Source organism: Trifolium pratense, linkage group LG7 (genome assembly GCF_020283565.1).
Source record: "Trifolium pratense cultivar HEN17-A07 linkage group LG7, ARS_RC_1.1, whole genome shotgun sequence".
NCBI lineage: Eukaryota > Viridiplantae > Streptophyta > Magnoliopsida > Fabales > Fabaceae > Trifolium > Trifolium pratense.
The window spans coordinates 10,091,900-10,196,563 of NC_060065.1; the positions used below are offsets into that span (position 1 = coordinate 10,091,900).

At 32.5% G+C, this 104,664-nt stretch overlaps 12 protein-coding genes, 2 long non-coding RNA genes, 1 other non-coding gene and 2 pseudogenes across 16 annotated transcripts; 4 read left to right on the plus strand and 13 right to left on the minus strand.

The window, feature by feature from the left end:
• The first annotated feature begins 8,057 nt into the window (after positions 1 to 8,057).
• Positions 8,058 to 11,702, plus strand: LOC123899427 (F-box/FBD/LRR-repeat protein At4g26340-like). Its single transcript, XM_045950545.1, has 4 exons — positions 8,058 to 9,020; positions 9,210 to 9,347; positions 9,510 to 9,807; positions 11,286 to 11,702. The coding sequence occupies exons 1-4, from the start codon at positions 8,292 to 8,294 to the stop codon at positions 11,378 to 11,380; spliced, it is 1,260 nt and encodes a 419-aa protein (XP_045806501.1). The 5' UTR covers positions 8,058 to 8,291; the 3' UTR covers positions 11,381 to 11,702.
• Positions 11,703 to 12,732: 1,030 nt separating this feature from the next.
• LOC123895816 lies at positions 12,733 to 13,869 on the minus strand (annotated as a pseudogene).
• Positions 13,870 to 14,218: 349 nt separating this feature from the next.
• LOC123899987 (WAT1-related protein At4g08290-like) lies at positions 14,219 to 18,300 on the minus strand. The gene is made up of 7 exons (XM_045951263.1): positions 17,917 to 18,300; positions 17,744 to 17,806; positions 17,392 to 17,508; positions 16,073 to 16,313; positions 15,438 to 15,596; positions 14,891 to 15,042; positions 14,219 to 14,698 (listed from the first exon to the last, which is right to left on the minus strand). Exons 1-7 carry the CDS (start codon positions 18,114 to 18,116, stop codon positions 14,443 to 14,445), a joined length of 1,188 nt encoding a protein of 395 aa, XP_045807219.1. The 5' UTR covers positions 18,117 to 18,300; the 3' UTR covers positions 14,219 to 14,442.
• Positions 18,301 to 23,219: 4,919 nt separating this feature from the next.
• On the minus strand, positions 23,220 to 26,748 carry LOC123897994. Its single transcript, XM_045948836.1, has 3 exons — positions 26,479 to 26,748; positions 26,299 to 26,388; positions 23,220 to 23,409 (listed from the first exon to the last, which is right to left on the minus strand). Exons 1-3 carry the CDS (start codon positions 26,722 to 26,724, stop codon positions 23,329 to 23,331), a joined length of 417 nt encoding a protein of 138 aa, XP_045804792.1. The 5' UTR covers positions 26,725 to 26,748; the 3' UTR covers positions 23,220 to 23,328.
• Positions 26,749 to 29,787: 3,039 nt separating this feature from the next.
• On the minus strand, positions 29,788 to 33,058 carry LOC123899360 (transmembrane emp24 domain-containing protein p24delta3-like). Its single transcript, XM_045950469.1, has 4 exons — positions 32,621 to 33,058; positions 30,731 to 30,937; positions 30,543 to 30,619; positions 29,788 to 30,109 (listed from the first exon to the last, which is right to left on the minus strand). Exons 1-4 carry the CDS (start codon positions 32,849 to 32,851, stop codon positions 29,965 to 29,967), a joined length of 660 nt encoding a protein of 219 aa, XP_045806425.1. The 5' UTR covers positions 32,852 to 33,058; the 3' UTR covers positions 29,788 to 29,964.
• Positions 33,059 to 35,952: 2,894 nt separating this feature from the next.
• LOC123895817 lies at positions 35,953 to 44,269 on the minus strand (annotated as a pseudogene).
• Positions 38,921 to 39,027, minus strand: LOC123900270. The gene has a single exon (XR_006805916.1). It is a non-coding gene; the product is annotated as a small nucleolar RNA R71 (small nucleolar RNA).
• Positions 44,270 to 49,964: 5,695 nt separating the features above from the next.
• LOC123895818 lies at positions 49,965 to 51,282 on the plus strand. The gene is made up of 2 exons (XM_045946299.1): positions 49,965 to 50,632; positions 50,841 to 51,282. Exons 1-2 carry the CDS (start codon positions 49,965 to 49,967, stop codon positions 51,280 to 51,282), a joined length of 1,110 nt encoding a protein of 369 aa, XP_045802255.1.
• Positions 51,283 to 53,333: 2,051 nt separating this feature from the next.
• On the minus strand, positions 53,334 to 53,730 carry LOC123893755. Its single transcript, XR_006803534.1, has 3 exons — positions 53,696 to 53,730; positions 53,522 to 53,593; positions 53,334 to 53,420 (listed from the first exon to the last, which is right to left on the minus strand). It is a non-coding gene; the product is annotated as an uncharacterized LOC123893755 (long non-coding RNA).
• Positions 53,731 to 56,184: 2,454 nt separating this feature from the next.
• LOC123897920 (ethylene-responsive transcription factor ERF014) lies at positions 56,185 to 57,075 on the plus strand. The gene has a single exon (XM_045948738.1). It carries the CDS (start codon positions 56,281 to 56,283, stop codon positions 56,950 to 56,952), a length of 672 nt encoding a protein of 223 aa, XP_045804694.1. The 5' UTR covers positions 56,185 to 56,280; the 3' UTR covers positions 56,953 to 57,075.
• Positions 57,076 to 70,256: 13,181 nt separating this feature from the next.
• On the minus strand, positions 70,257 to 75,261 carry LOC123895819. The gene is made up of 4 exons (XM_045946300.1): positions 73,866 to 75,261; positions 73,202 to 73,778; positions 71,912 to 72,954; positions 70,257 to 71,563 (listed from the first exon to the last, which is right to left on the minus strand). The coding sequence occupies exons 1-4, from the start codon at positions 75,223 to 75,225 to the stop codon at positions 70,257 to 70,259; spliced, it is 4,287 nt and encodes a 1,428-aa protein (XP_045802256.1). The 5' UTR covers positions 75,226 to 75,261.
• A 35-nt stretch (positions 75,262 to 75,296) lies between these two features.
• LOC123896861 lies at positions 75,297 to 76,028 on the minus strand. The gene is made up of 3 exons (XR_006804651.1): positions 75,865 to 76,028; positions 75,556 to 75,678; positions 75,297 to 75,425 (listed from the first exon to the last, which is right to left on the minus strand). It is a non-coding gene; the product is annotated as an uncharacterized LOC123896861 (long non-coding RNA).
• A 1,774-nt stretch (positions 76,029 to 77,802) lies between these two features.
• Positions 77,803 to 78,853, minus strand: LOC123895820. The gene is made up of 5 exons (XM_045946301.1): positions 78,737 to 78,853; positions 78,551 to 78,650; positions 78,308 to 78,465; positions 78,052 to 78,172; positions 77,803 to 77,961 (listed from the first exon to the last, which is right to left on the minus strand). The coding sequence occupies exons 2-5, from the start codon at positions 78,551 to 78,553 to the stop codon at positions 77,803 to 77,805; spliced, it is 441 nt and encodes a 146-aa protein (XP_045802257.1). The 5' UTR covers positions 78,554 to 78,650; positions 78,737 to 78,853.
• Positions 78,555 to 80,013, minus strand: LOC123895821 (replication protein A 70 kDa DNA-binding subunit A-like). The gene is made up of 7 exons (XM_045946302.1): positions 79,985 to 80,013; positions 79,683 to 79,848; positions 79,328 to 79,601; positions 79,153 to 79,249; positions 78,915 to 79,048; positions 78,737 to 78,824; positions 78,555 to 78,567 (listed from the first exon to the last, which is right to left on the minus strand). Exons 1-7 carry the CDS (start codon positions 80,011 to 80,013, stop codon positions 78,555 to 78,557), a joined length of 801 nt encoding a protein of 266 aa, XP_045802258.1.
• Positions 80,014 to 82,576: 2,563 nt separating this feature from the next.
• LOC123896863 (prolyl-tRNA synthetase associated domain-containing protein 1) lies at positions 82,577 to 86,728 on the plus strand. The gene is made up of 12 exons (XM_045947275.1): positions 82,577 to 82,728; positions 82,877 to 82,936; positions 83,019 to 83,081; positions 83,202 to 83,262; positions 83,370 to 83,446; positions 84,038 to 84,087; positions 84,622 to 84,704; positions 84,876 to 84,946; positions 85,053 to 85,218; positions 86,071 to 86,213; positions 86,297 to 86,395; positions 86,533 to 86,728. Exons 1-12 carry the CDS (start codon positions 82,690 to 82,692, stop codon positions 86,596 to 86,598), a joined length of 978 nt encoding a protein of 325 aa, XP_045803231.1. The 5' UTR covers positions 82,577 to 82,689; the 3' UTR covers positions 86,599 to 86,728.
• Positions 86,729 to 86,777: 49 nt separating this feature from the next.
• LOC123896862 (probable E3 ubiquitin-protein ligase RHC1A) lies at positions 86,778 to 88,877 on the minus strand. Of its 2 annotated transcripts, none has more exons than XM_045947273.1 (3): positions 87,874 to 88,877; positions 87,136 to 87,252; positions 86,778 to 87,024 (listed from the first exon to the last, which is right to left on the minus strand). In XM_045947273.1, exons 1-2 carry the CDS (start codon positions 88,709 to 88,711, stop codon positions 87,215 to 87,217), a joined length of 876 nt encoding a protein of 291 aa, XP_045803229.1. In that variant the 5' UTR covers positions 88,712 to 88,877; the 3' UTR covers positions 86,778 to 87,024; positions 87,136 to 87,214. The 2 variants fall into 2 exon arrangements, with proteins under 2 accessions (XP_045803229.1, XP_045803228.1); XM_045947272.1 differs by having other exon boundaries at positions 87,754 to 88,875.
• Positions 88,878 to 99,801: 10,924 nt separating this feature from the next.
• Positions 99,802 to 102,168, minus strand: LOC123896864 (MORN repeat-containing protein 1-like). Its single transcript, XM_045947276.1, has 3 exons — positions 100,992 to 102,168; positions 100,287 to 100,515; positions 99,802 to 100,172 (listed from the first exon to the last, which is right to left on the minus strand). Exons 1-3 carry the CDS (start codon positions 101,885 to 101,887, stop codon positions 100,008 to 100,010), a joined length of 1,290 nt encoding a protein of 429 aa, XP_045803232.1. The 5' UTR covers positions 101,888 to 102,168; the 3' UTR covers positions 99,802 to 100,007.
• Between the last annotated feature and the right edge of the window lie 2,496 nt (positions 102,169 to 104,664).

Sequence of the window (104,664 nt, forward strand, 5' to 3'; positions counted from 1 at the left end):
TGAGTAAAAGTGATAAATCTTTACTTTTTCGATGTTTATGGTGTAGATCTGAGAATCAATCCATCATTTTATGTTTATATAAGTGTTATGTACATAAAAACAAACTTATTTGGGATTTATAACATGAAAAATGGGATTTTTGGGTGAATTAGAGTGAAAAACCCGAAGTATGAACATTGCTGTCATAAGGCCCTCGCTAGGCCTTCGCTTAGCGAGCAGTGGCGACCGTTCCTGTCCTGAGGTCTTCGCTAGGCCGTCACTAAGCGACCAGCTCGCTGTCGCTCTCCAGAAGCTGTCCTTGCACTGACTTTGCTCGCCATCCCTCGCTATGCCGTCGCTAAGCGACCAATACAGTGCAGAACATATTTTGTTGATGTTTTAAAGTGCAATTAGGCACTTGTAACATGGTTTAATGGTATCCTTACATGATTGTTGATACTTATCGATGCCTTTAATGCTCATTGCTATTCATTGATGATTGTTGATTATGTATGAAGTTATGAATGAAGAATATTAAGGTTTTATTTAATCTTAATGATGAAGAATGTTGGATAGTGTTCCACATTGTAAATGAAGAGCTTTATGCTAACTAATTATGAGTGAATTCATGAAAACATATATATGCATTCATGAATTAAATAGGATATTGGATATTCCAATAAAGAAGTATATCAGATTATATTTATCCGATAAAGAATAATATTAGAGGTGAGATACTCTAATAAAGAAGATGGTACCACATGCATTAGAGATGTCTAGGATGACGTCATGAAGTTGAAGTATTAGATTTGCATTAGGATATGTGTGCATTATGTGATAAGTGATATGTGACACATATTTTGCTAAGTGTAATAATTGTTAATTGATGATTGGTATTCGATTATAAATGTTTAGAAACTTATAATTGAATGATGATGATGATGATGATGCATATTTATAATTTATGAATATGCATGTGTTGTAAAGAAGTGTTTAAGTACCGTTTTACTTACACTTACATTTTGATTATGTGATCTAACTCTCTGTTTTGTGTTATGTGTTGGACCTTTGGGGGTCCAGATGTACAGGATGTGCAGTTATCGCTGTTCATGTGTCTGGTGAAGCTCCGCTATGATTGTGACACAGAGAAAAGGGATTTTATATGTATATAAATTCTACTTATCTAGGTTGTTTTGTATAGTTAATGAGTACATTATATTTGATTCAATAATTTGTATAAACGAGTTTCACTAACTAATTAATCTAGTATTGTTTCTGCAATGAGGAGTGTAATATCTCGAACCGACAATTTATCAATTAATTGACTTAAGTCTATAACTTTATTTCATTTGTTGCGTCATTTTTGAAAAAGAAATTTTTAAGCCAAAATAAATAAAATAATGGGTTTGGGTGTTACACGTACCGTGACGGGTGGCCCATAACCGCTGCCGCCTTCCATATACCGGTGATTGTACGACCATCGCCGCTTTCCAAATAATATCGGTGGTTTCAAATGGCAGATGTAAGCTACTTAAAAAAAATATCCCTTCTAGTATTTTTTTTGAAACAAATTCATCAACCAAGTACGAGTTCAACAACTTCAATTTTGAAAAATTTCTTTTCGCATAGACGACTATTCTAAAACATCAACAACATCTTGTTCAACATCAATAACATCATCATCAACAATTATCAATGAATAAACTTTGCTTATTCATCTTCATCCTGATAGACTATTAGTAATAAACATCAACAACATCCTGTTAAATTATTAGCCGTTAGATTATTAGTAATAGACTTTGCTTATAACATCAAATATGATGTTCCACAACAACAATATATAACAAGTGATAGTTAGTAATGAGATAAGCTAATGATTTTCATAATAACAAGAAGCAATACCAATGTATGCATTGAAGCATAAACAACATCAACAACAAACATCATCAACAATAGAAAAATGAATAAAGAAGAAGAAATTAATAATTAGAAAAGCAAAAAATTGATCAACTAACCTTGAATTTTGTTTTTTCCCTATAAGGTTATGTTTTTCCCCTTTTGTTTCAAATACAAAGACACTCAAAATGAAGGCAATGGCTGCGGTTGTCACCGGGGGTAGCGGCGCGGTGCGGTGGCTTGCCTTGCAGCGGAAAAGTTCAACGGTCTGAAGGGAAGGGTTAAGAGGGAAAACACGGTGAAGTGTTGTTACGGGGGAGAGAATGTGTGAATTTTATTTTTTTGTTTGGATGTTTTTCTTTGTTGGGCCTATATTGTTACTGGACCTTCTATTTACTACTTAAACCCCTCAATATAACTACCTAAATAAATAAAAAATTGAGGCCCTAGTTTTTTGGAGGACTTAGGTTGGGGTCCTGGTTACACTGGCCCAAAACTGGGCCTGAAGCTAACCTTCACCTGTAGCATCATGTTGGATTCTGAAACAATCAAACTTGGGCAATTTCTTCTTCTTCTTCTTCTTCTTCTTCTTCTTCTTCTTCTTCTTCTTCTTCCTCTTCTTCTTCTTCTTCTTCTTCTTCTTCTTCTTCTTCTTAGTATTTTTGGTTTCATTATTTAGCTCAACTTTGTTGTTCATCTCAGCAACATTTCCTAGAACACATAACATCATCTTGTTAGTCCCCAATTAATTTTCAGTTTTGGTTTTAGTCTCAAATGTTAGGTCAACTAACAGTTGACTAATGGAAGTCTACGTGGCACTGACACGTTGGATTCTGTTAACACGTGACATCCTACGTGGACCGCCACATCATAATTTTTTTGGAATTTTTTTTTGTCAATAATAAAAAATGTTTCTTTTATAAGAATTAAACTCCACTTTTCCCTTCTCAAGAACCCATAAATTTCGCAGCATAAGAATCGAAAATCACAGCGAAGATGCAAAGCAGAGAACGCGAGCGAATCATAGAGAGGTGCAAATCAGGAAGAAGATTACGATGTCAGTGCCGCTGGGGCTCGCGCCGATGGTTAGTGGTGATGTTAGGGATTGCTACAGTGCTACTTCGTCAATTCAAGTGCTCAATGAAAATAGTTTATAATTCAACCATGCTCATATCTAGAAAGTAGTAGAATCAAGTTTCACAGAGAGAGAAAAAAACAACCCAATTCCAAATCCATTCATTCTCATAGAGTTTTCAATTTTCAATTCCAAAGATTTGGGGCCTGTTTGAAAGGTTTTTTGTTTTTAGTTTTTAAAATTTGTTTTATAAATTTGTTTTAAAAAGTGTTTTTAAGAAGATAGTAGAAATAAAATTTGTTTGGCAATCTAATTTTTCAAAATTGTTTTATAGATGAGAAAATAAGAAAATTCATTTGGTAATGTAAAATTTGAAAACTATTTTTAGAGATGAGGAAATATGTAAATTTATTTACTAGTCTAACTTTAGAGTTTTTTATCATATTAAATAAAAGTGTTGCTAATAAACACCCATCCATAAATTAGAAGGTGTATTATAGCAACCTACACCTTTTGTAGTTTGACAAAAATATCCACCTTTTTCATCTTGAAATCAGTTTAAAATGATAGGCTTAGCAAGTGGAAGTGGCGTTTTTTGAATCACGATAATGCAATTTGGGCTGATTTGCTTCGTTACCGTTATGATCACCTACCTTCTCTATTGCTGAGTGGTATTGATATTACGCCTAGTGCACATTCCTCTTTGTGGTGGCGTGATATTATTAGTCTCGGGCGCGGGATGAGTGATAGTTGGTTTAAATCCAATATTAGTTGTTGCGTTGGTAACGGTAATAACATTGGGTTTTGGCAATTTAAATGGTACGGAAACCAGGCTTTTTGTGATCTTTTTCCTGATTTGTATGCTAAAGAAGCGATCAAGAATTTTAAGGTTTGAACGTTTGCGAGGAAATGGTTTAGTGCCATTATGGAGGTGGAATTGGTCTGAATCGTTGAGTGTGAACGAAGCTCAGCAGCTTACTGAATTACAAGGTCTGTTCGATGGTTTTTCCCTTCACAACAATAATCACGATCAGTGCGCTGGATTCCGGATTCGAATGGGTTGTTCACGGTTAAATCCTGTTACACGTATTTATTGGACCTGCGGAAGGTAGAGCTTCAAGATGCTCATGTGCTCGAGGCCATTTAGCACCTTTGGAAGTCGGATGTTGCTTTGAAAGTAAATGTTTTCGGTTGGAGGTTATTATTAAACAGATTACCAACTAGAACAGTTCTTCATCACCGTGGTATTTTGACTAATCATCATGAATTATCATGCGTCTTTTGTTTTCAACAAGCTGAGGATGAAAATCATCTTTTCTTTTCATGTCCTTTTAGTAAGGGAGTATGGAACAAAGTTTTATCTTAGTTAGAGACATCGTTACAAACCGGAGTCGAATGTAGAGATCATTTTCTTTTATTTGGTGATTTGTTCAAAATGAGAGACAAATGTCGTGTCTGGTACTTGGTATGGTTGGCAACCACTTGAAATATTTGGAATCTTCGCAATAAAGTAATTTTTAAGGGCAATATTCCGGATATTTCGTCGTTATTGGAGACAATAAAACTTCATTCTTGGTTGTGGTTCACTAGTCGGTATGGGCGTAGGTCTTGTACTCCTTTTCCTTTTTGGTGTTTAAATCCTATGTCTTGTATTCTGAGCACTTAGTTTAGTACTCTTTGTTGTAAGGGTTTGAGTACCCCATTGTACTCCCTTATAATAAAATTTTGATTATCAAAAAAAAAAAAAAAGTTTAAAATGATAGGGTTTAATGTAATTTAGTGTTTTACTTTATTTTTATTAATTAATTCCAAATTTTTGAAACTTTCTCTTCCCACTGTGTGTTACGCGTTGCAGCCATGGATGGAGACAAATATCTTCATTGGTTGGTAAATTTTTATTTTGATTCCTTATAATGAATGAAAATTGAATGACAAAGATGAAGGAAAAGTGAATCACCAAGTTAAAAATCACTTTGGAAAATTTTAACCACCCTCAAATTTTAATAATTCAATTCTACTCGCACACTGTGAGATCACGTGGAAGTAGGCAATACAGAGGGGATGATTTACCCGGGCAAAAACTGGTTCAAGGAGATAACGACATAATGCGGACCAATTAGACAAGGAAAGAGAAAATTGAGATTTTTTTTTATAGTAATAAATTTACTTAATTACAGTCGTACCCCTTTGGTTTTGGTTTTTTAAGAAAGAAAAAGGTGGGTATTTTTGTCAAATTAGAAAAGGTGTAGGTTGCTATAATACACCTTCTAATTTTATGGATGGGTGTTTATTAGCAACATCCATTAAATAATAATTAAAAGTTCCCGTTAGTATGTTTCTTTCGAAGTCTCTTGTTTGAATTCTCTTGATGCTAATTTCTGTGTTCATGCTCATACAAAGCAACTTAAAAAAAAATCGTTAGTGGACGGTGGAATTAATATTTTTTGAGTTAGGTTTTGTTTGGTAAAATTTAGCTAGCTGGTTGATAACTGATAAGTTAATTTTAGCCGATAGTTGAAAAGTTAATAAAATGAAATTAAAGTGTTTTTGTGAAGAGAATCAAATAGGCCCTTGATCTTCTGTTTTGTGTTTGTTGTTGATTTTGACTTGTGGGTGTATTGTGCTGAGATGGGTGAGAGGTTTTTTTTGAAGAAGCTAAATTAGCCCACCCAAATTGGCGCCAGAGAGAATCGAACCTCAGACCTCAAGAGGAGCACACTCCTAAGTCCCAAGTCAATACCAATGCACCAACCCAAGTGGTTCAAGGTTGTTGTTTGTTCTTAATTTTTTTTTGGTTCTTGTTATCAAGGTTATCAGAATTGGACCGGACATCGAATCGATGAGCTTACCGGTTCAAGGTTCAATTGGTCAGAGCAGGGTTCAACCGGGTCGGACCATTTTTAATTAAATATATATTTTAATTAATATATAAATAAAATTATATAAACAATTACTCATAAAGGAAAAAAGTAGTTGCTAATATTCTAAATAAATAAAAAATCACTATGGGCTTCTTCTTTTATAAAGCTCAACCCATAAAAAAAACCCTAAATTATAACACAAAGTGATGCAGCTACTTCCTTTTCTAATATTTTCAAAGACTCTCTCACTCTCATTTTTCATCTATACATAGTATGTCTCTTTCTCGGTCTCTGCTTCCATTTTTCTTCCCCATCTTTTTTTTTTGTTGATAATCCTTCCCCATCTTTTTTATTTTTATCTATCGGGACATTTCTCGATACAAGCATCATGACTTTATTCTTTTTCTCCTTATCCATCTAATATATTTTTCCCTTTCTTCGGTTGCATCTTGAAAACAAACTAAATAAATTTTCCTCTATTATTTATTTCAATACTGAACAACCATTACAACTTAATCTAATTTTTTTGTTATGTTCCTCCTAATCTAATTTCAGTTTCACTTTTCCGTGTTTATGCTTTTTCTTGCTTTTTTGAGATGTTAAATTAAAATTCTTATTTTTTTAAAAAAAAACAGACAAAAACGATTTGTATTCCCGATTTAAAAAATAAAATACAGACCAACCGGTTTACCTGCAAACGACAACGTTGGTGTTTCAGATTTTCAAAAAAAAAAATTAAAACTGCTGAACCGCTGAACCACCCGGCTGGTTCACCGGTTCGTAACCGGTCCGAACAGTTTTTTCCGGTCGGTTTGCTGTCCGTTTTTTGCACATAATCGAACCGCTTTCACTCACAGGTTCACGGCCCGAGTGGTCCGACTGACCGGTCCGGTCCGATTTTGATAACCTTGCTTGTTATTGTTAATTTCTAGGTTGTTGTTTTGATGTTCTTGTCCATATTCTTCAATCTTCATCACACAAACAACAACATCCACAATATGATTTTTCTTTTTTTAAATTATAAAATGTTGGAGGAAGCCCTAATTGCCAATCTATTTTGATAGAATCTAAATGGGTTCAATATTCTTAATTAATGGAACATTGAGTGTGACTTAATAGTGAGACTCCATTAAACATAAAGACACTATTCTTAAAGTATTCATAGTCAAGTTTTACTGTGATGTGGGATAACAGTAAAACATAGAGATTATTATGTGAGTAGACTGATGACCTCATCTCACGAGTCATGGATATGAGATATCAAGTCTTCACATAGATATCAAGTCTTTATATTGGATTGACCCGTCATGAGAATACTACATAGTATGTTATGAAAAGTGTTATAAGTTATTCTCATAGTGATAATGGTGTATATCACCCTTCGACCTGAAACCACTATGGACCATAGATGTGGAGTAGAGTGCTTAGTTGTCGTTCAAACTTTGTCCGTAACAAGATGACTATAAAGTCGGTTCATGTGTACTCCATAAATCATGCTGAGGGACATGAGTGACCTAGATGGAATTGTCCCCTCCTACATAACAGGGGCAATATTTGTAGGAATTGGCTAGCACTGGTCATCAAAGAAGTTCTGTTCGTGTGGACTGAGTAGATGCATCGCTACTTTGCTTTGCTTGTGATCAGAAACAGTTTCTACTTTAAAGGTTCTACACTTCAAGAGATAAACACATAAATTTGTGGTTTTATGTTATTTGATTTGTGATTAATGGTTTAATCAAGACCCGTTCATCAGGATTGTTCCGATAAGAGGATTATTTTTTTTTTGAAAAACCCCTTAAATCCCAACATAAAAATGGGCATTTTTTATTATTGACTAATTTTAATTTTAAAAAGTACGACGTGGCATTTTAATTTTAAAAATGTGCATTTTTTTGCACATAATAAAAAAATGATAAAATAAATAACAAAATTATTTATTTTAAGGGTCATGCTAAACAGTGCCCCTGGGGCACTAGTTAAGCATACTAAAAAAAGAAACAAATGATAAAGTTAATGATGAGAAAAAATAACTTTTCACATCATTAAAACATTGAATACACATTTTACGAGATAAAACTTCTATATTTGTATCCTTAACTAGTGTCGGGGGCACCGTTTAACATTTTCCTTATTTTAATATATGTGAAAATGAGGGTAGCTTTGCTACATAGCTCCATTTAATCCGGATCATTGCATTGATGTAGAACATATGGCAAAAACAAAGATCCAATGGTTGTGATTAAAATTTAGAAAACTATGTTTGTTTAATAAAAAGAAAAAGAAACTCTTTCTTCCTCTTCTCTTCCAGCACAGAACAAAACTCTTCCTTCCTCAACACTCAGCCGCTCCACCACTCCGCCGCCACGCACAGCCGATCCGTCGTCCTCCACAAAGAAAACCCAGGTCTCACCTTTCATTCTTCCCTTCTGCGCTGAAATTAGTGTGATTGATTAGTTTCTTGATTTCCAATTTCAATTTCAATGGCGGCGGCAAAGGATATAATAAGCACTTTACCAGACGAGATTCTCTGTCACATTCTTTCTTTTCTGCAAACCAAACAATCCGTTGCAACAAGCATTCTTTCCAAAAGATGGAACCCTCTATGGCTTTCGGTTACCACTCTCTACTTCCAAACAGAAATTGCAGATAAAGAATCCACTCTTCTCTTTAACGATTTTGTATACTCTTTTTTAGTCTCACGAAATGCTACATTACCTATTGAAACTTTCCACCTTCAAATTTCATATGATTCTCCTCTTGAATGCCCTAATAGTATCGCTAAATGGGTTAAATTTGTGCTACAAAATGGAGTTAAATACTTTTATTTCTGTATAAGTCTTGGAAATGGTTTACCTATATTCCCCGCTAGGATTTTTAGTTGCAAAACCCTTGTGTTTCTCAAGCTTATGGATTTCTATATGGAAGAGGGTTATTCTTCTGTTCAACTTCCTTCTCTCAAAACCCTTCATTTGGATACTATTGCGTTCTCAAAACTTCAACATTTTATGGTCTTTCTATCTTCTTGTCCAATTCTTGAGAGTTTACTCACTCGTTATGTGTGGTTTAATTCCGAGGAATCGTCAACTTGTAACGAGTGGAAGAGCTTTTGCTTAGCTAACTTGATCACGGCTGATATTGATTTCACTGAATGTTATTTTCCATTGAAAGTAGTTCATAATGTACGGTCTTTGACCTTTGGAATTCATGAGGTTTGTTTATGATACTTTTGTTTTTTTGTTAAGTAGTTTAGTGGTTAGAAATTTCGAGACTGTTTATGATACTCATGATGGAATGGAAAAGAAAAATGTGATTCTTATGTATATTGTTGTGCTTCTTTTTTGTGTGTGACAATTTTATCCTGATTTCTAACTATTTAACTTTATCCATATTTGAACTAGGTGTTTTACAATGATTTGATTCCTACTTTTCATAATTTGACCCAATTGAAGCTTTTGTGTAAGGATTGTATTACTTGGCAATTCTTATTAGAAGTTCTTAACCATTGCCCTAAGCTTCAGAAGCTTGACCTTGATCAGGTTTGTTAAGGATCATATCTCATTTATCTTTTCATAGCACACTCTTCTCTTTTGAGTTTGGTTTAACTAAACCATACAAAATTGACTTGTGAGCTGATAAATTTCCTTGTCACATCCGCTGTTCGACTTTTAATACAACCCTTTATGTGTATTTATTAACAGGGCAAAGTAGACGACGAAACATGGATTAGAAACTTTGACAAAGAAAACTGGGTAGATCCATATGTTGTTCCGCAATGCTTTTCATTACACCTTAGAACTTGCAATCTTTTACAATTCCATGGCCAACCAGGTGAGGTTATTCTAGCAAGGTATATTTTGAAGAATGCAAAAGTTTTACAAAACATGACAATCTGGAACTCTAGTAAGAGTGAGCTTCACTGCCTTGCCATAAAAAGAATGTTATCCGCATATCCATGGGCTTCTTCAATGTGTAAACTTATAGTTTCACCAAATAAATGTAAGTAGTAGTTACTCTATCCTTCCAGTCATTTAATTAGTTTCTACCATGCAACTGCTAGATTTGGTTGTTTGAACTAGAACTTTGATAGTTATGAATTTTGTTTGGTGCACAAGTTAAGGGAAAGTGATCCTTAATTGATGTATGCAGTACTTGCTTACCTATTTTTATTTTACCCGATTATGACTTCATAATGTATCCACATTGAACTATTTTATGAGTAGTTGTATACTATACTTTGATTTGATGCATAACCATAGGATAGGGGGGGTGATAATTTATATAATGTCCTATGGCTCTCTTGGGAACATGGGTGTAGTACTTATAATAGCTAGCTATACATCAAATGTAATTGATTATATACAAATTAGGAAGTTCAATAGGTGAGTATGTGATTTAGTTTTATGTGAAACTATTGATTGACTTTTTTAAGAGTGGAGTATCCTATGTTGTCAAAGCAGAAAATTGACGCGACGCGGACAACCCAAAATTGACGCAACGCAGTAATGCGGAGAATCGCGGGTGCTATTTAAGTGACGCGACGCGGACAATAAAAATAAAAATTACATAATAAATATCAAACTAACAATCAATCATCAAAATACATATACTAATAAAAGTAGCATAGGTACCTTACATAATTAAAATACCAATCGTCCAAATCCAAATACTTACTACACACAGTAGTAGTATTCCAAAATCCAAAATACCAATAAAAGACAAGTCTTAAACAAAACATAAAATTCCAGGAAAGTAAGAAACAAACAAAGACTTAAGTACTTAGTTCTAAACATCAAATATAAATTCAAGCGTCTTTAAAATGATACAGAGAAGCAGAGAAAGAAGAACGATAAAATTTTACGCGTCTTTGTTTGTCTCCAAACACAAAACGGCGATGGGGAATGGAGAGAAAGAGGCGTAACAACAAGATAAAGAATTAGGGTTTAACGAAATTTCACAATTATTCTCTAAAACGCTTAAAAATTAAGGGCAAAATCGTCGTTTTGTTCAATTAAAAGCGGTGCTACGAAACTGCTACTCCCGCGACTCGCGACGCGCTATAGCGCCCGCTTCACATAAATATCGGCTGCTACACCCTGGATGGCCGTAGCGCCGTGGGCTGACTCAGTGACCTCCATTTTGTCGTGTCGCGCTGCTATAGCGGTTGTAGCGGCCGCTATTGACAACAGAGGGTGTATCTTCCATTGAATTTAAGTAGTGGTTTATCTCCATTTGTATCCGTTTTCTAGTTGATCAACCTCACTTTTTGTCATGAAAACAAACCTTGGTTCCTGTATTTCATTCCAAAAAAAAAAAAACAGATATTGTAATAATAAGTACTTTTGCACCATCAATTAAATTCATAGGTTTAATGCAGGGGAAAAAACTTATAATTTTGGAGATTTCCTGTCCTTGTTATTCTTTAACCTGCTTAATATTTTTCTTTCTCTTTCCTGAATATTCTTCTGCTCTTTCAGCTTCAGAAGACAAGGAAGAGGTAGCTGGGTTAAGTGTAGCAAGGGTTGATCCACTTCTGCGGCTGCTGGATTTTGTTAATTTGCTTGATCAATAGATGAAAAAACTTCTGATGAGGAAGGACTTGCAAGTTATGTATGGTAGTGATCCATGTTTCCTTGTAAACATTCCATGAAACTCATATCGTGATAATGGATCAAAGTAATGATGTGATGAACCTAAATTAGGAAAGGTAGGAAATTGTTTTTCATAGTACATGTAATTAGATCATAATTCTGGTGTCTGCTGATAATTATTACTATTTACTATGATCTAGCATAAAAACTTGGTAGTAAGAAGAAGAAGCTTTTTTGCTTAGCCTTTCGGTTTGTCCAACATCATTTTTGTTTTTGCTTTTGCTTTTGCTTTATTTTAGTTTTCCTATTAGTGGCTGGCACAATGACAGTGTATATAGTGGCTGCTGTTTTGTTGTAGGTTGTTTTGCCCCCCTTTTTTTCTTTTCTGCTAGTGCAGTGGCTTTAATCCAGGTGCGCCTTGTGCTCGGATTTGAGTTATTTTAATAAATTTATCCATTTCAGAAAAACAAGTAATCAACACTAATTATGTAGGATTTGAGCACAAGCTCCAAAATAGTCAACAGCATGACTGCAATCTGATACTTGTTTAGTTGAACTTTGATAAACTCAGTTTTCCTTTCATTGAATCATGTATCGTGAAAGCGTCTGTCTTTTTTTGAATCCTTTTCAAAGCTCGATAGATAATTTGATAAGCCAGTGATTTTTTTTTTCGTGTTTCATAATACGGTTAACCAGCATGTTAACTACTCGATTACGATAAATTGGATCGAATTTTGTGGTTTTTTTTTTCTGCAGTACCTCGTCGTGACATGAGCGTAAAAGGGAATAATCCTTTTTTTATAACTTATAGGGGCTAAAATAATTTATTTTAGCTTTTTCTTTTGGGCCCCATATTTTGAACGCCCTTGTTGACGATCCTTTACTCTGACAGCATCCAGGGTTCCTTGAATAATGTGATATGTGTTGTTGATATGGTGACTTACATCACAAAACTGTGAATCATGTATCATGATATAATCACAAAGCCGTAGATATTGATGAATCTCATTCTCCATGTAGCTTCCTGCTATAAATGGTTAAACTTGGCAGCTGCATCACCATCGTTTAGGTCATCTTCATAGCCTATCGGATGATCAACACCGATGTGTGTGTTGCAGAGTTGCATATTCTCAGCATCAATTTCCTGCTTTAGAGAACAATTGAAACTTGCTATGTGTGGAAAATTACTGAACTAGGAGTTTTCAATCGTCTATTAATTTTTCTTCTATCAATATCATGAAATACTAATTGTGGATGCATAGGAAATTGCAGCAGTTGTCATCTCGTTTTGTTAATTTAAGTTTTAAGATTGTACCAGCAGTAACATAACTGTTTATGTTTTTTCATAAACTTTCATTGACCATAATTCCAGCGGCACTTCTCCAGACAAGTTGTTGACTGAAAGATCAATAGTTCGCCTTTCTTGTAGGATTGCATACACATAATCTTGACCTTTTGTAAACAAATCGATTGTAGTACTATAAACCAAATCCCCATGAAAATTAATCATTTGAGTCAAGTTATAAATGCACTTCGGCATATATCCTGAAAGTTTGTTATGTGCAAGGTCTAAATGAAACAAAGAAGGGAGATTGAATAATTGTGTTGGAATAGTCCCTTCAAATTGGCTAGCTCTCAATATTACTACTTGTAACTTTTGTGACAAGTTGATTGGTATGGTTCCAGAAAATTCATTTTCTCCCAAGATCATGATTCGCAATTGTATCAAATCAGAGAGGTGTACCAAAATTTCACCAGATAGCATATTACTCCACAAGTTAATGTGATTTAAATCTTTCAAATTCTTCCAACTATTTGGAATTGATCCTGAGAAGGAGTTGTAAGACAAATCAATAAAATAGGCCATTGGTGATATGTTTGGGAGTCCTCCTGTGAAATTATTGTGATCTAAATACAAAATATCACTCGTTAGTGTTAGGTTTGATATGTCTTCAGTCATCGAATTGTTTGACAAATAAAGAAAACATATTCCTTATATAAGGCTTGAAAATTTGTTTCTATCTACGAATGAAATTCCCGAGCTTGATAAGTCGAGAAAATCAAGTGGACTTTGTGTATATATCCAAGATGTAAAGTTTGGACCTTGATTTGTATGTGCCAAAGACAGGCCAGAGAGTTGAAAAGGAGGAATCCAATCCAAATCGAATCGAAATACCAAATTTGAACTTGTTAAGTCTAGTGAATATAAATTAGAGAGTTTTGAAAAAGTATTTTCTGAAATTTCGCCAGAGAAATTATTATAGCCAATAGATGAGTATTGTAAGGATGAGAGGTTTCCTACTGATGAAGGAATGGAACCACTTAACATGTTCCTGTAAAGATCAAGTTGTTGAATATTTGCCAACTGGCCTATTCCATATGGAATTGATCCTTGTATTTGGTTATAAGAGAGATCAAGGAATCTCAATTTTTGAAGGTTTAGCAAGCTTGAAGGTATCTCACCGTGTAGTGACGTATGCCAGAGTCACAGTGATTATGTCAGAATATGTGTCAAAATCAAAGTGATTCACCGTGATTTTGCAGAAGCTACATACCGACGGTGGGTCACCGTGATTCTGACATATCCATGATTCTGACATATCCACCGTGATACCAAACATGTAGTGAGCTTTGGTTGAGACTAACTTGCAGTCTTATGAAAGAAAAAAATATGAAAGTCTTTGGCTTTGAACTGAGAATTGTTAACCACACCTCATGATTAGTTTGATATAAAGTAGTAATATTTTCAACAAAGATCAAACTCATACTCCTATTATTCTCACCCCAAGTACAAAACAGAATTAACTACAATGTTTCTATTTGGTAACAAACCAAAGTGTTCATATTACAAAATTCATTTTTTATAGTGATCACATGAATATCAAAGAGCATATACATTCCTCACTCACTGTCTTATATTTTACATATGTTACAAATTCAACATGCCTTGCTACTCAAGTTTATGACAAACTTCCCCAAGCTAAGAATCCATGGCCACATTCTGATTTCACTAGACACAAATTATGACCTTTTTCTCCAATGATTAGTATACCTCTGTTGTAACATACAACTCTGATTCTTTCTCCAATTTGTTGAGCCCTTCTAATCTATCATTTGTTGGTGGTTGATTTTCCAAATTGACAGAATTAATATCACTTTTGGGATCATCCATTGAAGTAATTGGAAGTGACTTTGTATCCTCTGATGATGCTAATTTGGGGTCTGATTTTGAATAATCTTTGGCTTTTCCCCACACAACTGTGTAAAGGCCTAGTGCTATTATAACAGCTCCAATGATACTACAATGAATTGAAAACATATATATAGTAAAATATATGAAACATGTAGATTATTAAAATATAAAAATACTTGGAAACACTTGATGCCAGAATTGACCCCCGAACCAAATTAGGCGGTTCAGTGGGCCGGATACTGATGGTGAAAAAAAATAAAAAAATACTAGGTAATTAGAAATGGAAAAAAGATTGTACCTTCCAAGATATAGATTTTCTCCTAATATAAAGGAGCCCAAACCAGCAACAATGATCATGCAAAGAGGATTAAAGGCTGTTGCAAATACTGGCCCTCTCATTTGCATCACTAGCCCTTGAACATAGTATGCAATTCCTGAACTAACTACTCCCTAAAAAAATTATTAAGAAACGTATTAAGAAAATTATTGGGTTTTTTCTAATTAATTACATGGTAACTAAATAAGATTATCTGTTTTATTTTTCTTATTGTGGAAACTTTTTTTTTAAGTCACTGAGAGTAATGGGCTTATGGGCTGGGAGAATATGAAAAGGCCCGTTACATGGTACGCACCAAAACTGATCCATATAGAGATCTTCTGACCTAAAGTCTATTGAGCAAATGAAAATAGATTTCTTGTTACTGTTATTGATTTCAACCGTCTGATTTTAAATCAATAGTAAAAACTCGAAATTGACTATTGTACTTAACATTGTGGAATTATCACTAAATTAGTGAAAATTCAACTTTGTATAATGAATAAATTAAGTTGAATTTTATACAAACCGTGTAAAGAGGAGCATAGAGCCTGTAATCCAAACCAATGGCCCAAGCGTGTGAGTGACGCTCCGCCACAAGGGCCACTGCAGTTGCCTGTGCTCCTCCCGCCAGACATATCAAGGTTGCCAATGACAGCTCCGCCGGGTACTTTTTTACTGTTACGGACTGCATGTCATTTCCCATAAACAATTTAGAAATAATAATCCATATAAGACACTAAACCTCATGATCATAAACTTTAATAATTAATATAAAGATAAGATTAGTACATTGCTTACAATGCTAAACACTAAATGATACTTTTATTCAATAACAACCTATTTTCTCTTTAATCACATCACTTATTACATTATTATTTTCTTTATGGTTTTCATTTGTCCTTTTTCTTTAGGCTATATATATATATACATAATTAAGGATCTGGATTCTGTGCGGTCGGAGAAAGGTAACTGCACTGCAGTCCGTCATATCTGAACCATTTAATTAAGATTAGGTGGTCTAAATTTTTAGCTTGAATTTTTATTTAAAAACAGTTAAAATATAATCTTAAAATCTAGACTTCAAAATTGACCAGACGTTCCAAATACCTAACTGCATGTAGTGTGACCGTACACAATCCAATTCGACAATATAAGATTTACCTGCAAAATGTAGAAAGCAGATAAAGCAACACAACCCATTAGAATATAAAGAGCTCCAGTAGTTTGGTGGTTATGAGAGGATTCCTGAGTTCCATTTTGATTTTGGGTGGTGCTTGCAGAATGGAAAATGTTAAAACCAGGTCCTTTGTAAATTGCCATTAGCAAAGCGCCACCAAAGGTTACTAATGTTCCAAACACTTTGGCTTGACTTCTAATTTCCTTGAATTTAACACGCTCCAACCTAAACAATTACCCCATCATAAATCAAACCATATTTTATATAGATTCCATATTCAAATTCAATTCAATTAGAGTATTTTGTTACATCTTTTTTTTTTTTTTTTTTTTCAATAAGCATTACATCTTTTTGTTGATAAATACTAGTAACAACATTTTTTTTCATAAATTATGTGACTTATTTTTTAATAAGACGGGTATGAAATATAAAATAAGTTGATATTTAAAGTGTGTGAATTTTTTTTTTGGTCAAGAAAGTGTCTGAATTTATCCATTATTTTTTTTTGTCAGGTAATTTATCCACTAAATTATTAAATAAAAAAAAAACATAGTATGAATAAGAGGCTACATTCTATTAAAAAAAATAAAATAAGCGGACACAATTTATGGATAAAAAGGGTCATTACTTACTTTTTTTGACAAATTATAAAGCTTTTTGTATTCTATTTTGTCTAAATATAAACATAATTAGTTGTACAAAAAACAACAATTAGTAGTGGGATGGCAAAGCGGCAATAATTCGTCGAACACGAACTAAGACATAGCGGGCCAATTTATGCGTCTAACCTCAAAATTTCACCAATCCCTTCACGAATTGATGGATTGGTGGACTGTTCTGTCTTTTCATTGAGATATCATAAAATTTTATAATTTGTTGCTTATATTACCAAAAAAATTCCAACATAAGACTTAATGATTTAGTGTTTAACTCACATGATTTATGAGTAAAATAATAATAAAAAGATGATTGTTTTTAATAAAACAAAAATTTGCGGGCTTGTCCGCCCTGCTTTTTCTATAAGTTAAACGAAACAATCCAACTTAAAAGCTTCGAATTCAAAATTTCAACTCAGCCTTCCTAAATAACAAGCTAAACAGATCGACCCGATAAGTTCCACCTGTTTTTCCTCTTTATTTTTTTTTTGTTACAAAAATTTAGGGTGAAGGAATGCTGCCACAATCCAAGACATAAAAAATCTTAGAGTTCAAAGAGCGCTTCTTAAAATATTAGTGTCAATTTAATTAAAGTGATATATGTCAAATGAAATTGATTAATTGGTAGTTATTAGTTAAATAATTACCTGACAAAGACAGCAATGACAAAGGTGATAGAAGGCACGGCATTCATAATAGCAGATGTAAATGAAGCCGAAGTATACTTCATCCCCAAGTAAGTGAAACTTTGGTTAAAAACTGGCCTGGTCATAATTAACCATGTATAAATAACAAGGTTATGATGATAACGATCGTAATTAACCATGTATAAATAACAAGGTTATGATGATAATAATTAACTTTGTCCTGAAAAAAGAACATAATTTTCCCAAAATGGGCATATACTCCAACTAATTAGTAAACTAATGTGTTTGTATATTCTTCTAGCTAGAACATTATGTACTATAATGTAATGTAATTAAGGTCTTTAATCATTACTCTAGAAATCCCAGCACCATTATCTGTAAGAAGATAGAGAGTGTCATCTTGGGTCTACTTTTCCTGAAAATCAATCAATAATGATTTCTCAGAAAATGTCAAAATATTTAATTTTTTTCGCTAATTTAATTTGTTTTGAAAGTGTGTAAAAGTAGTCGCGACTAACACGATACCTTTCAAAAAAGAGTGCAAAGGGGGCAATAGCGACCACGGCCATGGCATTGCGATATACAATGAACACAAAACGACTCATTCCATGATTTAGAATTTCTTTGCCAAAGATGTAATTACCAGCCATACCAAATTGAAGACCAATCATTAAAATGTATGGTTTAGCATTGGTAAATAGATGTTTTAATCTACCATTAGTCATGGTGGTTAATTAGTGACTAATGAAAGATCAAAGAGAGAATTAGAGTGAAGAAAAATGTTTAGTGTGGTTTGTTACATGGATATGGAATATGAGTGGTGTTCCTTTTATACACACATAAAGGCTAAAGCAAAAGCTAAAAGTATACACATTTTTGAGTTACATACACAACACCATATATGATTATTGAGTTTAGGTGAGCATGCAATCCTTGTTGTGTTTGTGACTAGAGTATGTGTCATTGCGTGTTTGTATGAGTTTATTACAAAGCACTCACTCAATCACCAAACACTATCAATAATTGTTTGATTAACATAAATAATTAGTTAAGACTGAACTTTTGAAAAATGAAAGAATAATTAGTACTATAACAATGAGAGAATAACAAGGTAGGTCATTTTGTAAATGCGATTTTTGTGTTTTACTATATTTGAGAGTCAGACTCCACTAATTTCTACCACGAATTGGTCTTTCAAGAAAATGGGCAACACCTGTTACGGAGATCAATTTTTGACTTGATAATTATTTTTTCTAGCTAGACTTCCTAACAAATTCAATGGAATAAGAGAAAAACAATCCATCGTTAATTGGTCCAATGGTGATTGGCGCTGTACTTGGTAGAAAGGATTATAGCTCGATCTCCTGCAACTGCGATTGGAAGAGGCTGAAACCACTTGATGTCAGATCTGAATCCCGAACCAGAGCGGGCGGTCCAGTGAGCTGGATACTGGTGGTGAAAAAAAAAAAAAAGATAAAACGAATGATCTACCTTCTCAAAAGTGAGTGATTCACTTTATTCTAAAGCGAGTAATATCAAACATTAATTAATAAATCAAAGGTAGATATTATAGATACATCTTAACAAATTATAGTGTTGTTGCAATCACAACCTTTCATTTTCTCACTTTACACTTTACTCATTTTAGATTATCTGGATCCTAAAATAAAATTATAATTTTACAATAATAAATAATCACATCCAATACCATTAAAATGGAGATTTGAATGAGATGGTAAAGACTCTGTTCTAATTTAAAATTCAGCCTTTCGAATGTAACAATGTTAGATTTTTTATGAAAAGTTTTACCACACATTACAGTTTTACGACTCGAGGAATTAGTCTCTTTAATTGTGTGCAGTATATTATTTAGTAATATATTAAGCAACACAACCAAAATTGCGTTGGTGTGACTGTAATTGAACTATTATATCTTATAATTGTAACATGCTTTTTAATGTTCATGGATGTATATTGCTAGGATTTGGTCATGGTGCAGAATAGATGGAGCAACAATCTTATTTATTTTCCATAAATATCGTAAAGGTACTAAATGTCAATTTTTTGAATTTCACACATGAACAAGCATTGAGGGGTGCATCACATTTTTGAACTCTTCAGTGAGGGTGTCCATGTGGCATGCATGGTTTTAAAGAGATGATAATAGTTTTTCATCTGAAAACATGGTTTTAAATAGATGATAATAGTTTTTCATCTGAAAAAACAATATATGTTAATTACATTTTAATTGTATATAGTATAGATAGATAAATAGATGATGACCAATTGGCTTAAGTTGTAAGAAATTTTGACCCCTTAAATAAGCTGTTAGGGGTTTGATATTTGACTTTTGTGTATGAAAAAAATTTAGTTGAAATGGGAGAATCTAATTTATGTGTCCAATAGATTTTGTGACAAAGATTGATCACCACGATAAAATTGTCCTGAATTTATGATTCCACACCGAGCTAAATTATCCTTCTGACCCACACCCGGTAGAACAAAAAATTGAACCTGAACTTATGATACCATGCCGTACTAAATTATCCTTCATCGACAACCGATTGTAGAGAAAATGCCATACAAAGAGAGAACCTTTAGGCGGCATCAATTTATTCCAAATTAATATCCTTATAAACTGATAGATTATCATGCTTAGTAAAAGATCAGAGAGAGAAATTCACATACAAAAGCATTATACTACTTTTTTTATATAATACCACAAAACAAGTAGAAGAGAGTGTTGGATAATGAGAGAAGTCTCGAGAATTATTATATTGGGTTAAGGGCAGGGCAATTACATAAAGGATATTTCATACTGTATCTTAACCTAAAACGTTAAAGTATTAAGTACATAAGTTCCCTTCTATGAAGCATGGATTCCGACACGGACACCGCGACACAATACGGACACGGACAAAACTATCGATGATAATAGTGTTTAGGATGCGCGCCTAAAGAACTATCGACGGACACGGACAAAACTATTGTCGATTCTCTTCGATAGGTTGTCTACATGGCATGCATGATAATAGTGTTTCATCTAAAAAAACAATCGATGTTAATTACATTTTAACAGTTCTAATAATCGAGGGGAAAAATAACTAGTTCTATAATTGACATCGTTATTTTCACCAGTCCATTATTATCAGACGAAGACACAACAAAACTATTTCCCTTCAAGTTTCTGATGACCAATACATTTATAATGGTTCCAATAATGTTAATCTTGACATCATCTCCACTTTCCCTCCAATCAGTGACACTAATATGCATTATATATGGTCTACAGTTGCAATTCAAGAAGTGAAAAATCCTTTTCAGCATGAAAAGTTATAAATCTCCGGGTCCATATGGCTTGCATCGTCTCTTCTTCAAAAGTCAGGGGGGGCATTGTGGGCACCTCGATCTTCAATTTTGTTTCAAATTGCTTTATCGATCCAAACATGAATTAGACAAGTGAATAACACAATCCTCGCTCTTATTCCCAATTAGTATTAGTTTACTTCTCGACTCTGACCTAAGGGGAGCATGTTCCTCTAGGGTTTTGCCTTAATGTTGTTTCAATTTCCATTTTTTTCATAAAAACGGAGAAAGAAAATAATCCACATACAACAACATTATATTCTTTTTCCATATAATATCACTACAGAAGTAGAAGAGACGAACAAGCATGAATTTGGCGCATTTACTTTGTCAAGCAGTCTTACATTTCGATCATTCGTTCTTAAATTAACGGTCGAAATTGTTTTAAGCTAATTTTATTATTGTATAATCTAAAATATATTTGCTCAAATTGATTGTTTAGATTGCATATACAGCGTGCAACTGTATCATTATTCTATGATTGGATTGTATTGATATTGTTATCATAATTGTTTCTGTTGGTAATGAGCAGTTAAAGATAAGCTTCATGTACAAATTCGTCAAATTTTTATTTGTTGCCAAAAGCTGATTCCACCTCAAATTTTTAAAAATTTAGTTATACACTTTTTCCTGGGAAAGGCTAATATTATTTTCTTAAACATTTGTGAGGATGTATAGTTTCATAGTTGTTTTCCAAATCAGCATGCCAGCATTGCATCCTGCTGAGCACGAGTCATGAAAATAAGTGGCTTTCATTTTCTTTATATGATAATTATATCTATTTTGTAGTTTAAAAATTATCTGAAGCTAAGTAGAGGATCAACTCTAGATTGCAATATTGGGTTTCAAATCCAGCACTTCAACATCTAATGCATAGATATAAAATATAGTAAGTGCTATAGTTTATATGACCATTTAGAATCACTAGTTTTTAATTAAGTGTAAAGAAATATGAGATATCCAACCCATCCTTAACTTGTTTGGTACATGGGAATTTTCGAGCAAGTTATGGAAACCACGTGTGGTTGAATAATATGACATATCGGTACAAATAAATTAGAAAAGGACAAAGGTAGATTAAGATAGCTATATATGATGGGTTAGGGAAAGAGTGTGTGGCACAACTCAACCATATGAGTCGAAAAGGAAAGATAGAGATCACTAAAAGAAACATAAAATCTCCACATAAACAACAATGCTTAGGGAGGGATTTTTAGTGCTTTTTATAAAAAAAACTATTAATGATTTATTATAGTATAAACACATTATGTCATACGAAGAAGAAACAAATAAAAAAAATTAGATGTTGAAAAGTCACATATTAGATGAGGTATGGCATAATGTGTTTATAAGTAGTGGTAATTCTCACTCTTTGAATTATATTCAACTCAAATTCCAAGATGTTATCCAAGATCCATTAGATCATCCGATATCGGGTCACTTGAGTCACACTTCATATGTCTAATCCTAATCAAAAGGGGTGTTAAGATGATGAGATATAGCATGAAACATATGTTTTTTGAATGATAAATTGTTAGTATATTAATTGTTAGCATGAAACATATGTTTATAAGTAGTGATTAATCCTCATCTTATAAGTCAATGGTAGTAGAGTGTGATTATTCAAGATTCATGTCAAAATCTAGTTGTTCAATTCTATGTGTGATGGCAGTGTTGAAATGTTCCACATTTGATGAGATATGACATGAACATGTGCTTATAAGTGACAAACAATCATTTTCTTATAAGCCGATATTACAGTATCAAAGTTAGGTTCAGATCAGTTGAGCTATCTATTATTGGACCACTCAAATCGCACTTTTGATGTCTAATTCTAGGTGTGAGGGGAATGTGTAGAGAAGTTTCACAAGATAAAATTAGAACATGTCTTTATAATTGGTATGTAGTCCTCTTCTTACAAATTGATTTTGTAAGAGTTAAGTCTAACTCAAATTCTAGAATGATATGAGTTTATTTTAGACTCATTGGACCACCCACTATCAAGTTGCTTGGATCACACTCCATATGTTCATTTCTACCTAAGAAGGGGTGTTGAGAAGTAGGGGTGAGCAAGGGACGGGTTGGGATGGGTTGAAATTAACCCTAACCATGTCGTAACTTTCGATCGGACCATTTTGAAGATGATAACATGTCCCTAAATATGAACAAACCCGATAATCTATAAGTCAGCTTAGACCAAATTTATTCAAGACGAAATCAATTATAAAAGGTGATGTTTTGTAAGGAGACAAGTTTATAATTTGTTATAACTTGTTTACATATGATCAGAATATTGACTAAAAAAATAAAGCATCCATATTTAAATAACTTTTATTTTACTGGACATATTTAAATAACTTGATAATTTGTTATAACTTGTTTATATCTGATCATAATCTCAATTTGAATTTTAAATTAAATATTACAGTTCTTCGTTGTTCTATCTAAATTAAATTCCTTAGTTAAAAGGAACTAAATCCTTTAAATAAATATAATTAAAAAATGGTGTTAAATGACAAAGTTATAGAACAAACATTTCTTATGCTTCAGGAGTCCTGCGCCGAGAAGCCTTTATTGTTCTCCCAGGGCAGCAGCTATCTTCTTCTGGAGGAGCTCCACTCCTAAACGAGGAGACAATCGTGGTAAAATTTCCTGGAAAATATAACACTGTCAAGGTAAGACACTGATTTTTTTATATTTTCCCTTTAATATTTTGAGTCTTTTATTTTATAACACTTAATAACTGGTCATGGACATTATAAGAAACTCTAGCCATATGATATGAACATTATAAACTCATGTTTGGATTGTAAACAAGGCCAAGGAACAGCCAAATGAGGTAACACGCCTCACAAGCTACAAAAACTGACTGAGCTGCAAACAAGCTCGAGTATCGATCCATAATAGGAGTCGGGGGTCGGGACACTAAACTAGGAGAATAGAGCAAAATCAAACAGTTGGATGCCAAAACCAGAAAACCAATAGGAATATAAACATCTAATGATCTGGTTTGGTCCATACTCTATAAGCTACACCTTCATACATATGGCTGAATAATTCCAGAACACTTTGAAAAGGGAACGGACAAAATATAAATGGTACTTGGCAAGCATTTAATGCAATCCAACCAGTGTGTGGACTTAGGCCAGCTGAATGCATTGCCGTTCAGGTTCAACTAGAATACTTTCAGACTGAGCTGAAAAACGACAACCAGATGCATTTGTGTAAGATGAATCTTCCTGAAAAATGAATGTTTCTTGGATTGCCATAGGGCAGATAGAAATATTTGTTTACATTGACGCATCTAACCCAATGCAAATAGACACATTAATATGATCTTGCAATTTGATGTGTCTATCATGAATATATGGGTACCGTTAATCAAACATTGCTGATTACTGAATACTGATAAGGTCTGCATGCATGTGATTGATTGTGCTTTGCATGCTTGTGCCATTATTTGATACATATATCATCAGAATTATAGAAGTCCTGAAAATTCCTTATCAGTGACAATGTACATGGGTAACCCTAAAGCCATAATCTTTCTCTATGAAATAAAAAAAACCTTAAAATCCAAGGGTGTTCAGAGCCATTCACCGTTAAATTAAGTCCTGAACCAAAGCCTTACAAGTTAAAACTATAAATTGGGTCGGTCATGAACAAACAGCAATCAATATGTTCTACTACAGCACCTTCTGACCTTGAAACTCAATCCTATTTAACCTCAGGCCAACTTCCACCAACATAAAATTTAGAGGAAACCCTATGAATGACATAAATGACTAGGTCTCTTTCAATATAAATCAGAAGCCCCTGAGAACCATGCTTTCAAAATAAATTACGACATTATGGCATGGTAAAAGTAAGAGGAAAATGAGAAATAACCCAAGATTTCTTAATTTTCAAACTTAAAGGGAACAAATAAGCTGTGGTGTGGTATTTATCTATAAGGATCCTAAGGAACCCTACTTACACTCTTAAAATGTTAAAAACTCAGTCATATTGTTTCCATTTCTTATTACACATGCCGCATGGTCAACATTTGAAAATAACACTTAAGTTGAAACCCACTACCAAAAGTTGAAACGTAGGCCAAAATTAACCATGTCTCAACTGACACTAGGGAGGATACAGCCAGTGACGACACGAAGCAAGCCATTGGTTTAGGAGGGGACCAAATATAAACAAACAAAATAAAATATATTTGGTGTTGCTTTGACAATTTTTATTGTTAACAAAGCTCTCTTTGTAGTTGTTTAAGAGATCATAAATGTCAAAATAAGACAATACAATTATCAAAGAAAGAGGATATCTAACTGACTTATTTTACTAATTTTTGAAATACAAACTCATTTGTTGTAGCTAAATATATATTATTGGGGTAGCTAATTATAAAATAAACTAACCTATTTAACTAACTTTATATTTTTTGGGTAGCCAATGCTACCACATACATATACACAGCTTCGCTCGGGTGAAGAGAAGAGGGTGCTAGGCTTAGTAGGGCTCAAACCTACAATATTACCACCAGGATGCTCACCCTCTGTCCAAAAATAGGGCATTTCAGTAGTTCTTAGCCAAGCACTCAATGTGACCCTTTTCTTTTGTCCTCATAGCATTTACCGAGCCTTAGCCTTGTGCATAGTCTGTGTGGTCGCCGGTCGGTTCACACAGTCAAATTTAAAGACAAAATTCTAGATAAAGAAGAGTTTAAGTTCTGGAATTAAACACATGACTCTCTAACTACAGGACAATCCCTACTAACCCATTTACATATAATGTATATTCATTTAACAAAACAATTGTTAGAATTTTCTTAGACGTTCTCAATATATAGCTCTTCTATGTTCTAACGCTCATTGTTGTCCTGCACAGCTCGATTGGTCTCTACAATTACACACAGAGGATACAAAAATATATAGGTCTTTTGACATCAATATTAAGGATTCAAATAACGAGAAACCTAAGTGAGTTACTGATTTTATTTTAATGATTGTCAAAATATTTGGTCAGTAGACGAAGTGGCAAGCACCACCAGAAACATATGAAGCACAAACACATACACGGACACCAGATACAACACAGACACCGACACGTCGACACCGATAATAATTTGAGAAACTGTCATAACTTAATGTAATCACAAGTGTGAGTGTCGAACACCGACGCGTGTCCGACACCAGGAAAGGCCAAATTCGAGGAGTGTTTGTGCTTCATAGCCCGAAACTCAAGCTCAACTGAAAGTCTTAGGTTCAAACCTTGCGAGGGTGAACGTGTTCAGCCTAACAATATCGACATTGTGTCATTGCCAGTTGAGCTAGCCTTACAAATATTTGTTGTCAAATTTATTGAGGATTTAAGTGTTTCAATTTTGTATACTTGATACATTTGAAATTTGAGTTATAGTTTGTATGAGTTACTCACTCCATGTATTAAGTACTACCTAGTTGTCCTAATAATACTATTCTAGCTCTAGATTATATCAAATTTATTTCATATGCCCAAATGGAAGCAGGGAGTGAAATGACAATAACAAACCTCGGTGCCATCAGAGAGAACTTTAGCCAACACAGGTATCTCATATTGATAAGCTTTTTCCCATTCAGGATTGGTAGTTATATCTCTTATCTGATAAAAACCCAAAATCATCAAATCAAAAACCTCAAATTCATACTCAAGAGAAAAAATTTCAAGAGTGAGAAAGAAAAAGGGATATACATGTAAATCAACGTCGCTAAGGGAATGAGGACCAGAGAGCAAGAATGCAGATTGAAGCTTCTCTTTGAGGCCATCGCATAAACAGCAACCAGGTTTTGAGTAAAGGATGAGTTTTCTAGAAGAAGATGTAGATGAATAACACCGAGGTTTGAATTTGAGAAATCTTTGAGTTTGTGAACCGCCGGTAAACACCGTTGAGGGTCTTGTTGCTACGGCTAACACTGCCACCGCACGTGCCACCGCCATTTTCTTCTCTGTTTTAGACGCACAAAAATCATACCCCCGTCCGAGTCTGTTAATTAACAAACCCCCAACTCAACTCATCTATGGGCCTGGAAATGCTCATTTCTTAAGCCCGGTTAATTATTTGTTATTACCACCTCCTATTTTAAATTTTTGAAACATCCCAATTCAATATAAAATGACACTAATACCTTTGTATAACTTGGTCATGGTTTAGTCGCAAAAACAACTTGGTCATGGTGGAATTATGGGATCTCTAGGCATCAAGCCCGTTTGGAATTTTGTAAAGTTTGAGTTAGATTCAACTCAAATTTCAAAATGTTTTCAGAATCTATTCAAGATATGTCAGACCATCTGCTATCGGGTCACAACTATCGAGCAGCTCAAATGATGCTTCAGATGTTCATTCTTGGTCATGGTCATGGGTGTAAGAGAGGTGTGTTAAGAGTCTCACATTAAATAAGGTAATACTTAAAAAAAAAAATTACAGGTAAAAATAATCCTCGTCTTACAATTCAATTTTGTAAGAGTTAAGTTAGACTCAACTCAAATTCTAAAATGTAAGTTACGATGAGCTATTTCGAAATAGATTCCCAAATATCGTTGAATCTTACTCATACAATGCTTCCCTTCACCTCTCTTGAAAGTTGTTTTACATATTTATCTAGCAGCCTATCCTAAGGGTTTTATCAGATAAGAGATATAACTATCGATCCTGAATGGGAAAAAGCTTATCAATATGAGTCACTTCTTGGTCTCTTATTGATAATTTCTCTCCCATTTAAGTTTCTCTTATTATAGATGTAAAGGGGAGTTGTTTCCCTCGGTGCCTTAGTCTATCCTTTCTTTAAAATGGGATCTATCATTTGCAACAAACATATTGAATTACCATTGTTTTTTCTTTTTCTAATTGGTATCAGAGCAAGTCGATTCAGATCGTGCCTTTGGTCATTAAGAGTACAATATCAGACTAGTGTGGACTTTTGGATTTCCTTACGTTTACTCTAGGTGTATATCATTTTGAGCCTAGATAACTTGGTTTGATTATGACATTTATAGTACTATGTCCGGAGCACTAAGAGGACGCAGATGCGGTAGGCCTAGGAGGAATACCCAAGAAGAGCAGGAAGAGTTCGCAAAAGCTTTTGCCGGAGACCCTAACGCTAATATGTGGGCACACATGATGCATCAGCAGTTCCAAGCTCAGTAAGCCCAACAACATCGGGAGATGATGTTCCAACAACCAATGAATAATGCACAAAATCAGAATTTGGGAAGTGCGGCTTTTTGGGAGTTTTGTCGCATGAATCCTCCCGAGTTTATGGGAGAATATGTTCCCGCTACTGCAAGAGAATGGATTCAGAGAATGAGTGATATCCTTGAATCCATGGAATGTACTGAAGCGGAGAAAGTTACTTTTGTGACCAGATTCTTTCGTGGAGATGCTTGCGATTGGTGGGATGGTGTCCGAGCATTCATGTTGTCAAGTCAAACCGAAGTGAATTGGACAAATTTTAGACGCCTCTTCATATCCCACTACATTCCCGAAAGTTTGTAGCAATATTAGTTTAGTTACGCAAATTTTGGACACTAAATACCCTTACTTTAAACACATGGCAGTATTTGAAGCAAGATTATTTGTGAGTTTTTCAGAACAATCAACTTTCTTATATAGATTAGAGGTTGAATTCCATTCCAGATCTGAGTCAAATAGTATTGAGTAATTAATATTTGTTGAACATATGTTTAAACGGGAAAATAAATAAAAAATGCAGAAATTGAAATGGTGAAAAAATATAGTGTTGAGAGACTATGATGAATTTGTGTTCCTTATTTGATCTAATGGTCAAAAAATAACTTGACCATGGTGGAAAAAAACAACACTTCCCCATACTAAATGTCACCACGTGTGCATATCAAACTCCTTATGTATTGTAAATTTGTAATCCTTATGTATCCGGTACTTAATTATGAATGCTCTGGCTCTAGCTATATTCTAGCTCCCGACGCCCCGCATTTCTTTTCTACCCCCTGAATTTCCGTTTTTGTCCTTGGGGGTACTTCGGTTTATATGAACCGAATTTTTTTGTCATGCTAAAAAATTTTGGTTTATATAAACCGAAATATTGTGTTCAAAATATTTTTCCAGATTTCCTGCATAAAGTCTGCATGAGACCCTCAACTTCCACAATTTATTTGAAACACTAAATGATGTCCGATTTGAGTAAACGACCACTCGTTGGAAAGCTTAGGGTGTCAAGAATACAAATATAATTTTTGTTTTGAGGGTTAACTTTCCAATTGGTTCAGTTTGACCAAATAATGGGTACTGGTACAGAAACAGAGCAAAAACTTTTCTAAAATTTGCAGGTAGATTTTCTCATACTATACTTAATACAATTTAACAATTCCTGTGTCAATCTTGTAGTAAATTTTGTCTTCTTTACACTAGATTAAAAATCATTAGCATACGACTTATATTCAGAGAGATATGATAAATTTACCACATATATCTCTACAACATTTTGCAAAAACGTTTCTCAAACTTGTAGTTAGATTTTCGCATACTATACTTAATGAAATTTAACAATTCCGGTGTCAATCTTGTACTAAAGTTTGTCTTCTTTACACTAGATTAAAAATCATTAGCATACGACTTATATTCAGAGAGATATGATAAATTTACCACAGGTATCTCTACAACATTTTGCATAAACGTTTCTCAAACTTGTAGGTAGATTTTATCGTACTATACTTAATGAAATTTAACAACTCCGGTGTCAATCTTGTAGTAAATTTTGTCTTCTTTACACTAGATTAAAAATCATTAGCATACGAATTATATTCAGAGAGATATGCTAAATTTACCACAGGTAGCTCTACACGAATTTTCACATAAAGTTTTCTTCTTTTTGGGGGGTATATGTTATTTCGGTTTATATAAACCGGATTTTTTTTCCATGTTTAAAAACTTCGGTTCGTAAAAACTGAAGTTTGTTGGCAAAAATTTTTCAAACCACAAGGGGCAAAATGAGATTTTTGGGGTATAAAAGAAAGGCGGGGTCGGGAGAGAAATGATCATATTCTAGACTATTTAGCATTGAGTGTTATACCCATGTAATCCACAAAGCCTCAATGATACATGAATTAAATCCACAAGACGAAAAACTGTACAGCACTGATTCTCTATCAATCAGAAAAAACAATTTGGTTTTCAAGTGTTGCCAGAAAATACAGTAAAATCTATATGAGCTTCTTCTTCTGAAAGTAGCGTGTTAGATACAACAGCTGCAACACCGAAACCGAAACGCAGACGCCAAGAGACATTATACTGAACCAAGCAACTCTGCCATTTGTTGCTTCACTAACTTCTCTCATCTCTGCTTCCCTATACCAATGCCCAAGAAAGAAAAAAAAAAGGTTATGAAATGCATTAATCAAGCATAATGAATTATCTTAGTTATTTTGTACTCATTATATTTTCCATCCCACTCATCATCATAATTGACACAGAGCAAAGTGATTAGAAGAAGGTCAAATTATTATATAAGTGCTTATGCATAAGTTTTTCTATAACAAAAGACAAAATAAGGTCAAATTGTTTTCATATAAGCTATTTTCATAAGCCATCCTGGAGAGCTTATCGAAAGCAGTTGAAAACAACTTATGGACATTTCATAAGTTCTTTCCTCGGGCTTTCTCAAACAGTCTCACACTCTCACATTTTTGTACGTCAGTAGAAAAGCTCAAATAAAGTAATCTAAACAGACTCTAAAAACACTGAAATCAAACATCACAATGAATATAATTAAGAGATTTACCTAGTCCTTAAATACAACAGATTCTCGTGGATGGCTTCCACGGCTCCTTCAAGTTTCCTTAGCTCAAGCTCAACTCCCTTAAATCATTGTCCAAAAGGAATATGTCATTAAACACTTCTATATAAACAAATCCCATAGAGATATTACAAATGCAAAGATAGAGAGAATGAATGGAATTTATTTATTACCTCTATCTTTTCTTTTTTTGCAACGGAGTCCCAATCTTTGGCAGAGATTCCAGTTTTCCAATCAAGGCTGATTGAAGTACCTTGCAGATTTTTACTATCCATCCAAAAGCATGCCACGTAGTTCCCACTCTCAGTAGTTGTAAATGCAAATTGACCTTGGGTAACATTTTCATTGTGGTGAAGATTATTTCCATACGGAGATGTCACCTGGGGAAAAAGGGTTGTTGGCATGTATTAGATCAATTAGTTTTTCAGTTATTAACAAGTTTGTTATCAAGTATGGACAGACACTACGAAGATAAGGCGTGTCTTCGTGTATCAGTTTCTAACACCTGCACTAAATGTGTCGGACAACACAGAAAATTATACCTCAGACAGACTCATCTGCGGTAAAACTGGACACTTGTTCTAACTTTTTTCAAAAAGAACTAGAAAATAACTTTTCAAAGTAATATGTTAGTAATTTAATTAGACATTTGAAAACTTCTCTCAATATTCAATTATGATGATCAATGAGGGGTTAAAGATCTTCAATTTGATTACATTAGTTTTAACTTTTCAGTAGGAGACGTTGATAAATGAAGGTGAAAGACTAGAATATCTTGTTTTAGAATGCGTCAAAAAAAAAAAGCAACAAAAAATTATATTGAAACAAATTGCTGAACTTAACTGCTATATAAATCTCTATTCTCAAAGTTGGTCATTCATAAATGATATTCATACTCTACTTTAGTCATGCCCTATGTTTTCTACAGCGGTGCCGATGTGTCCGTGTCGGAACACAATAACCGCTAACATAACTTCGTTAACAATGAATTTGGAAGTGATTAACCACAATTTTCAGTTGTTCGAATCTAGTTGAACACCTGAAAATTATGGTTAACTGTGTTCAAATTAATGAGTGTCAACACCTGCTATATCTATCCACTATCTATTAAATGCAATTAACCACATATTTTAATTTTGTGACAACCATTTAAAAAGTTGTGTTGAGTGGTGTAAATTTGGTTGTACACAAATCATTTTTCATAAATTTTTACTCTATATCCATGTTTTTCAGTTTGAAATTTGAATTGGTCAATATACAATATGAGTTTTCAGTCTATATCCTTATTTTATACCATTAAATTTCAAGAACAAGGAAGAAATATGGTCCTAAATTGGCTAAGTACAACAGGGCAGGTGGATTTAGCAACAAATTATAGTTTGAAAATTCAACGGCAAGGCAAATTGGTCCTCGAAAGTGTAACTCGTTGTCACATTAGTCGCTGAATGTATTAAAATTACAAACAGATCCACAAATATCTATTTTATTAGTCATTGAATCTATTTTTAGATAGTCAATTTAGTCCTTGAATGTGTTATTTATTGGTCAATTTAGTCCATGAAATTACTATCAAATGAGATACCAGGGAGGCATTTGCAATTTCAATATATTAAGGGACCAAAGTAATGTGACATCGAGTTACACTTTAAGGACTAAAATGGTGGTTTGCCCAGGCAAAATTGGTCCTAGTTTTATGTCTATTAACCTCATTACTAGTCATTACCAAATTTATGATCTTAAGCTGAAGATTCAAACATCCTACAAAGAACTTAAGTTTCCTGAATCTGAAACTTGCAATTAATTAAATTAAACAAAACTAAGACCCTGCTTTGACCAAATTAAGCATAAAATTCAAACATAAATTCTATCAATCAGTGATGATTGACGATCAACTTGGTAGGGAGGACCACGGTTCGATCCGCAACTACCATTGGGACGGCTGGAACCACTTCATGTGAGAACTGACCCGAACCAAATTAAAACCGTGGTGAAAACCAAAAAAAAATAAAAAATTCTACCAAAAAATATAAAACATTTAATTTACATAAGTTAAAACATAGTACCTTGGCAGAAATAGTAGGAAGTGGTTGACCCTTGATATTATCAGCAACAACATAGTAATCAGCTAAAACGACAACATGTGTTTGGATGTCCTGTGACACGCACTTAGTTCCATGACTGGGGATAGTTAACCAAAGTGCTTTAGTTTGAGGGAGATTAACAAGAGAATTGAAGCATAGTAACAAAATCAGAGTGATTCTGGTAGCAGAACTTAGGTTTAAGATTTTTGCCATTAGCGAAGGTTGATAAAATATGATAATCGAAAACAAAAGGTTCAGATCTAGCTGCTGCTATAGAAAGAAAGATAGAAAGAGTAGAAGAGTAGCAACTTCGCCTCTCGGGAAAAAATTGAGACTCAAGTTCAAGTTGGCGTGTCGGAGGAAAAGTCTATTGTTTTTCTCGCCAAATAATTTAACCAGTATTCTTTTTTTTTTAATATTGAAAGGTAATAAAAAAAAATCGAGTAACATTAAAAATTAATTCAACAATAAATTTAATTAAAAAAATGTTCATACAACAAAAATTATGGTATATTAGGAAATACTTCTTTATAGAATACATTGAAAATCTTATTCGTATTTTCACCGTCTCCGTCGATAATCAATATTTTTAATTCTTTGTAACTCTTGAAATCGCAATGTACAACCGACCATGTGAAAACACTGGCGACAGAAGATATATCCCAACATACATACTGCGGAGGGAACTTAGATGGTTGCTTAAGTTGTTTTTTGTGGGTCCAAATTGCCACATTGCATCTAAGCAATTCATAAGCAATCTTAACCAATTTCACTCCAATGGGTATTACAATAAGCAATCCATATTTGACCCCACCGATTCATATTATTTTAATTTCATTTAAATTTAAATATTAATAAGATATTGTCTTTGACTCTTATTAATAGTCATTGTAAAAGAAACGATTAAAAGAAACTGTTTACTTCAAGAACACGTTTTCTCATTCTTGTAATAATAAGTTGTAATAATAAGTCCTGTTGCACTGCAAAATCCAAATTTTGATTCAAATTCCTTAATAGCATAACTGGAACTCTAACTTTAAGTCTCAACTTGTGATTTGGAAGCCCCGGCGTAGAACTCGTGTTCAAAGATTCGAGAGTGTGAACATCATCACACGTTTCTCAAAAGAGGTACTTCAATCATTTAATGAAAAACTATTTTTTAACCTTTAATTATCAACATTTTTTTTTAATAATTTTGGAACCTCATCGTTTTGGTTGATTTTGAACTCATTAATTATTTTATATTTGTTTATGTGCTTATTTTATATTTTATATTTTTTCTAATAATTTTGTAAGCCCATCGTTTTATTAAAAAAATTGCTGAAAATTAAATGTTAAGAAAATTAAGAACGCAATCAACTACATAAACTTAAGTGGACAGCCATAAATAAATAAAAATTGTGATTAATTCTGACGTTCAAATTTATTGCAAAACAGGGTTAACATATTATGATTTCTAATTTTAATCATAGATTAAACACGGTTCGATTCCCATTTGTACACAAATTGGTATTTTTTTTAAATATAAAACTGTAATAAAAAGAGGGAAAATAATTAGGTTTAGGGTTAGATTATGTTAACAAGCATATAATATAAGAGATATGTTAACAAACTTATAATATAAGAGATACCGTTAATTTTTATGCATCTTAATATCATATCAAATTTTTTTCAAATTTTTTTTAAAAAAATTATAGATGATACATATAATCTATGAAGCACGAACTCCGACACAGACACCACGACACGACACCGACACAAATACGGCGACACTGCTAATGTAAAAAATATAGGACACCGACACCGCTACATATTTATAAAAGATATAAATTGACAATCAAAATATATAAATGTAAATGTAAGTTTTTTTGAACCAAACAAATATAAATCTAAGTTAAGCAAGTTATTTCTTAAAAAAAAGTTTTAAAACAAGATATAATATTTTACCTTTATTTATCCATCTACTATTAAAAAACTAAAAATATTGTAATCAAAATGTGATGTCTTCAATCCCACATTGATTGTTGTTTCGACACATCTTTTAACTCTTGTAGATATGTCTGATATGTGCCTAAAGAGAGTATAAGTAAAGAAAAAACAATTTTTTGTGGGACAGTTGTCCAACACGTGTCTTATCAGTGTCTTACAGGTGTCGGACACCGATCAAAGGAGTGTCAAAGTAAAGGAAAAATTGACTTTTTTTGGACACCGGACTGAGCTATCTGACACATGTCGTACGAGTATCATACGGGTGTTGGACACCGCGACACGCCTAACATAGAGGTGTCCGTGCTTGCTAGCTTATGATCATGCTAAGCAAATATAAAGAGAAAATATATGTGCTGAAATTGGTATACTCACAAAAGGTTATCAATGTGAGCAGGATTCAAAATCAAAAAATTGGTGGATTTATATAAATGAGAAGGGAATTGGATACTATCCTTCTTTATTCTCCAATACCGTGGAGTGAGCCGGTAAAACAACAAATCCTACGAATCCTGTTTCTTTCTCTCTAGTAAGCACAAGACCAGTTATCTGACGTGCCGTTGCATTCATATTTTCATTGCTAGAGAGATACACCATAATTGAATGACAGACAAACTGAGATATCAGTTGAGAGTTGAGGTTTGCACTACACTTATAAAGGCTATCTATGCCATATCTCTAGCCAATGTGGGACTTCTAACACACCCCCTCACGTCCAGAACTAAACAAGCTGGAACGTAGAATCAACAACAATGGGTGTCCCAAATATGGGAGGTCTCCACAACAAACAACAAATGAATCTAGGATAGGCTCTGATACCATATTAGAATTTGTGTGGCCTATACTCAACCACAAAAGCTAGCTTGAGAGTTGAGGTTTACACTATACTTATAAAGGCTATCTATGCCATATCTCTAGCCAATGTGGGACTTCTAACGGTAATTATTTAGGTTAGTTGGCTGAGATAGTTTGAGAGGGAATAAATAAGGCATGTTGCTAATAAATTAGAGGAAGCAGGGTATATAATTTCTCTATCCACTGCAGAAGCAGGGTTACATCTAAGAAGCAATTGTTGCTCATTAATATTATTATGAATAAAGCAACAATTCAATTTGAAATAAAAATATTCATGGACTTCATAACAAGAGAAGATAGAAGGCGTAAAATAGTTTTACACTAACATCTTGATTGGACCCAGTTTCAAGCACCGTTATGCATCATCCATAGCACCGATCTTAATCCATAAGAGATAAGAATTTGAGAAGAATTTTGGGACGACAACATGTATAATAATATTACTGAAAAACCAGGTTTCTATCACAAAAACATGATTCCAAAACAAAATCGTGTAATATAATGTTGTGCACCTTAGTAAAGATGAAGCCGTGGGCTTCCAAATACTTACATGTACATATTCTGATTGTATTGCATACATATATAAACAAAAATATTATACGATTCTTACAAACAAACCATGCACATAACAAACTATAGTCAGCAAAACTAGTATTTATTTGACTTCATCAGAATATAATCTGGCAAGCAGCCTAGCTACAACCAAGAAAAGTCTTACAAAAGATGTTTTAATGACGTGCAATGCACTCATTAGTAACCTTGGAGAATTATAGTAATGGTTTTGTTTTCATCAGCATTCGATAAATGGAAGAAATCATGCAGTGGCAGATTTTTCTCCTGTGCCTGCAGTAGCGGAGGCTCGCTTAGCTAAATAATCTTTAACAGCAGATTTTATAGCATCCTCAGCAAGCATGCTGCAGTGTAGCTTAACTGGTGGGAGTGAAAGATGCTTTGCAATTTCACTGCAGGACATTAATTATGTGTCACTTCAAAAACTAACAGACAAACCAAAACTATATATTAATCATGGAAGCAACGATAAAGCTAGAATAAGATTAAATCCTAGAAATGGGGGCACGATTCAGAAACCACAAGTCCAAAACATAACAGCAAAGATGCAAATATTCTTAAGCAGCCATTATATTCATTATTTCATCAATTCAGCATCATCTTAAGAGGAGATAAAAAGAAGACAGAAAGGAAAAAAAAACTCAAACCAACCAAATATTTTAAGCATGTAAGATGTAACTAGTACCTTTGCTTTCTACAACTAAACATAAATAGCCAAAAATAATGGAAAATATTAGTTGTTTCGTTAGTAGGAAGAATTGAACTAGTGACCTCCTTATTACTCTAACACATGGTCACCTGGCTCACAATTCACTTTGGTACACGGGTTTGGGTACGCGGTACGCAGCCCTTGAAGTATTGGGTATGTATGTGGGTATACATAGTCGCTATTCAGCTTTGTGGTACGTTGTGATATTATTTTAATCAGTAAGGGATAATTTTATATCTAGTCTACTACTTGTTTTTTTTTTTAATAATCTATCTAATTGATACACCTAAAAATGTGCTATTTATTTAGTTAAATTATTATTATATTTTATATGTTTTTATTTCAATTTCAAAGTTTTACTATATAAATAGTTACTTATTTCTCGTATTTTAAATAAACAGATAAAAAGAGTACGAATTGAAGAAATGAGCGAAAATGGACTGAAAAGGAGCAAAAACGGACGAAAAAGGCCACACACGTGCAGCACAGGGCCACACATGTGCAGCCCAACAAGTCACGCAGCCTAGCCCACAAGCAGCAAGGCATGGCGCTCGCCAGCCTGCCCTATGTGGCGGCCGCCACATTCACATCCTGGCCGTCCAAATCAATTTTGATCGTGTGGCGTTCGCCACACTTGCTTTAAGTCCCACATCGGCCAATTTCAATTGTTTTGTCTCCTAGCTACTAGTATAAATGTGTCATTTCTTACACTTTAAACACAACACTTGACTTGGAGAATTGAGAACTAGGCTTAGTATCACAGGTTTTCTTCTCTAAGTTGAGAGCTTTATTTTATTTTCCGGTATCCGTACTTTCGGCCTTTTTAATTCAAGTTCTTATTTTATTTTATTGTCTTATTTATTTCTTGTCTTTATTTTATGCTTTTAATTTTCGTTTTTATTCTTATTATGTCTTTTAATTTATTTGCTTATTTTATTTTTATGTCTTTAGTTTTAGTTATGTCTAGCTAAATTAATATTGCTAGGATGTGTAATTAGGAGTTAATAGGGGTTCGGTAGTTATAGTCGTGCGACTGTTTTTAAACGAGTTTTCTCAAAGCAGTTTTTATTTTTAACGATTATAATTTGTCACGAGAGTGAAAATTAATTAAAGTAAAAATCAATAGAGCGAGGGCGTGAGACTTTTACTAGATAGTAAAAACTGAACATTAACTCAAATTAGCAACGAGAGTTGGGATTAGAGTTAATCAAATTATATTGTTTTCCAAAAAATATTTTATTAGCGGGTGTGAGGACGAGAGTTAAGCACCACCTTTATAATTTATAATACTAGTCAAGATTTGCGAGAGCTGAGATTAGTGTTTTTAAAACAATATAGTTTCGAAAACTAAATATTTTATCTAGCACGATTTAAATACTGAACTCTCTGAAGCAACTAAAAGCACATCCTAGTAATACTTTTTCCAAATTAATTTAAAAATCATAAAAAAAAATATATTTTATAATTTAAATCCCCTTTAATTTAATCATTAAGCCTTAGATTTACACAGTAGCATTAGATAACGGTAGGTCGATTATTGGTACTTTGGGTTCGATATCTTTTTAATACTACACGACACGACTGTATACTTGCAGTCACATTGTCGTCCGATCAAGTTTTTGGCGCCGTTGCCGGGGACCAATTTAGTCGATATCGTAACTCCAGTGTTACACCGTAGAGACTAAGGCAATTTTAATTTATTTTTATTTTACCCCGATTAGTTCGTTGCATGCCAAACACTCACTCTAGAGGCGAAAGATTGGAGCAACTAGTTAGCGAACCCGAACATCTTTTAAGACGTAAAAATTTAGAAAATCAATTAGAGATTCCTCTTCCCGATATAGTTAGACAATCAGAAATGGCTGAAGGCCCACAAGAACGACCACTAAGGTCTTACGCTATTCCTTCGCAAGAAGAACCGCACAATAGCATCGCTGCCCCCGCTATTGAAGCAAATAACTTTGTCCATATTCTTACAATACGCGGATACCGTGAAGGCAAATGGTGTCAGTCCCGAAGCTATAAGACTTTGTTTATTCCCTTTCTCGTTAAGAGATAGAGCTAGAACTTGGCTCCAGTCCCTACCATCTAACTCAGTCACCTCATGGGATGAGTTAAAGAAAATCTTTTTAGCCAGATATTTCCCACCCAGCAAAACTGCTATGTTAAGAGCGCAAATTAATGGATTTAAACAAAAAGACAATGAGTCTCTTTACGAAGCATGGGAAAGATACAAAGACATGATTAGGCTATGTCCATATCATGGACTCGAAGATTGGCTAATTATCCACACCTTTTACAATGGTCTCTTGTATAATACAAGAATGACAATAGACGCCGCAGCTGGTGGCGCACTTATGGATAAACCCTACAACCAAGCCTATCAGCTTATCGAAAGCATGGCTCAAAACCATTATCAATGGGGAAACGAGAGAACAACCGTAGAGAAACCTCAAACGAAAGGCGGTATGTACGAAGTAAGCGAGCTTGACCTTGTTAAAGCCAAACTTGAAGCTCTGACTCAAAAGATGGAGAGTATGACCACAACACCTGCAGCTACCGTGGCTGCAACAATTTCAAACTACGAACTGTGTGGAATTCAAGGGCACACTATCGCTGAATGTCAACTCTTGACGGAAGTCTCCCGAGACCAAGTGAACTATACTCAAGGAAACCCTTACAACCAAGGTCCGAGGAACCATCCATACCTTTCGTACAAAAGTAACAACGCTCTATATGCACCAGGCCAAGCACCTACTCCTTCACCACCAGGATTCCAAAAACCTGCTTACCCTGCTCAAAATGCTCCTAGGAAGTCAAACCTTGAATTGATGATGGAGAACTTCATAGCCGTACAAACTCAAACTAACAAGGAAGTCCTAAATCAAAACATACACACTAGTGAGCAAATTAAGCAATTAACAAGCAAATTAGATATCCTAGCCACACACAATAAGATGCATGAAACTCAAATTTCACAAGTAGCCCAACAACAAAGCATCTACCTCTGCACCTGCAGGAACATTTCCTGGACAACCACAGCAAAATTCGAGAGGACAAGCCAATGCTATTATATTGAGAAGTGGAAAACAACTAGATGAACCAACAAATTCAAAACCCGATAGCCCAGCCATGCAACAAGGTTCTAATAAACCAACCGAGGAGAGTGAACCAAAAGAAAAGGAGGATAGTGAAGAGGAAACCAAAGAGAAAGAGAAACCTTACGTTCCTCCCCCACCATATAAACCACCCATCCCGTATCCTCAAAGATTAGTACAGTCCAAAAACGTAGGGCAGTTTAAGAAATTTGTAGAGCTTCTACAAAAACTAAACATCACAATACCTTTTACGAAAGCTATCACACAAATGCCTTCGTACGCTAAGTTTCTTAAAGATAGTCTTTAGTTTTATGTCTATCACACAAAAAGGCACTCCCCTAAATTTTATTTTATGTCTTTAGTTTTAGTTATGTCTAGCTAAATTAATATTGCTAGGATGTGTAATTAGGAGTTAATAGGGGTTCGGTAGTTATAGTCGTGCGACTGTTTTTAAACGAGTTTTCTCAAAGCAGTTTTTATTTTTAACGATTATAATTTGTCACGAGAGTGAAAATTAATTAAAGTAAAAATCAATAGAGCGAGGGCGTGAGACTTTTACTAGATAGTAAAAACTGAACATTAACTCTAATTAGCAACGAGAGTTGGGATTAGAGTTAATCAAATTATATTGTTTTCCAAAAAATATTTTATTAGCGGGTGTGAGGACGAGAGTTAAGCACCACCTTTATAATTTATAATACTAGTCAAGATTTGCGAGAGCTGAGATTAGTGTTTTTAAAACAATATAGTTTCGAAAACTAAATATTTTATCTAGCACGATTTAAATACTTAACCTTCTGAAGTAACTAAAAGCACATCCTAGTAATACTTATTCCAAATTAATTTAAAAATCATAAAAAAATATATTTTATAATTTAAATCCCCTTTAATTTAATCATTAAGCCTTAGATTTACACAGTAGCATTAGATAACGGTAGGTCGATTATTGGTCCTTTGGGTTCGATATCTTTTTAATACTACACGACACGACTGTATACTTGCAGTCACGTTGTCGTCCGATCACTAATCTACTTTAAAATAATGAAGTGTGTGTTAAAAATCATAGAATATCATCCATAAAAATTATCCTCAAATCCAACTTGGATGTCCTCCTTCATTAGAGTCTCTCAAAACCAACTTGTGCCTAGCAGCAAAGACAAGGTTGAAAGTATTTAGTCTCTTGGCAAAATCTTGGCTCGTCAAACTCCCACTATCAACTACAAAAAAATGTTGGAGATTTCCCCAGCCATTCCTCAAATTGAATGTTGCATAATTATAGTCAATATACTCTCCAAGTGTTTTTAACCAATATTCTTTCAAGGTATTTCCAACTACAGTACCACTCAAATTGTAGAACTGACAGTGGTAAAACTCTCTTGGAACAAGGTTATTTGTAGCATTAGCATCAAATTTCACTAGTTCATATGTTGTTCCCTCTATCTTTGCTACTACAAACGTTGCAAGGTTGTTGATGTATTCGAAAGCAAACACTTTTGAATTGTTCCTACTAATGTAAAAGTGAGCTGGAACTTGCTTTCCAACATCTTCATTGTACATTCCCACATATACAAACATATCCTTGAAAATGTTAACTACTGCAAGAGATATTTGGAAGAATTTTTTAGGACCTATTGAAGTAAGAAGCAGCAGCAACTGTTTTGCAGCTAGAATTTAATGACCAGCACGTTCCCTTGTTGAGAATCTTGCTATAAAGAACAATGAAAGTTATAATCAAATTCATGTTAAACTCATGACTATACCTTGTCACTATGTCTGCACAAGAACCCATGCCTAGACATGTTACTTCCAATTTTGCATTGGCTTTTCTTATATCTCCAAACTCTCTAACCCCCTTGATATGCTAACACTAGTTTCTCTGATTATGGACCATGGTAAATCAGAATTGAAGTGGCACTTCCCTCAACAAAGTAGTCATGTAAATGAAGTATGACCAAGGCAACAACCCTGTTGAGGTCAGAAATAACTTCTCTAACAACGATGGGAGATGGAATCTATTTGAGAACATGTATTGGAATAGAAACCCACTTGAAGTACAAAATGAGTATGTCTTTCAAAATTCAAAAATTTCAAAGAGCATAAACTCATCATGTTGAATACGTTGCAATTACCAATAAAAATATGCATCCTATTCAATTCTTTGGACAAGTCAAATTCAACAGCTTGCTCATTATCCATGCACCTATTGATTATGACAATCCAAACAGCTATGTGGCACTTTGGCATTTCATCAAACAGTTGGAGGCAAGTTTGTGATGACTTCACGTCATTACTATGTTTTAACCACATTTTAGGGCATTTCTAGATAGCATTTAGTATGTTTTTATGCAAGAATAAAGAGGAAAAGAATCATGACAAGAATGCTCGGAACACAAGGATTTGAGGCCAAAAAGTGAAGGAATAGAAGTGTACTGCGCCTAGACCAAGGAAGCATCACGCGCCGCGCCCAGAAGCTGCTAGAAGTGTCTGTAGATTCTGCCAAGCTGGCGCGCCGCGCAGAAACGATGCTGGAATTGTCTGAAGATTCTGTCAGTCTGCGCGGCGCGCCCGCGGGGCGCCGGTACGCAGATTACACCATATATATACTTTTTCTGTTCAGAATTAGGGTTGGAGAGTTTTGACGGCGACAGAGGCACTTTTGAGATCAAGATCAGAGCACGAATTTCTTCATTGTTCTTCATTGTAATGAATTCTTTCACTCTAATTATTGTTGTTTCTATGATTATGAGTAACTAAACTCTATGATTGGATCCTAGGGGATTCTAGTTATTATTGTCTTGAACCATGAATTTCATATGATGTTTTAATATAATTACGAAGTTAGTTTCATTCTTTTATCTCTTGTTCTTAATGCTTTATACAACGTCGCGAATTGTTTGATGATTATAATTGTTTGTTTACTAAGACATTAGAAACGAATTGATTGACCTAGAGATAATTGTACAATTAACTTATTCTTTAGACATATAGGTTTGTTAATTGTGAATTCAAGGATTAAAGGGAAACAAACCTCAATTGATTATAGGTCATCCTAAGACATTAGGGATTGATAATCAATTGAGAGGACTATGTACCAAGACATTGGACATAGTTATTTATTTTAATCGAATCATGGAACTAAGTTTGTAATTTGTTAATACGCATGAGATATCCGAGACAATAGTGACCAGATGAACCGAAAAGATCCAATCGCCTTCGCATCTTGAAAGCAAACCTTATTTTTCTTGTTATTTACTTTCTCAAGTCTGAAATCTGAACACTTCCCCCTATTTATTTTATTGCAAATTACTCTTGTATGATACCAATTTACACCTATTTGATTCGGAACAATCCCTGTGGATACGATAATTATATACTTACTTTGATACTCCATCAGTTTGCAACATTGAAAAATGCTTTTCCGTGGTAACCAACGGAGAAAAATTTAGGGATGACGTCAGAATGACAACCCTGTCAGGTGGGTTCGGTGGCGGTGGGTGCTCATGAATGTGGCTCATAGGTTGGAAATCTCTGCCCGTAAGGAGAACGTAGTATGACAAGCGTTGGTTGAATGACATGAAGTGCAAAGGCTCTATGGTATTTGATAAGGGATCAACACTAACCTGATGAGGTGATAATTTGGCACTACTAAGGATCTCGTAACAAAATTTGCAGAATTAGTTGATACGTCAATGGTCAACGAACTCATTTTCTCTTGTTCGTCAACAATCATCGGGAAATACTTATACTAATACTTATTTACTGTTACAAATCTTAAAGCACATAACTATTCTTCACCAAACTATAGGTCCAAATAAATCATATAATACACAAATCGTAGCCAGAACAAAAACACAAATTTGCAACAAAAGTTTTCAAGAATTCTAAAGCTTGTACTTACGTGTTCTTAATAGTTAAAACCTCCTCCATTTGCTTCCCCTTAACCCATTCAGTAGCTGCAAATCAAGAAACGCTATGAATTAGTCGTTCGAAAAAATTTCAGGAAGAGGAAAAAACAATTTGATAAAAAGGAAAATTGAAAATTCAAACACCACAAAAGAATCAAAACCCTAAATACAAAATCAATTCACACACACAGAAAAAACCTACCGACGGAGGAAGAAGCAATGGCGGAACCACAGCCAAAGGTCTTAAAGCGAGCATCGACGATTTTTCCGGTTTTCTCATCAACCCTAATCTGAAGCTTCATAACATCGCCACAAGCGGGTGCTCCAACAAGACCAGTTCCTACAGTAGGATCATTCTTATCGAAGGATCCAACTTCCGGGGATTATCGTAATGATCGACCACCCTCTCGTGGTAGAATCGTGAAAGAACCCTAATGGCCGGAACTTGCGTCTCAAACGACGCCGTTCCAACGAAGGTTGTTGACGCGGTGAATTCATTCCCATTTTTATTGGTGTTTTAACGAAACTATCCTTTATCCATATTACACGTTCGTTCCTTACATTCTTGTGGCCCAAAAGACCAAACACCCCATCAAAATATAAAATATATATGTTTCACAAAAAATAAAAAATCTATATTGTTACCAAAAAAATTAAATAGTTTTTTTTAGTCAAGTTCGAACTCCGGTCCTACATTTTCCGCAATGCTCCAATCAATTGAGTTATGTTTACTGAGACAAAATAAATATTATTTAAGAGAATTAAACAATGCTCACCGAACAAAATTAAATATGATTAAATAAGTTTTTGGTCCCTATAAATATATCAAATTTTATTTTTGATTCAGAAACTCAATGAGCGACAGAGCGGGTGTTCTGGTTATTTGTTGTCATAGAGGTCAAGAACTTCGAGGTTCTTGAGGAGAGAAAGCTTGGAAGGGAAAGTGTCATTGTAGGAGTATTCTTGACTATAGAACAAAATATAAGAACTAAAAACGTATTTAACCTTTTTTAAATATTTCATTAGGTTAAAGGTTAACAAATTTTGTCAAGAATTAAATGCATCTGCACTTAATAAGAAAGTGTTTTATTTCCACTAATTTTCCAAGGTAGTGTCTAGCATGAGAAAAGAGAATAGACTACTAGAAGATTTTGGGTGTGGACTCAACACCATAAAACTTTTCACATCATCAAATTGAGGAACCAAACATCTTTTGACAATCATCAAAGTTGAGGTGGCTTCTCTTTTAGGCTCCCATGTTTCTTCTCAACCTCTGGAAACCGAATTTTTTTGCATGTTTTAGGGGTTGAAAAGAAACATAGGGTCTAAAGAGAAGCTATCCAAAATTGATTAGAATCAATTAGGCATAGCATAGTAATAATATTCTTAAGAGGCATGCTATTTCAACACAAATTCAAGACACAAAGTTGACATGTATTTTCTCTCCCCACACAAGCACGCATATCGAGATATACAAATAATATTAAAAAAAACAAAAAAGTATATTTGTTATATATTGTCAAAAATATCTGTCTAGATAACATTTTTCTATTCTTAAACTTATATCAATATCAATCCAAGTCGAAATTTTTGCCCATTCCATACTTTAATGGAAGGGAAAAAAAGACTACAAAGAGTCGCATATAGCTTGACATCCCCACGGATCTTTTGGAGGCATTTCATTAGAGACGACAAATGTAGGTTAATCAAAACACGTACTTGCAATCACTTGAGTGTATGTTTGGTTTCAATTCTGGAGCATCCAGAATTGATTCTGAACGTGTAGAATTGATTCTGACTTGTTTGGTTTCTCAAAAGTAGAATTGATTCTGCCTCCAGAATTGATTCTACTTGAAGCTAGAAATCGTAGCTTCTGATTCTAGAATTGATTTTTACACTCAAATTTTTTGTTCAACTCACTTTTTCATGAATATATCCAAACATAAACCACTTCAGCTTAAAATCAATTTTGGGCAGAATCAATTTTACAGAATCAATTCTGCCAAAATCAATTCTCTCCGCCGCAGAACCAAACACACGCTGAGTAGGCTATCCATATCCAGCTGAATTTAGAGTTAGATGGCGTTTGTAATCGTTGCATGCTGCCAATTAGCTTCCTTCCCGTAAATAAAAAGCGTAAGACAAAATCAAAGAATTATAGTAACATACCTACTTTTTAAAGTTTCAGCTCATTTTTATAGGGATAAGTCTCATAAGAAGTGTATGTGAATTCATTCATTGTGAGGTGTTTGATCATCAAGTTGTTTTACGGTGAATGAATTGATGGCATGGCATTATGGCAAAAAAACTATTGGTGAATATGGATATATAACTCAGCAGATAGGCTACAAGCAGAAAATTTTCTTCACTTTATTCGGACAAATAAATTTTCAATCCAATATTGGATTTTATAAAATTTTATAATGTTATTATTTACTGATACATCATACACAGAAGCTTGTGTATGTTAAACAAGCCTAAAGTAGAAACTAATAAATTAAAAGGTCATGCTAAACAGTACCCCGGATATACTTTTTACCATTTTCCTAAATTAAAATAGAAAAAGCTAAGGCATGGCCACATGTTAAATGTATCAAAGATAAAAAAATTGTATTGAAAATTGTCCATTTTATTTTTTTAAAAGTTAAAGTTGTTTGTTTCAAGAAACAATTACTATTATTTGTAGAATCTTAACATGTGTGCTTCTAACACAAGTCATCACGATCCATTAAAATAAGTTAAAATGTTTGGTTAAAGAGGAAATATTTTTATTTTGGCTAGAAAAATCATAGAAGGTGCATTGAGATTTGAGATCTTATGATGCAATGTAATTTCAAGAAAACTTGAAAGAAGAGAGATCATAATAGAGAAGATTTTTAAATTTGGCACATTAGGTGTGACATTATCAGACAAAGGAAGTGGAAATGGTGAACCCTCCAATTGAACTTAACCGCGACAGTGCACGAGAATTTTATTTCAATGTCTAACCATCCAAAAGGGAGTTTAACAATTCACAACAGTAGTCAAAGGAAAATTTGTGAGGTTTGACAGAGATACCATCAGGATTATTAATATCAACAACAAGCTTTCAAATTTGATGTGTGACTACTACACTTTTCCCCATCCCTTCTAGGCCTACCTCAATCTCCTGAAATTTTTTCACTCGTCACCAATTGTAATTTTGTAACCAATATTTATATTTCAAACAAAAACAAAAATGCAATGACCCTTGTTTGTCCCCTTGTGATCTCAATTCTCAACTCTAGAAAAGCCTCAAATGCATTGCCAGTAGTTGGCCCCTGCAGTGGTGGGGTTATATTACGGTGTTAATTTTATGCTATTCAATTTAATTGGTCCTACATTAATTTCCTCTGACTTTTTATTATTTAGTTGTGGCAATTTTCACAGGTGTACTCTTCCTCCTTGGCTAAGTGGTACGGTTGGTCCTACAGTTGGTACGGGCCAGTTAGGAAAACCAAAGTACAGATATGGTACATTATCTTAAAATTGTCTCAAGTATATATACATGCATGCATCTGCATTTATTATGGTCAAGATAGTTCGGGAACTTTGGTATATATAAACATGTAATAGAGATGTAAAAACCGACGTGTCCAAAGCTCCAGCTAATTTATCAAAAAGAAAAAATGAAATCCATTAATGGAAGTGAAGTTTCATTTCAACATCCAACAACTAGAACGATCCTATCATGATATGTGATATTCACAATCCTACACCAAATTGAGTCTAGCAAAGTACATGTGGAAATCAAAATATATAATATTAGTTGCCATGTTTAATTTTAATAAAATGGATTATTATGAAGTTCATTTCATGAGTTGTTAATTATTTTTAAAATGGTCACTGGCCATGTGTTCATGGTGAGAAATGTCTTGAAATTTGACCCATATAATTTTGTGTTTACATTACAGCTAGCAGCGGAAAGGAGTATGAAGATCACTTGTACGGATTTACGACGTACTGTTTAAATGAAGATACCTGTGGATCGAAGTGAGGCAAACTTTCTGTTTAAATGAGATGAAGCGAGTTTCTTTTAACTTAATTAAGGTCTTAGGTTGAACATGCAAGAATGTTAAAACATTTAAGAAAAGTTTGTCACTCATTTGAGTCTTACAAGATTCGATGGATTGGATTTTACAATTGCAGGGATTTGGATTGCATGCAGTCAAAACTACATGTAGTCACGCAATCAGGAAAGATCTGACCGTTTGATTAAAATTAGATACCTAGATATAAAAAGTTATACAATTTGATTATTTTTTATATATATCTCAATTGTCCAATCTTAATCGGACGACCAGATTCTTCCTGACTGCATGCAATCTGAGACCAACAAATATATATAGTTGCATACCCAAACATGAAAAAAAATGGAAAAGGATTTGGTGCGGTAAAATAACACACAATCAACACACAGTTATGATATAAATCATTGGATCAATTTATGATGATGCGACAATTTCAATCTAAAGACTACAATACCAAATAACACCAAAGTGTGTTATTTTTCACGGCAAGAAATCCAGGTCCAAAGAAAATGATCAAGCGTTGTTAGTATCCTTGTTTGGGTTTTTTCTTAGTTTGACAAAAACCCTTTTATTATTTAATAATAGTTAAAAATCATGTTAGAAAAGGTTGTTCAATAACTTGGGATTTGACTTTTCAGTTTTGAGAGAGGCTACGAATAAACAAACTAATTATAGATGTTTTTAATTATTATATTTTTCTCTTTTTTTTTTTTTGAAGTGTCTGATTTTATTAATCAAATAGTGCAATAAATCTAGAGAAACAACTGCGAAAATACAAGGAGTTTTTTCGATCCAAATAAAATCAGAACAAGAAGAAATAGCTAGGTATAAACGGTTTGATTTGCTACTCTGCATACATGAAAAAAAATTGGATTTTTTTTGCACATTGGAACGTCATTGCTAGTGGAAAATTAGACAACCGTTGTTGTAATTATTTTGACTGTGTACCTTTGCTGTAAAGTTGACAAAATTGAAAATTCAGTTTCATATTGGTAAAGTGTATAAGGAAACTTCTATATGGTAACTTAGTGAATTAATATTCCGTAAAAAAAGAAAAATATTTTCTATTCATTTTAGAATATTTAAACAGAGATGGTCTGAAACCATTTGAACCAGCGAATCAAGTTTGACCCAACTTAGAATGAAGTATTCCTTTGTCGTGTAAAAACGTTTCCTTTTTGCACACATACTCTAGCATGCTGCATGCAGCATGTGAGCTGGTAGCTTGGATGTAATAATATTAAAAAAGGAAAACAAAAGAAAGAATATAACTAAATATTAGAAAATAAAATATGAAAATACTGTTTTATTTTTGGTTAAAATAAAAAACAAAAAATCGGTCTTTGTTATGAGCAAGAGGAGTTTCAAAGTAACCAAAAATGCTTCTCTTGCATATTACAATAATAATAATAAGATTGTCTACATTAGACTTAAGAACAACTATATAAGTGAATTAGACGTCATATTTTAACCTAAAACTTTAAGGCGTTAGATTTATGAGTCCTCTTGTTAAGCCTAGCCAGTTCGAGTGATTTAGCGCGCGCGTGTGCAAGCCAAGCCAAGGCAAGGCCTGCATGCAAAGCCAAGCAAGGCATATATAAGGACCATTGTAATCACTTTGATCAATTAATGTTAAGATAGTTAGAGTTTGTTGGTGTTAGTTAATTAGTTAGAGATCAGTTATAGTTGGTTACTCAAATAGTTAGTTAATTGGTGTTAGTTAATTAGTTAGAGATCAGTTATAGTTGGTTACTCAAATAGTTAGTTAATTGGGTCCTATAAATAGAACACCAATGTACACATTTTACAATCTTTTATCAATCAAAATATGAACTCTAATGAACTTTTACCTCATGAGCATGACTATGCTCTCTTTCTATCCTATGTGTATGATCTATGGCACTATGATCCTATGATTCTTGACAATTAATGAAAAACACTTTTTCTCTCCTAACAATTGGTATCTAGAGCCTTCACTAGGCCTTAGAGAAAAGTTAGTTACATCTCTTCTTTTCTGTTACAACGGTGCAACCGTTTCTTGCGAAAAAAGCTTCAAGATTTGCATTGTTCTCTGCAACAATGGCGGAATCTTCTTCGTTTTTGCAGCAATCTATTCCAAAATTCGAGGGATTTTATGATCACTAGGCCAAATTGATGGAGAATTTGATCAAATCGAAAGAATATTGGAGCTTGATCGAAGATGGAGTTGTGGTAGCACCTGCAAATGCTACAGCAGCGCAACTTCAAGCAGCTAATAAAAGCAAATTAAAGGATCTGAAGGTAAAGAATTACCTATTTCAATCTATAGATCGTTCTATTCTTGAAACAATTCTCGAACGCAACACATCCAAACAGATATGGGATTCAATGAGAACGAAATATCAGGGTTCAACAAAAGTAAAGAGGGCTCAATTGCAGAGTCTAAGGCGTGATTTTGAAGTTCTTTGTATGAAAGATGATGAATCAGTGGATGAATTCTTTACCAGAACCCTAGCTATAGCTAACAAGATGACTGCACATGGTGAAAGAATGTCTGAAAGCACAATTGTTGAGAAAATCTTGAGATCTATGACATCAAGATTTGACTATGTGACTTGTGCAATTGAAGAATCTCATGATGTGACCACTATGTCTGTAGATGAACTGCAAAGCAGCTTGCTTGTTCATGAAGGCAAGATGAAAATCCATAAGATCATAGAGGAGGAGCAAGCTCTCAAGATTTCAAACCATGGAAGAGGCAATAACAATAATCAAAGAGGTAGAGGCCGTGGTCCATCAAGGGGTCGTGGCAGAGGGAGGACTAATTCTAATACTTCAAAAGAGTATGTAGAATGATATAGATGTCACAAGCTAGGTCATTATCAGAATGAGTGTCCCACATTTGAAGAAAATGCAAAGAAAATGCAAATTTTGCTGCTGAGTTCGATGAATATGAAGAAATCTTGATGATGGCTCACCAACCACCCTGCAACAACACCTCAGTAACCACGTGATTGGTACAAAATAATGGATGTTTGAATTTGATGATAGTTTTAGAGAAACTATGAAATTGGGTGATAACTCTACTATGCAAGTAATGGGAAAAGGGAATATTAAACTGTATCTAGCAGGAAAGATTAGCATAATCACTGATGTGCATTACCTCCCTGAGTTGAAGAACAATTTGCTAAGTATAGGACAGTTGCAACAGAAGAATATAACTGTTGTGTTTAGTAAAAATATTTGCAAAATATTTCATGAAGATAAGGGGTTGATTGTGTCTACTGAAATGACAGCCAATAGAATGTACATTCTTCTTGCACCTATGATATTACCAACATGCTTTCAAACAGTTAAAGATGATGGATATCTATGGCATTGTAGATATGGTCATCTCAATTTCAAAGGTCTAGACACTACAAGAAAAACGCAATTTATTGGCGGCCAAAAACCGCCAGAAACAAGGAAAAACCGCCAGAAACAGCTAAATTAGTGGCGGTTTACTGGCGGCCACGATGCGCCAGTAATTAAGGCGACGGTAACATTACTGGCGGCCAAAGCCGTCGAAAACAGAGCTGACGAGACTTACTGGCGGCCCAGACCGCCACTAAGTAACAACGGTCAATTCAAAGACCAAAGAAGTTACTGGCGGCCTTGACCACCGCAAAGTTTAGTGTCAGAAAGGTCAGTTTCTTTTGCAGGTTGCGTCAGAGCTACTGGCGGCTAGGACCGCCACTAAATTTGCCCAGATTTTGACCATTTAGCGACGGTTTGGACCGCCACTACAGCCTTTTCAAATTTTTTTAAAAAAACGTTTTTAATTAATTATTTTGTTTTAAAAAAACCGTTTTTTTAAATATTAATTGCTTTAAAAAAACATTTTAATTTATTTAAATATAAAATTTAATAATTAATTATTTTGTTTTAAAAAAACATTTTTTTTAAATATTAATTGCTTAAAAAAACATTTTAATTTATTTAAATATAAAATTTAATATTTTTAATAATTTTATTTATATTTATTTTAAAAAAACTTTTTTTATTTAATATAAAAATAAGACAGAATTATTTAAAATATTAATAATTAAACATAAATTAAAAATTCGATAATAAACGACGAAATACGATAATTGTCATACAACACAAACAAAATACCCGATAAATGTCATAGGTTACAAACCAAATACGATAATTCTCTTAAATTACTTCCACAAATAAAACTACTAAAATGATTAATTACTTCCACAAATAAAACTACTAAAATGATTAATTCGATAATAAAACTACTAATTATTTATTTATTTTAAATTACGTTTTTTTTTATTTAAATGAAAAATTTAATTGTTTTAAGTATTTTGTTTAATTAACAATTAAAAAGTACATTAACTATATGACATGCATTTATTTATATATAAAACATAATTATTTTTTTATTTAAATGAAAAATTTAATTGTTTTAAGTATTTTGTTTAATTATCAATTAAAAAATACATTAACTATATGATATGTATTTATTTCATTAATTTATAAAACCTAATTATTTATTTATTTTAAATTACGTTTTTTTTATTTAAATAAAAAATTTAATTGTTTTAAGTATTTTGTTTAATTAACAATTAAAAAGTACATTAACTATATGACATGCATTTATTTATATATAAAACATAATTATTTTTTTATTTAAATGAAAAATTTAATTGTTTTAAGTATTTTGTTTAATTATCAATTAAAAAATACATTAACTATATGATATGTATTTATTTCATTAATTTATAAAACCTAATTATTTATTTATTTTAAATTACGTTTTTTTTTATTTAAATGAAAAATTTAATTGTTTTAAGTATTTTGTTTAATTAACAATTAAAAAGTACATTAACTATATGACATGCATTTATTTATATATAAAACATAATTATTTTTTTATTTAAATGAAAAATTTAATTGTTTTAAGTATTTTGTTTAATTATCAATTAAAAAATACATTAACTATATGATATGTATTTATTTCATTAATATATAAAACCTAATTATTTATTTATTTTAAATTACGTTTTTTTTTATTTAAATGAAAAATTTAATTGTTTTAAGTATTTTGTTTAATTAACAATTAAAAAGTACATTAACTATATGACATGCATTTATTTCGATAATATATAAAACAGATTTTTTTTTTATAAAAAACGTTTTTTATTTAAATAAAAAATTAAATTGTTAGTATTTCGTTTATTAATTAATAAAACATTATTATTTATTATTTTTAACACTTTTTTAAATAAAAATTAAAACATAATTATCATTTTACATGCATGTGGTTAAGTTAAATATTAATAACTATTTTTCTTTTTACACGATCTAATAATTTTGTTAACAAAAATTAAAAATATAACTATTAAACATCACATTAAACATATAACCGGCGAGAATAACTTTAAAAAAAATCACATTAAACATGTTAACCAACAATATATTTTAATAATAACAAAAAAAATACTAACTTTAAAAAATCACACAAACATATATATTATACAAACCAAATAATATTACTTACTTGTTGTGCCGGGTAGTGTCTGACTTGGAGTTATTTAAACTAAGCTCCCAACCACGACAACGGACGAACCAACCATGAATCTTTAAATAAAAAAGAGAAAAACAACTATTAATTAATAAAAATATATATAAACATTACAAAACAACTCATAAAGTTTTTTTAAGAAAAAAATTGAACTTACATTTTTATGCTGAGGAAGAGTGGTGTCTACATTATACTCCTATGTACAAATCGCCAGACAAAATAACACTTGCTACAATAAAATTTAAAAACTAACTATTAGCATAAACACAATTTATCATATCAATATAAATATCAAATATTAAACTTGCATGAATATTAGAGAAATACTTACCAAAATGAAGAAAAACAAGAGTGAAATGATAAAAATTTGGAGAATTTTTAGAGTTAAGAATTTTTAGAGAGATGTTGGAGAAATTTTAGATAGAGAAAGGATTGTAGGAAATGAGAGTTGTGAAGTGAAGGAAGATATATATAGAGGGGGATAAAATTCGTGGAAATCTGTTCTTGGAGCTTATTGGCGGTCAAAGCCGCCACTAAGCCCCAACGGTTATATTTTTTTCAATTTCCAACCACTTTGTGGCGGCCTAGGCCGCCATTAATGTCTGGGCGTGTTTCAAGAATATTACCGGCGGTCAAAACCGCCACTAAGTCCTCCAACGGCTACTTTTTTAAATTGCCAACACTTTGTGGCGGCCTAGGCCGCCAGTAAGGTCTGAGGCGCCAGTTTTTTTTTTTTTTTTTAATATTCTTGGTTAGTTAGTGGCGGCCTGGACCACCGGTAATGTCCAAGACAATTACTGACGGCCAGGACCGCCAATAAATTCAAATTTTCGTAATTAAATATTATTTGATAAGTTTGTGGCGGTTTTGATTAATTATTGGGGGCTTAGGCCGCCAGTAAGTTACTGAGGGCCAAAACCGCCAGTAAATTTCGCCGGTAAATGAGTATTTTCTTGTAGTGAGATACACTTTCCAAAAGAGAAATGGTGAAAGGATTGCCTAGAATAAAAGAGAACCATGACTTGTGCTCAGACTGTGTTACAAGCAAGCAACATAGATGTGAGGTACCACTTTCTCAGAGATTTGACAAAGGATGAAGTTGTTGAGCTCATTCACTGCAGCACACATGATCAACTTGCCGACATTATGAATAAAGCTCTGAAGCTTGATCAATTTTGTAAGTTTAGGGAGAGACTGGGTATATGTGATGTTGATGCTTGTGTTTAGCTATTCTTGTTTGTTTTAGTTCTTGTTTGTAAACTGTGTTCAGTTTAGGGGAGTGAATGTTAGGCCTAGCCAGTTCGAGTGATTTAGCGCGCGCGTGCAAGTCAAGCCAAGGCAAGGCCTGCGTGCCAAGCCAAGCAAGGCCTATATAAGGACCATTGTAATCACTTTGATCAATTAATGAAAAACACTTTTTCTCTCCTAACACCTCTCACTTATAAAGTGTTCAACCTCCACTTTTCTAAACAATGTGAGACTTAACAGAAATTTTTTTTTCTTCATTCATTACTTGTACCACCGTTGCTTTGCTCAACGGGACCCGTTGTCTGACCATTTTTATCAGGAAGACTTTCGATATAAAGAGTCGGTCGAACCCTTTGTCGAACCATCGACTTTGATACCACTGTTGGGTCACGAGGGGACAATCAAGGGATCATCCAAACATTGGGCTTAAAACAACTATACAAGTGAGTTAGACACAACACTTTAACCTAAACTTTAATGCGTTAGATTTATGAATCATTTAACTTATAAAATGTTCAACCTCCAATTTTCTAAGTAATAAGAAACTTAAGTCAGATTTTTGGCAATATTGCTAGAATTTTACTTTTAATTGTTGTTGTTTGTGATTATTATACCGCTGATGATGTGATGTGAGAGTTCTGATAATTAAATATTGATAGAAGAAAAGGGTAACGGACATATGATAAGGCACAGTTTGTTTGGACAAGGAAAGCAGGTCCCATAACGCGGTTTTGCATATGATGTTCAGTAATACAGAGAAGCAACAGCTGTGTCTGTGTGACTGCATTGCATATGCAAAGCGTAAATTGGATAATTTTGAACTCAACTGCGTGTGTAGATCGAGTGTACTAGTACATACATACAGCTGAGAACAAAGAATCCTATGTACTAGTAATTTCTGTCTCTATCTCTACGTAGTTCCATTAATAAAATAGGATAGGATAGGATCATGGGACACAAATTTTTTTATTGAAACTAAATTTATTTTTTTATTAATATTTTTTTAATTTTGTTTTTGATAAAAATGAGGGTTTATCCCGAAAAGAAAAAATTACACCTAAATTAAACGAGAGAATAATTATCCATAATTTTACCATATTTAATTTTCGATAAATATTTATCGAAATAATTATTGACTGAATTTTTTTTTTTTTAACTTTCACCACCAGTTAAATTTAGTTCGGGGGTCAGTTCTAACTTCAAGTGGTTTCAGCCCCTTCCCAATTTCAGTTACAGGGATCAAACCGTGGTCTTTCCTACCAAGTTCAACACCAATCACCACTAATTAAACCATATAACAATTGATATTGATATATATATATATATATATATATATATATATATATTAAGTCTAATTGCAATATATTGGTGGTACTAATTAATTTAGTATTTTACCCATAAGAAGGAAGCTTCACAAAGAAAGAACATAGAAGTAAATTAAAAAATATATTAAACTAAAGAAACAAAAAACAATCTGGCAAAATTGTCCTATATTGACCACTAAAGATTTGCTACCTTGAGAAGCAAGCCTCCACATATCTCTCTCTATAAATACTCTCTCTCTCTCCACATTCATCTCCAAATCTCATTCATCAAACAACATTTCATATTCACTCAAAAACAACAACCTTAATCACCACTTAAAAAACCTTAATCTCTCTCTCTATTATGGTTAAGTCAGAGAATAACACCAAAATCAAAACAGAACCATTAACAAAAGCAAATATTATCTCAGATATTAGCAAGAAAAAGAAGTATAAAGGAGTAAGAATGAGAAGTTGGGGTTCTTGGGTTTCAGAAATTAGAGCACCAAATCAAAAAACAAGAATTTGGTTAGGATCTTATTCAACTCCAGAAGCAGCTGCTAGAGCTTATGATGCTGCACTTCTTTGCCTTAAAGGTTCTTCCTCTGCATCAAATCTCAATTTCCCTCTAAACTCTTCTTCACATTATTGCAATATTAAGAATCTTCAAGACATGTCACCAAAATCCATTCAAAGAGTTGCTGCTGCAGCTGCAAATAGTTTCATTGACAACAATAATGTTAATGTTAGTACTACGACCCCGTCATCGACATCTTCATCATTGGTTTCATCTCCATCATCAATGGCTTCTTCTGATGATGTTTCTTCACTTATAACATCTTATGATCAAGCTAATGATGGATCAATGGATATGATATCAGAAACTAATTGGTATGGATTAGAAGGTTTACAATCTCCTAAATATGTTGATCATATGTTGTTAAGTGCTTCTTTCTTTGATATTGATTCTTTATCACATTTGCTTAATGATGATGTGTATGAAGAAAGTGATATTAGTTTGTGGAACTTCAGCTGAAGGAAGAAACTCAAATCATCATTTTTTTTTTCTTCTTAATATTCAATTCAATTTTAATTCTTTTGTCTTCAGTGATACTACTTGAAGATATTAGTGTAAGAAATAAATATATATGGCTTAATGTCACATATTAGAATATATTGTTCAAGTTCAATTGTATATCTTTTGGTACATTAGTGAATAATGTTAGATTAAATTCATATTTACAAACACAAGAGAATTTTTGGCTTCTATAAGATGGATTTTTATACATTTGAAACTATGTATATCATTGGTGCAAAGCTTGTTATGTCACTCATGAACAAAAGGAGGAAAATACATTTAGTAGACATGCCTGTTTGGTTGAGTGGAAAGAAAGATGGAGGAAATAAAATTACGCAAACTAATGAATGAACTTCGACTAACTTTAGTACAAATTTATTCATTGATTTTCGTAATTTTCTTTTCTCCCTCTTTCTTTCCACTCAACCAAACGGAAGAGTAAATATGTAATTCCTTTTCTTAATGCAACTATGGAATGTTAGGATTTGGATTGCCTGCGGTTGAAATAACACATTGTTTCATATCTCAACCATTAATCAAACATATGACGGTTCAGATTACTTACTAATAAAATCTACTTAAAACGATATCTACCGTTGATCTCAAATCGGACGGCTTAGACCAATAACTACGTGATGCAGTTATTGCGTCAAATTCAAACCCGGAAAGTTAGCGTGTGTTTGGTTCTGCGGCGGAGAGAATTGATTTTGGCAGAATTGATTCTGTAAAATTGATTCTGGCCAAAATTGATTTTAAGCTGAAGTGGTTTATGTTTGGATATATTCATGAAAAAGTGAGTTGAACAAAAAATTTGAGTGTAAAAATCAATTCTAGAATCAGAAGCTACGATTTCTAGCTTCAAGTAGAATCAATTATGGAGGCAGAATCAATTCTACTTTTGAGAAACCAAACAAGTCAGAATCAATTCTACACGTTCAGAATCAATTCTGGATGCTCGAGAATTGAAACCAAACATACACTTAGGAGAGATGTTCACATCATATTCCTTTATCCAATGTGGTACTACTTTTTACAACGGACAAACAGTGAGTATTTTGCCCATATACGACTTAAAGCGGACAATTATAATATCTTGAAAATCCGGTGCTGGGCACTTGAGGACAAAGTTTCTGAAGGCCAAAATAATATAGTTAAATATCAACGATGAATTGATATTTATATGAAGATTGTTCTGTTTTCATTGTTCTTCAATTGGGTCAATTTAATTTGTTTAGCACTAATAGGTAGTAGCATTTCCTGACCAAAAAAAAAAGGTAGTAGCATGAATCACACAAATTTATACATTATGATGAAATCAACTTTCTTTTTTTGTGTGTTTCATGCTGGTATAACGTGCTAAGAATATTAATATGCATGATCTTATATTCTTCACAAACTAGGAATTTAAGAAGGGTAGCCAAACTTTGCCACTTTTTGGCTAACTTTGGAACATGATCATGTGTCCAAAGACATATGACCTATATCCTCTTGTGTAATGGGAGAAGGCATGGGATGCCATTCTCTTTTCGTTTTTTTTTTCTTTTCCCATTTACATTGCATCTATCTAACTAATGATCTTAAACAAGGACAAAGTGGTCTCTCGTAAGATGATTTAAATATATGTTTTTAAGTAAGAACAATCTTTGCTTTACAAATCAGTTTTATAAAACCGAGTTAGATTCAACTCAAATTATAATATGCTATCAGAACATCCTCCAAAATTTGTCAGGTCGCTTATTAGGTTTCTGCTACCGATTTTATAAGGTTGAATTAGGGTCAATCCAAATTATTGCAAATGTAGAAGAGAACATGGGGAGGATTAAAACTTTTGCTTTTGGTGTTATTTGTTCACGTCAAACAAATGCATCTACCTTTGCTTTGCTGCTATGAAGTTTATGTATATATTCTTGGGCTTGGGCCTACATAGCATAATGTCTTTTTTTTTCATCATCAATATCCGGCATACTGAACCGTCTAATCTGGTTCGGAATCAGTTATCACATCAAGTGGTTCCAATTTCATCCCGATCGTAATTACATGAATCGAACTGTGGTCCTCCTTATTAAATACAACGTCAATCACCATTCACCACTGACCAACTAAACTAACGATTGGTTGGTTAGCATAATGTCTCTAACTACATCATCATTTTTTTCAATTTCTGGTTAAATCCTGACTAATCTAATCCTAACATCTATTACATCATCAATTTATTAATTTAGCTTACTCTCAATTATGCACATGAAAATGATACAAGTAAATGACAATTTAAATGTTGCATTTTGAGACACAGCATGTGTAGTTGCGTTCTAATTTTGGCCATCAGCATGTGAATTCAAAGAATCAATAAATCTGCGAATATGATAGATAGTATTTTGTAAATATTATTAGTGTTGCGTTTGGTGTCAACAAACCAAATTTGTGGCATTTTTCAAAATCAGTTTCATTTGGAACTATGCTAATAGTTTACTGGTAATTAATTAGTATGCCATTTTATGTTAAGCAACAGACACTATATAATTCAATAATTCACAATTATTAAGATCCTGATTACAAATTATATTTGACATGAATCAATGACATTAGCCATAGCCATTATGTATCTGAGTATATCCCATAATATAAAGAAGCAGTGCATAACAATAGTTAATGGTATTTTTCATGTGCGATCACTTATTTTTCCTATAATAATAATTGTGGCAAAGAATAATTGCCAAACAAAAAGAAAAGTAGTGTGGTAGGGAGTCGAGATCCAACATTAAGCATGAGATTAACGATCCTTGATTGGCCTTATTAAGACATAATTTAGTTTGGTGAAATTGTGATTATTATTATTATTATTATTATTATTATTATTATTATTATGAGGGATCCGTCAACTACATGAGTTTTTTTTTTTCTTTTTGAATCAGCACAATTTTATTAAAGAATGATATTATGCACAAGGAGTACACATATCACTAAAAATACAAAGACAGTTAAAAACTGGAAAGCTAGAAACAGGAACAGCAGCAACTGCCGAAACCAAAAACAGATACAAAAAGAACAAGAGTGGAAAAGAAAAAACACTATCATGCTCTATCAAAGCATAAAACGAACTCCACCAATTCACCTTCCAAAACATAACATCGGTTCTTTGCTCCATTCATAGAAAAGGCATGGGGTAGTGTTAGTTCTGCTAATCCACCATTTCCAAGAGGTTACCTTAACCTCTTCCACCAACTCAATTAAATCACCCGTCCCGTTGTCGAAGATTATCTTGTTCCGTAAAATTTTTATAAAAATTCAAAATCGTTTGATACTTTTTCTGATAACTTCAATTCAACGTACGACACACTTTTAAAAAAATCGTTGAATTTCAATAATCTGAATACATAACTATATTTTTTGAATTTTTATAAAAATTTGTGGAGTTGATCTACTCAATAAGATCTTTGAATTCAACCGTTGGATTGAAGAAATATAATGCAGATATCAAGTTATTTAAGCGGAGTAAGTCAATGGAGACTTACTCCTGAATCAACGGATCCCTCCTCTATTATTAATTTATTATTATTATTAAATTATAACAAGGGTTGATTTCAAATTGTTTAATAAGATTCAAGCGGCGCACAACTTTCCAACTGCGCAAGCAAAATAAATACTACTCCCTCTAATTCAAATATTTGTTCCTTTAGAGTTTTGCACATAGATTAAAAAATAATAAATATTATAAGTTGAGTTATTTTTACCTTTATTAATTAAAAAAGAGAAATCAATTAATGGATAGTTTTAGTTTTTGTAAGGGTACAAATGACACTAAAAAATCAAAAATCTAATCGATAGCATGTACAAATAGTGCGCACCGACAAACCTGTGCGCGTGAGGGCGTGTGCGTCGTATGCATGAAGTAATCACACACCGTAGTCACAAATGCCACTCAAAATATTGATTTCTATTTGTGTTATTTGAATCACTATGTCATGTTCCCGTCACTTATCATCATCTCGCTCTTGCTCTAGCTGATACTTGCCTTTTCTCCCTAATGGCTCGAGACCACGTTGTTATCGTGATTCCCGGCAATGCAGAGCCTTCCACCAGCAAAATTCATGATGACGATGCAAAGACTTCTTCCACCAGCAAGATTGACATAACAAAGACTTCCACCAACAAGATTGATGATGATGACGGCGCAAAGACTTCTTCCACCAACATGATTGATGAAATAAAGGAGATTTTGGACGAAGACAGCAATGAGAACCAAGCGGCGATGGAAGAGTCTCTGAAGGTCGAAGAGTATTCGAAGGTGATGCTTTCCTTTTTTCCTATATTAATTTATTCATTGTTTTGTGTTGCTAACTTTATGTTTCTAGCATGTTGGAGATAAATCCCCCCCCCCCCCAACCAAACCCTCGTAGGTGGCACGAAAAGGTCGAAATTCTAATCGGTAGCATGTAAAAATTGCGCGAACGGGAGAAAGTACGAGCGCTCGCACGAGGGCGCGTGCATGCGTAGGCACGACGTAATCACACACCGTAGTCACAAATATTGCCACTCAAATTATTCATTTCCCTTTGTAACATGTGGTGGGCTTATTTCTATTTGGATTATTTAAGTCACTGTGTTTTGCGTTGTAGACAATCATGTTCCACTCACTTATCATCATCTTGCTCTAGCTGAAACTTGCCTCTTCTCCCTAATGGCTCGAGATCACGTTGTCATCAAGATTCCCGACAATGCAAAGTAGTAAGATTAACGTAGCAAAGACTTTCACCAGCAAGATTGACATAGCAAAGACTTCTTCCACCGACATGATTGACGAAATATAGGAGATTTTGGATGAAGACGGTGGCAATAACCAAGCGGCGGTGGAAGAGTCTACGAAGGGCGAAAGTAAGAGTGCGTGCAAGGGCGCGTGCGTGCGTAGGTACTACGTAATCACAAATGCTACTCAAATTATTGATTTCTCTTTGTAACATGTGGTGGTCTTATTTCTAATTGGGTTATTTACGTAACTTTGTTTGCGTTGGAGACAATCATGTTCCACTCACTTGTCATCATCTTGCTCTTGCTCCAGCTGACACTTGCCTCTTCTCCCTAATGGCTCGAGACCACATTGTTATCAAGATTCCCGACGATGCACAAGCTTCCACCAGTAAGATTGATGATGATGTTGGTTCAAAGACTTCTTCCACCGACGAGATTGACGTAGCAAAGACTTCCACCAACAAGATTGATGATGATGATGACTAGGGGTGCTCAAATCCAAACCAATCCAAATAAAAATGGCAAACCGATAAAAAAAAAACGAAAACCGCAAAAAACCGAATAATTTTGGATGTATTTGGATGTTGTTTTGTAAAAACCGTTGGATCGGATCGGATTTTGGATTGATTTTTCAAAACCGATCCAAACCGCATACCTATTAATTATATGTTGATTATTTTTTTTAGATGTTTTGTAGTTACTCTGGCTCCATGGTCTTATGGTGCGTTTGAAAACTAGACTGTCATAAGGCATGGCCAGTGAACAATCCCAAAATTTTTATTGCTGGGATATTTGAAACTTGAAAGTATGTTTTAATTTCTTACTAGGTGTTCAACCCGTGCGTTGCACGGGTTTGATTAGAATGTTTTAAAAAAAAAAGTTGCGTTTTATAATAAATTGTATTAAAAAAGTTGCGTTTTATAATAAATTTTTTTTCTCCATTCAAGTGAATCTATAATATATATAGATAGATAAAAATTGTTTTAAACACAGACAATGTGTCATTCAGGTGTATATAGAAATTATTAGAAGTGCATTCGATTAGTGTATTATATTAAAAATTTGTTTTATTAATCTTGTTTTTTCTGGGTTTAATTTATATATCTTCAAATTAGTGTAATTTTTATTTTAATGTATTTTTTGTTTTTATGAAAATACAGTGGATCATTTTAATACATTCTTTATATCTACCATTCTCTGTAGCTCTCTATCTTTATCTTAATTATACTTCAATCTCATCATTATTTTATATGAAAAAAATGGTTGATACTTGTCTTGACATTTAATTTATAAGAAGAAGATGACATGTTAATTAATCGTAAATTATTTTGAAGTATTAATTTTTTTTATACTTTAAAGAGGCTTTTTATATTAGACTAAATATTCAAAGAACTTTCGAAACAACTTTGTCATGCATGTGTAGTGTAAATAGTATTTTATAGGGTTATTAAATATATTTTTAATCCTCTAAATATATTTCAAATTAAAGTCAAAACACTATTAAAATGAAAGATGTAATCTTCATATCAAAGTCGCAATATTACCAAAACATTTCATTGTCATTCCGCTTGAATAAATTTGTCATATCGCTGATCAAACAAAACGATGAGATTATGAGTTTGCTAAGCATGCGAAAGGATACTGCACTGAAAATGAATATCTTATTCATTTTAATTTTGATCGGTTTGATATTATTTTGGCAGCTTACGATTCACATCATGAATTCACATCGACTTATCATAAAGAAAAAAACTTTGTCATAAAGACATACTATAGTATAGTCTACTAATATATTTTTAAGGATCGACATCGACTTATATCCACTATCCTCTCTATGTTTCTCGCATTTTCTCTCTCGATTCACTATAATTTGTCAAATTTTATATTAGAGCTAGAATTCAAAAGAACATTTTTAATAAAAGAATATATTTTTTAAAAGAGAAAAGAAATCATACATGTTCTAATATTCTTCAGATAAATATGGGATTTTATCTTAAACGTCTAGCATTTATAATCCTCAATTCAAAATATCTTTTTCTTTTTTCCTTATGAATTTGATAAAATAAAAATAAAAAACACACAATGAATAAATATGGCTAATGATATCAACTTAATATAAAGAATATGTAAGAGCAGAGTTATCCTTTCAATTATACTAATAAGTAATCACCACTAACTCTTATTTTCCCTCAATTAATTGGTAACAATCATTTATTATTCTTAAACATTGTCTCTTTTATTTCTACTTCGTTTAAAAAATATATTATACTATTTAATAATTATCTTAAAAATAACAAACTTAAAAAGCGATTTAACAATATTTGGATAAACAACGAAAATAGCTAAAACTACAAAAAAACAAAAAGTAATATTGTTACCCAAAGTAAGGAATATTGTTAGGCAATTTTTTTTTTTAAAAAAAAAACATAAACTAATTAAAGGGAAATTTATTAGGTATATCCAGCACAAATAAAAAGAAAATCAAACAAACATTTACTCAAAAATTAAAAGATGTAGTCTTGTAAAGATGACACATAAGTACAATATGTTAAGGAAACATAGGAGTTGTATATAACATGCATTGCAACAATGTCTCACTCGTTGAATATGAAGAAGAAAAAGACACAATGAGATTACAAAATTTTAGAAAATTACTATTTTTCTACGATAAAACTAATAACTCTTCCAAGCTTCAAATATAAATTTCAGATGCCCATATATGTATGAGGAGTGATTGTACATAAAGGTTTGACACTCAAAATAAGTACACAAAAAACAACATTAAAAGGGTTATCTTTCACCTTTCATAATTTTTTTTTATACTGCTCGTTTGTAAACACTATAATTTTATTTTATTTGTTATGAGATGAAACACTATGATTTATGAGATTGCTTTTAGCATATATAATGACTAATAGAATGAGAAAGGGTGGAATTTTTTTGTAACTTAAGCTTAATTACATTAATATTAGAGATTAATTTATTATACAGAAAAAGAGAAAGTGAGAAGATTTTCTACAAACCAAAAGAGTTACAACATAAAAGCTCACATCATACAAAACACAGATACAATTGTTTCTCCTCTACATATAGTAAACAATTACCGGACTATATAAGAGAGATTGATAAGATTTTTTCTACAAATCAAGAGAGTTACTACATCATAAAAGTTGACACTATCCAACTCATACATACAATTGCTAACCCTCTGCATAGCAAACAATTATTATCATTAATCTTATCTTTTCATCATACATATACATGTCATCTATCTAGCTCAATCCAAAGAAGTTTGAAAAAAGGTTTGGAATTAAATTAATTCCACAACAATATATCAAATTCTACAATTGTACAACTATATTTTTTAATTTTATGACAGCTTACTAAAGTTCCCGATGGCATAACTTGTATCCAAACATGCATCTGTCACTTCAAGCTTAAATGTTACCCTTTATATGTTGCGGTAGCAATCAACCACTCCATTTGCACGCCTCAAAAAGCTACACCAAACACAAATTGGTAGGTGCTTAAATTAAAAGAGTAATATCATACGCTGATTATTATGAAAAAAGGACACAAAATGAAAATACAAATCTTTGATTATTATTCTCCTTCTGCAATACACACACCTCTCAAATTGAAAGTCCACAAACTCATATCTAGCAAGAGATTGTTCATAAGGCACATATATATATATAGTCAATTAATGTCACGTTTTAATTTTTTGTGGGAATTGAAAGGCTAAGAAGATTTTTTGATAGGAAAATAGTAAAAAATTGCTAATATTAAAAGAGTGTACTGTTTCAAAAAAATGACAACTTTGCATATGATTTAGGCCATAAAAGTTAATGAGAAAGTTATTTGGGAGTTACAAACATGAAGGAAACATAAGAGTATACACAATAACAATGCATATGAAAAAATATGAGTTTGTAGAGATGACACATAAGCATAAGAGTTTTTGTAGAGATGACACAGCAAAACAAAGTTTGCTTTACAATTATATATATATATATATATATATATATATATATATATATATATATATATATATATATATATATATAGAGGAGGGTTATATTGACTCCAAGAGTAAGTTTTATAACTTACTCCAAATCTTGACCTTTGATTTTAATTCCAATTAATGGCTAAGATTGATTGATAATAATTATTAAGGTGAGGCTTATTTCTTTGTTGCACTGGAAAATAAGGATGATCAAAACATACCTCAAATAGAATGAATTAATGAATTCTTCTACCATAAAAAGAAGAAATTAAACCATTAATTATCAAAAATCAAAATTATCAAAATAATGATTCTTCGCCTTTGTTAATTTTTTATACGCATAATAAATTGCATAGTAGAAAGGATAAAAATACTCTACCAAAAAAAAAAGTATAAAAATACAAATGATAACATTTGTACCAACAAAAAAAGAAAACAAATTTTAAACCAAAAAAAAAAAGGTAAACAAATGATTGCATAAAAATAACAATAATTGGTACATTTTCTTATAAAAAATATACAATAAAATAATCAACTCCATTTAAAATAGTTCAACATAACAACGGCAAAGGAACACATGAATAAAACACATAACACAAATAAATAACCAATATTATGTACCAAAAAAATAAATTAAATAACCAACATTAACTCTTGCCATAAGCATAATAAGAGCTAAAAGTTCAAAAGCAAAAGATATAAAAATCCAAAAAAACCATCACTATGGTCCAACCATCATCATAAACGCGGATTGAACAAACATAAAATTAGGTGTATAGGCAAAGAGAAGAAAAGAGCACACATGAAATAAATGGTGTATTGTCAACAAAAAAAAAATAAAAAGAAATGCTGTACTTAAAGTGTCCAAAAAAAAAATGGTTTATTCGTAAAAAAAATAATTGTGTACTTACAATTAATTGCTAGAGTTAATATATTCTATTTAAAGTATGTTTTGATAATCTTGATTTTCAAGTGCAACAAAGGAATAAGTCTCACCTTAACAATTATTATCAATCCATCTTAGCCATTAATTGGAATTAAAATCAAAGGTCAAGATTTGGAGTAAGTTATAAAACTTACTCTTGGAGTCAATATAACCCTCCTCATATATATATATATATATATATATATATATATATATATATATATATATATATATATATATATATATATATATATATATATATATATATATATTTGCCACTTCAAGCTTAAATGTTACCCTTTATATGTTGCGGTAGCAATCGACCACTCTATTTGCACGCCTCAGAAAGCGACACCAAATATGAATTGGTTAGTGCTTAAATTAAAAGAGGAACATCATACGTTGATTATTATGAAAAAAAAGGACACAAAACGAAAATACAAACCTTTGATTATTATTCTCCTTCTGGAATACACACACCTCTCAAATTGAAAGTCCACAAACTCATATCTACCAAGAAATTGTTCATAAGGCACATATATATATAGTCAATTAATGTCATGTTTTAATTTTTTGTGGGAATTGAAAGGCTAAGAAGATTTTTTGATAGGAAAATAGCAAAAGATTACTAATATTAAAAGAGTGTACCGTTTAAAAAAATTTACAACTTTTCATATGATTTAGGCCATAAAAATTAATGAGAAAGTTATTTGGGAGTTACAAACATGAAGGAAACATAAGAGTATATACAATGACAATGTATATGAAAAAATATGAGTTTTGTAGAGATGACACATAAGCATAAGAGTTTTTGTAGAGATGACACATCAGCAAAAAAAAAGTTTGCTTTACAATTATATTTTTTCTCTTATAATTTGGGACAAAAAATGGGCTTTTTTCTTTTATAATTTGGGACGGAGGGAGTATTTCAAAGATAGTCAAATATACAAATCTATCCATAAAAGTATTTTAAAAGAAATTAAGCACAAAATCATGAAAATTGAATAGAGCAATAGCAAACACACATGATAAAAATATTCAAGAAGGCATGACATTGTGACACAATAGGACTTTTCTACGTTGATTGAGATACAAATGACGAATTTGTGTTCTGCAAACACATAAAAAAATAACTCAAGATATAAAAAATAAACGAAGTGCAATATTTATTCAATTACCTCTTTTTTTTTCTTCTAACATTGATTGAGACACAAAAAATGAATTCGGGATCTGCAAACACACACAAAAGAATATAAAATCCTCTTGATTCTAATTGTTATGCAGACAAATTGAGAGCAAAATTAAAAAAAGAAAAGAAAAAAAGAGTAGCAATCTAAGAAAACAATATGAATAGTCAAAACATGTGTCAAGAGTAAGAAAAATAACAAAAACTATCAAACATAATTGGATACCATTGAAAATTGTTTGGAGAAAATGATGACTATCCAAAACAAAATTTATACCAAAATTAGTGAGCTTGTGTATTGCTTATAGAGTCCACCGTCTGATACAATTTTATTTATATATATACTATAATAAGGAAGAAAACGTCAACTTAAAATTTAATTATGGTGTCATGTGTACTCTTTGACTCCATGTATTCTTTTCTAATTATTGTTGTTGGTTTTTGTTTATGAAATTTATTGGTTGTTACATAACTTCTCATGTGCCACCGAAAGAAGATATAAGTGGTTGCCTTAAATTTTTCCATTTAATCAGTTATGCGTTTTTTTTTTTAACATCAATCAAGTAATGTGCAATGAGCTTACAAAAAAAAAAATTAATGTGTAATGAAAAATGACACATAAACATCAACTCTTGCTTAGAAAAAAGAAAAAAATGAGGAGCTTTGTTAGGCTGCCACATCAGCAAAAAAAAGTTTGCTTTACAATTATACTAGGAATAAACCCGTGCGTTGCACGGGTTCGATTTAAATATACTTAAAAATATTTTTACAAATTAAAAATAATATTTGTGTTAAATATAATTATATATTATAAAAAGGTGAAAAGTTAACTTATTTTGCGTCATAAAAAAGAGAAAATATTTAAATTTAGTTTTATCAACTAAAATTTAGGTATACTTCCAAGAAAAGGTTTACTAAAATATTTAAGTTTAGGTTTATTGACTAAAATATATAAATTTTAGTAAAATTTAGGTTTACTAAAAAAACGTTTACTTCCGAGCAAGTCACATAATTTAGGTTTATGGATAAAAAAAATAAAATTGCTATATGATTACATTATTATATTATTAAAATAAAATATGAGGCACTTTGTTTTGTTATCAAGAATATGAGTCAGTATTCTTTAGCTTCAAACTACTTTACCTATTGGTTTAGTCCTTTGTTTTATTTGGGTCTTGTATGATTTTTTTATGGTTTTTTTCCAGTCTTTTTGTAAACCTTTACAGTCTATCTCGATACTTCTTGTCCTGAGATGAATAAAAAAAAACATTATAAGGTGACCACTCTTAAAAACAATTCATATTGATATTTGTTCTTAAAATAGAAATAAAAGTATGATATCTATTTTATACTATATATATATATAAAGAAAATATATAAGTTTTGATGTGAATTTTTCATAATACTAACAATACCCTTGATTTTTTTTAGTAGCACAAAAAAAAATTTATTAAGAAATTTATCATAACATAAAACAAAAAAATTTTAGTAGGAAAAATCATTTATTAACAAACTCACTTAAATTTTTCTTGGACATAATAAAAACCGTAAACAACATATTTTTTTTTAGAGAATAACCGTAAACAACATTTTTATTTTAAATTTTCTAAGAAGAGTATAATATAAAAAATACAAAAAGGTTTAAATGGGCCCCCGCAAGTGGGCGGTGGGATTGATTCCTTGGATTAGTCGTCCTAAGGCCGGATACCAAGTTTTAAAAAAAAAAAAAAAAAAAAAAACACAAAAAGGACTTTAAGCTATCATGAATGAAAAAATGGGTTTAAGTTCTCACGATGCATCAGCAATTTTATCCAAATTGAGTTGAATTGATGTATAAATTATAGAATTGATGGATCTCGCAAAAATAGGATTGGATCTCTCATAAATTTCAGTGTGCGAATTCTTCATCATTCTTTATAGCATAAATTAAAATTAGAACGCAGGAGCAAGGATCTCAACCGCAATTTTCATGTTCTTCTCCTATTGTGAATTTAAATTGGTTGTTTTAGTTTTCTTCAGTCGACTACAATTTAAGCTCTCCAAAGGAAGATCTAATTGGATTCTTCTTCGTTCCTCTGTTGACTACAATCGAAGGTGATGCCGTAATCAAGGGAAAATCAACCTGGAAATTTATCAGCTGGCAGATCGTGGATCCGTAAATTATTGTAGTTGCCGCTGTTTATGTTGGTAAGTTGTTTTATAAATCATTAATATTGGGAATATATATTGAAATTTATATTCAGCATATATATATTTTTCCATATTGAAATTGCTTTGGTAGAAGATAAAATTGTTGCATTTGGCTAATACTGCAAGATAGAGTTGAAAATAAGAACTAACTTTAGGCTATTTATGAGGTGTTTACTGAAAGATTTTATTATTCAATATACATTGTTATGTCAACCATATGTACATTGCGGAAGGTCACTAAATACCTCATGGTATACAACATTTTTAGTGTACTGCTTGTAATTCTGATCTTCTTCAATAATCAGAATTTTTAAACCCTTTGGTGAAGTAACTCTTGAAAATGCCACATATAACTGTCCATGACTGAATACAGGTCGTGGCAGATATAATCCCATGTAGTTTAACGACTGACCCTGACTCTTGTTTATCGTCATTGCATAGCATACCTTCAATGGGAATTGCTTTCTGCGCAATTGAAAAGGCCACTTAGAGTCGTCAGATGTGAGAACAATTCTCGGGATCAATACCTTTGATCCAACATTGCATCCTGTAATTATTTTTGCCTCTATTACCCAATCTCCTAGATGTGTGATAATTAGCCTCGTCCCATTGCACATTCCTAATGCAGGATTAATGTTCCTCAATAACATAACAGGCAATCCTTCTTTTAGTTCCAAACAATGGTTAGGAAATCCATTAATCTTCATGGAGTTTAGAAATTCTACAGGGTACATGAGTTCTTGTTCTGAAAGATTGTCAGTTGTCTTGTCAATCTCATCTGAGCTTCTATACTCTTTTATTGGTCCTTCAGTTAACTGAACAATGTAATCATTTATCTCATCAGCAGTCTCATTTAGAGGAGTGAGTATTGCCCTTTCTCTGAGATATTCTTCATTCCTGAAATTCTTACTCAATTCTGGATATGTGCTTTGGACAATTTGTTTCAACGGATCATCGGCTGGTTCGATAAGAAATTGAATTGGTATTTTTGTCCATGATGCAACCTCTTCCTGATCTCTACACTTTGCTTCAACCTTTCCATCACCAATTTGAAGGAGCCACTTATTAAATTCACATGCTGACATATGTTGTTCTCCTAATGGTGTAGTATCTGTCACTCTCATGCTGGTGGTCAACATAAATATTTTGCATTCATCCCACAAATCAGACCTGTTAATACATGAATGCACAATATCATGTCGTCGCCCTCTTGGTATAACAGGAAGTATTTGTCTAAAATCTCCTCCAAGAAGAACTGTTTTCCCTCCAAACGGCTGGTCTTTTTTCTCTGGTCTGTTGTATCCAATTATGTCTTGTAGTGTCCTATTAAGAGCTTCAAATGCTAATCTTTTAGTCATTGGTGCTTCATCCCAGATTATTAGATCAGTCTGAATCATCAAGTTTGCAAGGTTAGTTTTCTGTTTGATTGAACATGTGCTGTCTTCGAAGATTTCCAAAGGAATTTTAAATCTACTGTGAGCTGTTCTTCCCCCAGGAAGCAACAACGATGCAATACCTGTGAGTAATAAATTTTGTGAAAAGAATTGAAACTATATTAATTAGCGAAATACACATATATACCTACCATATTGCTTTAATGATGTAAAATATATTTTTGTTTATTTTAGATTTGATAGTTTAGAAAAAGATTAATCATGACAATAAATTCATTATGACAATAAAAAAAAAAATCTAAGTAAGGTCGACTATGTCAATTCATATAAATTGACTTGGTCGTCTGATTGTTTAAGCATACAATTATATAGGTTCACATATTTATTGTTGTAGAAAAAGTTTGGCATAGCTACCTCACAAATAGTCAACAATTTTGTATATAAGAATTGTATAGAAAGTTTTGGATTACCCGAAGACGCAACAGCAAGTACTATTTTTCCTTCCGATCTTAGTTTTGCTATGATCGTCCTATATAGGAAAGTCTTCCCTGTTCCTCCATGGCCATATACAAAGTATAATCCTCCCGTATCAGCATTGACAGCATTTAGAACATGATTATATACTTCAACCTGCTTGTCATTTAGGAATTGATGACATCTTTCATGTTCTTTCCTCAACTCGTCAGCATTATAATTAAGTTCTTCTGTAATAAGTCGATTATCCTTGGCCGCCAAGGATGCATCATCGGGTAATGGCATTCCATCAATCTCAGAAAGTTCCTTTCCATTTCTTACCAAAATCTTTTCAATTTCAATCAAGCAGTAAGACTGGATCTGTTTATCACTAAGTTGCAAGCCATAGTGGCGAAAGAGTCTTCTTTTTTTGTAGACAATATCATCTGACAATATTTGCCAAATATTTTCCCATAGCTTTGCTATATTTGTTACCTCGCAAAAGAATAGAACAGCAACAAACAATTCTCTTAATTGAGAACCTGTGGCCCAGTGTGATGCTTCATTGAATGCATCAATCCATTCTTTGTCATCATTCAATAGCCCACGTGCATAACATGCTTCTTTGAAAGTTGCATATGTCACCCCTTTAACGGTTTTAATGCTTTCAAAGTTTTTTGGCCCTCGAACAATATTCAACAAAATTCTCAAATAATACCTCTCACCAGATGTTGGGTGTGCATAAAAGATTCTTCCAATTGTATTTCCAAACGTCCTCTCTTTCCATTTTTTAATTCCATTATCCCAAACAAATTTTGTGGGAAACTCAGAATATGTTAACTTGCGCGCCTGTTGGTTCATTGAATTCATTCTCATCCACTCCGTGAACATCGTTTCTTGAATCCGTTCTCTTGCAACGACGGCTTTCAGTTGATCTGAATCTCTTAGAGTGATTGAGTTTTCTTCCTGTAAATGGAAGCTCAATCTCGTAACAGCCGTACTTCGGTAGTGTATATCAAACTTAAATATCCTCCAGCATGCTTCGCACGCCGATACATACCTGAATGTTTTTTATATAAATGTTGGAAAGTTTATACATTTAGTATTATATGTAATTTGTTACAATAATTGTTAAAATGGGCACATCTGCATGCAAAAGTTGCATCAATAATAATAATTCCAAATATTTTAACTATTCATCTGAATGTGATAAGAATATGCATTTTCAACGAATGAAATTTAAATTTTGTTTTACGTTTTTGCTATGAAACATGTATTCAATTAAAAATTGTGAGACACTGGCGTACCTACAATCCAAGAATGTTTTGATCTCATCAACTGTTGTTATTTGCGTTGCATTTGTTGCTGTGTTGCCTGAAACATTTTCTTCTATTAGAACTGTTGCTCTATCTGGGCCCTTGTGGATATACTTAAATAGGTACTTTATAGCTCTGGACTTGTTGCACCATTCAACATTCAGATGTGCTTGAAATGCTAGCAATAAATCTCTATTGTATGGAACGACATATCTGTTATCCAGATTTACATTTTTTTTTGTCACATGTCTTCCATCATCTCTCCTTCTATAAGTTGGAAACCCATCCTTATCAATTATTGTTTCAGCACAAAACTTCTTGGGGAAGTTTTTGTTACAAACACCGTCAGGCATGCAAGGTGCATTTGTATTTGCAAGTCCACATGGGCCGTGTAACATGAATTGTTGCACTGCATTAAAAGCGGCCGGATCGTCTTCCTTTGAAGGCATTTCTGCAGTAATAATTTTATCTATATCCGCTGGTGTCGGATACTTATTACTTGCATGCATCCATAAAAGAATGTGTGCATGTGGTAGTCCTCTTTTTTGGAACTCTATTGTATATATGGCTGTAATTTTAGAATATAAAATAAATATGCGTTAGAATATCGTCAATGTAAAAGACATTGTAAATAGATGATATGAAATGGATTTACCTGATAGAACCTTGCCAAAATATTGTCCTTCTACTATGTGCTTCATTAATTGGTCAAGTTTCATTTTAAATACTCGTGTCTTTATGTCTGGCCTATCTTCAACAGGCTGACCCGGTATTTCATGAAGCATATATTTGACCTCGGGCCAATTTGGATTGGCAGTAAATGTCAGGAAGATATCAGGATTTCCAAAAGTTCTGCATATGGCCATGGCATCTTGATAGTTCTGAACCATATATCGAGGTCCACCTGTGAAAGAAGAGGGCAAAACAATTCGCTTTCCAGTAGCAGCAGCTATTGTATCTCCACGTACAACTGCGTCGCATACATTTTTGTATAGATCTGTGCGCAAGACTGTTTGGTTCATCCTATACCAGCGCATCCGCTGTTCTTCAATTGCAGTATATGCATCAACAACATATTGTTGGAATAATCGTCCGCCACAAATGAGAGTGTTTGCTTCAGATTTTCTTTGCTGTATTCGGTAAGCATAATATTCTCTCATTGTCACCTGTTTTGTTATCGTTTGCTTCTTTTTATTAGTTGTAGAATAAAACATGTCTAAGTGAAATCCATCCTCACCATAAGGAAACAACAAAGGATATTGCATTGACATGAATTTAGGGTGGAATTCTTTTATCCTCTGCAGACCTTCAAATTTGTGTTCTATAACTATATCTCGCCTTCCGTTAGATTGACCCAAATCGCCAACAATGAGTCCAGCAACTTCTGTTGATGTGGGCATTGTATACTGTCGCGACTCATTTGATCTCGTGCCAATTAATCTTATATGAACTTGTTTTGCATGTGGCGCAGATAATCTATCTCTCGCCATTCGAAAGAGTTTGGCAATCTCGTTATGCTCATCAAGCATCTCCTTTAAATTTTGAACAGTGGCTGTATTCAGAGCTTGATTTCCCCCTTTCAAAGAATGGAGTCTATTGTTGACTTCATTTTCTGTATCATGCACATAAAGTTGTGCAAATTTTGGTTGGCTCCCGTGACGGGGTATCAGCCCTCCAATTCTGTGGTAATTTTGGCCGCTAATTTTGTAGACATATGGTCCTGGGCGCGAGTTTATGGTGTCGTCTATTTTAGCACCCATTGATGTGAATGCAAATATAGAATTATATGCCCGAATTAGTTCTCTAAACTTTGCTGACTTTCTTCCACCCGTATAACTTAAAAGTTCTTTCAAATACGTCGGTGGCTCTTTGAGAAAGTCTAATTTAATGTTTCCTTTCATGCAACACCTAGAATAGTTTGGATTCTTTGTTTTTTGTGCTTTGGCCGCTCTTTCATCATACCACATCGTGCTTCCACAATCCTGACATGTGAATTTCGGAGGACCCAAGTCCATATAGGTTTGTCCATGAACTGTAAATTTTAAATTATAATCAATTATTGGACGGTGTTTGAAGGGTAGACAGTCTATATAGGTTTGTTTATACTTACAAATTGTGCTCTGGACCTGAGATGGAGTATAGTTTTTTGTGGTTCTCCTCTTTTTTCTATTATGTCTTTCTTCTGTTAGTGGTTGATTGAGTTGGCTAGTGCTTGCTGTTCAATAATAGATCAAATAATAAAGATATAGGGCATTGGAATACGACAAAACAAATAATAATTCAAAACTCAATTATCCCTATAATTACTATTAAAAGTCCATAACACTTGCACAATCTTATATTACCTATATCTGTCCCAGGCTTGGTCTTATTTCGTCTAAAATTCAATATTTGCCTTCTTTTGAATCTGGCTTGTCGAAACGTAGCAAGTGTTTGTATACGCTGTTCTTCATATTGATTATCTTGGACTAAAATAAAAGGAATATGGTAACAATGTAAAATATTTGCTGCATGAATGTAGAAATTAGAATAGGAAGTAGTTGGTGACATCATAATAACTAATTTCCAAAGAAACTCATATTTTATATTATAATACAAACTATTTGTCCAACTGATTCTAATGTTATGGCTACATAAATTGAATGATCTATTACCTATATGTGCAGCAGTGATATTTTTATTCCTCTTGAAATTCAAATATTGCTTTCTTTTGAATCTGGCATGTTGGAATCCAGCTAGTTTCTGCCTATGGCGTGTTGCAGCTGCAAATGGTAATAATCAAAAGATGACACCTATGGTATAAGAAAATAAATGCATTTGAATTATACATAAATTGAATGATCTATTACCTATATGTGCAGCAGTGATATTTTTATTCCTCTTGAAATTCAAATATTGCTTTCTTTTGAATCTGGCATGTTGGAATCCAGCTAGTTTCTGCCTATGGCGTGTTGCAGCTGCAAATGGTAATAATCAAAAGATGACACCTATGGTATAAGAAAATAAATGCATTTGAATTATACATGGTTGTAAAACAAAGAACAATATTACCTGATTCTTGATTCATTTTTTCAGGTGTAAAAGGACAATTGCAAGCATATATTATCTGAAGAAGTCTGGTCAGAAAACTATGTTATTGGTATGTGTTTATTTAGTTTATAAATGTATTTGCATATTATGACAATTGGATGTTACAAAGTTATAGCAATTATAATTGCTTATAATTACAACAGTTGATATTAGCTAGGAAGATAAAGAGATGTTTATTATTATTATTATTATTATTATTATTATTATTATCATAATTAAAAATGTGAGTGAATTTTATATGGTATCATTGTGATTTCCCATTTTGTTGTGGTTGGTTAATTCCAAATAACAGTTTTTTTTTTCTCTCCTCGGTTGATTTTTTTTTTTGTTTTTTTTAAAAGTTTTTTCATTGGTATATTTTTACTTTTATATTTTAAGGATGTAGTGCTGTTATTCTTTATTATTATTATTATTGCTTTGATTTTTGTTTTTTGAAAAAGTTTCTTGATTGTTACCTTAAAATCTTCAAATGAGCATATTTAGCAAGTGTTTAGATTTGCTGTAAAAGACTTATATTGCTCAAGCTAGAATATACTGGATTACATTATATATATATATATATATATATATATATATATATATATATATATATATATATATATATATACACACACACACACACTAAATGAGCATCATTAATAAGTTGTAGATGATTTTGGTGAATATATTGATGTTTAACCATATATTGTTAATATGTATTAGGTTGTTAGAGATACAAAGTTATGGAAGAATTTGACACGTCGCTAAAATCATGGTGTACAAAAAGCGATGCTTGATTTGAGGTAAGAATGTTGTTAATTTTTTTTTTTGCACATGTATATATGAATTTACTGAGCATAGGTTCAATCTGGAGTGATGATGCATAGGTAGATTAGACAGATAGAAGAGTTTGAAAATTTTTATTTAATAATAAAACTGACATTGTAATTAATTTCAGAAACTCAAACATAATCCATAAAACTGACATTGTAATTAATTTCAGAAACTGAAACATAATTCATAAAACTGAAATTGTAATTAATTTCAGAAACTCAAACATAATCCTTGATCTAAATCTATCAATGTGATATTGAAAATACCACAACCAAAATCTATCTATGTCACGCCTCTAAATCTGATGATCTCAATTTATTTCTGGAATATTAAAAACATTGCAAACATAATCTATCCATATCACTCCTCCAAATCTGATCCAAACTTTTTCTGCTCCTCATCGTCATACTCCTCTTCAGACTGTAACCTGAATAAAAGGAAGATATTGGGTCAACTTAAGTGTTTTGATGCCACCAAACTGCTCACAAAATATTTGTAGTATATCACCTTAGTCTTCTCCGCTTTTGTCGTAACTTTGGCGTTACTATTTTTGGAGAATGACTCGAGGCATTGCATATGATGTCAAGCTTGTCATCATTCTCCACCTAAAAGTTACAAAATCATATATTGTGAGATTTATCATCAGACTTTCATGGTCGATTAATAAATAGAGTAATTATGAACAATATTTAGAGGACAACCTTCACCGTAGGTTTCACAATTCTATTCACTGTGAAACTCTGTCTTCCACGACCCTCAAAGTAAGACTTCATCTTAATTTGGAATATATGAGTGGTTCCAACGATCCTTTGGAGTTGATGTGGTATTGCTACAACATTTTCAGTTTCCTATTCGTGGAAAAAAATGCATGGATAAAATACATAAGATACATAACATATTAAAATACCATATCTGTTGAGATTAGATTTAATACTTACATTCTCCAAAGCTGAGGTTAGATCAACCAATTTTATTTGTGCAATTTGCTCAGCAAGGTCATCAAACAATACAAATATAGTAGAATCTGTAGCGTCCCTCACACGAAGCTCCAAACGATACCTATAAAGGTTGGATATGGAACATCACAAATCAAAGATTGCAATAAACTGAAAAGCAAAGGAATCATGTATTTCAGTATTTTTTTTTTTTTTTTTATAATTTTCCTTTCCTACTTTGTCTGGAAATGATGAGTACCTTGTAACGGGATAATCCACACTTTCTTCACAGAAAGCACATGTGAAGTTTGTTTTAGCCGCAGATGCACTTTTTTTGCATTTAGGACATGAGACATAATACCATCCATTTTTTTCCAAAATCTCATCCACCGTTGCAACACAGTTATACACACCAGTCTGCAATTTTTTTTAGAAAGTATCAAACATTATGCATCACTTATAACATTGTATGTTTTTAAAATTTGCCACTTAAGTTGCTTACCATATTACTCCCTGATACTGCCAAATGCAAAATGTCAGATATAGTCCTTGTCTTGTTCGTGAGGTTTGCATTATCAGGTGAACACAAATCATTGCTACTCCTACAATAGTAAAAAAAAAAGTATAAAATTATACAGCAAAGTTAAAATAGTAAGGAATTCAGAAACTTAAATATATATATACATACTTGAATGACTGGATGAGTTCAGCTGCTTCTGGTATGTCTATATTGACATAAATATTTGTTGAACTTGATGAGTTGAGAGACAAATTTCCTACAAAAACAAATAATATCTAAATCATAACGAACAGTGCAAACCTTAAATCAAATCTTTTAAATGTAAAGGCACACCATTATATGTTACCCTGATATCTCTTAGCCGTAGTGGATGTGATGACTGTAACATTAGGATCAGCAGCATCACACAAATTCCTCTTTAGTGTGTCCTCAAAAATTGTAGCATATTGTCCCCACATTGCGACGTTGATTGTGTTGCCACTGTTATTATTTTTTTATTTATTGTTTTTCATTATAAATTCATAAACTAATGAACACATACGATTGTTCTAGTTTTATATATTATATATGTATATACACTGTACCTTATATCTTTCAGTCGAATAGGCAACATATCCACTTTACCACCAGGAGTTTTCCTTTCTTCAATTGGATTGACATCAACTATAACGCCAATTATATCTAACATTTTTAAAAATGATTAAAAAACGCTTGATGAACAATCACATGATATGTAAGACTATAAGACTAAAAACTAACCTGACAACATAGGTTTGTCAATGCGAGCCTCCAAATGTGCATACTTGACAAATTCAAAAGCATGGGGAGGGATGCTGCCATTGTCATACTCCTCATCGAATTCGGTGTTACCATTGAAATGCAACATTGAAGAGTTATTTTCAACCACCGCATACCTTTTTTTATTGGCCGACACCTCAAATTTCGTGATGACATATATCTTTCCTCGTTGCACTTTTTTCCCCCTGAACTCCGCTACAAATGACTTAGGTAGTGTTGCATGGATACAATTGTACTGTAAAGAAAACCAATAAGTTATTATAAGGTACTATACTTAGAAACAGAATTTTTATGAAAATACCATACAAAGTGATACCTCTTCATCAATCAACACCATATCAATACTAATTAACTGTTTTTTGTCATATACATGCAGATTGTCCCACATTCGAGCAATGCGCACTTTAATACTACTATCATTTGTCGCATTGCTGAGGTTGTTTAAAAGACTATATGCGGCATGATCTCCAGCTTTCGTTGCCCTGTAAGGAAAAGAAAAGCTTAAATCTATTGCAAACAAAAACAGTGCACATGAATGTAAAATATTTGCGTTAAAATGTAAAGGCAACATACTTAAAACAAATATTGTTTAAACAAATGCAAAAGCAATACACTTACTTGTTGCCACCATCCTCAGAAGCAGACATATTGTGGTAACACTCTTAGATGGTTGATCAAAATATTTATCAGGTGTGAAAGGTGAAGAAATGCCTAGAAGGATTGACACATTTATATAGGAATCAATTAACTATGCATTGAAGAGAATTCCAATAGTCTTAGACACACTTTTTTTTCTCTTAGTATTGAAAGAATATATTTTGTGGTTATATTGGTCCCTTTTAATTCATTTAGGAACCAATTAACTTGCAATGAAGAGAGATAGACGTTTTTTTTTTTATTAAATTTAGATATTTAAAGGATTGATCAAAGAGGTTTGGAATATCAAAGTGACTCACTTGCTTGAAATATAATGATTCCTTTTTTTATTAGTATTATTATTATTATTATTATTGAATGAAAGATTTCCAATAGTCATGAATATTTTGTGGTTATATAGATCTTATATATTAGTTGGTCCATTTAAATTTAATAATTTTTCATTTTAGTTAGTTGGATATAGGAACCAATTAACTATGCATTGAAGAGAATTCCAATAGTCTTAGACACATTTTTTTCTTCTTAGTATTGAAAGAATATATTTTGTGGTTATATTGGTCCCTTTTAATTCATTTAGGAACCAATTAACTTGCAATGAAGAGAGACACACGTTTTTTTTTTTTATCATCGAGACCCAAAATAGTAGTATCAACCTAATACAGTAAAAGTCATAGCAGAACTTTTAAACCAGCTATATACTAAAGAACAAATAACAAAAAAGAAGCTTATTATATGGGCTCACTTTCATAGCTTTCAATTGTTCTCCTTTTGGCTTCTCGGCAAATTCAAATATAACGCTCCTTTTTTTTTCAATTATACGCCCCTCTTCGTCAATCTTCATTAGACCAAATGCAGTGGCACGCGCTTCATCCATTGGCAGTGCAGCAACAGTGATATCAGCATCACTTTCCCTGTGTGCTTGTATAAATCTCTCGTAATATCAAAGTGACTCATTTGCTTGAAATATAATGATTCCTTTTTTTATTAGTATTATTATTATTATTATTGAATGAAAGATTTCCAATAGTCATGAATATTTTATGACTATATAAATCTTATATATTAGCTGGTCCATTTAAATTTAATAATTTTTCATTTTAGTTAGTTGGTCCCTTTTAAGAAGTTATTATATAGTGATAATTTGATATATTGATAATTAAAATTAAAATGATTTAATTATAGATAACTAAAATTAAAATGATTTAATTAAAGGAGATGATGAAAAGGTTTTTATTTAATTAAAGGAGATGATGAAAAGGTTTTTTAATAGAGATTGTAAACTTGATAATTTGATATATTGATAATTAAAATTAAAATGATTTAATTAAAGATAATTAAAATTAAAATGTTTTAATTAAAGGAGATGATGAAAATATTTTTTAATAGAGATTGTAAACTTTTTTTGTGGAGTGCCACATCATCACAATACTTGATTGTGAGCAACTAAACATTCCTTTTACTTGTAAAAGATATATAGATAGATAGATTTAAAATCAATGATACGACATGCTGAACGTGTTTTAAATCTAACAATATAATTAGTTGCTTGGTTTCGTCAAAAAATCTAATTAATTGCTTGTTTAATTTTTTTTCTTCAGATAACATATATTTTTTATATTACAAGTATTTATGTAATGTTTAATTAAAAATCGAATAAAATCGAACCAACCGAACCGAAGTAAACCGCATAAAATTGGATTGGATCGGATATTATTTTTAGTCATCTAAAAATCGAACCAAAACCGCATGCTATTTTTTCTTTGGATCGGATGACTTTTTGTCTCATAACCGATCCAAACCGAACCGTGAGCACTCCTAATGATGACGACGCAAAGACTTCTCCTCATTTATATGATTGTATAGTATTATAACACGTTTTCAGAGTTCTTCCTAGAACCGGAACAATATTAACTTACTCGAACTCTGAAGTTGAGGGGGTGTGCACAGTTTCCAGATTGCTTATCGGAAAAGTTAGAAACGACAAAGTAAAACATTTTGAAAAAATCATATAATAAAGTATATGGGTAGGGGTCAGGATTAATTGACACCAACTAGTTTGACACCAAATGTTACACTTCCCAATAACGTTTTAACTGATATAAATTTTCTAAAATTCACCGTTGTATTGAAAGTTTATATCATATAGATTATTTATGTAAAACTTCGGACAAATCCAAAATCATTTGATATGTTATTGAGATACATAAAAATTAACGGTTTGTGTATTTTTTTTATATGCCGCTAATCTTTGTGTCGCAATAGCATATCAAATGATTTTGGATTTGTCTGAAATTTTACACAAATGATCTATATGAGATAAACTTTCAATTCAACGGTGGATTTTATAAAATTTATATCGGTTAAAAAATTATCGAGAGGTGTAATATTTGATGTCAAACTAGTTGGTGTCATTTGATTCTTACCCAATGGGTAGAATGAAAATATTATAAAAAATGTATGGGTGAAGGGTTAGTTGTAGGGGTGGGAGGAACATCTTTTATGGCGGTACAATAGTATTGGGCCAATATTCTTTATAGGCCCCAAATAGAAAATTTGTGTAATTTGGGCCACAGTGCTTTCGGGTTTCAAAGAGACAATCATTCTGTTCTGCTCTTCTTCTCTGCGATTTACGAACTTTGCTTCCACTAAGCCACCGTTCGCCGCCGATGGGTTTCTCAAAGGAACAGCTTCTTCAGAAGTTACAGGTTCTTCCATCAAACTTACTCTTTTATTTCTTCATTACTATATCATAGTCATTTGTTTCTCATAAATATAATATATTGCCCCCAAATTCAATACCTTTTTTTTTATTATACTATTTGCAATGTGTATTTTATTGATTTTATTTTTCAGGAGCTTAAGATTGAATTTACCAAGTATGAGCATCCAGTTGTTTTGACTGTTGAGGCTCAGGTAAATAATTTCCTTCAAAATTCAATTTTTCAAATATGATGTATATTTTTATTAATCTGATTTAGTTTCCATTTTACTTCAGGCAAAGCATATTGGAGATTTGGGTGGTGGACCTGGTGGTATTAGTAAAAATTTATTTTTGAAGGTATATTTATAAATTTATAATATAAGAGAGAAAAATATATGTTTCTGTTGCTTAATTTTGGTTTTGGTTATTGTTAATTGGATGTATATGATCTGATTAATTTCTATCATTGTGAAAAAGGACAAGAAAAACAGGTTTTATATTGTTTCTGCTTTAGCTGATACCAAAGTAGACCTGAAAGGTATGCATAATTTTGTAAACCTGTGTAGTTTTTTTTTTTTTTTAACTTTCCTGTATTTGTTGTCTTGCATATTAATGAGATTAATTTGTTGCTTCAAAGCTGAGCAGTGTTATCTCAGCGGCTTGGTTTGGGAAAAGGTGGTCTCAGAATGGCACCCGAAGAGGCTTTAGGTGAATTACTTCAGGTCTGTCTGTTCCTTTGTTCTGTCATTTTGTTGTTTGAATCTGCATGTTTGTTAACCGTTTTTAAGATGTGATGTGCAAATTAAGTTACTGAAAATCTTAAAGAGATATGGTCAAATATTTATGTCTCGGCTTCTTAAAAAATTCAGTCCTTGAATAATAGACATTGGTTTCTATCAAAATTCTATAGTTTTTCTTCTTCTTTTTAGTATACAAAAATGTGAAGTTAGGCTACTTACCCCTTTTCATTGCTGGGCATTATATAGTGTATGAGAAAAATAGTAATTTTCATTGCCGGGCATTGTATAGTGTATGAGAAAAATAGTAATTTTTATCGAAGCATTCACTAATTGAGTTTGTTAATCCAGTTAATCTCGTCAAATGATATATAGGTTTAGTTTAATTTTGTTAGATCAATAATATATAGATTTAGTGGCTTGTTGTAGTCAATAAGGTTTAAACTTTCCTACAAATTTAATGCTAAGCAATAAACTAATATTTTGAACAATTTAAGAAGAGAATTTACTTTGTGCAAATAACATGGTTGATATTATTGTCTTTTCTAATGGTTTTTTTTTTTTTTTATCTTACAGGTACCATTGGGGTGCGTCACACCGTTTGCAGTGGTGAATGAATCAGCAAAGTATGTTTCCACTCTTACTGTTCTTAAAAATGTTCCTATTTTAAGTACGAAAATTTGATAGGAGTTAGTTAGCGAGGTGACATGAGCCATGCAATGCTGTTAGTGAGAGGGAGAGTATTAGTAGACATATAGGGGGATAAGGAGAGTTGGAGAGGCATTCAGAAATATTGTTAAGTTTTGGTTAGGAGATTATTCTCTGGAATAAGAGCTTTGGCCCTGGTCTGTTTCACTTTGATGCTGTAAGAGCATCTTGCTCATTTTCATTCAATTAAATACTGTTCATTTCAATATAATTTGTGGGTTCTATCAAAATTGTACTAGTTTTGAATAGCTATTGCTGCTTTTCAACCTTCATATATCTCTTGAATGATGAACTGGGTGTGTTGAATGATTCATAATGTCATGATCTTTGCCAAACTATTTGATTCCACACTAATTTGATAAAGGGTCATCTTAGTTAGAGGTGATTTTTCTTATAAGGAACTAATGTATTTTTTTTCCTTTTCAAATTGTTGCATCTTTCCCTTTCTGAAGAGATGTTTCGCTGCTATTAGATCAAGGATTCAAGACACAGAAGCATTGTTTCTTCCATCCATTGTCAAACGACACCTCCATATGTAAGTGAGTAGTCTTTTCTTATTAAAATAAAACATACTAGCTGCAACACTAACTAACTGTTAAGGTTCATGGAAATTATATAGAAGCAAATCCTACCATATTAGATCTCTTATGCCTTGATGCGTCACACAGTTCAATAATGAAAATAAGATGAACCTTTACCATTGCAGCTCTAAATGTCAGTGGTCTTGACACATTTCTTACATCAATAGGCAGAGTTCCCGCGTACGTTGATTTGGAGGTGAGTTAATTTAAGGAACTTCTTGTAGTTTTTTTTTGTGTGTAATAATAAATTCAACTATTGTTTGTTTTCAACCATCATATGTATTGACTTTATTCCCATACAGGCTAATCCTGCAGTGGGAAAAGATCAACCTCCTGATCTAGCCGCACTTGTACCATCCAGTGCAATAATTTTGCCTGATCATCCAGGAAAGCAATCATCTGCAGAAGCTGCACTTCCTAAGGAAGGAAACCTTGTTTCTGTGGATATTAAGTCCAAGGCCGTTCCAGGTAAAAGTTCTATGAATTGATTATTTCAATGTGTTTATTATTTTACATGAATACATTTTTTTGTTTCAGTTGCTGTCATTTCTACAATTTGTTTAGTATTCATAAAGGATTGATTGTATACTTGCATTATTAACTTGATGCATAGATCTGAAACATATTCAATCTTGGGTGGAATAAGTTATTACCTAAGCTTGACCTAAGAAAGCTAGTGGAGAATTAGAGATGATAATCCCTCTTTACGGGGTTTAGATAAATCAGTCAAAATTCTAGATCTTGACAGAAAGATGTAAAATGGGGAGAAAATTTCTTTTTTGAATAAGAAAAATAAAAGATTGTATTTTTTTTTTTTGAAGAAGCTAAATTAGCCCACCCAAATTGGCACCAGAGAGAATCAAACCTGAGACCTTAAGGAGGAGCACACTCCCAGGTCTCAAGTCAATACCACCAAACCAACCCAAGTGGGTTTTTAAAAGATTGTATTTTGTTGATTTCTTGAAAGCCAACATGGTCTATTTTTCATATGCTACGTACATATTTCGCTGTGATGCATAATGAAATGATTTAAGCAATCAATTTTGGGTTTCTACATACATTGCCTAAATATCCAAAATGGAACAGTTCTTGACAACTAATCAATTGAGAATAAATGCAAATGTTGAATACATCTGTTGCATCAATTTGTATTATGTAAGGTCTGTATATAAATGGCTGTTGCCTTCTACAATGTTCAGCATTATGATCCTAGCCAGGAACCGCAGAAGTTTAGTTCATATGTTAATTTTGTGAGGGTAGCAGAAACTCTGACACAATGATCCTGTTACTAATTAATGAAATAAAAACTTTCTGGTGCAGCCAAAGTTGTCAAGCAATCCGTTGTTGTGAGCAATTCAAAGGGAACACCGGAAAAAAATGTTCAGCCATCAAGATCCTTTGCAGATGTTGGGAAATTAGTTGAAGAAATATTGAATAAAACATCAAAATTATTGGTTTCAGAGGTAAAACAAACACGTGTACTTTCTTTCAATTTCGAACTTTTGCTATACTTCCTGCATTAGACTGACGAATATTGGTCATACAGATCAATGAAGAAACTATAAAGACACACGGAGAGCAGCTGGGTACTACGTTATCTGACAAATTACAGAAAAACCTCAGCTCAGATTTTAAAAATCTCGCTGTAAGTATATTGCGGTGCTTAAATATTTTGGTTTCAAATTCTTAACAGTATCACAGTATATCGCTGTAAGTATATCGCGGTGCTTATACATTATTTTTAGCAGATTTTGCTTAAGATCTTTATTATTTTTATTGCAGATGATATTTAAGAACACTGCATATACAGAAGGGTTCCATGCCGGTAATCGCCAGCAACCCAGGTGATATTGAAGTTTGCGTACGTGAAAGAGGGATTGAAATTTTAACTATTATCTGTTCAGTGTTTCTATTGTGACATGCTTAATTGAATATTTATGTGAAATTGTTTGATAATTCAGATTATTATTTGTTTCAATTGACTTTGGCATATCAGTGACACAGATCAATATATCTTATTTTGGCAAACATGTACACTCACACCATTCCTTGTGTTTGTTAAACAATAAGCATTTTTAGATATCCCTGTAGTTAGGTAAACAAATAAATGGTGTCTCTATGAAATTAATGAGAAACATTATTTACAACAACAAACAATTGTTTTACAGGGATGTCTAACTCTAACTTCATTGGAAGCTTTTGAGGATGTAGTTGATTCTTAACTTGATTGGAACTCGAAAAGGCAAGATCATTTTACTCCTGCAAAATGCATTCCTACCAAACAGACCCTTATTTAGAAGCAGGCTTTTATACTTGTGAAAAAACTTGAGAGTTTGGCAAGAGTAGAAAAAAAATGAATTTATCAAAGTTCAATCTATAACTTACTTGTAACTACGACAACTTGTCTGCTGCAAATCCTAATCAACAACACTGAGCTTCAAGATGAAGTAAATCATTGGAGGGATTAAAGAATGCAACAAGAGTGCCGCCTTGGATTAGAATCTGAAAATGAGCAAAAATATGAATTTTAGTAGTTATATGGAACGAATAATATTCAACCCACAATCCAGATTCCAATAAATAATAGTCCTAACTCATTAATTCAATTCCACATAGTCTAAATTTAAACTAAATACTTAATTTTATTTAATCAATACTCTTTTCGATTTTTATAGATTGATGTATTTAGACTATATTATAGATTACATACATCAAAAGTTTGTGTATTATGTTCTAAATATTTTTTTTGGGTATTATATCGCTTTAACTATTTAATATATTTTAACATCTTAATACTGATATATAAGTCTGGCAAAAAATTATTTCCACCAAGAATTGAACGCGGATTTTTCTAAATAATTTCTTTTAAGTTTGAGCTCAATTTCTTAGTTTATTTAATTTATGATGTTATGAAATTTGACATATTTTGAGCAGTATGACATTATGAATTTATGATGATAATGAATTATCATAAAGCATGCAATTAATTTAATTATCAATCACCCCTTATTGTTGAAGAAGAAGCAGAACCATTATCTCTTTGAGGATGAACTCTCCGATACCTTCCTTGAAAAGGCCAAAGAGAAGAAAGACGAGTCCACCTCAAACACCTGCGTAACCTACCTTCACCATCACCTTCACCACACTCATCTTCATCAGAAGAAACAGTAATCTCTTGACGGCAAATTGGACAAGAATTATGAAGTCTAAGCCATGGAACAATACAATCAGAATGATATATATGTTTACACTGAAGTTCCCTCGCTTCACCGCCGATTTCAAACTCTTCTTGACAAACAGGACAATGCGAATTCTCTTTCAGATTTTTGCTTTCGATTTTCACCGTCGGAATCGCGTTTATACCTCTTTCTGGCACCGGTGGTGGTCCTTGCCGGTCGTTTTCTGTTATCTGATCTATTAGTTCGTTAAATCCCGGACCAAAAAAGTAATCTCTAGCATCAATGCCACGTGGAATCGGTCCTTGTCGTCCACGTGTAATCACCGGTTGGAACGTGTTTGAATTTGATGGATCAATTGGTTGAAGAATTACCCATGTACGTGGACGATGTTGGATTTCGGGTTCGGGTTCGGGTTGTGTTTGTGTAGGATGGTGATGATCTCCTGTGTGACGGTGTACAGGAACTTGTTGTGTGGGACGCCCACGACGTGGGCGTCCTGTTTGGGTTTCAGTGTTAAAGCGACGGATGGGTGGATCGAGCATTAGGGAAAGTGCTTCTAACAAACGCGCTTCTGGGGAAGGATCGTGTGCGGTGAAGTCAACCACTAGTCGTGGTCTTGGTATGTTGATTTCACATATGAATTGACCGAAGCAGCGTGGACATATTAATTCGGAGGTGTTATATGGTGCGACACGGACGGTGCGGTTGCATTGGAAGCACCAGTAGAGTTGGAAGTTTCTACGTTGGCCGTTGATTCTTTCTCTTGGAGGACTCAAAGACATGATTATGAATTTATGATGATGATAGGAAAATTATGAAGGTGGAAGGTTATTTATTTGGAAGATGGAGATGAGGAAAGGATAGCTTATGGGGTTTGCATGAAGTGATTCTTTTTAAACGTGGTTTGGGGATTGTGTCCTAATAACAAAGCAAGAGCCTTCATTTGTATGCTATGTATTTTGTATATTGCCTTTGAGGGTTTAATTGAAGCACTGTTCCTTCAATGGGTAGGAAAAGGATGAGTGTTTGGGGGTAAACATGTTTTTGTAATTTTGGATGTAACTTGAGAGAGAAGAATGTCAATGGCTTAATTCTCTATCAAGAAGATATGCTTAAATTAATCTTTTCTCCGTGCATTAGTCGGAATCTCTAGATAAGTCAATTGGAAGCGGGAAAAACACTAATTTTTTCAGATTTATTAATCCGTACATGAGAATACACAATATTTTTTTTTTGTAAAGGAATTTAATTTGGCCAATCCTGCTACTTGTGCTGCGAGATGTCTGTGTCCGCCCATGGAATGGTTTGCTCCTCCTCATAATTTTTTGAAGGCGAGAATGATGGGCGAGATCAGCTGGGTAACATCAAGTGGGGACTTGTTATTCGTAACCATAACAAGGAGGTAATTTGTGCAGCCATGGAAAAAACGGAGGTGGTTGCTGAACCTGCTGCATCTTTCGAGTAGATTTAAATTCATTGCTGTAAAAATAGCATGTGTGGTAAATGATTTTCCATGGCCACTCTTAGAATTGAATCACCATCATTATTACTGCAAGAGAATCAATCACCTGCTACCTTGTCACATGCACACTATCATGATCATTTTCATCCAAGTACACCTGCATGTCCTTGTAATTTCCATTCATTCATGAAGGAAGTAAAAAAGGGCAAGTATGGATGCTAACAGAAATTTACATTCAGAAGCAAAGTAAAGTTTGGTTGCTTGCTCAAACATGCAAAATTAAATGGGATAGATAGATTTGTCTCTCTCAAAGGACTGTAACATTTTTTGAACATGTGCAAAATTTAGATTGGAGGGCCACCATCACATTCATGTGATCATTGCTATAGATTCAATCATGCTACAAAATTACAAATGGACAACTTGGTGGTGCTACTGCTATTAAAAGGTCTTTCCAAGTACTACCAAGAGTAATGGTGGTGTTAATGCCAAGATTCCTAGAAATGAGTACAATGAGTTAATCTTATTTATTATTCTTCTAACTCAAACTAATGTTATGATTATTCTTCAAACTCTTTATACACTCCCAAAATATTTAAAAATTTTAGTAATAGAAGAAATGAAAATAATTAAAAATAGAGGATGACGGCCTTACCTTACTCGATTACTAGTGTTTTTTTGACAAAACTATGGTTACTAGTACTCCCTTCGTCCCTTAATATAAGAATTCATTGAAGTTTTTCACGCATATTAAGAAAAGTTGGTAGTGTAATAAATATGTATTTTTTTTATATTACAATTACTAAATTGTTTATCGTGAAAAGATGTATTTGTAGTTGACTTTTCGTATTTCAATGTAAAGTAGAGTTATGTTTGAAAAAATAGTAATAAATGTGTTTAGGAAATTGAAAATGAGCTTATATTAAGGGAGTATTTGTTAAGAACATAGTTTGTTTCGTTAAAAAAAAGAAATAGTTTGTCATTAAAATAATTAATTACTCTAACTAATTGAAATTTATTTTAATTAGTTATAAATCTCTTTGTAAATATTTTTTAATCTAATAGCCTTCTTTATTTTAAATTGAAGCATTATTCTCTCGTACTAAATTTTGATTATAAAAAATGAAATGAAGAACTTTAGGAAAGATTAAGCAACAGTTGGAGCAATTGATTATAACTAAAAAGAAAGTGAAAAACTAGATTATTGATTATACTAGTTTGTCATGGATCTCACTTAATTCATCTTCCTTATTAATTAAGCAAATTAAGCATTAGCTTTTATTAATAATGACAAAAATATTTCACTGAAGATACTCATAAGAACCAACTAGGAAAGGCCTCTTTTTGTTGTACTCTGTTGTTAGAATATAAAGTGAAATATTTTGGATTTGGACCTTCCTTTTTATGTCGACGCTAGCCCATTTGCTCTTGTTACGTCCATCACATATAGAGTTTTTCAACCAAAAATTTGGAACACAATGATGACTAATCCAATATGATAGTAATCGATGTGTCTTTTTCTTACATATGATGCAAGTTAAAAAGGTTATATATAGTGCGCATATATATATATTTTTAGATGGATATCCGAGATCATACTTACTACATACAGATGATGCCAAACCTTTTTTTAAAAAATAAAATAAATTAAATGCATGAAATGCATTAATCTGTAATGGTAAAAATATCAAAATTGTTAAGTTGAACACTTTAAATTGAGTTCGAACTCTATCTCCTCTACTTATGTACGTGAGTTTTTAATAATTATTATCATTTCGTTTATCTATAAAATAAATGTATGAATCTCACATAAAGTAAGGTAGGCCAATGACTTTGGTGATGAAGGAAAGAACAAAGAGGCGGACTCATGATCAAGAAATAGTACTCATAATATTTGTTTATATGTTTGTCAAACAAAAAAATTAATATCATGTTTTATATATAAAAAATGATAATATCATGTGTTGGTGACATTATTTTCCAAATTTCAAATATATCACCTTCTAAAATATTATTGTTGAATTATCTTCCTCTAAAAAAATAATAAAGAAAATAATACCAAAGCATCATTTCGCACTTAATGATCATGTCTTTCTGTTTTGACCGCAAACTCCATAAATGAAAATATGAATTACATAAGTCATGAATGTTTATGAGTGATATTCTTTTCAATACAAGCCACAAGGTTTTATAAAGTCTAAATTATTATTCTATAGAATGGACATAATTCAACAAAATTTATTTCACCAGTTTTACTCCTATCCCATATACGTAGTTATTAGGTATATGTAGAATCAAAGGTATTGGTTTTTTTATTAAGGACACATAAAAACAAAAATTACTAATGTCATTTGAGGATGAATAATCTAACTAATATAAAAGATTTTTTTCTATACTATCCCTTGATAATTTAAAAATATTTACTTTTTTTTTGACAAATTAAAAATATTTACTTAACAACTAATAAGAACAAATCACATGTATGTATAAATTTATTAAAAATTAGTTATGAATATCACATAAATATTTTCTAGCTTGTTCTTATTAGTTGTAAATATCTCAAAATTATTAAGTGATAGTATAGACCTCGCCAACTTAAATTTGTGACAAGTCAACCATGATGATGCACGAAGCTATTGAACAGTCTTAAACTGAATAAAATAACATGTATAAATATATTTTGTTTACTTTCATAATGATAATACTAGTATATGCGTGCTTGTCATATGACATATTTATAACCAACATTTTAAACAAGGAGTCTTTTAACATTTAATTATACGCTCTTGACTTTCGAATTTTATTTTATTTGTTTAGGCAAAAGTATTTAAAAAGATAAGATTTCAAGGACAAATTGTACTAAACAATAGCTAAAAGAATGGTCTATATGCACAATAGAGATAAAAACTAGTATTATCACAAGTTATTTTTTTTTTTTTGGTAGAATTTATCACAAGTTATTTATCAACACCTAATGTTGACTATTTCAACAACAATAATTGAGAACATAATTGCTAGTCAAAAAAATAATTGAGGATATAATTTTAATTAGTTAAATAAATAGCCTAAATAATGTACTAGTACGTACATTAAGTAAGTGCACAGCTAATCTATAAATATATTTTCATTTAGGGTCTGTTTGGTTCGGGGGTTTTGGAGGGGAGGGGAGGTGAAGTGATATTTTCAATTTTTTATGTTTGGTTCAATTTTTTATGAGGGGAGGTGAGGGGAGGGGAGGGATTCAAAACACATTTTAGACCACTTTTTGTTTCCCCCCAAATTGGGGGGATTTGGAGGGGAGGGGAGGCATTAAATGTTATTACAATTTTAATTATGTTGACATAATTATCCTTATATTTATTTTTAAATACCAAAATCATCCTTACTTGCATTTTTAATGTTGCTAATTTGCTATTTTTTTGTGTAAAAAAAAAAACTTGCTACTTTTTTATTATAAAAAGAGAACTTGCTATTTGTTTAGGTTTTTGCTTACGTTAATTATTATTCACTCACACAGACATATATAATTTGTTTTCATTTTTTTTTTGATTCGTTGATATTTATTATTTCCACACAATTTTCAACCTGTTGCATCGAATATACAATTTTATTATATAATTGTTTTGCCTACGTTTATATTTTGTTGCATGTGATTAATTTGTTTTATATAACTTTTTGCCTTTGCCTATTACGTTAAAGGTATATATATATATAATTTTTTTTATAAGATTAAATTTTAAATTTTTGTGTGCAGTTTAATTTTTATAAATTATTTATTAGATTCAATCAACCATCAAGATAAAAAAAATTAACATCAACAAATAATTACATTTGTGGAGTTTCGAGTCTATTGAGTTCTTATATTTAAATATTTATAAAGTGAATAATTTTAAAATTCTGATACTCTTATAAATTATAAGGATAAAAAAGTAATTTAATTATATCATCTCTCTCATCCCCTCGTGAACCAAACATATTTTCAATTAAAATCTCTCTCCTCCCTCTCCCCTTCCCTCTTTTGAACCAAACACATCTGCAATTAAATTTTTTCCCTCCCCTCCCCTCTATAAAAATCCCTCCCCTCCCCTTCTACTCTTTTGAACCAAACAGACCCTTAGGTGTACCTGAAATTTTTTGTGTAGGAAAATATATAGAGATAATTAATTATATGGCTGAAAATCAAGAAAAATTATATGGATTAGGTGAATTGACCTAAGCTAGCACTCACACCCCACAACAAGTGTAAATTGTAATTGATACTCTTGACTCTTGAGACATATATGATATGATGAGTGTGACTAAGCACTATATATAACTAAGAAAATGACCTAAAATTTGTATAAAGGATACAACATCACGTCTCTAATCTAAGGTTTTGAGATTGCATCCTATTTTTGTCATCCCGCCCATCTACTTCAAACTATGGACAAGACTTTGTTTCTTTTCTTTTTATGATTCAAAGGTTCAAACGTCATTGCATTGCATTATTATATGTGTACTACTTTATTTAGTTGTCTATTTTTAAATATGGTTTAATTAGTAAAATGGTCCCTTAAAGATATTTTTGATTTCACATTGGTTTCATAAAAAAAAAGGTCTGAATAGGTCCCTTAAAGAAGAAAAAAAAGGTCCGAATAGGTCCCTTAAAGACATATGCGTTAATCAGTTTGGTCCTATTCGAACCTTTTTTTAAGGACCAAACTGATTAACGGAGATGTTTTTAAAAGACCTATTCGGACTTTTTTTTTTCTTTAAAGGACTTATTCGGACCTTTTTTTCTTTAAGGGACCAATCTAAAACCAAAAATATCTTTAAGGGACCATTTTACTAATTAAGCATTTAAATATTCATTAGCATTAGCAAGTCAATGCAGACAGCTTCCTTGTTTCAAGTGAACATAACATTAACACATACAAGGCTCCGTCTAGGGTGGACCTGGATTTATATATTGAACATAGCATAACACATTAATACGTACGATTTTTATAGGATGGTTTAGATGTTCTCAAAGAACTAATAATAGACTCGTGCTATCGCACGAGTCGGAACGTTACGCCGATATTTTTTTAAGTTATATTTTGTTAATTAAAAAAATAAAATATTGCACTAACAAGTCATTTGAAAAAAAGCAGAAGACTTTCATTAATATTTAATGATTTATTTAGTATATATAATAGCAATTTTGAGATTTTTATAAGTTATAATTTATCCCGTATGCGATAGCATATTTTTTACCAATGTATATATTTTTTCGTATTTGAATCCGTATCATATTTTGTCCCGCGTATGATTTAATTAATATATATGATAATTATTTTGAATTTTTTATCAGTTATAATTTGTCCGGTATCTGATAGCATATTTTATTCAGTTTTTTATTTTTTTTTGGTACAACAGTGTTTGATTTATTTAGTACATTATAATTATTTAAGTATAGATTAATGTAAATTTTGATATTAAAGTTATCTCATATATGGTAGTTAAAATTTATGTCAGTTATAACTTATTTCGTATAAAATAGTTTTTTTGAAAAAAAAATAGTTAAAATTTGTCTTACATATGATAATTTTTTTGAAATATTTATCAATGACAACGATAGTTTAAACCTTATATGATAGTTAAAATTTATGTAAGTTATGACTTATATACATATAATTCATGAAATTTGTTATTCAAATTTCAAATTGTTCTTTGGTGGGAAAATAAAGAGTTGAATATGAGTATGACATATTGGGTAAGTGTATGACAAAATTGAAAAGATGATAATGACATGTGACAATTACATTTAATATTTGGCATAAAAAATGACTTGGTTGACTTGGTTTCAAAAGCAACCAAATTAGTTTCCATGTAACCATGGCTTGCCAAAAAGCAATTTTTTCTCTCACAAGTTTACAAAATGGCTTGGTTGGCTCACAATATGGCCCGGTTTGCAGCAATATTAGTTTGGTTTCACAAATTTTGGACATCAAATACTCTTACTTTAGACGCATGACAACATTTGAAGCAAGATTATTTGTGAGTTTTACAGAACAATCAACTTTCTTATATAGATTAGATTTTATATTAAATAAAAAAAATTGTTTTCAAATATAAACCATCTTATCATGATCGGACGCTTTTAAATAGCTGACTGCAAACCGACACGATTCAATTTCGTCTAGGGTGTCTGAGCGGCAAACATGCATCTCAACCTATCAAATGTGTCTATAACTACTATTTAAGTTGTATTTACGCATGTGCAAGAAATAATTTGCCGATTTAAACCACTAAAAATGAGTTGATGTAAATTACGAAACATCTTATATAAATTATAATATTTTCTTTGTATTTATGCTAAGCTATTAATTGATGACTATATTTGGGGTAATTAGGACAAAGTTGTGTATTTTTTATTAATCTTTCTTTACTTTTATTAAGCTATAACTACGTCAGCCTATATGGAATTTGAGTAGGATTGAATATGTTGTGCCATAATTTGCCAACTTTTTCTGTTTTGGCAGGATTATCAGAACAAAATGCCCTTTCCATTCGGAGTATAAGATTTCAATAATGCGAACTAAAAACATAGGGCTAGCAAGCTGTTTTATTTTAGTTATTTTGGCTTTTGATAGGGACCATATAAAGGACTACTTATGCACATGGTTGCAAATTCACAAGCAAATAAATAAGCAAATTCACATGGCTTTTATCTCATGTATTACTACTCAAACTCTTCGTCACAGAATCAAATCTAATGTTTTTTTTATATATAAAGGCTAGTGTAGTGCAAAGATATCAGTTGTAGAAACTTGATATTCCAACTATGTTGGCACCCCAAGCACCACCAATCATTTGCAGCACCACACATAAAACGGCTTTGTTGGATGATCAATTTTAAAATTAATACTTGAACCGAGTTTGTTTATGTAAAAATCCTAATAAATTTTCAATAATTTGAATCTTACCCTCCTATACAAGAAAGTATTACCTTAAAAAAGGTGTAAAAGGAATCATGTCATGTGCCCACCAAACAACATTTCTCGAACTACAACATATTATATTTTAACATCGACGGAGAAAGTTATTTTAACGGTGCAATGTACTCATGCAAAAGAAAGACCTATATGTTGTGTAGTTTCATAATGGATCTGCCTTGGTGTGTGAACAGAACATATACTATAGTATTTCATTTTTAAATACCACTTTCTTACCTTTCACTAGTGACTTTCAAAGCGGAACAGGACTTAACGCTGTTCAAAAAGGTGCAGTTTTCACACAGTTTTAGATCAGAACCGTCTGATCTAAAACATGTGGCTGATATTGTTTTAATATATAAAACTGTGTTTTAAATCATAACCGTCTGATCTGTAATGAATGACTGCGATCTGTTACTGCGTGAAACTGCGTTAAAATCCAACATCAGGAAATCCGGATCCTTTCAAAGCAACCTTTTTATCTATTTTTCTTATGGTAACATTTTTATAATCTTTTATTACATTTTGGAAATCACTAAAGAATAATCTACTAAGAATTTGTTTAGATTGTAAAAACTATAATTTGTCTAAGTAAAACTTATTAACCAATTGAACTCGTTGAATTCTACTTAAACCATGACACAAAAAAGTAAGAGTGTGAAAATTTACTACATACGGCCAAGACAAAGAAAATATTTTGCATAGAGCTTCAATCTAAAGTGCTTAAAAGAAGAGTTGAATTGGACACAAAGTACTCTTTGACCTATATATAAGAAGTCAATAAGTATAGACAAAACAACTCTGCACAAGTACAAACTGTTGTACTCATTCATCAATTAATGTCTTTTGAATGTACTGATCTGATTTTATAACTGAATAATGAATGGCTGGAATAAATATCTGAGAGTAGTACTAGTAGTATGCTCCATATAATATATGCATCACATTAATCTATAAGGAGATTATAATAAAGACTAGATGAGAAATTGTTACTAGTATAAACTATAATTTAATTATGTTTAAAGTATTGATTTGAATTCCACTGATGTGGAGGAAAAATAGTGTGCATAAATGACACTTAACGTGACAAATCAGAACGGATAGATATCACAAGTATTATGTTTTGGATTAATGTGATGTAGATGTGATAAGTATTATGTTTCTGATTAATGTGATGTGATAGAAAACAAAGATATTAAGTTTAAACCAATCATTTCTTGGTTTGATGGCTATTGACGCTGAAGTACCACGGTTCAATGCTTCGTAATTGCGATTTGGAGGAAATTGAAACCACTTGATGTCAGAATTGACCCCCAAACCAGATTAGACGATCTATTGATGGTGAAAAAAGGAAGAAAAAAAATAGAAAGTATTAGATGTCTATATTAAAAATAATGATAGTTCGATCTCCGCAACTGCGATCGAAAGGGAGCTGAAACAATTTGATGCCAGAATAACTGACACCTGAAGCAGGTGGTGAATGCCAAAATAAATGAATAAATAATGATAGGTGGTTTTGGAAACTAATTAATACAAACAAAATTATTTGATATTCAAATTCAAATATAAAACATATGGAGATGATTAACTTATCCATTCAAATTTTGGTGGGATTGCTAATATCCAAGCATAGTTTGTATGATTATTTAAATTATTGTCAAAAAAATGTTTGCATGATTATGTGCTAGTATGCATTAGTTAACGAATTACTAGTAAATAATTGCAATACTCCAAAAACAAAATACATAAAATAAGTGGAAACATTAATTAGGAGACAATGACACCAGGAAATGTTGGAGCAATATGCATAATGAATGCAAACCAGACATGCTTCCCGCTCACAACTTCACTTCTAATAAACAATTGGTTTAAACTAAATTAAGTGGCGGCTAATGAGCTTCATCAAAATATAAATCGTTCATGAGAATCTGAGATCATGCAAACGTTTTTAAAATAATCTGAGTTCGAACTCCAAATTACCATTATCCTCTTTCGCCGAGAACTGAAGGATTAACACACAAAAAATTGATTTTAAAATAGATAGTGGGTAGTTTTTAAAATTGCTACAAAAACCATTGAAAATATTAATTTCAAGACTTGTTTACTACATCCAAAAATAGAATTATACACTGAATGATTATTGCTTTGTTGAAAAAAAAACACAAGTACACAAACACCAAATGACACTGGCCTAATAGAACTATAGAAGCACGATAGGTTATCAAATAGAGAAAAATGTATGCATATGTGATCCTTATTGAGAGATTTATATATCAATAAATTATATTGCACTATTAATATTTAATGTTGAATAATAAATTGGTTCAATTGAAAAGAAGTTTGACTTCTTAAACAAGTGATCTTGAATTTTTTTACTGTATATAAGGAAAATTCGGTTGGAGAAGACAATTCACTTTGTATACTCACGACGAGTTATCAAACAGATACTAATCGATGTTAAATAGCGGTAAAAAATTTATATCTATAATATAATAACCAAAAAATAAATATCGAAAACGATTGTTTTCGACCGGATCAGAAAGATAAGCTTGGACCAAAAAATAATCTCAAGCTATATACTAACCCACCCTTTCCTTGTTGGACTTTTGTGAGTTGCATGTGGAATCATTGAACAAAGAATTATAGGAGAGATTTGAATCCCCACTCCCCAGTGATAAGATACGAAGTGAAAGTGAAACTACTACGGACATGGAAATTGAAATAAATAATCTGACATGTCCTTAAATATGAAAATTAGCCAAAAGAAATGAAAATAAGTAAATTATTGGCTTTATAGAATGGTTGAAGTTTGAGATTGTAGATCTAGCATGCTAGAAAAGTCATACTCTTTTTCCTTTTATATTTTGTGAAAAAGGATAAAGATCTTACCCACCCTACATCATGTGCCTTCTGTTTATACAAATTAATAATGATAATAATAACAATGGAAAGAGAAATCCTGTCATTGTCCTACTCCTACATGAGTAGAGCATCACATGGAAATTCTTAATACAATTTTACAAACATAATCATATATAACATCATACATTTGTTTCCTTCTCTTTCAATTTTATTCCATCTAAGTAATGGGGTTTGTCTCATGATCATGTCTTTGATCAACATAATCAAAGTATAGTATGGGTCACAATGCATATTGCACACTGCACAGTCATTATATTCCCTTTGCATTTAAGGGGTCAATCTTTACATGCATATGCATATGTTTTTTCACATAATATCTTTTCCTGTTTTGATTAACATTGATAACGTTATACAGGAATCTTTCTTCAATGTATCTTTCCTTTCAAGGTTGTTTGCTTGTGACTTGTGAGAATGTTTGTTTTTCTTATCATACAAACACATGATATCATTAAAGTCTAAAGAACACTCCCAACTTTTTTACACATGACATTGTATAGGACATGTAAAATAAATAAAAGTATCAAGAAAGAAATGCAGAAAATTGAACTTTCATTGATATACATGGTTTATATACAAGTTACAGTGTGGTAAGATAAAAAAAAAAAAAACAAACATTAAAAGCATACTCGTTTTTCAACCTCCAATCAGCTTTTTTGCTCATCAGGGTGACATCTTCCAAGTAACTCAAATTAGTAGTAAAAATTTACAATTGCAAACAAAAGATAACATTGAATTATCTTAGACAAAAGTTTCACAAAATTTTCCATCCATTCTGTTCTGAACAGCCTTCACAGCAGCAACTCGAGCAGCTGTGGCAGCCTTGTTTGCAGCGATCACTGCATTGTTAACTTGGTCTTCGACCCGTTTAAGGTTAATCGCATTCTCAGCCGTTTTCCTAGCAGCCTGCAACCAAAACTCACATGTAAGTAATCATAAATAAAAACACCAACATTTGCAAAGGGCTAAAATCAATAAGCTAAACCAACCAACAAACAAATGTTAATAACAAACAAGCACCTGAATCGCTCGAAGGACAACATCAGTTAGTGGTGGCAAAGGATGCTTGAGGTTACCAGCATCCCATTCGCCACATCTTCGATCACCATTTCGAAAAGTATATGAGCCAATACCTTGTCTACGACCCTCATGCCATGCTCCTTCATAACAATGTCCATTAGCAAAATGGTAGACCCCAAATCCATGAATTTTGTCTCCAAAATACTCCCCTGCATATCTATCTCCATTTCTGCATCCAAATAAACCATAACACTTAGAAAAACAGGTTTCAAAACTACATCCAAAATCAGCTATTAGACTATATGCCTGTTTCCTGGTGATTCTGTCAAACTCACTGCGAATCCAAACATACACTATATAGTGCTAACGCCCCATAAAACAAAATATGTTGATTACAAGAAAGAAATGCCAATTAACTACATCCAGAATCAGCAATTAGACTATAATCACTATATGTATATTTGTAATCGGTCACCGTGATTCTGACTAACTCACCGTGAATCCAAACATACATTACATATCATCTAGTAAAACAAAAAATGCCAATTATAATCAAAAGCCTATACAACAGTACAATTAATAGAACAAGACACAAAATCAAACACAAACATAACATAACATAACATCTAAGAATGAAACAATTGAATTCAATATCAAACCAAAATATATAGAATAACAAAAAAAAAAAGAGAGTAAGTAACTGACCTAAAATGGTAACAACCAAGACCATGTTTAACACCAAGCTTAAACTGACCAACATAAGTGCTAGCATCAGAACAAGTTTGAAGACCCATACCATGACTTTGACCATTACACCATTGACCAGAAAAAGAATCACCAGTATAGAATCTATAAACACCATAACCATGTCTCATTCCTTTTCTATATTGACCCTTATAACGACTCCCTCTAGCCCAACTCTCAATTCCATAACCATCATATCTTCCATCAATCCAATCACCTTCATATCTTCCATTCACAAAGTAATTGTAAACACCACTCCCATTACTTCTTCCTTTATGAAATTCACCTTCGTAAAAATCACCATTACTGTAAAATTCAACACCTTCTCTAACACTCTTTTTCTTCGTTGTTGTTGTTGTAACTGTTTTTGTTGAATCACCGATGAACCATTGAACCGGTTTTGATTCTGACGATTTCGATAACCCGAACCCGACCCGTTTCACGTTAATTTCCCACCACTGCTTGAAAACTGAAATTCCGTGGTTGATTAAGCCTTTGTTCTTTGAAGCGAAGTAAAGCGCAACGGCGATGAAAATCAACGCGAGTAAGAGATTCTCTGAGGTAGGTACCTCGTCACTCCCGAGGAAGGAGAAGTAGAAGAAAAATGAACACGCGCCGAGGAAACCGAATGAAATAACAGCGATAACCGGAGCGGTTATTCGGGTTGACCCGGTTCGGTTTTGGGGTTTCTTGATTTTCTTTTTGTTGTTTTTGTCGTCTTCTTCGTCGTAGTAATCGTTGATTGAAGTAAGGCTTTGAAACGATGATCGAATTGTTGGTGAAGAAGTGAGATTGAGAAGAGAGGATTGTGTTCTTGTTAGCTTTGATTGACTCTTCTGAGATGTTGTTGTTTCCATTTTAACTAGATCTTCTTCTTCTCCGGTACCGGAAAATTGTTGTTACGTTTCCCGCCGGTAACATTTCACGCCGGAGAACAGAATCATTCAAATCAACTGAACTCAAATTTTGAACTCAACTATTCCAAACCTGAACGGTTTTTTTCTTTTCTTTTCTATTAATTTCTTTTTTAGGAAAAAAAAGAAGAGAGAGAAAAAAGAAAAAGGAGAGAGAGAGAGAGAGAGAGAGAGAGAGAGAGAGAGAGAGTTGAGTTGGTCGATGGTGGAAACAAAAGGAGGGAGGAGTGGGTGCCGGTTTTGGTGTATTTAAAGACCGAGTAATGAGGGAGCTAGATTTAATGGAGGCCGTTCGATGGAGATCTGACGGTTGGATTAGGATATAGGGTTTGTGGCCGTTGGATGGATATATGGTCCCAGTGTTGATGGGAAGATACTGTCGTTGGATCTGGGTTGATTTTGGGTCGTGGGTTTTTTGCTTATTACTGTATTACTGTAGCTGCCGGCACGTGCTGTTAGAGTTTTTATCATGTGACTGGTGCGGCTGAGGTTAATTTTAGCACATAGATTAATGAGTAATTAATGATCGTTAATTATCAATGATGACAATAATGGTGGAAATAAACATCTGGGGATTATTTGAAATTTTGAATGGGTTGCGGTCAGTATAGTAGTAGAAGTAAATAGTAATGCCATTTTGTATGGGATGATGGAGTTAGAAATGTAAATTAACATTGTTCACGTGCAGTGTTCTATTTATTCACGAAGTAAATCACTTTTATAAATAACGAGGATACGTTTTAACGTAAAAAAAATATATATTTTTTTTTGGAGAATGTTAACTTGTGCCCTTAAGGCTTTCTCTAAGCATTAAATTCTTTGTATCATTAAATGCTATATATTTCTATTTTTAGCTAGCTTAACATGTGCCCTTAGGACACAAGTTAACATGACCCTTTTTTCTTTCACCAACAATTTATACTAAGTGATTGTCATGCATATGTGGTTTTAATTCAGTTGATAGACACATTACTTATTTGCTTTAAATATGAAATTTCTAATCACTAAATTACTTGACAAAAAACTAAGTGATTGAGATCCAATGATTAATAAATGACAAATATTATCATAGACTCTCACGAATTTTAGTCATCATAATTTTTAAGGTCAAAATAAGTGATATGATTTCAAATCACCCGGTGAGCGTATAGCAGAGCATTTAAACGTAGAATAGAGCAGTGTTTTAAAATATGTAGTTTAATTTTTTGATGATCAACTTATTCTTATAAAACTATTTTTTTTTTTTATTTCTTCCGTTGCATTTTATAAGAACTACTTTGACTATATGATATTATTTATTTATCTTTTTTTTTTACCATATTTTTTTAATAATATATAGATATAAATATTAACATATAAGATCTTGTTTGATTTGTTTTGACGGGTATTTTCAAAATATCAAGTTGTTATAATTTTTACCGATAGAGAATTAAAGATATTGATGATCAAAATTGTGTATTGACATACGTGCATCAGTCAAACTAGCTCTTATATTTTGGGACGGAAAGAATATATAATAGGATTTGCATATTTAATTTATATACTATAGTTTATTTTATTGGCTCAATTGAATTTTTTTTTAATCTAGCTCCACCACTCAACCAAAGGCTCAATTTTTAAAATGTCTCTCTAAGAATAATAGGCACCACCTTTTCATTTATTTGTGCATTGTTATAAAGAATGAAAGTTTCCATAGTAACTGTCTATACAATCCATCTTCAATGGTGGTTCTTATTTTTTGTAAGTACTAGTATTTAATAGGTACTCTCATTTGAGAAAAATCAAACTAATACCTAATAAGTACTAGTTCTAAAATAAGACTTGGTACCTATATCATTTTTTGTGAGACTCATTTATAATGATGTAGAGTTATTGGTTAGATGTGTTATTGGTGGGACCTATTTAAAACTTTTTAAGAATTGTTGTGTTGGAGGGATTAAATACTTATTAGGTACTACTATTAAAAAATTATAAATGAGTGATATATACCCGTGGGACCCGATTAAGTACCAAAAAATGGGGAGCTCCATTGTGGATGCTCTAATCAATTACTAAAATAATTGTTATTCTAAATATAGAGATATGCGCATAATAATCTAATAGTCTTCAAAATGTTTTACGAATTACGATGATTATAACAAAAAAATGAATTAATCTAGTTTATAACGATTAGATCCGGCCTAGCTACAACCCAAATGGAAATACATCGTGATCAAATATACATTGTGAACCAGCTCTAGTCAATCCTAAGAAAATTAGCACTCATCACGAGTGCAACCCAACGAACCTGCATAGGGACGCGGAATCAAGTTACAAAAAAAAGATGAGTGAGCATCGACAAGGATCAAAAAGGGTTTAAGAATGGCGAATGGATCAACCGCCAATACGGAACCAAGATCCACGTACCAACAACCCCCTAAACAAGCAGCAGGCGTAAAAGTTCTTTCGAACAAAGCAGTCCATACACAATCGTAGAGACTGAGACAGATAAGAAGACGATGTCGGATGGAGGCAAACCATATGCCTTGAGACCTGTAGATCTCAACAGACCTGGAACAACAGAGAAACAAAGATTAATGTAGTACCAACCCAATTGGAACAAAGAGCGGACGTGTTTGAACTCAGATTGAGGGATGGATCCAACACATTAGAAACCAAACAACCCTTTCGGTAAAAAGAACTATAGATTCTTACGGTTTAATCATTCTAGTAAAAAGAAG

Coding starts and splice junctions, on each gene's coding strand:
- LOC123899987 (XM_045951263.1), bottom strand. CDS start 18,116: ATGACTAATGGTAGATTAAAACATCTATTTACCAATGCTAAACCATAC. Junction 17,807..17,916: donor TTTGCACTCTTTTTTGAAAG/GTATCGTGTTAG, acceptor ATTGATTTTCAG/GAAAAGTAGACCCAAGATGA. Junction 17,509..17,743: donor ATGGTGCTGGGATTTCTAGA/GTAATGATTAAA, acceptor AATTATGACCAG/GCCAGTTTTTAACCAAAGTT.
- LOC123896862 (XM_045947272.1), bottom strand. CDS start 88,711: ATGTCTTTGAGTCCTCCAAGAGAAAGAATCAACGGCCAACGTAGAAAC. Junction 87,253..87,753: donor TTCTTCTTCAACAATAAGGG/GTGATTGATAAT, acceptor GCTCATTTTCAG/ATTCTAATCCAAGGCGGCAC.
- LOC123899360 (XM_045950469.1), bottom strand. CDS start 32,851: ATGGCAAAAATCTTAAACCTAAGTTCTGCTACCAGAATCACTCTGATT. Junction 30,938..32,620: donor TTCCTACTATTTCTGCCAAG/GTACTATGTTTT, acceptor CTTTTTCCCCAG/GTGACATCTCCGTATGGAAA. Junction 30,620..30,730: donor CAAAAAAAGAAAAGATAGAG/GTAATAAATAAA, acceptor CAATGATTTAAG/GGAGTTGAGCTTGAGCTAAG.
- LOC123895818 (XM_045946299.1), top strand. CDS start 49,965: ATGGAGAATTTGATCAAATCGAAAGAATATTGGAGCTTGATCGAAGAT. Junction 50,633..50,840: donor AATTCTAATACTTCAAAAGA/GTATGTAGAATG, acceptor ATTTGATGATAG/TTTTAGAGAAACTATGAAAT.
- LOC123899427 (XM_045950545.1), top strand. CDS start 8,292: ATGGCGGCGGCAAAGGATATAATAAGCACTTTACCAGACGAGATTCTC. Junction 9,021..9,209: donor TGACCTTTGGAATTCATGAG/GTTTGTTTATGA, acceptor TATTTGAACTAG/GTGTTTTACAATGATTTGAT. Junction 9,808..11,285: donor TATAGTTTCACCAAATAAAT/GTAAGTAGTAGT, acceptor CTGCTCTTTCAG/CTTCAGAAGACAAGGAAGAG.
- LOC123896864 (XM_045947276.1), bottom strand. CDS start 101,887: ATGGAAACAACAACATCTCAGAAGAGTCAATCAAAGCTAACAAGAACA. Junction 100,516..100,991: donor CTTGGTTGTTACCATTTTAG/GTCAGTTACTTA, acceptor ATTTGGATGCAG/AAATGGAGATAGATATGCAG. Junction 100,173..100,286: donor TTGTCCTTCGAGCGATTCAG/GTGCTTGTTTGT, acceptor TTTTGGTTGCAG/GCTGCTAGGAAAACGGCTGA.
- LOC123895819 (XM_045946300.1), bottom strand. CDS start 75,225: ATGGACTTGGGTCCTCCGAAATTCACATGTCAGGATTGTGGAAGCACG. Junction 73,779..73,865: donor TTTTGGCAAGGTTCTATCAG/GTAAATCCATTT, acceptor CTAAAATTACAG/CCATATATACAATAGAGTTC. Junction 72,955..73,201: donor AAAACATTCTTGGATTGTAG/GTACGCCAGTGT, acceptor AAAAACATTCAG/GTATGTATCGGCGTGCGAAG.
- LOC123896863 (XM_045947275.1), top strand. CDS start 82,690: ATGGGTTTCTCAAAGGAACAGCTTCTTCAGAAGTTACAG. Junction 82,729..82,876: donor AGCTTCTTCAGAAGTTACAG/GTTCTTCCATCA, acceptor TTTATTTTTCAG/GAGCTTAAGATTGAATTTAC. Junction 86,396..86,532: donor CAGATTTTAAAAATCTCGCT/GTAAGTATATTG, acceptor TTTTTATTGCAG/ATGATATTTAAGAACACTGC.
- LOC123897994 (XM_045948836.1), bottom strand. CDS start 26,724: ATGGCGGTGGCACGTGCGGTGGCAGTGTTAGCCGTAGCAACAAGACCC. Junction 26,389..26,478: donor TTAGCGACGTTGATTTACAT/GTATATCCCTTT, acceptor GGTTTTTATCAG/ATAAGAGATATAACTACCAA. Junction 23,410..26,298: donor TTCTCTCTGATGGCACCGAG/GTTTGTTATTGT, acceptor TATATTTTCCAG/GAAATTTTACCACGATTGTC.
- LOC123895821 (XM_045946302.1), bottom strand. CDS start 80,013: ATGTCTGCTTCTGAGGATGGTGGCAACAA. Junction 79,849..79,984: donor TCTGAGGATGGTGGCAACAA/GTAAGTGTATTG, acceptor TTTTCCTTACAG/GGCAACGAAAGCTGGAGATC. Junction 79,250..79,327: donor TGACAAACCTATGTTGTCAG/GTTAGTTTTTAG, acceptor TAAAAATGTTAG/ATATAATTGGCGTTATAGTT.
- LOC123897920 (XM_045948738.1), top strand. CDS start 56,281: ATGGTTAAGTCAGAGAATAACACCAAAATCAAAACAGAACCATTAACA.
- LOC123895820 (XM_045946301.1), bottom strand. Junction 78,173..78,307: donor GTGGATTATCCCGTTACAAG/GTACTCATCATT, acceptor CAACCTTTATAG/GTATCGTTTGGAGCTTCGTG. Junction 77,962..78,051: donor TAACCTCAGCTTTGGAGAAT/GTAAGTATTAAA, acceptor TTCCACGAATAG/GAAACTGAAAATGTTGTAGC.